At 30.2% G+C, this 144,179-nt stretch overlaps 13 protein-coding genes and 1 long non-coding RNA gene across 31 annotated transcripts in view; 5 read left to right on the forward strand and 9 right to left on the reverse strand.

Annotated features, from left to right (window-relative positions):
* The window catches only part of LOC137808042 (protein YABBY 4-like), a 2,966-nt gene extending 1,019 nt beyond the window's left edge, over window positions 1-1,947 (forward strand). For both annotated transcript variants that reach the window (XM_068608937.1, XM_068608938.1), the window contains exons 4-7: window positions 808-856; window positions 1,014-1,089; window positions 1,449-1,523; window positions 1,629-1,947. In XM_068608937.1, the coding sequence (XP_068465038.1) occupies window positions 808-856; window positions 1,014-1,089; window positions 1,449-1,523; window positions 1,629-1,697 (269 nt within the window). In that variant the 3' untranslated portion in view covers window positions 1,698-1,947. The remainder of the gene's footprint in view (window positions 1-807; window positions 857-1,013; window positions 1,090-1,448; window positions 1,524-1,628) is intronic.
* A 12,925-nt stretch (window positions 1,948-14,872) lies between these two features.
* LOC137808043 (monocopper oxidase-like protein SKU5) lies at window positions 14,873-19,522 on the reverse strand. The gene is made up of 9 exons (XM_068608939.1): window positions 18,811-19,522; window positions 18,457-18,566; window positions 18,098-18,368; window positions 17,839-17,977; window positions 16,871-17,237; window positions 16,179-16,544; window positions 16,021-16,099; window positions 15,356-15,555; window positions 14,873-15,252 (listed from the first exon to the last, which is right to left on the reverse strand). Exons 1-9 carry the CDS (start codon window positions 18,949-18,951, stop codon window positions 15,150-15,152), a joined length of 1,776 nt encoding a protein of 591 aa, XP_068465040.1. The 5' UTR covers window positions 18,952-19,522; the 3' UTR covers window positions 14,873-15,149.
* Window positions 19,523-26,159: 6,637 nt separating this feature from the next.
* LOC137808044 (acid beta-fructofuranosidase) lies at window positions 26,160-59,976 on the reverse strand. Of its 3 annotated transcripts, none has more exons than XM_068608942.1 (7): window positions 59,884-59,976; window positions 29,608-30,232; window positions 27,614-28,476; window positions 27,256-27,417; window positions 26,916-27,151; window positions 26,715-26,802; window positions 26,160-26,606 (listed from the first exon to the last, which is right to left on the reverse strand). In XM_068608942.1, exons 2-7 carry the CDS (start codon window positions 29,993-29,995, stop codon window positions 26,397-26,399), a joined length of 1,947 nt encoding a protein of 648 aa, XP_068465043.1. In that variant the 5' UTR covers window positions 29,996-30,232; window positions 59,884-59,976; the 3' UTR covers window positions 26,160-26,396. The 3 variants fall into 3 exon arrangements, with proteins under 3 accessions (XP_068465043.1, XP_068465042.1, XP_068465041.1); XM_068608941.1 differs by having other exon boundaries at window positions 29,608-30,239; XM_068608940.1 differs by lacking the exon at window positions 59,884-59,976 and adding an exon at window positions 28,995-29,003 and having other exon boundaries at window positions 29,608-30,321.
* LOC137805662 (uncharacterized) lies at window positions 42,200-43,144 on the forward strand. The gene is made up of 2 exons (XM_068605602.1): window positions 42,200-42,239; window positions 42,774-43,144. Exons 1-2 carry the CDS (start codon window positions 42,200-42,202, stop codon window positions 43,142-43,144), a joined length of 411 nt encoding a protein of 136 aa, XP_068461703.1.
* On the reverse strand, window positions 49,262-53,677 carry LOC137808045 (uncharacterized). The gene is made up of 12 exons (XM_068608943.1): window positions 53,355-53,677; window positions 53,172-53,250; window positions 53,004-53,079; window positions 52,824-52,907; window positions 52,611-52,715; window positions 52,078-52,158; window positions 51,918-51,982; window positions 51,044-51,113; window positions 50,869-50,946; window positions 50,460-50,557; window positions 50,220-50,355; window positions 49,262-49,685 (listed from the first exon to the last, which is right to left on the reverse strand). The coding sequence occupies exons 1-12, from the start codon at window positions 53,536-53,538 to the stop codon at window positions 49,539-49,541; spliced, it is 1,203 nt and encodes a 400-aa protein (XP_068465044.1). The 5' UTR covers window positions 53,539-53,677; the 3' UTR covers window positions 49,262-49,538.
* On the reverse strand, window positions 59,013-59,699 carry LOC137805663 (multiple organellar RNA editing factor 8, chloroplastic/mitochondrial-like). Its single transcript, XM_068605603.1, has 3 exons — window positions 59,649-59,699; window positions 59,427-59,548; window positions 59,013-59,214 (listed from the first exon to the last, which is right to left on the reverse strand). Exons 1-3 carry the CDS (start codon window positions 59,697-59,699, stop codon window positions 59,013-59,015), a joined length of 375 nt encoding a protein of 124 aa, XP_068461704.1.
* Window positions 59,097-60,527, reverse strand: LOC137808046 (multiple organellar RNA editing factor 8, chloroplastic/mitochondrial-like). Its single transcript, XM_068608944.1, has 5 exons — window positions 60,079-60,527; window positions 59,900-59,946; window positions 59,615-59,730; window positions 59,461-59,526; window positions 59,097-59,233 (listed from the first exon to the last, which is right to left on the reverse strand). Exons 1-2 carry the CDS (start codon window positions 60,459-60,461, stop codon window positions 59,931-59,933), a joined length of 399 nt encoding a protein of 132 aa, XP_068465045.1. The 5' UTR covers window positions 60,462-60,527; the 3' UTR covers window positions 59,097-59,233; window positions 59,461-59,526; window positions 59,615-59,730; window positions 59,900-59,930.
* A 225-nt stretch (window positions 60,528-60,752) lies between these two features.
* Window positions 60,753-62,048, reverse strand: LOC137805948 (protein DJ-1 homolog B-like). The gene is given in 5 exon segments (XM_068605823.1): window positions 60,753-61,001; window positions 61,361-61,388; window positions 61,390-61,499; window positions 61,579-61,731; window positions 61,917-62,048. Coding segments are annotated over 5 exon segments (576 nt in total). The 5' UTR covers window positions 61,995-62,048; the 3' UTR covers window positions 60,753-60,794.
* Window positions 62,049-78,244: 16,196 nt separating this feature from the next.
* Window positions 78,245-80,315, reverse strand: LOC137808047 (uncharacterized). Of its 4 annotated transcripts, none has more exons than XM_068608946.1 (4): window positions 79,940-80,315; window positions 79,238-79,624; window positions 79,084-79,149; window positions 78,245-78,570 (listed from the first exon to the last, which is right to left on the reverse strand). In XM_068608946.1, exons 1-2 carry the CDS (start codon window positions 80,155-80,157, stop codon window positions 79,240-79,242), a joined length of 603 nt encoding a protein of 200 aa, XP_068465047.1. In that variant the 5' UTR covers window positions 80,158-80,315; the 3' UTR covers window positions 78,245-78,570; window positions 79,084-79,149; window positions 79,238-79,239. The 4 variants fall into 4 exon arrangements, with proteins under 4 accessions (XP_068465047.1, XP_068465049.1, XP_068465046.1 ...); XM_068608948.1 differs by having other exon boundaries at window positions 79,238-79,609; window positions 79,940-80,289; XM_068608945.1 differs by lacking the exon at window positions 78,245-78,570 and adding an exon at window positions 78,632-78,861.
* Window positions 80,316-80,740: 425 nt separating this feature from the next.
* Window positions 80,741-87,698, reverse strand: LOC137808048 (probable trehalose-phosphate phosphatase F). Of its 3 annotated transcripts, XM_068608950.1 has the most exons (16): window positions 87,625-87,698; window positions 87,470-87,522; window positions 86,333-86,402; window positions 85,886-85,969; window positions 83,528-83,609; window positions 83,092-83,396; window positions 82,660-82,800; window positions 82,467-82,538; window positions 82,235-82,360; window positions 82,067-82,123; window positions 81,878-81,979; window positions 81,701-81,778; window positions 81,388-81,457; window positions 81,232-81,302; window positions 81,043-81,135; window positions 80,741-80,942 (listed from the first exon to the last, which is right to left on the reverse strand). In XM_068608950.1, the coding sequence occupies exons 5-16, from the start codon at window positions 83,592-83,594 to the stop codon at window positions 80,892-80,894; spliced, it is 1,233 nt and encodes a 410-aa protein (XP_068465051.1). In that variant the 5' UTR covers window positions 83,595-83,609; window positions 85,886-85,969; window positions 86,333-86,402; window positions 87,470-87,522; window positions 87,625-87,698; the 3' UTR covers window positions 80,741-80,891. The 3 variants fall into 3 exon arrangements, 2 of the variants coding, with proteins under 2 accessions (XP_068465051.1, XP_068465050.1); XM_068608949.1 differs by having other exon boundaries at window positions 83,092-83,609; XR_011080643.1 differs by lacking the exon at window positions 80,741-80,942 and having other exon boundaries at window positions 81,067-81,135; window positions 81,388-81,450; window positions 83,092-83,609.
* An 11,991-nt stretch (window positions 87,699-99,689) lies between these two features.
* On the forward strand, window positions 99,690-105,792 carry LOC137808049 (probable lipid phosphate phosphatase beta). 3 transcript variants are annotated; one of them, XR_011080644.1, is made up of 3 exons: window positions 99,727-100,503; window positions 104,225-104,996; window positions 105,110-105,792. XR_011080644.1 is itself a non-coding variant. In XM_068608951.1 (2 exons), exon 1 carries the CDS (start codon window positions 99,831-99,833, stop codon window positions 100,500-100,502), a length of 672 nt encoding a protein of 223 aa, XP_068465052.1. In that variant the 5' UTR covers window positions 99,690-99,830; the 3' UTR covers window position 100,503; window positions 104,225-105,004. The 3 variants fall into 3 exon arrangements, 2 of the variants coding, with proteins under 2 accessions (XP_068465052.1, XP_068465053.1); XM_068608951.1 differs by lacking the exon at window positions 105,110-105,792 and having other exon boundaries at window positions 99,690-100,503; window positions 104,225-105,004; XM_068608952.1 differs by lacking the exons at window positions 104,225-104,996; window positions 105,110-105,792 and adding an exon at window positions 100,662-100,837 and having other exon boundaries at window positions 99,726-100,503.
* A 21,778-nt stretch (window positions 105,793-127,570) lies between these two features.
* Window positions 127,571-137,629, forward strand: LOC137808050 (oxysterol-binding protein-related protein 2A). 8 transcript variants are annotated; one of them, XR_011080646.1, is made up of 11 exons: window positions 127,571-128,568; window positions 130,387-130,746; window positions 132,038-132,134; window positions 133,032-133,474; window positions 134,140-134,295; window positions 134,800-134,967; window positions 135,106-135,246; window positions 135,485-135,712; window positions 135,790-135,940; window positions 136,680-136,869; window positions 137,025-137,629. XR_011080646.1 is itself a non-coding variant. In XM_068608955.1 (11 exons), the coding sequence occupies exons 1-10, from the start codon at window positions 128,158-128,160 to the stop codon at window positions 136,845-136,847; spliced, it is 2,286 nt and encodes a 761-aa protein (XP_068465056.1). In that variant the 5' UTR covers window positions 127,574-128,157; the 3' UTR covers window positions 136,848-136,869; window positions 137,025-137,629. The 8 variants fall into 8 exon arrangements, 6 of the variants coding, with proteins under 6 accessions (XP_068465056.1, XP_068465054.1, XP_068465055.1 ...); XM_068608955.1 differs by having other exon boundaries at window positions 127,574-128,568; window positions 135,827-135,940; XR_011080645.1 differs by having other exon boundaries at window positions 127,589-128,568; window positions 130,384-130,746.
* A 48-nt stretch (window positions 137,630-137,677) lies between these two features.
* Window positions 137,678-142,160, forward strand: LOC137808052 (uncharacterized). The gene is made up of 3 exons (XR_011080647.1): window positions 137,678-137,804; window positions 141,483-141,596; window positions 142,021-142,160. It is a non-coding gene; the product is annotated as an uncharacterized lncRNA (long non-coding RNA).
* A 411-nt stretch (window positions 142,161-142,571) lies between these two features.
* LOC137808051 (protein NRT1/ PTR FAMILY 6.3-like) overlaps window positions 142,572-144,179 on the reverse strand; it is a 4,818-nt gene continuing 3,210 nt past the window's right edge. The window contains exon 5 of the mRNA XM_068608959.1: window positions 142,572-143,564. Within this exon, the coding sequence (XP_068465060.1) occupies window positions 142,688-143,564 (877 nt within the window). The 3' untranslated portion in view covers window positions 142,572-142,687. The remainder of the gene's footprint in view (window positions 143,565-144,179) is intronic.

The following is a 144,179-nucleotide window of genomic DNA, read 5'->3' on the forward strand; positions in this document are numbered from 1 at the left end:
AGATTTCTCTCCTTCAAAATTAAGGTTCCCTTTTATGTTCATCCATGATCTTGTATTCACCTCAATAATGAAGCCATCTTTTAGATGAAAGCCACATTCGCGTAGTAAAATACACTGTTGTTTTTCAAAGGAAAATAAATCATGTCGCTGCTTTTATGGTCAATATTGACAGTACCAGTTCCTTTGGTAGAAGAAAAAGGGTCTTTTAAGAGTTCATCGCGACAGTACCTAAACCCTTCCTTGTTTCCAACAGCACATTCCCTAAAAGAAATTATCAATAATCCTAGTAACTAAGTATTGACAAGGTCTATATAGACATCATCACCCTAATCACCCTAATTAAGCCTAGAAAAGATTTTCAATATCTGGGAAAGACTAATAATGTAAAAGAACAACAAGTATTACCTACTAGTATTTCTGACTCTAGGGCACAGTCTGTGAGGCGGTGTTCCACTTTCACTTTTATCAATAATATTTTAGTTTTACTTTGATTAATTTTTTGTACAAGCACCGACAGAGATGAAGGAAAACATAGGTTAGTTTGGCGTTCATAAGTGGCATGAAGGAAAATAGTTGGTAGAAAGAGAAAGACATGTAGGGCAGTTTCTTCTCCCCCGGAATTATAGTTGCTTAAAACCTTTAACACTGAGTATCATCAGAATCCGAAGCATAGATGTGTATACAGACAGAGGCAGTAATGCCCCTTGCCACGGAAAATAGGGAATTTAAATAGCTAGATAAAAAAAATATTTCATCTGCCAAGTCAAAGGAAATGATTTTGATATATGACTGGGTGCCATTCTCCAGCTCCTGAGAAGAGACAGAGAGTCCCCTCAGCGTACAACCGCTTTATCAAGTAAGTATTCATTTCAAAGCATTCCTTATTATTATTATTAAAATTTTGAACAACTTCATATATATATATATATATATATATATTAAATTTGTACTTTGTTGTTATGAAAGACTTTAAAGTTGAAGGAAATTTGAATGGTCCATGTATATTTCTGCAGGGACGAGATCCAACGCATCAAGTCTGTCAATCCCGATATAACTCACAGGGAAGCCTTCAGTGCAGCTGCCAAGAATGTATCATCCTTTTTCCTCCTGTTGAATAAATAAATATAACAATGGGGTTCTTACGTACTAGGGTTTCAATAAATTGAACAGATCTCATATTTTTTCTCTCCAAATGTTGCATGCAAAGTTTTATTTATTTTCTCATAAGCAAAGATAACAATAGAAAGGAGTACATTATTCACAAATTTGTTGACATTTTTCACAATAAAAGAATGCATTTCTTTATACCAGAACAAATGTTTTTAAATAATTTTTTAAACTACTTGCTAGTATTTCCTCCCCCTGTTTCTACAATGAAATAAATTAATGAAAAGGTTTTCTGGTTCACTTTGAACTTCTTCTGATGTATGACGTGCTTTGTGTGTCAGTGGGCCCACTTCCCACACATCCACTTTGGTCTCATGCCTGATCAGACTGTGAAGAAGACAAATGTGTGCCAGCAGGTAAATTATCATGCACCCTCTTCTTGCAAAATGTTGCAGACAAAATAATGCATAACCCTGACTTTGATTTCTATATGTGTGGGTGTTTTTTTCTCTTTTGTCCAGGAAGGAGAAGAGGTTCTCATGAAAGATGGGTTTTATGCTTCAGCTAATGTTGGTGTCTCACCCTACTAATTTAGCAGTCTGTTTTCTCTTCAAGAAATGCAAGAACAAAGGCTTTCCAAGTTCACCAACCTTTCAAGCTCAGGAACTCTGATTCCTTAACTTAAATATGCATCTATTTGTGGCTCAAGAGTGATTATGTTGATATAACTAAGAACTACTACTACACTGTGACTAGCTCTTGGGATTATGCATGCATGTAGTTCTCTAATGACTAGACCTTAATTATTAACGTTCATGCTCTTCAATTTCCCCACTACTACTTCAGCTCATTGTTTATCTCCTTTGTTCATTTTCACACGCGCATACGTCAACAAGTTGATTGATAAATTCTAAAGTCGCTCAAAAAATGAGGTTTAAGAAGAAAAAAAAAACATAAAGACAGATATAAAGAAAGATTGAAATTGGCAAATATGATGAACGATTGTGATTATAAATAGATAAACAGAGAGAGAGAAAGAGAGTTACTTGAGTGTTTGTGTGTAAGTGTGTTTTAGATTTAGTTAAAACATTTCGGATAAAGTGTGTCACTTGCAAAGTTGATTATTACAAAAGCAAGAAGTGGAAAAAAGTTAATTGAAGACAGAAGTTGCACGAGTGAGACGTACATTTGGGTTATGTTTTTGTTGTCATTGTATGTTTCCCCCTCCAAAATTCTTTATATCCAAATAGTCATCGTCTCAGCATTTTAAAGACCAAAAGGTCTATGACACAACCTGTTTTGGGGTATTTCCTGTAATATTTATGCCAAAAGACCAATGCTTTGCTATTACTGAGATTAGGAGAATAATTGAGCATCATTTAAAAAATTATTTCTAACGTTTGCTTCAAGATTATCCCGCACCAACATTGTATCATGCTTAATAAAATAAACAAAAATTAGTCTTCTAAAATTTGAGAGTAGGAAATGGTGTGTTCGTAATATTGAAAAATTCAGTCATTTAAGACAAACAACATGTGTGAAAAAGTAGTGAAGAACAGTAGTTGATTCTTGTCTACGGGTTCCCTAAAGTGTTTTTCTTAATTTTATTTTATTTTTTGACAAAAAAAAAATAATGAAAACAATTTTTGTAATATCGTGGGAGTACGAGAAGTACTGAAAAGATATGTCAAGAGTAGATAGTGCATTATGTTTACAAAAAAGACTATCCCTTGGAACACTAGTTCTGGTACTAATGAAATTTCATACCATTTATTAGAAAAATAATATTATTTAAATAATTCCAGTATTGCACATCTACCAAGTAAGGTAATTTTTTTTTTTACACATTCATAGATAGAGAATTAAAATTGTTTGATGTTGATTGATGAGAGCATATTTTGTTCCAATCAGCTCATAATTTGTTCCTGCAAGTCACTGGCCAATTAGCCTTATGCCCAGCTGGCCAAGGTTCCATTCAGAATGATATTTAAATATAATTTCTAAAATTGTAACTGGTTTTTTAAAATGACTTTTAATTTAATATATTTTTTACATTTTAAAAATATTTTAACTTTTAGTTTCAAAATTTATTATTAGTTTACAAAATTCTTCTTATATTAAAATCATTTTAAAGATAGTAAAGTGATAATAATAATAAAATAAAAATAAGTTTAGACACTAACAATATTAATTAGAATGATAGTTGTAAAGGTGTTGACAAGTACTAAAATAAGAAAAATCATTAAAAAAAGTTATAAATGTCTATTTTTTTAAAAATTAAAAATTAAATTTATTTATTATTTTTAAATTCTTATAAAATATTTTAGAATTAACTAAAATTTATTTATGTTAATTTTTTTCTAGGTACATTTAAAAGAAACTAAAATCTTTTCATCCACCTAGCTAGAGTTTAAAATGTGGTAGTTTGAAATTGATGATGAGAACATAGGATTTCTTTTTTTCATTGTAGATTTTTTTTTACATAAATAGTAATTTCTTTTCAATATTCATCTAAATAGCATTGTTTCAAAATTCAATTCCTTATAAGTCGATCTTTGTTTTAGTCCTCTTTCACATAATAATGTTAGAATTCCGTTATTCAACAATCGTATTTTAACCTAGATTTTCAATTTATTTTAATAAAGTTAAAATTGGGAAAATTTTAAAAATTTAAAATATAATAATTAAAATAGATATAATTTTTTTTATAATTAAATAAAATGTTAGATACAATTAATGCTGAAATTTTTCTAAAATTATCAAGATAATAAAATTAGAAATTTAAATATTAACTTAAATTAATGATTTTAGTACATTTATAAATAATTTTATTTAGTATCTTAATTATATAAAATATATATATATATATATATATATTTAAGAAATAGAATTTATTGTAATATCTTGTTTGAATAAATAATTGACGTAAGATTTTTTTTTGTTATGTGTAAAAATTATTTTAAAATGGTATGAATAGATTTAATTTTGGTCTAATAACATTTGTAACATTTATTTCATCGAAGTAAAATAATAAAGGAGTATTAAAAAATAAAGAAAAGGAACAAAATGTAACATACAAAATATTTAAGACTAGATTCTATAGTGAATAAGAAATGAAGTTTATAAATAGAAGTTAAATGTTCATTTCTTATTTCATTTTAAAAACATTTTTCTTCTATACTTTAAGAAAATGTGAGTTTCTCAGTATTCAATCAATCTTTATCGGATTAATTAAGATTGTTAGGAGCTAGTGAAGAAGAGATTGATTTGGATTAATTGAATTTTAGTCTTGGTAAACAAAATCAATCTTATCTAAGTTTTTATTTATTTTTTCTTCTAATCTTCTTGAGTGAATATTCAAGAGAGGAGATGTTGTCAATGTAGAACTGAGTTTCTTGATGTTGTCATTAATAGTCATATTTTAAAAGGTGTTTTTTTATTAGTAGTCATATTTTAAAATATTTTTTATTACAAATATTTAAAACAATTTATATTTATACTTTTCTTAAAAATTATTTATTTAAAAAGTTTTCCAGAAAAGTCTAGAAGGCTTTATTGTTATATTATAGGGTAGTATGTATATGTTTAGTGATGCAGTGACACCGATCACTTTTCTCTGTTCCTCAGAATTGGTTTTTGAAGTTGAAAACATCAATGTCAGTCTACAGATAACAATCAAATCAACAAAGTGACCTACACAAATGTCTGTAAAGACAGAAACATATAAAAATATTCATTCTTCACGTACACAGACAAATGAAAAAACCACATAAATGATATTAAATCTACACATTCAAATAGTATCTTTTTTTCACCACATCACCCCATCTTTCATACAATCAAACACAAATTAACATTCTAATTTGATAATATTTTTAGTTACAAATTATGAAGTGACGTTAATTGATATAAAATAATTAAGCTTAGGTTTATTAATAGTTATTTTTTTTAATGAAAATGGTGTAATTTATTAAAATGGATAATTTTTTTAAAATTTATCCGTCATGTCACTATCACAAGATTTTATTGTGAGAAAATATGTAAAAATGACAACTTTAGATTTATCAAAATGAAGTCGTGTAATATGACAAAACTTTAATGTAAGAAAAGAAGTTATGGTTTGATCCACACGATTTTGATTAATTTAAATTCAAGTTTTTATTTAAAATAAAGACGTGTCATTCTTACACAACTTTAGGATAATATGATTTGAACTGAAGTCTTGCATAGGTGGTAGACCCGTACATTTTGCCTTGCTCCATATTTGACCTACAAAAAATGTGTCATGATGGACTTACTCGCATAAGAATTGTGGGTTAGTTTTATTGACTCATCTGCCTAATGATTGACCCATGAACATGCATACTAGTTCATATCATCAAAATCTTAAAAAAAAATATGTAAATTATATTATTAGTAAGTTTTTTCTCCCATAAAATCTCATGTTTTTCTCTTTTATCATGTAATTTACATGTAGAGAGGGTTTTGTGTATGTATTTGATATCTAAGGTAAATAGATTAATTTCTTCCATAAATCTTTTAAAAGAGCACACAAATTGAGTGAGTTAGATTGTTATTTAAATACGATCTTTTTAATCTTACAAGTTGTTGAGATCTTGATTTTTGAGAAATTGTGAGTTTCATCTCAAAGACTAAATCAATTTTGGAAATTTCACTAAATTAAGTACTTTAAGTAATTTTGAACACTTCAAAAAATTTATTTGTATTTGTTACGAACTACAAAAAGTAAAAATATGAAATTTGGATTGGATTAAATTGAATGCAAATGATTAGTTTATGTGTAGATGTTTGAATTTTGTCACGTATTTGAAAATTGATATTTGATAGTTGTTTTGAATGTTGAATTGATATTAGTGTGTTGTTTTATTAAACTTTGAAATACGAATTGTGATGAATTATTTACACAATTCACTCATTATATCTCAAAACCGATCAAGAAATTTGAGAGATTTTTAACAATATATTTTATTCAAGGATTTTGCTCAGCAAAATCACTCTAATGCCAATTAAAAAATATTTATGAAAAATAACTTAAGGATTACATTTTACTTAGTGGATTGAGTCTATAAATATTTGATGTTTATTGGCTAAATTTTGCTCAACAAATTACTAAAAAGAAAAAAATTAACCTTTCATTAGTTCATGTTGTATAAAGGACTTTAATATTTATAGTTCTAATTTTATTAAATACATATTTAATATTTTGAATGTTTTCTTTAATGTTTGTAATTGAATATCTAATTAGAATGAATGTTTTAAAATAAAAAGTGTTGGATTAATGTGAGGAATAATTACGTAGATGGTAATTGGTATTGTTGGAGTTTAATATGTATTGAGTATTGGAGTCATGAATGAAAGAAAATATAAAGTTTCACTAAGTTCCAAATCACTTATATGAGAATTTTATTTTTGAAAAAGTGACAGAGTTCTGCATGGATATTTGTTGAGTACATACATGAACTATATTGATTACTTGTGAAATATTATGTGAATGGATAGATTCAAATTTAGTTAAGTATTAGTCTCTTTTATGAGTATTTTGAATGTGTCTTCAAAAAGTTGAAGTTGTGAAGTCCTGAATCAAATTAAAATTCTTTAAATTTTCAAAAGCATTGAAAATATTTATATACTCATTAATGATTGTGTGTATATGATTTTGTAATGTCATGTGATAACAATGTTGATACAAAATTTATAACTATTTTAATTTATATTCTTATATTTACTTTAAACAATATTATTTTATTCTTATAGAACATGTATTATGATTGTTGTGAACATGTATAAAGGCAAAGAGGTTACATCTACTTTTTTTAAGTTGTTTATCTTTAATCAAACGTCACAATTTTAATTATTATTTGAACTTCCCTTACTCTAATCATAATCTAAAAAGGATACCTGTTAAAAAGAAAAAGTGAGTTTTAAGTTTAACTCAACCTCATAAAACCAACTCATAAGATAAGATTTTGCACCCACTTATATACAATGAAATGTCATAATCTCTAGTCGATGTGAGATCTTCAACATCACTTAAAATAATTACTTTTTATTAATTTCTGACATTTCATCTACCCAAAAAGGTGAATTTGCATATCATAGATTTCAACATTAGATTTGGATCTCATTTTCACATAAGAGTTGCATTCCTCTGCTCTCAAATTAACACAGGGGGCATAGTAATCCACCTAAATTAAGCTACATTTTAGTGCACTTACGAATGAATCAAATACATCTGTGGAAAGATTGGAACAAGCAGACTTATTATGTGAGAGAGAAGAGATTAAAAGTTCATTAATCTCTCTCGACACCCAAAACCTGAATCTTAACTTAAGTTGAAGGGATTCAGATATTTTTTGCGAATCATGGGGAAATTTGTTGACATAATTTAGAAAAAAAAGAGTATGGGAGTGTAAATTATTAGTGAAAGAAGAAAGAAAGAAAATGGGATTTATAATGAATCCAAATGGGTCTGGCAACTGAAGACTGTGGTTGTACATGAAGAGTTGTTTCTGTTATTTGTTTCTTACAAAAACCTCCAAAAGTTCGTACAGACGAATCTGTTTGCACGAGCTTGATAGCATGTCGGTACACAATTTTGAAGTGCCGGTTCTATAGCTACCAGTTAAAACAATGATCCAAAGCAAAGAAAGTGAAAGAATTGATAAAGAACAGAATAGGAACTATATAAAGTCCATAGTTGAAATTTGAGTCATATTACGTAAAAAAAAAAAAAAAATCTTTTTAGAATTTTGATCTGTAGGAATATTTTTGTAGCAGTATAATTGATCTTAGTGGGGCATGTGGGCATTGGAAGAGAAGTGAAAGAGTTGGGGTATGCATTGGATTCTACGTAGCATAAGCAAAAGAGTAGTGAATGTTGATCCCCAGTTACATAGCAAGAGAATAAACAGTTGCAATTGTAATGAAGAAAATGCACATGCATAGCCCCACACTCCACGAATGAGTAATAATAGTAATTGGTGCTCTGTTCTTCACTTTTTCTCACCCATTCATCACCCCAAAAGGGTGGGATATTTTGTTAGCAAAGCAAAATTTCACACTTTAGCTCCAACATCTTAACACGCCCAACTCTCAACTCTTTGCGCATGCATCTCAACCTTTTTTTCACCCTAAAGCAAAGCATGCAAGTGCTATATAAATATATCAAAAGAAGTAAACGCAAATTACCTCTTATTTTCTACCACATTTCCAACATATTCAACTATCTATGCAACCCATCACCACCCACAACCATTACATTCTCAGACTCTCTTTTGCCCATTCAACCATTACATTACTAATTTTACTTCCTATGCTAATCCAGAAACGATACTATATTATTTATTTTAAGAAATATCTTGCTTCTTATTTAATATGTTTTACATTTATATGCTCAAGTGAAATAAAAAATTTCAAGTAGCTTTTAGGATACAACGTGTGTACAAGGATGTTTGGTTCTTTTCCCATCCCAAATTGCATTTCTTTCCCAATTCTCTCAACTAGGTTTCCAATTATTCCGACTTGGGCTCGATAGGATTAAATATAAGTTTTACATGAGTTGTTAGTGAGAATACACAAATAATATTGGGAAGAAGTTTGATAAGAAGATATGTGTATCCAAAACCTTTCAAAATACACATAATTTATGTCTAACATCAATTTTCACTAAATTACAACTGCATTTAATGTTACATAGTTAGAATTAGCTTAATTTCTTCTTTAGAAAATCTTTCTCTCAAATATCCTTAATATTATCAATATAAATTGCACTTCTTGCAATTCTCAGAATTAAGGTATAAGTAATTCAAGAAGTTATTATAATGTTGAATCTTTATTAAGGAGAAAAAAGAAGGATCATCTTGTTATGGAGTATCCCTTCCATCAATGAACTTCAATTTATTTTTTTATAATGATGCATGTTTAACTCTACTCCATTAATGCTAATTTTCTTTTTTTCAATTGTGACATAAGAAAAACTATTTTTGAATTTTCTCCTAAACGAAGATAATAAGGATTAGAATGATTTTTTTGTAGTTAATCCATATCTTAGTAACAATGTATATTATAAAATAAAAAGGAATCAAGAACCTACATTATAAAAACAACAAGGAAACGTAAAAAAAATGTCTAGAAAAAAAAATTTCATAGAAAAAGAAAGACAAGATTAAGAAAAGGTCATAACGGAAGTAAGACGAAACTAACTCAATATGATACATATTGCAATCTAACACTAAAAGAGGACAAATAATATAGTGGGGTGACAATGTAGGATAAGTTGTGCGGACTTAGGCACAACCTAGTAAGAAAAATATGGGGTGAACTTACTATTTTGGTCCGCTAACCTTCTTAGACTCGTTTCCACACAACCCCCAAATCGTGCGAGCTAGGTATGGGACGGACCCGCCTAATAGCACACATAACAATAAAAGGGTGTTTCTTCTTGCACCCCCATCAAATCCATAAATCAAATTTCATAAGTCAAAATAGTTGTTTTAGATTACAGAAGGTAAAATAGTTGTTTTGGAAAGGTTATTCTAGAATTTTTTTTTATGTTACATAAATTAAATTTTGAAATTGATGAGGTGCAGGAAGAAACACCCTAATAAAAAATACACAATTTCCTCCTCTGAATTTTGGTTCTCATCAATGTCATGTCCCCAAACACCCCATGTGCTCTCCTCACTCCTACCATTTTTGTCATCCCAAACACGTTATTAGTTCAGAGTGTGGTAGAAATATTAGGGAAATTTAAGTCATTGGAGAAAGTATTAAAATGAAAACAAATTAAAAGAGGTAAAAAGTGGTTCGTAGTCATGCAAATTGCATATTGTCACACCAATACTACCACCATACAATTTACAGACAAGATAACAAGTGTTATATATATATATATATATATATATATATATATATATATATCACTACAAAAAAAAATCATGAAATAGAAATTAATTTTAGAAAAAAAAATAATTAGTTGCTATAGTGACTAAATTAGAGACCATTTTAGAAACTAAAATAAAATTGGTTTCTAAATTAGTTTTTATTATTGTTAAATAGTTTCTAAATTGGTATCTAATTAGCTACCAAAGTTTTAACTACAAATTATTTAGATTCTAAATTTGGTAGCAAAAAAATTTGGTTGCTAATTAGATACTAATATAGAAACCATTTAACAATAATAGAAACTAATTTAGAAACCAATTTTTTTTAGTCTCTAAAATGGTCTCTAATTTAGCCACTATAGCAACTAATTATTTTTTGTTTCTAAAATTGGTTTCTATTTCATGATTTTCTTGTAATGTATAGTACAAGTATATTAATATTTTTTATTTTAATAAAATTTTAATTTTCTTATATATGTTTGGTCCGTATACCTAGATATGTATGCAAGGTAGACCAATAAAATCAAGTCACATTACTTAAGTGAAGTGTGAAGTGGACCACCGTATTGTCACTCCTATAATCTATAAGAATAGAAATCAAAACAAAGAGAAAGAATAAAAAATTATTATTTGTGTAACAATAATTACATGTATTAAACTAATACAACAAACTAGGATAAAAAAAATAGAAAAACTAATATTTTCATTATTTTCCAATGATTTTACAAGAAAACAAGTAATTGAAATTTTTAGTTATTTTTTCATCCGTAAATAGAAGATATTGATAAATGAGGTATAAGGGTACTAATTCATTTACAAGTCAGTTGTAGTTATAAAATTATGATACAATGCACAAAATTAAAAGACCAAATGAAAGAGAAAGAAAATTTCTTCACATTTGTACACAATTTCTTTACCTAAAAATGATAAAATCAACGACTAAAAAATTAAAAGTATTTTTTCTTTAGAAACAACATTATTAAAAAAATATAAATTACATAACAATGTTTCTTTCTATAAAATAATATTTAATTTGATCAATAGTAAATAATTATTTTTTAATTCTAAAATTAATTATAATAATATTTTTTAATAAATAAAATCATATTTAATTTAGTCAATAATAATTAATTATTTTATGTATAAAATTATTTTTATTTAATACTTTTGTTTAGTAATATTTATAAATTTCACTTCTTACTTAAATTTGTCAAGGTTTTGGAACATATTAATATATAAATACTACAAATATAGTAAAACAGATAATGCAAAATATTCACCCATATGACATAAAAATAAACAATAGGTTGTTTATGTGAGTGTGTTATATAACTCTTTTAAAACAGTTAGTAGTTAGTTTTGGTTCTGTTTTCTGTTTACAAAACAGAATAACTGTATTGTAATTGAAGGTGAGTTTATAAACTCTTCAAGGATTTTGAAAAAATTATAACAGTTTTACTTCTATTCTACCAACGTTTTGTGTGTTCTTGAACACCAAAGTGAGAAGTTTTACTTCTATTCTACCAAAGTTTTGTGTGTTCTTGAACACCAAAGTGAGAACAATGTGAGTTGGAGTGATTCAAAGGAAAAAAAAAGAAGAAGATTAGTACTCAAAGCAATCTTAACAGAGTTTAAAATCACTTTTTTAAATTAAAAAAAAATCTTTTAAATAATATATATATATATATATTTATTGAAGTATTTAATCTTAATTAATCAAAATTTAAAGATATATATTCTAAATAATATCATTTAAAAATATATTTGTGAGGTTATAGGGGAACCCCATCTTTTCTTAGATTTGTTTTCATTCTTACTTACCTTTTCTTCTTTGAGGAGTATGATCATTCTTCTTCACCCTTAAATCACATGTCCTTCACAGTAGACTCACATAGCAGATATTGTCTTCAATTGTCAGACTGTTCTCTGCATTTTTTTGCTCAGAAGACTGTTTGGAACAATGAAACGTAGTAAACTTGATAATTATGCAAGGTTGACCCAACGTTTCAATTATTTGTTTTCACAGTTTTTCCTCTTTTATCAAAGAACCGCAATATCAGTTTGCATGTCTACACCATACTGTACAGAAAATATGTTTTTATTCTATTTTATTGATTTAAAATCTTAATATTTTTCAAATAAATATCACAAGAAGACGGAACAGACAAGAATTATAGTTTCTTATTTTTTGACACCCTCTTTAAAAAAACTAATCACTTTACAGCTCTCTTTATTGATATATTGACAATAAAACTTTTAAATTTATATTTATTTTATATTAGTAAAAAAAAGTTGTTAAATAGTTGTTATTTTAAAATGTAGATGTTAATCTATCATCATTCTTTCTTGAATAAAAAAATCTGCCTCATGTATATGTGTATTACTTTTCTAAAGCAAAAAAATTGAAAATAATGAACAATTGTACTAATAAACAATTAATCTCATATATATATATATATATATATATATAATATAAAGAGTACTTGAGTATTTTTTTACAAAGTACATCATAAGCAGGTCAATAACAAATTTAAGTATTCAAATTGATTATAAATTAAAAAAAAATCTTAAAGACTTCTCTTCTAACAAAAATATATATGAAATTGTTTATTTGAGAATAATGTTTAAGACAATGACAGTAGATGCATGAGGTATGGTTTTGACGTTTTGTTTGTTTGATGAGTTGGAAAAGTAGTTTAAAATGTTGGGATCAAAGGATGTAATATGTGTATTAGTTGGAGCAGTATTTGAACGTAACATTCACAGGATCCATCCATAGGATATGGGACGCTTTCTCCAAATCTTCGCATGTGATTCATGAAAGAGATGCTTATTCTCTTATTAAACTATTTTTTAATAAAAGAGTGAATGTTTTTTTTTTAAATGATAAGATATAAATAATTATTACTCAATCTATAACAATATACAGAGGGATTCACTTGTTTGGTGTATACACTGTTTTTAAAATTTATTCTTTATAATATTAAAATATAATAGTTTGAATTTTAAAAAATTTAGAAAAAATTGAATTTGAAAACAAAACCCAATTTCTTACCATTTCACCCTTTAAATAACTACCTTTTTTAATTTAAATAATTATTCCCAATAAAAAACCCCTAGAAAATAAAAAAAATATTTAATTTTATAATTATTTTTAATAAAAATATTTTTATAGTTTAATATTTTTTTTTTTATTTCAATAGCACAAGTTCCCTGCCTGATCTTTTTGAATTTTCTCTCTCGGTTTTTCTGTTTAATGGACAAATTTATACCCTTTCCTTTTGATGACTAAACTTGTAAGTCACTTACAATCTAAATATATTTGAGTATTTACAAGTAATAATCTAAAAAACATGGTATTTACAACACATTTAAACTTCTAATTGAAGAAGTCCAAGGGAAAAATAAGTACTCCCCCAATGATAATAAAATATTAAGCATTATATTACTGACGTGATTGAATTTAAATAATACATTTCAATGAAATGAACAAATAATTTATTATAATAATTAAAACGGTTTAGTACACCAGCATCTATTTGAATTTTTAAAAATATTATCTGATTCCTAAACTAAAAATTGTAATCCAGTCCTTACTATTATGAAATTTTTATTTCTTGGAATTAGTTTATTGTAACTTGAATTAAATAAAAATTGTGACAATTTTACTTATTCTTGAAATGCAATAATAAAAAAGTGGTGGTTCCCTGTGAACTCTTTTAGTTTAGGATTTTGATTAAATTTTGTAAAATAATTTTAGGACTTGTTGATATATTAAACATGCTTATACTTTATAAATTAATCATGCTATATATTATTGAGAACGACATTAGCAAAATAGTATTGACCGTTCTTACTACATTAAAAAAAGTAATCGATATATGATATGATTTATACAAAATATAGTAAGGTAATAAATTATCATAAATTAAGTAATTGTTTCGTTCTATATGATTTTTAACTATAACTTTATTCAAAAAAAATATATTTTGCAATATTATTCTTAACAACAAAGGTCTACAACAATCAAGTAAATAATAAATGATAAACTATATCAAGTTATCAACAAATGTTTTTTTAACAATTTTAAAATTCTAAACAAAAATATTTACTTACATAAGTGTATTTTTCCAAATCTAAAAAGCTATTATATACGATTTATTAATGATACATACAAAACTCATAATTTTTATACAACTAGTTACAACTCCTAATACTATTATTTTTATATTTTTTATTATATATCTTTATTCTATATATATTTATTTCTAAACTCATTATATTAAAAATTATAAAAGTCGTCAAACTATCTTTTTTTCAACCAATGTTAGATCCGCAACTTACAAGATCCGCAAATGTCGTTCATATTGTTTTGGTCAATTTTTACATGCATGTTAAACAAGGCCTTTTTCTTTCATTTTTTTTTCTTGGGTTACAAGCTGAATTAAACTTTATCTGTGGGAGGGAGACGAATCTGTGGTTGAAAATTTATGGACTGTCACTTTCGATCTTGGGGCAACAAAACAAGCTGTAACGGCCCCTCTAGGACAAAAATTAGTCATAACAAAAATGAAGAATATGGAGAAGAGTGCAGGAACATCTCAAAGCTACCAAGCTCAGTAAGGCAAATCCAGCTAAATGTCCATGCAAACGTACAAGAGAAAAATGCTCGGTTTTGTCGTGTCATTATGTCAATTTGTTGTTACCCTTTTTGCTTTTGTTTTTTAAAGATTTGCTAGCTAGATCATATCTGTAAGACAGCTAGAGAAGCATCTTCAGTTGGGTCCATGCTTCTTTGACCTTGCATGGCTACAAATTCCACAAATATAAAGATGAAAGGAGGAAAGTGACCATGATGAATCTCGTCGGCAGGTAAAGTTACATGTATGGAGAGAGAGTGATTAATTGTCATTACTACATCAACTATAGGCATTAAAAGAATGACAAGTCCCAATAAATTAAACTCGGAACCACAAGCATTAAGCTAATAGGAAGAAGAATACAAGTCAAAACCACTGCAAGATCAATAATATAAACAAGACTTACAAAACTAAAAACTCAACCACAAACCTCACCAACAAGCCAAAAAGTCCACCGGCAAGCAACTAAGAGAGGAGAGGATGACCCGGAATGTGCTTTTTACTGGAATATGTGGATCCAGGCGCATACAATCAGCCAGGTGAAAAGCAGCTCAAGTGTATTCTCATTGATTGATGATGCCGCAGAAGCAATAACTTGAGGCCTGAAAGAAAACAAACAAAAACAAAACAGTTGGCCTCAAAATTTAGAACCATTCATAATCTAAGTTAATGGTGGTAGTTGGAGAAGAAGGATTTGTAACATACTTCTGCAATTTACTGAGGGCACCACAGAAGAGGGCATTGTCTGGAATGGGCAGCTCAGTTTTGTTAGTAACCTCTGGGTTGACAACCCTGACATATGTTTCTTGACCAAGGTACCATGAATCAAGGTTTTCTGTTCTGAGATTCCATACTCCTACGTTGTCAAGGGAAACCAATATCGCCGTCCATGCTCCAGGGTAAACCTGAATGAGAGACATTGGAAACAAACAGATGTGAGATTAAAACTTTTACGAATCATGATACTGAATGATTAGCACTAGTTAAGTTTAAGGAACTAGTATGTGAAAAACAAACTTCGAAAATGGAACTGATTGTTGAAGCAATGATGGAGTCATCAGTTCTGTAATTTTAACGGTAAAGAACAAAGATTACCAATGGCACAACTCAATTCTACATCTCATCCTAGGTTATTAGTTCTGTGACCAAACTAGTATGTCAGTCAGCAACATGATAAACAAGAGTGATTAAGTTCCAACAAAGACTTCCCCAGGAGCATGAGGGAGAATGTGAAACTACTAACTATGAACTTGTGATAAGAACAGCACAGAAGTTCCAGTGAAGCATTTGACAGCTTTGGGAAACATGAAAGTTTCAATGATTTTAGTGTTCAAGAGGAGTCAGAGACACAATCTAAGATAAAACTATACCTGAGCTGTAGTGCGAGCTATTCCATCCCACTTGTTATATGTGCCCCTGCTATTCTCTGACCAATCACCATAATCCATCCTGCAGCAAACAAATAGAGTTGTGTTATTGGTTCTTGAAACATGGAATGGCACTTAGAAGAGAGGGAATTAGTCTGTACCCGACTACAAAAAATGCATATCCACTCATGTGATAGGTATGCATCTTGGTATCATTGTTCTGCAATATAACTTCCATAAATCCTCTATAGGTTCCATTAATGATTGATGTTTCTGCACGAGATGGTCCAGTAATAGGCTTGGAGGGGAAATCAAGCTTGTAAACTCCCTTCAATTTGTACTGGTCAGCAAGCCTGATTGGAGTGGAAGGATTGACAAAAGAGATTCCACTGACTGTTGCTCGCCTCTTCCCGTTAATTTTCTCTGGTAGCTTATTTTTTAATACATAAATCTCAGTCACATTGATGGAACCATATCTGAAAGACCCTTGTGGGTTAGGACGAGCACCACTTGCTGATACATTCCATCTGCACAGTTAACAAAAGAAATACAAGAGTGAGTGATGATAATTTTTAATTCTCAAATTTCAGAATCTAATCTACATATGTTCTAGTGGAATTAACATTCAATAATAAAAATAATATATTAAAGTTTTATATTTGCATTTACCACACATTTAATATATCATGCACTTGAGGCTCAACACGTCTGAAAATTTCTAACTACTTAAACTTCCAAAAACAATATACAGAAAAACTCAGTACCAAGAATAACTGTTCTTCAATTTGACATTATTCCTAAAGATTGAAGTTTGAAACACGAACAAATGAGTATATAAAATTGCAGCACAGACCTGATGGATCTTGCTTGGTTCATTGAGTAAGTTTTGTCAAATTGGTCATCAGGAGCCGGTGGGAGAGGACCATGCGCCTTCCCCTTGGAATTTGTATAGCGCAAGATAGCGACTCCAGTAACTCTTTGCCACCGTGATTCATTAACAAACCTGGCACTTGCTACAATGTAGTAATCTGAACTTGCATTTTGGTCCATGGTTACCAGAAAAGAATAAGATTGTCCAACATGAATATCTAAGCTAGTGTAGTTCTGTTGCACTGTGTAAGAACCCTCTGTTTCTGCTAGAAGTAAGTTATGACTCTGGATCCTGAAATTCAGACTTGTTGATACTCCAACGTTATGTACACGAAGTCGGTAAGTTTTTCCTGTTGTACATCATGTGATGACCATTAAAATCATTATAACAAATGTCATAACACCAGACTCAAAGTCATCCAAGGAAACAAATTATAATGGCTACAGCTGTGAGAACCACAATAACCTTTTCCTTCCAATAGCATTAACATCTACACTACAGATATAATCAACGTACCAAGCTGTGTTGGATAAACTTCCTCCTATGTACTTGTTAGGAAAAAGAAAAAGTAAGTAAAATAAATTGTTTCTCTTACAAACTAAAATTAACTTGTACATTTCATCTTTTGGAAAGTTAGTGGAAAAAGTGTCTAGAAAAGTTGAGTGTATGAGTTTATCGTAGCTTATGAGAAAAGCTCCATTTATTTTACATTTTTCATTTATTGTAGAAAAATTTATCCAAACAAAAGTCATGCACACCACTATAATAAGAAAGACTTCGCTTGCTTTTGCCTAACTTTCTGTCCATTGTTTTTCTCACAATTCAGACATGCGTGTTAGTAAAGAATTCCATGTTTATATCCCTAAAGAAGCATAACGTTAGAGAAACTACAAAACAAATTGAAGTTTCCCACTTTGTCCCACATGAGTTAAATTTTACTAAGAACCTACCAGGATGGACTTCAATTGTTTCATAATCTATGCCATCAGGAACAAGTGTATCGTTATATCGGTATGGGCCTTTCCCATTGATGAGAACACCATCCGGCATGCCAAGTTCTTTTCCATCATCTAGGGCCTTCCTCATATCCTACATTCCAAAGCAAAACCAGTAACAAACAGTTTAACCCATGTTATTATTTACTTGACCAGTATGAATTGAATTATAGCAGAAAATAGGAGTTTCCAAAAATTCAACTATCACACTAACCGTATGGTTGCGGGTGTACCAATCCCCAATAAAAACGACAATATCCCCATATGGGGTATCAAAAGGAATAGGAATGATGGGTCGGTTGTTCACAATGAAACCCCCAAATCCACCAGCAGCTCTCTGAAGATGAAGGGAAGGGAAGTAGAAAAAGCTTCCAATTTGATCCTTGACCTGAAACTGGTAAGTCCAGTTCCACTTAGAAGGAATAGGACAATTGGTGCCAAGAACACCATCTTGCCACGAACTCCTCCTCTGCTGAATTCCAGACCTGTCTCGTGAAAGTTCCGTAAGTTGAGCTCAGTAAACAAATCTAAGCTCCATAGGAAGTTTTGAAACTGAACCAGCAAGCAACATACCAATGAATGAGGAGGCTCTCATCCAATTTGTTCCGAACATTGACGGCAACATTGTTGTTTGTTGTGACATTGATAGTAGGACCAGGGAATTTGTTGTTGACAGCAATGACCTGCAAAAACAATGCAGACAAGACATGAGAGGCAGCAGCAAAACCCCGTAGCTCTTTCTTCCCACCCACCTACCAAACTTTCACTGCGTCAACAAACAAACACCTCGTAACGGCATTCACTTAACAACCCTTCAAAAGTCCAATTGTTAACGTATGACATTAGTATCTAGCAGGGTCCCTTAATGCAGATCTGCAAGTAAAGCTCGATATTTTAAACGAAAGCAAGAGAGAGAGAAGAGAGAACCTGCTGAGGAACTCCAAGAGGAGAGGCAGTGATGTAAGAGACCTCAAAATCGTAGGAAACAAATGGATCCGCAGCGGAAGAGAGGGTGAGAAGTAAGGAGACGTTGACGAGAAAGAAGAAGAGAGTTGTAGAAGAAGACATTGTGTGGAACTTTGTGGGTTTTTTTTTTTCTTTCAAAAAGGATCTAGAGGGAAGTTAGTTGCGTAGCTTTTTCCTTTGCTGTGATTTTACATTATCAAAGGAAATTAGAAAGCAAGAAGAGTTAGAGAGTGATAGAGATGAAGAAATAAGAGAGAGGAAGGAGGAGCAGCAGCAGTTTGAAGTGTGGTGTGAAAAAGGGTAAGTACTTAGCAGACACACACCGCATGAACCTCAACCAAAGATGACAGCCAGTAGCCAGTTCACACCTTCTCATTTCTTTCTTAACAATACTACTTCATACCTGCACATGCTAACACTCAACCCCAACCAAAACTTTATTTTCTAATTTCAAATTTAACTTCATTTTCATTTTCATCATCTACTTCTTATTTAATATATAACATCTTTTTTAAATATCACAATTTTAATAATACTCTCATTATTTAACATAAACATGCAAAAGGCATATTATGCATATAGCCGTTGTTGGGACCGTAGCTTTCTCTGTTATGTGTTGTTTCTCTGTAGAAAATGAAAGGGACACAGTGTATTTGCATTGCCAATTTGTTTTATTCAATTATGAATTAGTAAGAATTAATTAATTTTGGTGTTGGATGGAGGGGTCACTTTCCGTTTTGGTTTGATAGTGGCAACTCCGTAAATTGCGTTGCAACGGTCGGATCTCTGCAAAACCCAGTCCGGAACCATTCTTCTAGTGGACCCACTGCTCGAGGCCGTGTGGGGCCAACACTCTGCTCCGCGTAATTACCGTTTGATACTCACTTTTTTGTTTTGACTTACCTCAACGGTCCCTGATCATCATGATGCATACCACGTGAGTCCAGCCATGTAAAGTGTTAAATCACGCCTCAATCCCTCTCAAACATTTTCTTTTCTTTTTTTAATACAAATTTTTATTTTCACACCTCTTCCTTCTGTGTGTCAGTTAATTAGTTAAAACTGAAAACGGTTTTGCATCAAAGTATCCCATAACAGAAGCAATAATACCTTTTCTGTCTTTAACTGGTGCCAGAATTATTAGCTTCAAATTCTCCTCAAAACCACTATTTTACAGTTTAAGTTCTTCACTCAATTTTAACAAACATTATAAATTCACTTTATTACAACAAAGGGAACTCGTCATCACAGCTTTTGAATGCGAAGTAGTCAAATTGGTGAGCATTGAGATTAGGAAAACGTGTCATGATTCAAGAGTTATACAGAATGAAATAAATACCTGTGAACCAAAATGGAAAAAAAAATATGAACTCCGTGAATCAGTTCCCGTAAAATTGTTTTAATTAATAAATGTTTTAAAAGAATACTTCTACAATGCAAATAAAATTATTTTCATACCTTTGTAGAAAGAAACTCTCATACAACTAACATGATGATTATCCTGACCTGGCCCTATCTTTTTATTCTAGAAACATCTCACAAAGTTAAACATTATTGATACACACAAGAGTGTAAGTGTAAAATCTGTAAAAATATTAATAATCCTGTATCAAATTATAATTAGAAAAACAATATTTTTTTAAAATAAAATAATTTTATAATTAGATTAAGTCATATAAAATTATAGACTAGTACGTGTATATAGTGTAATTGTTAAAAAAATATTTTCCGTTTGAAAATTTCGACTTACTTGTCCAAAACACAAACAAACTTATAAGTGAATAAGTAACCCACCATGAGTCATATGATTCAATTTAATTTTAGTGATAAAGGTGACATTTCAACCTACACTACTTGTCTACCCTAATCAGGAACAATTAGCAAAACACAATTTGAGAAGAAGAAATCTGACAGAGTCAATAATTCAGGAAAATTAGCCTGAATATGGTGCACCAACCAATAATAAAAATAAATAAACTTTGTATTGCAAGACTGAAAAAAATATTTTGTGTTTGTCTTTTAATTAAAACCAGTTGGATGCTTGACAATGTAACATAGATGCACACGCAGTTGAAAGATCAAAACATAAATTATAAACAAAACCCCTTTATTCTATTTTTTTTCATCAATAAATTTCATAATTATTTTTTTATTAAAACTTTTATGTTAGACAAAATTTTGTAATTATTATAAATAATATTTTCTATCTTGTTCTATTTTAGACCAAGTATTTAAATCTTTGTTGTTTAATCAAACCATAGAAGATTATTTAAAATGTTTAGGAACTAAAATGAATTAAGCATGCGAAAAAAGTAAAAGAAAGGAATTATTATTTGAAGAATAAAATAAAATGAGTAACTTGTTTTGGAGTTTACTTTTGCGTTGCCATGAGTAAAATAAATAAATGAAATGAAATTGCGTACAAGTTTTGAGACACCAGCATGGCAATTGAAGGGTCATGTGATTGAAATGGTATTAAAAGCACATTGAGATGGGACAACAGACTGTAAAGTTGGTTGTTGGGAATTATAATGCTATTCTAGTCATCATTCAAGGGCACTCACCCAATCCTCAAGCACTCTTCATCAAATCAACCTTAAACATGTATAATTTAATCACCAATGTCTCACCAATTTTTAGTTTAATTCCTAAGTAAAAAAACTTATTAATTTGTTTTCACATAAATAAATTCTATTTATTTCATTTTATGTTTTTTTTCATAATCTTTTATTTTTCTTCTTTTATATATAGTGTATTATTAATTAAGTTCATATTTAAGAGTGTGTTGCACTTTTATATATATATATATATATATATATATATATACGAAGCAAATTAATAAATTTCAAATACTAAGTTAAAAATTTGCATCATGTATAAGGATAAAATTGTACCTTTAATAATCTCAGTTATATTCGTGCATTATTTAGCTTAAAGATTTTTTTCTTCATGTATATTTTTAAAGGATGATATGGTAATGACAAAATTAATCCATCAAATAATATCTAATAAGGAAATAATAAAGTCAACCAAATAAAAAAGCTAAAGACAAGTACTTCAAGATATTAGTCAAAGGTTTTTGGTAGAAATTTATGATTCTTTTCCTTATCAATTAAAGATATCCATCTAAAGTTTTAAAATTTAATTAGATATTAATTAAGTGAATGATGAATCTTGTAAACTAAAAACTTATAACACAAAATACTTGTTTTAGAAAATTTGAATAATGGGGTTTGAGTTCAAGAATGGAGAGGCCTTCTAACATGCTTATACTTGAGTTTACAATGCAATTATCATATTCCTAATTAATAATATACTTTGAATTTTAAAAATTAATATTTTAATTATTAAAAATGCATGCTATTAGTCTAAGCGAAATAAAATAAAGATAAGTTGTTATAAACTTTCGATTTTTTAACTTCAAATAACCTATATCAGGTGTTAATAAATTTGAAATTAAATGTGATACTGTTAATAAAGTTGACATTTGTTGGGATGTAAATTCTTGAGTTATTCTCATTCATGTTGTTTTATTAAGGTTTTTCTATCTTTCAATTTAGTCTTTTTAAAATAATTTTAAGTAAATAATTTTTTTTCATTTAAAATTTAATATAAAAATTAAATATTACCTTTAATTTTAATTATTCATGTAATTTTGTAAATTTTTAGATTTTTAAATATTTCTTAATTCTCTTACGATATTCTACAATCTCATAATCATTATCAAAATACACATGCTAGATGATCATTCAAAATATAAAAGGATATATAAAAAGTTTCTAACCAACACATGTTTTTTTTTAAGTCACACGTGCTCAAATTCATGCTATTTTTTTGTTGTTCTTCCAATAAATTTGAGTTCTCCAACACATTTTGAGTTTATCAAGATGATTAAAACCTTCTTAATTTACATCAAAACTAGTGTGAAGTTAGTATATGTTGTAGGTTTTTATAAGAACACAAATGTTAGACTATAAAGCACTCCATTATATCATAACCCTCCTACATTAATTATTTTGTTAATATTCATAACACTTTAGATTATTGAAATAATTTCTACAATTTCTACTCTTTATAATTGATTAAGTTTAAGACAATTACAAAATTATACTAATATTAAAAATAACAACACATATGACAATAATTTTTAGTATAACTTTTAGAAGAATTTTAAATGTTTGACTATAAATTATTAAAATTGTGTATTTATTTGTAGATATATGGAAGAAAAGAAATATTTATTAGAAATTTGTATAATTTATGAGAAAGTAATAATGTTTCTTAATTTTTTAACATTCAATCTTCTTCTATTTAAACAATTCATACAAAACACATAAACCTTTCTCCATAATTATATGTTGCATAAATTGTAGAAATTTTTTCATTTCTTTGTTATAATCATTGTTATTTGAATTAAATTAAACAAACTTTAATCCGTACCTACATTTGTAAGCACTTGAAAACATGTAAAATTCACATTTTCAATCAAATGTAATTTAATCTCATTTAGAAATATTTCCTTTATACACTTAATTAATACATGAATTTTAATCAATATTTTTTTTTATATTTCACAAAATTTCAACAATATTTAATTTTCAAGTGATATTAAATAAAAATTACAATATCATATTAACTAGAATCAAGTATGCACTCGAAATCAACATAGAACATAATTAACCTAAATTTCATAATTTTATTATTATATATATATATATCAAATGTGTATTAAAATTTATATAATAAAGAACTATCAAAATTTATTAATTTTTCTAAACTATCCAACCAAATAATTTAATATTCAATATAATGACCATTAACTCCTTCTTCTTGCTTTTATAAACAAAAGAAACATAGAGTAATTGAAATTGAATGCTAAACCAAACAATTTAATATTCAATATAATATATATTGGTACTCCATCTTACTTTTGTAAAAACAGTGTATAATTAATTAAAATTGAACGTATTACTTATTTATTATATTAAAATTGTTTGGATTAAGAAATAGACTTGAAAAGAAAGTGCAAGAAAATCAAGTTGTTTAGATCAAGGTAAATAAAATAGTAATTAAAGATAAATTTTGTGAAAATTCGTGATTGATTTGATAGATATAATAAATTTAATTTTTTATAAAATAATGTATATAATAATTAACTTTTTATGTCATTATAAACTAATTTTTAACTAAATAAAAGATAATAATTTTAATTTTATTATTATTAATATTTTTTATCATTATTATTTATAATTATTTTTTATTAATAATATTTTTTTATCATTATTATTTATAATTATTTTATTATAATTATTATTTCATAAATTTATTATTAATTTTTTTATTTTAATTATCATTTTTTATATTTATTAATATTTATTTATTGTTTTAGTAATTATTATTATATAATTAATTTTATTTATTTATTATAAATATAAATATAAATAATCTAATAACATAAAATTATAATATATATTTAATATACTAATTATAAAATATATATTTGATATAATATATATTTAATATATATTTTTAACAATAATCTCTTCACAAATCTTTGTATAGTAACGAAAAAGAAGACTAAAGATTTTTCTTTTCTCATTTTCTAATTTTTATTAGTTTTTTATTCCTTAATTCTCATTCTTTTGCGTCTTTCTTTTGCTTGAAAAATACATCCTAAAATCAAACTGAACCCTAAATGAAATATATTATATTTTTCAAACATATTCCAGTATAATACTTGAAATATCAATTTTCCAAAATTTAAATAATATAGTTTTTTAAGTATAAATCTTTTCAGACCTAATATAAATTCGTTCAATATAGAAAATATTAGAAATAATATCAATTTAAATAATAATAAAAATAATTATAAATATGAAATTTCACATTATGAAATTTATAAAGATACATTATAAACTAAAAGATTACCAATGAATGCCTCTTTCACACTCGCTTACCAAACATTTTCTTTACTTCTCTTCTTGTAGGTTAATGACTAATTATTTTTTTATCTTTAAATTAATTAATATTTAATTATTTTGTTATAGTATTTATTATATTTATTATTTCTTAAATACTTTACAAAAATAAAATTAAGACTAAAATAAGTCACTCCAATGTAACTATTTTAAATATATTTTAAAAATAATTTTATTTGCCTCTAACTTATTGCTACATATCATGGGGACAAATAAAAACGTATCACAAAAATAAACGTGAAGATCAAAAGTATTTTAGGAAGGATAAGTATAAAAAAATTAAAATTAACATATAAAATATATAAAAAAAATACTAAATTACACTTTACGTTTATAGTTCATTTAGCTTTTTATCTTGTAAAAGAATTCAATTTTTTGTTCTTTTAAATTAGTTCAATGTAGTTCTTCACTCATTTTAGAATTAGTATTAATTTTAATATAATAAATTAATAAATTACTACAAAATAATACTTACAAATTTAAAATATATTTTAAACCCTAAATCCTAATCAATTACGTGACGACTTTTAGCCACTACAACATTCAAAACTAAAAATTTAAAAACTCCTTTATGAACTTGACAATTTTTGTATTGGATTTCTATTGTACAGTTTTATGGATATCATAAATTTTACAAGTAAATGGTTAGATAAAACAAAATGAGTCTGTCATATTAAACATGATCTATAAAAATGGATTTCTCTAACCCAAAAACTAAATCTGTTTTGTTCTCTTTTGTTCTTGGTTGGAATGAAACAATTTTTTAACATATTGCTTTCGTGGGAGTAATGATTTGAATTCCTCAATAAATCATAGCAAACATGAACTCAGAAGTTATATTAAAATAATCTGAATTTCATAAAATTGACTACATGTAAATATTCAATTTTCATTTTTTACTAAATATTTGACTTTTTACTATATTCATCACAACATATTGGGTAATAAAAAAACCCTCAATCAATTATAGGGTTTATAGAATTGTATGGATCAAATCAAACATAAAAGTCTTCCTTTTTTTCTAAAAGGCTTTTTTATTTTAAATATTATTTTGACAGCTCAAAACTATTACTTCGTTAATTACTGCTGCTCACTCATGTCTAGATCATTGTTATCTTTTTGGACTGTGATTGTATTAAAGTTATTAACTACGTTAACTTTAAACCAAAAAAGACTAATAAAATCAAATTTACGAGATAAAAATTAAGAAATAAAAAATAAATAAAATAGAATAAGATGAATAACCACAAGTGTAATTTTTCCTTTAAAAAATACAATGAATATTTTTTAATTAATGTTGGTTTCAAAACACACAAAAAATAAGGTGAAAGATTTTTACAGAGAATTGGAGAACATTAACATTATATTTCTTTGAGGAACACATTCTGATGTAAGCAACATTACACATGATAAGATCAAATAACTCTACACATCTGATCAACGTAATTGTGAAAAAATGAAGGAATGGGCGTTGAACAAGAACTCATTACAGTTGATAAGAGCACATATTGCCAACCCAAGATGCTTTCCAATCCTGTGACTATAAGTCTTTCATCTTCAATTTGAATTTTAATTCTTCTGATCTGGGTTGAATGGGAATGGGCGTATAAATGCAGAATTCATTTGCCAAATTTTGAGTGAGGCTGTCACAGTGGCCTCAGTAGCATTGTTGAACAAGAACAATCTAGCAGCTCCATAGATTGCCTTTGTTGGATAAACCCGAGATGTAACACACGTTCTTCCACCTTGAGCAAAGCTTTCAACAATAGAATGGTCCACCTATATTATAATATCATGAAGATTCATTAGTTAATCTGGTTAATATGCATAAGAAATGTGTTTTTAAGCAAGAAAACATTAGAAAACTTAAAGGAACAACTCAATTACCAGCATCCGTAAGGAAAACTTTTCGCCTTCAAGTACTGGAACAATGTTCCCAAAGATTTGCTTGCGAACATCATTTGCCTGAGAAGACCTATAAAAACAATGTAACAAATTCAATATTGAATTTCTAAGTATTGTCTCTGATTTAGTTACTCAGTATGGATAACTTTCAAAGTTCAGAATTAACAGATTTTAGTCCAATACCTTGATTGATCGGAGCAAAAGGAAGTCTTAAGATTTCCATTTCTTCCTTTAATGACATAGAAATACACAGGAGTATACTCAGAAAGCCCCTCATCTGCCAAAACCAGAAGACCAAAAGGTCCCAAGGCTCCACGTTGTGCAGCTCCACCACTGGTGCTGCACGTGAACTCCTCGTTGGATTGAGCTGTTTTCTGTAGGGATTCCGCGTCTATCACAAACTCCGCAACAACATCCAACTGTTGCATTGGTAAACACAATGTCACTTAATTCAGATTCACATTTATTCCATATAGCTAAAATTCGACATCTTTAGAAACTTGATTATATCATGAACACAAACCTGTGTGGCTGTTTCAATATCTAGTGACACCACTGACCCTGGTTTAGCCTTCAAACTTTTGAATTCATCACTTCTCAATCTCAAACTCTCCACCTCAGCAACAGGCCACTGAAGTAAGTTGCTGCCAGTCTTTTTATCAAGCCTCACAGTTCTTGGAATACTCTGTACAAAAAAAAAAAACATATACACATTGAAATAAAATAATAAAATAGCTTTTTAAACGTGTAAAGGGATTTTTGTACATTGTTTCGGTAACAAATTATCACATATGATAAGTTAACTATTATCTTGATCAAGAATCTGAAATTCTTAGGTGTATTGTATAAAAACTAAACTTTTATATTGTATATAAATATACCTGAACTGAAGCCCAACCTTTGGTCACATCTGCATATTCACTGTCAGACTCTCCAATCCAACCCCACAGAATTCTCCTATCCATATTTTGATCATAAAATGTCTTGGATGCATAGAATATTCCATAGTCATACCTTAAACCAACACCAACATCATTCTTAACATCGTCTGGTGTGAACAAAACTTTGTTCTCATCATAAGTCCCTATGGTGTAGTAATCATGTCTATCATCATCCAGGCTCACCTTCATGACATATTTCACCTCAGCCCCATTAATAGATAGAGAGGTATCCAATCCATTTTCATTTTTCTTGGACACAGGGAAGAAGTCCACGCACTCCCACATGCCAGTGCCAGGGACAGCTCGAAGGTGCCCGTTCTTAAGCTCATAGGTCTTGAAGTCATCAGTGTCATAAACCAAAGCAATACCAGTTTTATTGAGCTTGGACCCTATGGTGATGCGCCACTTTCCTTCAGAGGTGAGCCATGCAGTTGTTGGGTCACGAAAGTCCTTAGCACCAATGCCTGGTGGTGGGACCAAAACTGGGTTTCCGGGGTGTTTGATCCAATCCACAAGGAGAGGGTCAGAGGGGTCAGCAGGGTATGCAAGGTTTTGAACTTGCACTGACTCATTGGTGGAACCTGTGTATAACATGATGATTTCACCATTGGGTAAGATGGTGGCCGAGCCTGTCCACACACCTTGTTTGTCATACCATTGATCAGCCACCATTGCCAATGGAAGGTGAAGCCAATGGATCATGTCCCTTGACACCGCGTGTCCCCAAACTATGTCACCCCAAACTGCACCGTTCGGATTGTATTGGTAGAAAAAGTGATACCATCCTTTGTAGTACATAGGACCTGAAATGCATATAAAAGGTTCTCACTAATTGTTGATGGGAGGAATAAAACGAAGTGAAAATTAGATTTTTGTCTTTGTTTAAATTATTTAAAATCAAAATGAATGGAATTAAATCTAATAGAAAGAAAATAAAAACAGATAAAATGAAGTGATTAAAAATTAAGAGAAAGGAATCTATTTCATTCTTTTAAATATACTTTTACTTCTCCTAAAATAATATTTTAACAATAAACTAATGATTTAATTTTATTTCCATTATTTTATAAAATTCAAGTGTATTTTACGTGATCTTGTTTCATTTTATGACTCGTTGTCAAATATTCAATCTTATGTGGGTCCACTTTTAACCTCTGGTGCAATTTCCAACGTGGTGCTGTGGGAAAAGTTCATTGCTTCTGGACTAGTAGTAATAGATAATTTAGAGGAGACAATTCAACGCAAAATATTAAAATTAGAAGAAAATTAGCGAGGAATTAAATCGAATTACGCAAACTTTGCAAGGTAGAAGAGTTCTTACCATTAGGATCTGAAGCAGAGCAAATCAGGTTCCCCCATCAGTCCAAGCCACAGACATCCAACAATAAAAAATAATAGGGATGATAGTTAGCTTGAGATAAAGTACAAATACAAATGGTATAAACATACACTATTCACAATTTTTTTATATTCAAAGAAAACATTCCGACAAAACATGATTTTACCCCTTCAAAAACTTCTTTTGAAAAAATAATGTTTTTTTATTGGCTAAACCTTGATTAATTATTGTCCTTATCACTTTTCGTAGGACCATTTTTGGAAGTAGAAAGACCCACGAAATCCCAATCCAAAATCCCTTTTTGCTTCAATACAAATAACATCTCTAAAAAGTGAATAACGTCAAACAAAATACAGGTCTCAATCGTGTTAATAATTTGAACCGTGGAGACAAATTTTAGGCAATGCGAGATAACTATTCAGGCTAATCTAATATCAGGCATAATCAAAACGTTCCATCTATGAAAAAATAATAAAATCCAATAAAGTGTCACTTGAGTATTGGTTAGGTAGAAGTTGAAGAAAACAAAAACGTGTTGATTTTCAGATCACAGAATTAGTTGGGTTAGAGGTGAATAATAAAAAAAAAAAGTTACCATTCATCCAGTTTTTCTCTGGCTGGAAATGAAAGGAAGTTCTCTGCCAAGACAACATGCTATTGTCCCAAGGAAATGCTTCTGAAGCTCCTCCTTCACCGGAGAATAACATGCTGGATGACTTCTCCGACACCCCGGAAGAAACGCCTCTTGAAACAGCGTGCCATTTGGAAGAAGGCAGCGATGTGGGACTTTGGTGTTCTTGTTGATGGTTGGATGCAGAAGATGAGACGTGATCATGAGGGACGTTGGAGGCCCTGTTCCGCCCAAAGGCGACAAGGGAAGAGAGGAAGAGCAAGGCGCAGAGGAGGAGGAGAAGGTCCTTGCGAGTGCGTGGGTTTGGAGCGGCGTGAGAGGAAGTAGGTAACAAGGGTTTATGATGTTCCATGGTGAGAAAGAAAAGATGAGGGGCCGAGGAAGTGGTTGTGAATGAATGAAAGAAAGAGAGAATGAGTAATTTGGTGTGTTATGTTATGTTATGAGTTGCTGGCAGAGACAACATGCATGTGAGTGGGGATTGAATTGGATTGGGTTGGGTTGGAAATGTGCAGAAGTTGTGAAGTGAATGAGATGAGAGAGGGTTTTCCTCACATTGGCACATTTTATAGGACTCGGATCCTAGAGTCTGGAGACTGATAGGGATGTCAAAACCATTCAAGACAGATTTGAAGACTCAAAAATACTTTCCAGTTATTTAATAATACATTTTTTATCAGAAAAAAAAGGAAACTTGTATATTTTGCTAATATTGAGTGGCTTATTATTATTTGGAAAACTATTTTCACAGAATGTCTGTGACATGAAACATGAAGTGTGAGGAGTGGATGAAGTGGATGGGATGGGACCAGGAATGGAGGTTCCAACTCAGGCATCTATGTCGGGGACATCACATGCATAATTGGGGTTCAAGGCCCTACAATTTTCTGATGCAATCATTCTTCTTCTCTTTTGTTTTGTCCTTAGTTCAATCTAAAGGGTCTGTGATTAAGGATGGTAATAAAGGGTTTTATTTGGTATCTGTGTTTTAAGAACTTTCTGTATTTGAATTCATATTTAGGAGGTAATAATTTAATTAGAGTAACCTTGTTTGTTAAGAGTTTAAGTATTTGCACTTAAGTCTTACATTTTTATTAACTTTTAATTCCCAAATCCAAATTGGTATTTTAGTGTTAATTAATCAGAAAAGGACACTAAAAAAGATAAAAACATAAAAGGACTTTTTATATGTATACAATATTTGAATTTAAGAGCTATTTTTTATGATTTTACGTTACTTTATTTTTCATAACATTTAATATTTACAGATTTGTAAAGGTTACATTATTAATATTTCTGAGATGTTTAGATACAATACTAAAATTGCCAAAAAAATATATTTTTTTTTACCATAATTTAAAATGTATGATTAAAATAGTCTTAACAATAAATCTTTGTTCCCATAAAGAGGAAGAGAGTATAAAATAAAAGAAAGAGACATAAAATTATTTGAATTAGATGTAAAATATTTAAATTATTTGATTTTTTTATTAATTTTTTATTTTAAAATTATTTGGTTATTACTATTATTAAAAAACAGATTTGTAATCTATTATATATATATATATATATATATATATTTCTAAATTGATATTTAATTAACTACAAAAGTTTTTATTATCAAATTTAGAATTAAATAATTGGTAATTAAAACTTTTTGTAGCTAATTTAATAATAATTTAAAAATTATTTATCAATAATAGAAATTAATAATTTTTTTTCTCTAAAATATCTTTAATTTAGTTAGTATAATAATTAATTACTTTTATTTTTAAAATTAATTTTTATTTAATATTTTTTTTATGTTAAATATATAAGCTAAATAAATATGATAATGGACCAGAAATTAAAACTAGAGAAATGGGCAAAACCTCTTCAAATGGTAGTCCATCCTCTCATCCAATCAAGATTGACACTATCTTACTGCCAGTTCAACACCAAAAGTGACTAAAAAAAAGTGAGGAATTGTACTATTACTTTTTTTTACATGTTCAACTTGCGTGAGAGTTATCTACAAATAATTTTAGTTGATAACAAATATTATTAAAATTGTTTATACAAGTCTTCTATAAATAAAAATAATAATGTGTTGTTTTTATTAAGATATTTAATTTTCCATAGCTTATAATTTATCAAAAATATAATTTTTTTATTACAACTCAAAAACATACCAATATTCTTTTGGAAAACTTAATTAAATGCTATTTTTAGTGCAAATGTCAATTTCTAAAAAAAACCAAGATAAACATGTTTTTTCCTTCTGAATTTTGATTATCTGAAAAAAAAAACTAAAATATTTTCTTCCATAAAATGTCCTTAAATAAAAAAACAACAAGTTCAATTAAATTTAAAAAATAATATTAATTATATTAATAAAAGAATTGTATATAGAGGGATAAATTAAGAAAAGTAAACTAATGAAATAATGAATTGAAGGGAAAACATTAAGTTGATTTGAAATGTTTTTAGTGTTTTGTTAGAAAATAGGTGAAATCAGACAAGGTGGAAGGATAAATTTAAATAGATAGAATTTATTTTTATTTTTATATTAATTAATATATTTTCTTGTGTAGTTTTACTCTAAATTTTTCTATTGAATTAAAAGTTAAAATCTATGATAAATATATAAATCTAAATTTTTAAAATACTAAGAAATAGGAATTTTTATTTTTTTTATTGTTAATTTTTATAATATTTAATAGGAATACTGTATATGATGTAGGATTGTAATTGATTGATTGGATAAAATAAAAATCCAATTTTATATAAAATTATTAATAATGTAAGAGTAAACATAACTCATACTAGTATTAGTTTTCTTTAATAATCTCATACTTGTATAAGTAGATCCCTTCTTCACAAGGATAACTATAGCTTATCTACATTCACAATAATAATAAAAGTGAATTTTTCATATTATATTATTTTTAGAACAATCTAAATCTTACATATTAGCTTCCTGTTCAGTAAACAGAATTTAATTCAGTTCTACTTTGTGCTTTCTGAAAGAATTAAAGAAAACAAATTATTTAATTTTATTAAAATTTCATTTAATTTCTCTCTCTCCTATCCAATTTCAATAAATTGAAACTCATCAAATTTAATATAAATATTCATATTTTAAATTTAATAATTCCAACGTCTATTGTAATCTCACCAGATTACGTATTCAAATTTTGTACATGTAAGATAAGGTGGTTTAGACAGTTAAGGAAAAGGAAATAGACCCAGTCCTCAAAAGTACTAATAAATAATAGCCCCTTTAAGTTGGGACCCACACAACTTTTCTGAGTATAAATCCATTATAGGAATCTAACCAAAATATTGAACAAGGATTAATCTATTTATAATATTCAAATTTTGGTTTTGTGAAAAAAACCTAGTATGTGTCTGTTTGTAAGGATTAATTAAGAATAGGCTGATATAACAACATATATAGATATTAAGTGATCTTTTTTTTTCATAGCTAATAAATGTACAAATGTTTTAGTCTGTACAAATTTTAGAGGATAGTTACCCACTTTATACCAATAAATTGAATATATCCAATATCTAGATCATATAAGAGCTAATATATATAAACATTATTTTAATTTTTATTAATAAAAAATAAAAAATAAATATGAGATATTTCAAGGATATTTAACACTACAAAGAAAATCATTAAATAAAAACTAATTTTAAAAATAAAAAATAATTAATTATTATAGTAACCAAATTAGAGACAATTTTGAATACTAAAAACAAATTGGTTTCTATTATTATTAAATGAAAATTATTTATAAACCAATTTAACAACAATAATCCTTTAACAATAATATAAACTAATTTAGAAATCAATTTTTTTTAGTTTTTAAAATAGTCTCTAATTTGGTCACTATAACAACTAATTATTTTTTTGTCTCTAAAATTAGTTTCTAATTAATGATTTTCTTGTAGTGTAAAATGTAACATCCCTATTTTTTCCCCATATATGTTGATATATTATGCATGCAATATCTAATTAACATGTAAACATATATTAGGTTATCATATTTGTATCTCAAAAAGATATCCCTCTTCATAATATACATCAAAAGTAAAAAAAAAACACAAAAGAAACAAAGCATTCAAAGGTAAATCTATCTAATACTCTAGTTGCTCACTAAGGATCTCTATTACCTATAATCTCATTTGCTCCCGTGTAAAACACGATCATCACAAATAAAGAAACAAACACAAACAAATAACAGGGTAAGTTAGCTATATAAAAATTTCTATATAATTTCATGTCAAATTAATCAACATAAATCATCAAGTCTCATACAATTTCTCAAATCATCAAGTGTCTATTAAATTTCATAATTCATCTTTTCACATGTCAGACTTCTACTGACTCATAACACATAGACACTTGACTCTACTTCCGGAAGACTCGTGCGTTGACTTAGACTCAGAGATTTGCACCTGTCATACTACATCACTGTGAAATCCACACAGCTATGCGCATAATTAATCTCAATATCATCTCTCTCCTAGTATGACTGGTTAATTCATATAACAGGTTAAGTTAATTATCTTTCAAACAACTTATCCATTCATATGAACCTCCTTCGACTCTCACCACCTGAATAACTTCATCTATATGATTCCATTATCTCAGGAGAGTCAGGATATCTCCTTCTAGACGAATCCCTAGTCAATGCACATCCTAAACAATCTTAACACGGTATTTTCTTTCCTAAAAATACTATGTCTCGATTAGAATTCATATTTTGAACCTCGTAATATCCACCATCAAACAATCAAATCATACCAATGTTTAGAATTTCCAAAATACACAACAATTCATTGACTAATCATATAAATGTCTAATTAAAGAGATTTTCAATTAACTATACATGAAATATAAGTTTACATACTTTATAAGAAAAACTATATAGAAATAAATAAATCAATCTTTTAAAAGCAAATAAAAATTAGTTTAATATTTTTATTTTATTTATTTTACTTTAGCTTGAGCTAGAATTCGCTAGCTTGAGCTAAAATCCACTAGAGAGCACCCAGAATTTTAGCTTGAGCTAAAATTCGCTAGCTTGAGCTAAAATCCTCAAGAGAACCCAAAATTTTAGCTTGAACTAAATTTCGCTAGCTTGAGCTAAAATCCTCTAGAGAGCACCCAGAATTTTAGCTTGAGCTAAAATCCTCCAAAGAGCACCCAAATTTTTTAACTTAAGCTAGCACTTGCTAGCTTGAGCGAAATATGCAGAAAAATTCTGCATAACTTAATATACCTATTAGATTATAAATCAATATCTCATTCAATTCATAAATTATAAATTACACATTACATTGACAGTTCTTGTTCAACGTGATAAAATTCGCTAGCTTGAGCTAAAATCCTCTAAAGAGCACCCAAATTTTTTAACTTGAGCTAGCACTTGCTAGCTTGAGCGAAATATGCAGAAAAATTCTGCATAACTTAATATACCTATTAGATTATAAATCAATATCTCATTCAATTCATAAATTATAAATTACACATTACATTGACAGTTCTTGTTCAGCGTGATACAATCACTCTCTGAATCATTGAGTTATTATGTCCATTTATACATATATATGATTTCTAATTCCAAAACCATTTAAATCAAACAACCAATTCTCAATCACAACACTTTCAATTTCAATCAAACTACAATCTACTCAGAACAAGAAATCTTGCAACAAAATCTGGAATTGGTGACCCCGTCACACTCACATTCAAATCTTCTAACCTAGGGTTCTATTGAAGATTTTAAACTAGCTTCCCTTACCTTTACTTGAGTATATGCTCACGAAGAGCTCCAAACCTACCAAAATCTTCAAAATTAGCTTAACCTGCACCACAGATTCCTGATAAAAAATCTAACTATATCTCTAAGACTCTGATCTACTAAAGACTAATCCTAAAACTAAAAGAGACACATGCATACACTTAGATTGAGATAGACCTACAAGTTAAAAATTGACTCAGAGAAGGGTAAAAATTGAACTTACTCTATCAGAGATTCTGATCGGGCAATCTTACCAAACTGATAAGCAAGGAGATCAGAGTCTTAGAGAGAAGGGAGAGAAAAGAAAAAAGAGGAACAAAACTGAACTTTACTCTATAAGAGATTCTGATAGTGCAGTTTTGTAGTCTTCGCTGCCAGGAGTCCAATGGCAGACTCCGATCGCCAAACTGATAAGCGAGCAAATCAGAATCTTAGAGAAAAGGGAGAGAAAGGAAAAGGGAAACCTTTAGAGAGATGGTGATTCTTTTAAAATGAAACTCGAATAACTGAATTTTCTATTTATATGTCATTTTCATTTTAATAATAAAATATTCAGGTATCATTTAAAATATACCACTTCTACTCTAAGGTTATTTTCTAGACCCTTACATAAAACCTTTTTACAAAAAATACATTATATGTATAACCAAAAAACATCTTTATCTATATAAGATTAAGGGTCTCTTTGTTTCTAGAGATTTACTATGCATGAGCACGAAATAAATTGTATATCATTTAGATTCAGGAATTTGCACAAAAGGGAAGGGAGTGATATACTCGTGAATAGTAAATATTATCTCTCCCTGAACTAAAGAAAAGATTAGGGAAAGTCAACCACCACTGTGATTTTTCCAATTTTATCTTTTCTACATATATTAATTATTACATAAATTTAACTAACAAAAATATTTTAATAAAATGAAATAATAATAATTAATAAAATAAAATTTTGATACAAAAATATTTAGTTATTTATAATAAACAAATTATACAATAATAATTTTTTATTTAATATAATTTTTTTTTTCTAATTATAAATTATAAATTTATGAATATTTAATTTCTTAAATAACTTGTATTTTTTAAATTAATTATTCAATAATGTCATAAATAACTTACATAATTTTAATTCACTCAAATTTACACAAAAATACATAATATTTTATTATTCTATTTTTTCAAGACAAGCATAAATTTGTAATCTTATATTTTACATTTTTAAAAAAAATTCAAAATACCCTCAACCACCACATCACTCACAAACTTCAATAAACTTTCTTCACAAATTCACTTTAACATACCCCAATTCAAACACACTCACTTTCTTCATGATTTCCTTTCACATTTTCACACATCCACTCTTCCAAATCCTAACATTTCTCCTCCTCAATCCAAATACAACCTAAAAAATGTAGTTGAGTGTTTAAAAAATATCACAATATCATATTCTCTGGTATAAAAAAAGATTTAAATCTAATATACTTCAATATTCAATTGGTATAGTATATTTTTTTCTATGAAATTTAGTATAAGGATGTAATTGAAATAACCATTCAACAAAAAACATATAGGTTTGTATTTTTTTTTTTTTACTTTAAATAACAATTTAAAAGTTTCAAAATGAATTAAAAAAGTAAATCAAATATTTTATTAAATTTACTAAAACATATTAAAAACTGAAAGTATCAATAAAGTAATTCAATTATGATAATATTGTATTATATTTTTTTTTAAAATATAAATACTAGATTTGTGCGTATGTAAAACTTAAAACTTGAAAGTGAAAATTGACATAAAAGAGAAAATCATACAATAATTGATGAAGTAAAGAAAAACTATTTGACAAAATTTTTGTTTGATAAATTTGTTGTGTTCTTATAGGAAGTGTAGCCAATCGAAGTATGAGTAGAAAATATTCAAGTATTGTTTCTCTAATAAATTTGCACTTATTTAGACTATATTGATTTTCCCTAATTAGTACTGACAACTAATTAAAAATATTAATTAATCAAAGTTGAGGTTGAAATCTAATTATAATATCAAATTAAAAAGATAAATAAATTTTAATAATTTTTATTTGACAATATAAAATTATCTTGGATTTCATAGTTTCATCGTAACATACTTTCTCAAACCAATATTTTCCTTACACCAACCTTCACACTATAAGTTTATTACAACTCTAATTTCTTTTAGGTAAAGTTCTAAACCTTAAATGTGAAAATACCAATTTTTTTAACTTTTTTTTACATAAGGTTTGCAAGTGTTATAAAAAATGACAAATTGGTAACAATATTATTTCTAATATGAAGCTCTTAAGTTGTTCAATATTAAGATCAAAGTTTTTAAATTATTTTTCAATATTAAAAATCAATAAAAATACATATGGTTAAGTCATGCAACATAACCATCAATTGAGCAGAAAATTCATAAAAAAATTATAAATTGAAATGGATAAACTATGTATAGAAAATAATTATTACATTAATCTCAATGAAATGAATGTAGTCTAAGGTTCTTGGAGAACAAAACGAATATTAAGAAAACCATAAGCAAGAATATGGAAACTCTCTGGAACCCTTGATGTCCAAGGTATGCTTTTCAATGTTTCTTTCTATCACCCATCAGTAAATGTCCACCATAATCATATTTGTCTTTTTGTTAGTTCATAGATTGAACTTTTGCTCAATAATAGAATGTCTCACTAAGAAAAATAACATGGCATTTAATGTTGATTGTGAGACATCAAGTTCAAACACATGTTGGTTGAATCTTATTTATTTTTGTACCTTGTTCAGTGAATCTTCTTACTCAAAGTTTTTAACTTTCTAAGAAAATAAGAAAAGATTAGTGGTATCTCTTTTGGTTGTATCCCTTTTTATAATAAATCTAATTCAACTTCTTAAATTGTTTTCCTATATTTTAAAATTGAGAAAATTTTAATATATATATATATATATATATAAATAAGGAGGAAAATATTATGATAAGAACTAATAATTATCCTAATTATGAGTACCTACACTATTTTTTTTAATTCACTCATTATGTGTGAAGACACCTTTATCTAGGAAATATTTTAATGTTTAACAAATACCATGTTACTTTAATATTTATATTTATATATTTTTATACTAAAATATAGTAATTGATATTTTTTTTTTCTTAGGTTTCAAACACTAAATTCTTAAGTTATCCAACATCTATTGTTATTAGTAAGTGACATGCCACTACATTAAGACATATACAAACTTTATACCTAAATCTACAACAAACATATACTAAATATCATAAACTGATTTGTTTTAAAAATTATTGATTAATTTTACAGTTTTGAAATATAAAAGATTTCAACAAATTTTAGTTCAAAAAAATTCTTAAATATTCATATATATATATATATATATAAATTAATTTTAAATTATTTTAAATTTAAATTCAATTTCTAAATCGATATTAAACTAATTTGTAAACATTCAAAACTATTTTTAAAAAAAATATGAAATTATCTTAAAAAACAAATCTAAATATTTAAATTTGGATTACAAATTTTCTTTTAAAATATATATTTAATTTTTTCAATCCAATTATTTAGATTTATATTAAATTTGATTTAGATTTTTAAAGAAGCAATCCATTTTTATCTCTAATATTCTCAAGTTTTATCACCATACTAAATGAGAAGTATTTTTTTTTTCATAATTATATAAATGAAATTATGTAATATTTATTAATTTGTGAAAAATAATATTTATTAAATAATTGATTATTTTCAGTAAGAATTGTTTTGTATTGAAATTTATATAGTAATGTGAATAAATAAATATAATAAAATGATGAGTTTATATTGTACCAGAACCGTATCTTTCAATATTTTGTTATTTAATACTTTTGTAATCAACAATGAAACATTAACAAATTTAATGACATTATTAGAATTTAGTAGGGGAGGTGCCAGAGTGAGGTGAGGTGAGGTTTTTCCTGTCCCAATAATTTGCATCACTAAACTATATATTCTTTTATAATATGATTTTGAGAGCTGTAGTTTTCTACAGTGATTTTGTGAATAGAAAAAGATGAATGAGAGGTGTGTGAGTCATTGCTGAGTCAGATGGTCCACCATGTTGGCACCTGTACCATTTCACTGCATTCAATAATGCAACTGTCAACACACACTGCCTTTGTGGCTTTTCTAAATACCAAACATTTTGGTGACTGTTTTTAAGCCACATGTGAAAGTGAACTATCATCATATTACATCCTTATTAATCCACACACAACATCCTTCAAATCTTTCTATCATCTTCTCTTTCTTGTATTTTCTGCTTGTGGCTGGCATTGTTTTCCTCCCACCTATCTCCTCAAATAATGTTTCTCATGGTCAACAATAATGTTTCATTATTGAGGAAGCCACCAAAGAAATTAAACAGACAAAACAACCAAAACCAGATCTTAAGACTGGGCTCTTCTTGCATTACATTTAATGATGTGATTTATATGCCCTACCAACTTAGTTTAACTCTGACCTAAATTTGTTGCATGTTTTCACAATCCACGTGGAGCAAATGGGTGGTGTTGCAGGTTCCACATGGCCGTCAGGAAAATTATATTCGATATGATTACATTCATCCAATAATGTTTGATATAACCAATGAGTGAATGACTAATTAATATTGATCATATGAACCTGTCCTAGGGCAAGCTAATTAGGACAATTATGATCATACTGTATATAGAGACACTGTTCACTAAGGGACACTGCTGTCAATTAACAATGCATGGTCACCACTAGGAACCAATGTCAACTGTCATGATTCACGGGTTGCTAGTGCCAACTAATTAATATTAATAGGAGTTGTATTTTATTTCTAATTAAAATTTACATAACAAAGTAACATGATGACTGATATACACGATCACAGTTTTTTGGCATATAACTTGCTCAAAAAACTAGTTGTTGATAAATGAAACAAATGGGTGAAAGCTATTGAAAATTCAAGATTTAAAAGAGCTGAATTAAAAATGGAAGCTTGACAGATCATCTTATTAGGAGTGTTTTTAACATAAAAGAGTATTTATGCGTGTAATTATTAAAGATTCAAAATCTTGAAAAAATAAAATAAATTTTGAAAGAAGAAAGACAAGTATGATATTTTAATGTAATATCTATTGGGAAATAAAAATAAATAATATTGGATGTCAAATTTTATAAATTAGCATAATCACAATATTAAAAAAATGAATTTGTTTAACTAATCCGCTAATATTTGTCATCTTATTAGGAAACTTTTGAGCATTAATGAGACTATGTTGGAATATGAAGGCTATATTTATGTTATGTAATATTTCCTTCAACAGTTTTAGTTTAGAATTACTATCTAACTTCTTTTGTATCTGGTTATAATTTCAGTGTCTTGCATTGTGATTGAGTTATGTGTATAGGTCTTTTTCTGTTGGGTAGTGTTTTTTGTGATGTATTTAGGGGTACAGTGGTGATGTATTTAGGAATGTACTTTTTTTGAAAGGTGCTGTTGCCACTATATACAGTAAAAATAAAATATATACCTAATATACTAATAAATTAATATTTTAATAATATTTATTTTATTTTTAATTTAAAATATTATTATATTATTATAAAGAGGTGTGAAGTGTGTGTTGTTCACTATTCACAGTGTAAGAAAAGTTTTCCTTTTTTTTGAATGTTGGTTAAGGGAAGTAATATTTACTCTATTTTTTTTTTCACCAATTGGTGGTAGGGTGATAGGCACCCTCTTGGTAAGATTTCTTGAAAGTTATACAGTTTGATAAGTGTTAGATGTAATAGAGTTGGAGCTTTCTTAAATTGTTATTTATTTATTTTATTTTTTATTTTTTATTTTACTAATTAAAAAAGTTATCCTTCATGGTTTTTTTTATGATTTGCAGCATCTTTTAGTGAGTTGTCTAGACAAATGAATATTGGGTATAATATGCAGCAAGTGGAATTTTTAAATATATCTAGAGTTTTATTTAAATGGGTACATAATAAAATATTCATAAATAAATAAAATGTAATATATTATTATTAAAAATTATATCTCTCTAAAATCTCTAATTTTTAAATTTTCTTTAAGTTTATAAAATAATTAAATTATCATTGTGATTTCATATTACATTTTGAGGAGGTACTACAATGATGGATAAAATAGTTAATTAGGTTTTTCATCTAAGTAAGTAGACCACTCTCTAATGATTTTACTCATTTCTTTTCATTTATTATTGCTCGAGCAACAATATGGACACTTAAGTGATATGATATATATCTCAAACAAGAGCTAGTAGCTTGAGCGAGAAAGAGATCGAGGTTGAGGCAATTCTTTCTCCTTTAAAATAAATGACGCTCAATTAACAACTTGGTCACTTAAGTGATAACTTAGTCATTCAAGCGATGAGTTGTGATCTCATGTGTTCCTAAAACATGTGAGACCATGTAACTATGTTTTAATGCTTAAGAGATAGTAAAGTGGTGTACCTTATGAAACTTGATGTACCCAATGAAACAAGTGTATCAATCTAACATTACAAGAACAATCAAACAATTAATGCTTAAGCCTAGAAAGAGAATTTGAGCGAGGGAGAAGCTTAATTCTACTATTTGGAGTTGTCACTCTTAAGTAATGTGAGTAATGTGAGACCATTCAAGGAAGAGAGTCTTCTTCGGTTGTAGGAAGCGAGATTTCAACGGAAAGAGCTCTCTCAAACAACACTTAATTGTAATAATGGTGATGGTGATATTTAATATGATCATTGGTGTGATATGTATGTGTACCAGAAATGGTATTATGACTCCAAGGTTATCATATTAAACACATAATAGGAAATGAAATATTATATATTTAAATTACGATATTAAGTAATGAGAAGTTAAAGGAATTTGTGCATCAGTTGTTACAAATTAGTTAGATGAACTACCTTGACATCCAAAAATGATTATAAATTTTCAATACACTTCTTCTAATAGGTTTGATATTAACTTCTAATGAGATATGTTTAGGGTTCATGGTTTAGACTTATTGTAGCTGAAGGTTTAGCCGGTGTTTCAAGGAAAACAACGAAGAAAAGTTTGATAAAGGAGCTCAAGGTCGGGTATAATATTAAACACATAATCCATTAAGGAAATGAAATATTATATATTTAAATTACGATATTAAGTAATGAGAAGTTAAAGGAAATTTGTGCATCAGTTGTTACAAATTCGGTAGATGAACTACCTTGACATCCAAAAATGATTATAAATTTTTAATACACTTCTTCTAATAGGTTTGATATTAACTTCAAATGAGATATGTTTAGGGTTTAGACTTACTGCAGCAGCTGAAGGTCTAGTCGGTGTTTCAAGGAAAGCAACGAAGAAAAGTTTGATAAAGGAGCTCGAGGTCGGGTATAAAAAGGTTAAGGTTAATATGCTTCAATTCGCAGATAACACCTTGTTTTTCTGCGATGCTAGCATTAAGAGTATGTACAACCTCAAGGTTTTGTTGAACTATTTTGAGATTGCTTTTGGGTTGAAGGTGAATTTCTCGAAGAGTAGAATTGGAGGGGTGGGGATTGATCAAAATGTCATTCTTCGCTTTGCGTCTATTCTTAATTGTGAGATGACGAAGACCCCTTTCAAGTACATGGGGATGCCAAAAGAGAAACGTGTTTTAGGACGGTGTAGTTGACAGAATCAAGTCTAGATTGAGCACCTGGAAAGGGACTTTTATTTCGATGGCTGGGAGGATTTTCTTTGTCAAGTCATTTATTTCGTCTGTTCCGCTATTCTTTTTATCCTTGTTCAAGATGCCTTCCACGGTTGTGAAGAAGATTGTGACCCTACAAAGGAACTTTTTGTGGAGTTGTTGGGAGTTTGAGGAGAGGAAAATTGCATGGGTTGCTTGGGATAAGGTGCGCGAACCACTAGATGTTGGTGGCCTTGGCATTCTCAATATCAGGTTGTTTAACCTGGCTTTGCTGGGAAAATGGATTTGACATTTGTGTCAGACTAAGGGAGGACTCTGGAAGGATATTATAGAGTCTAAATATGGTGGGTGGAGAAGCCTTAGAGAGCAACGACTACTCTCAACTCAGATTCACTGTGGCGGAGAGATTTGAAGGAGGTCTGGAAACATGAAGTCTGATGTTCTTCCTTTGAAGATCCTTTCAGGTGGGAGCTTGGTAATGGAAATGAGTTTTTTTTTCTGGGAAGATAATTGGTTGGGTTCTGGTAGTTTGAAATACATGTTTCCAAGGTTGTTTTCATTGTTAGTATCGAAAGATGCTAAATCTCTTTGTGTGAGGATTGAGTTAATAATGTTTGGGTGTGGGATCTGTCTTGAAGAAGGAGCCTTTTTTCTTGGGAATCGGAATTGGTTTCTCAACTTCTTGGGGTTGTTCACCTTTCAAGCCCCTATTTGGATTTCGAAGATAAATGGGTCTGTAAGGATGGTGATTGCGCTGAATATTCTGTTAACTCAACTTATGGTTTTTTAAAGGGCGTGTTAGAAGAGGAGTCTTTGAGTTTGTATAACTTTTTTTGGAAAATTAAGGCTTTGCCTTCAACTCACATTACTGCTTGGAAGGTCCTGGTGAACAAGATTGCTACCAAGGTCAATCTGGTGGCAAGACGTGGGATTATGGTGGATATCATGGTTTGTTGCTTTTGTAGGGAGAAAGAGGAAACTACAAGTCATTTGTCATTTGAATGTAGAGTTGTTTGGCTAGTATGGAACTTGTGTTATGATTGAGTAAGGGTGAAGTCGGTTGATCTTCTTGAACTTGCTTCACATTTTTTGCATTATAACTTCATTGACGTTCCTGCTTCTGTCAACTTAGCTTTTGGGTATACTTGAATTGCTTTGGTTAGTGAAATTTGGCGTCATAGGAATAAACATATTTTCAAGGGAGGAGTGATTGATCATTCTGAAATCTTCTCATTGGCTCAACTGAAAGTATGGTCTTGGGTTACTTCCAAAATTCCTTCTGCTTGTTTTTTCTTTTCTGATTGGTGTCTTGATCCTCTAGTTTGTATGTTTTTTATTAAAAACAAGTGACTATTGGTTGGTTGGGTTGATGTTTCTTTTACGGTTTGTGAAGAGTTGTTGTTGTTATTTTGACTGTTGTGGACTATTCCTGAAGTAGTTCACATTTATTTTTGTCTAGTTGATAAAAAAAATATTTAATACAATTTTTCTAAAAGACTAACTTGAAAGATAACAAGATACGCGGTTTCATTACAATGTGATTGATTGTATATAATATTGCAGGTGATAATAATCAAGGTAATAATTTTATATAAATCTCATATATATATATAACGTAAAAAGATCAAATATAATCAATTAGACCATTTAAAAAGAATTTGATAAAATACATTTTTAATCTTCACATTTTGATTTTAATCACAATAATAATTAATATTTTTTAGTCTTAAAAGTTTATCACAAATGTATATTTTTAGTTCTAATTTAAACCTAAAATTGCATCATTTTATAGATATAAAACTAAAAAAGTTATGATTTTGTGTAGATCCTAAAATCAAGTTTTCTAAGAATCTACATTTATATTAAAAAAAAAAATACGTAGGTCACAAATACAACACTAGTCTTATATCTTTTAAAAAAGAAAGTCATATTCTATATGCATAACTTAGAGTTTATAAAAAGAGACAAATTTGTACTTCGTATTCTATGGTTTGTGTGTTTAAAAAATCGAAATTATACTTTTATATTATAATTTTTTATTTATCATTTAAAAATAAATAAATAATCATTGTAATACCACAAATATTAAGGTATTTCATTTTTAGTATAATAAAAAAATACAGTTTTAGTACAACAACTTTTGATTTAAATTATTAATTTTATTTGAACTCTCTCAACAGTTGAAGTGATTAAAGATACCATCCTTATTAATTATGACATATATTTATTGAAGAGAAAATTAACATTAATATTAATAATTATCTCAATTTTATTCACATATATTTTAAATTCTCATAGTTTTGATTGAATATTAACAAAAAAGTTAATTATATATTAATATTAATTATTTTTTAATAAACATGTATTCAATTACTTCAATCATTAAAATTAACTAAATTATTTTTTTTATTAAAAATAATTTTTTATTGTATTATTCTAAATATAAAATATGTCCTATTTATTCTGAATCTAACTATTTAGTTTTTTAAAAAATAAAATCATTTTACAGATATGAAATTTCAATTTTGTTTGAAAGTAATAATACTAAAGAGAGTAAAAAAGGGTCAACTATAGTGGGACCCTACAACTGGAGATAGATTGATTCATAATTTGGAAGCTAAACCCTTCCACCATGGTTTCACGCACTACTCCACACTGATTAAAGTTGTTTATTTATTCTCTGTTTTCTACTTGCTGCTGCACCTTTCTAGTCTAAACTATAAGCAAGCTTTAAGTTATGTTTTAAGTGCATCCTTAGACATTTGGAATTTATTAAAAAAGAATATCAATTTTTAGTTGAATTAAAAACTTTATTTAGAGCATGTTTGAGAGTAAAATTGTCAGATTTTTTTTTTCAAACTCGCTTACAAAACTGACAAAACTAAGTTAAACATGTATATTCTCATTTGCCATTCGCAACTGGTTGTTATTTTTGTATTACATTTCATTATTTTACAGTACATACTGGGTTTATTTATTGTATGCATTGTATAATCCATTTCCTTTAATTTTTACTAGATTTATGTTTATTTTCTTATAATTATGTTCAAGGAAAATTAAACTAATTCTCCTTTGCACAGCACCTCCTTTTTTTTATTTTTTACCTTTTAATGTTTATCGAAACTCCTTTATTGGATTAGTTACTGAATTATTTTTAAAATAATTAGGACAAGCGATTAGGGTTTTTTTTCACCAAAATGTTACAATTTAACTTTGTACTAATGAAAATGGGAAAAAAATATTGAGAGATTGAATGAGTCGTGTATTAAATGAAAACAAGTCGAGGTAAGAGTTATATCTATCTTTTTTTTTTCTTATGTCTAAATTCAAGGTCAAAGTAGTTTTCTATGATATGTCATTTGAGAATTTTTAATGATAGTTTGTTTTCTGTTTTTATTTTATCATTATCTTTCTTTAATACTTGTTGAGGTTAGATTTATTTTCGCATATTTTTATTGTATTTTTATTCGAAATATTTATTAAGACTTAATCACCTAAATGAAAAAAGAAAATATACATTTATTAAGCAGATTTTTGTATTAAATATTACCATAAACAAGCAATTAAATAAGTTTTTTAATTCGGGTTAAACCTTTAAAAAGAATCAACTGAAGCCTAAGAACAAAACTAAAACATAAACAAACCAAGTTTAGATAAAAAGGTATCCGAACTTAGTCCATATCCACCCATACCGATGTTTAATGAACTCACTCAGTAGGGTTTAACCTCTAAATCATATAATAAAATCTAAATATAGATTATGATTACTAATGAAATCATTTAATGTTGTAACAAAAAAAAAATTATATGATTCAACAAAGCCAGCTTAAATGTGGCCCATTGCCATTGCTCAAGCCGGATTACAAAGCATAACACTCATTCACTTAAAAGTAAAGTAAATTTTTCAGAATGTATTAAAATTTTGAAAAACTCATTACTAACTCCCTGTTTGCTTCCATGGATGTACTTTTCAAGAGGAAAGATGTGAGTGGATATCCATGGTTTGGATCAAGGAATGTGCAGGAGACTGAAGGAGAAGATATACCTGTGAACATTAAATATTATTAAGAAGTGGACTTTAAGCCTAACTCAACCCCATAAAACCGGCTCATAGGGTTGAGGTTTGCACCCACTTATATACAAATGAAAGGCTCTAATCTCTAGTCGATGTGGGATCTCCAACACACCCCTCACGCCGAGAGTGATAGATAGAAGCTCGTGCGTGGGACTATATATTATGGGTGGTCCGATAGCGGCCCGATAGCGGGTGACACGATAGGCCCAACAAATACTCGCTAGGATAGGCTCGAAATGGCTCTGATACCATATTAAGAAGTGGACTTTAAGCCTAACTCAACCCCATAAAACCGGCTCATAGGGTTGAGGTTTGCACCCACACTTATATACAATGAAAGGCTCTAATCTCTAGTCGATGTGGGAGGATCTCCAACAAATATCTTCTCCCCTCAAAATGAAGAGATGTAGAGGGAAAGCCATGTCAGCATCCCTTATTTCCAATTTTACTCTCATTTGAATGTATCACAATGCTTCATTTGAATGTATTAGTATTTAAAAAAAATTATTTTACGATGTTTAAAATATATATATATATATATAATATTTAAAATGAAGAAACAAATCATAATAAATTTTAAATAAGTTTTAAGTTTGTTTATTATTTTATAAAAGATTATAAATCAGTGTAAAAAAAATATAGTTAAATAAAATCTTCCATTTATATATTAGTTATTAGAGTAGATAAGGTGATACCTATTTTTCAAGTTCTAATCAGATATTTTATTAAATGTGGTTGGATTTAGTTTTTTTTTAAAGAAAAGAATATACTATATCTAATTAAAATTGAAAATATTACCTTGGATCATGGTCATCACCAAAAGATTATACTAAACATTTTTCATTTTATTTTATACTAAATATTTAATTTATTTAATTAAAAAAATCCCTAAAAACAATCCATCACTTAAAATAATTTTATTCTAACTTAAATTATTCATTAGAAACTGAAAATATAATTAATATATTTTCACGTATTTTTACATAATTTATTAATAAAAACTACACTTTATTATAAATATTAGTTATTAAATAAATTTAACTAACACAAATATTTAATAAAATAAAATAATAATAATTAATTATTGAACTATATCGGATTATACTACTAATACGTTTTTATCCTTATTTTTTATGGAATCCTTTTCTATGGTTAATTAAGTTATATTTTTGTTACTGTTGTATTTTTTAGATTGCTTTATTGTGAGGTTTTTTAATATTAAAAAATAGTAAATTTTTTATTTATATAAGATGTGATTTATTTTTAATTTTATAGTATATGTTTAATATTTAAAGAAATTATTTGAAATTCTGTTTTTTTTTTGTTATGTTTATATTAATATATTTCTATATATAGTTATTATGTTTATGAGTTATAATTTATTTTAATAATTTTTTATGAAATTTTTTTTTATTGTTAATTACGTTATATTTTTGTTGTTGTGGTATTTTTTATTTTTCATTTCTAGAGGGTTTTTAATATTGAAAAATAATATCTTTTTATTTATATAAGATTTGATTTATTTTTCAATTTTATTACTTGAAGATCTGTTTTTATTTAATTTGTTGAATACATTTTTTTTTTTCTAATTATAGTTTTTATATTATACATATTTACATTTAACATATATATTTTTTTAATTATAATTTTTAAATCTACGAAATGTATGAAAATTTTTCATTTTAAAACAAAAACAACTCATTTTATTATTAATTTTTTTAATAGGCAAGAGTTAATCTCTAAAGTAACATTTCACACTTTTTAAAAAAATTAAAATTTCCTCATAACCATCACATCACTCACAAATTCCCAAAAACTTTCCTCACACATCCACCCTAACATACCCCAATCCAAACCCTTTCACTTTCTTCACACTTTCCTCACATATCCACTCCCTCAAATCCTCACACATTCCCTCCCTAATCCAATCAGAGCCTACATGAATAAAAAGAAGTGTAAGAAATTTTCGATGTGCAAAATGTCAGATCTTGGGCACACTTAGAGGGACGTTTCTTGCGCCTTACTTTGTAGGAGTATCCGGTTTTATTTACTATTAAAACGGAATAAAAGTTCCGGAAATTTAAGTGTACACCAAAGATACACACAGTATAATAATATCTCTCTAAAAATCATACTATGAAATGCAACTGCAAAACTGAAAAAAAAAGTGCATTTAGGAACCGCGTGTTCAAGACTTCAAAGGTCAGAGGGAAAGAAAAACAACGGAATATTCCCTTCATCTGTTCGCTTCACGATTATTCCTTCAGGCAAAATACTGTCGTGCGACATAAAAAAGTGAAATCATACATTTGGTGGTGGCCAAATTTTCCCAAATAAATCTTCAACCCGCTTTGCTTGATCAGCATTACCATCCAGTCCAGCAGCCAAAAGCTGCACAGCTGCAGGCCCCATGGCATTTGCCAAGCTATGTTGGTCCCATTTAACAAGCTGAATATAAAGCATGCAAACTTATTAGTATAGCAATCAGATTAATTAGCAAATACAACAAACTTCAGTACAAAAACGCGATTTTATTAAAATATCCGGCTGATGATTGAGGTGAGAAAGGACACTGGAATGGGCGTTATTTTAGCATTAACCCAGTCACCATAGATGGCAGTCAACGTTCACATTTCCTATTACATTGTCAATGGCACTGATAGAAATCAAACTTTCACAGCAATAAACTGACAAAAGTTAGGGTCGGCTGATTCCGATTTTCCTGAGCCTCTTGAAGGGAGAATTAACACCTGGTTGAAATAACATTAGAGAACAAACAACATGCAGTTTGATGTTGCCCTTCATCTAATTGGTTTTTTATTTTCCATTTGATTGAAAAACAAGCAATGGGCATGCCATCATGTTTTTGCAATTATAAGGTGGGCGGACATACATTGCTACCAACTTAATTCTGCAGTTTCAACTAAGAATTGCTACTTTGTAAAGGTGAAAAGCAAATGACATTAGAAGCTGAAACCATACCTCTTCATCACTAAATTTGTACTGTGCAGCAGACTGAGGGGATAACCTCCTAACAAAAGAGTACTTCTCATCAGGAGAAGCAACAGATTCTTTGAGAGTCTGCAATATCTTTAAAGGAGCGATGATATAGTCAACCCTAGACAAGGAGGAAAAAGCAAATAAATTGATAGTATATCATACAAATAAAAAACTCCAATCAGGTATTAAATTGGATCTGACTTAAAGGAAGTCTTTGAATACCCCAGAAGACTAAATAGATCCTGCTTGTTGCGAACTGCTGCTGCCATCAACTTTGACTTATGCCCATATTTGTGAATATAATTGTAAGCTTTCGTCACCTGAAATAATAATAATGATTTCAAGCATAGGCTTTGTTGGTGATCATCATAACTACTTTTAGCAAAAATCTGATTCTTGCAGCAAGAGCCAAGCTATTTTCCACAAGTCATACCTACCAAATTACTGACTTCAACTGTGAAAAAAGAAATTACCTCTATTTCTACATTTTCACCATGAGCTTTATAAGTTAATTTTGATTTGACAAAAAGCTCTATAAGTTAGTATTCACAACACAAAAACAAACATAAATTTAATTCTAAGAATAGAGCAATAGGCAACGAACAAAAGAGTAAAATATTGAAGAACATACCAATGCCAACCCTGGATCCTCTCCTCTTAGCAGGGCAGATTCTATTTCTTTGTCACCAGAATGATTACGTGCCCAATCCTGAAAAATTACGAAGTTTAAATAGGATACCCTAAAACCTTAACCTGTTGTTAAACACTCTTATGAAGTTATGACACAAATAAAAGATAGAAATTACCCTTGTACGACCAACAAAAATTTGAATAACAGACGCACCAGCTTGAGCTGCAGCAGCGGCTTGAGCAAAACTGAAGAAATAGAACCAATCCATCAAAGGATTAAAAATAAATTAAATAAAAATAACTCAATTCAAACGGAATAACACAGCCACTAGATCAAAGGTTACAAACTTAGATCTTTGAATTTTCATTAGGGAAAAAATTTCACATAAGTTCCATACATGTAATTTTCATAAAAGCAAATAATTCCTTTTTCTTTTGATGTAACAAAACGCAGAACATTTCACAAAAATTCTAATAAGAGAGCATGATGCCATGCTTCATAGCATTAGCTATCTGATATTCAAATTGGCGGTCCAGAGTAAAAAAAGAGCAACGTTTGTACTTCCGACAAACAATGAGTTAAATTGAGCATGTTGTTTAGGATAGTTTTCCCCCACCCACATAAAATATTAAAAGATAATGGTCAAGAAAAAAACCATAAACAGACTTGCTAATATTTTAAGCAATTCAAAATTGACATCAAGAAATTGTAGTAATGAAGCTTCAGTATTTTTTTTCCAACACATAAAATATCTGTTTTCATGGAAAGATGGCTTTTATTTTTCAGTTGAATAAAATTCTTTATGGATATAGCTACCAAAAGGTAATGTGTGCTAAATATTTTTTTCTTATAATGGAACAAAACAAAATATACCATTGTAAGATTCCTGAGGTTTAGACATAACATTGCAATGTATTAAGAGAATTCAAAACAGAAAAACTGGTGTACTGCACATAATTAAAGATCCAAGCCTTTTAAGCAATATACTAATATGGCATCGTTTTTGTATTAACCTCGAGAGTTTTTTGCAAAATATTCAACTAAACTACCTGTAGACAAAGGTCAAATGTGTTTGTATGCCTTCAGATTCCAGCAACCTTGCAGCTTCTATTCCCTAAATAAAAAGTAACCAAGCCACCAGTACATGAATAAAGCATCAGTATATCTGGATTCAGCTGGCACTGCAATTCTATTTTTCAGATTACTCACTTGCCAAGTTGAAGGAATTTTAAACAACAGACGTTGCGGAGGTACATTGCTAATATTGTACAACTTTAACAAGTCATGCACCTGTAAAATTTGATAACAGTAGCATTAGATTTCACCAACTCACAAAATATGTGTATTTTGTCATTGTAACTGTACAGAGCGACAAGGACTCACAAAACGTGAACCTTGTTTTTAAACAGCCTAGCAGCCACTCTCAGCTTAGAATTTATAGAGAGAAAAGGAAAAGAGAGTCAGAGAGAAACACCTATCTCCTTAGATTGGTCATTGCATATATCAGAATGATGTGGCAATCAACTAAAACAATTGTTTTCCTACATCTGGAGCCAACATCGAAACTGTTTATAGCTCTTACTCATGACTAGTATAGACAACTTAATAAGAACTATGTAATCCTGAGAAATTACAAGACCTATGATTGGTACCTGAGAAAGAAGCACTGAAACTACAAGTGTATTATTCAACAAAGTAATAAAATTTTAACATAATAAGTAGTTATGAAACATGTAAAATACCTTCCTGATAATGGCGTGTGTATCATAAGCAAGCCGCGCATCCACTTCTGTTGAAACACGGCCAGGGACAAGCTTTGCCAAGTCGCTACCCACATTCGCAAAAGCCTACAGTTTCAGGATAAAATCCGCAAAACAACCACAGATAGATTAGACTCAAATGAGCATCACCAGTTATCATTAAATCAAATTAAAATGAAAAACAGAAACAAATACCTTGCTGACAAAACAAGACAATCGCGCATTAGGATTTTGAATTCCATAACACTCAGAATCAGCCAAAGCCATCTCCACAGCATTCTATAATAATAATAATAAAAATGCGTAACTCGTTAAGTCAGACTCAGATCAAAGTGCACTGGTTAGGATTTCCTAAGATTGAAATGCACGTGTTACCCTAAAAATGGTGTCTGGAAGGCCACATATCCCCAAGAGAAGTGATGAACTGACAGTAGCAGCAGTTGGAGGAAATCTGCAGCAGCGTATACGCTCATTAATTAACCATCACATCAAAACTCATTGAAATTCCATAGGAAAAAAGCAGAGAGAATAAATCGACGTTACTTTTCGAAATCATCGAAAACGACGGTGTCGGGGACGATCTCGCTGAAGGCGGACACAGCATCGAGTTCAGTGGTGGAAGCTGCAACATAAATTGCGACATTGGAGAGAAAAGGAAAGCGCGAAATGAAGGAATGAAGATAGCATAACTACTAATGTATATAATATGGTGAAATTATGAATTACCGATATTGATAGAGGAAGCAGAAGCGCGAGTTCGAGGGAGGGACCTGTGGTAATTGAAATGGAGGGTTTTTGGGGAAAGCGTGGAACGAGGCGAGAAGGAGAAAGTGGATCTTGTTGTTGTTGAGTGAATGGATGTTGCAGGAGAGAGCGTTGTAGAGGACGGAGTTTGCAAAGTGAGTGACATTTTGAGATTAGAGGTTAAGACTCTAAGCTCCGTTACCACTTCTGAATTAATAACTCACAGTAATAGACCAGATCCAAATCCAAAACCACATTCACCTCTCTAATTTTGGACACAGTGATGTCAGATTTCTATTTTTTCTCTCTCTGTTACATAACTTTCTAACAGTTTTTAAGCAACTCCCCATTTGCATTATTCATTTCTATTTAGTTTAATTTGTAGTAATGAAATTGTAAGTTGACTTTAATTAAACTTATGTTTTAATCTTGTTTTGTATTATATTATTTTTCTCTTTCTTTCTTAATTGCAAAATATAATTGCTCAGATAAATTATCCCGCACAATTTTCCTTTGTTTTTCAAACAGTCACGTTATCAAATGTTTAACAGAATAAGACAGTGCAACGTAATTATTGTTATATTCCTCATATTATTTTTTTTCATTTGTTATTTATGTTCGTATTTCGTCATGTATACCAAATAGATATCGATAATTTTAACTATATTTTTTTTCTTAGTTTTTATATTCAAATCTGATATAGTATACATATTATATGTCAAGTCCAGACATTCAAATAATTTCACCTTTAATTACTAATGAGCCACTTTAACTTTAAAGACAGTCTTCTAAATTAGTTATTTGTAAGCAGGTTACTTCTAGATATAGATGAGTGTCAAATGTTCATACTTCTAGATATAGAGAAACTATGTATAGAAAACATTTATTACATTTAATCTCAATGAAATGAATGATTAACTAGTATAGGGTCTTTGGTGAAAAGAACAAATATTAAAAAAACTATAAGCAAGAAGATGGAAACTCTCTTGAATCCTTGACGTCCAAGATATGCTTTTCAATGTTTCTTTCTATCACCCATCAGTAAATGTACAGCATAATCATAAATTTGTCTTTTTGTTAGTTCATAAATTGAACTTTTGCTCAATAATAAAATGTCTCACTAAGAAAAATAACATGGCATTTAATATTATTGTGAAACCTCAAGTTCAAGCACATATTGGCTGAATCTTATTTATTCTTGTACCTTGTTGAGTGAATCTTCTTAGGAAGAAAATATTATGATAAGAAATAATTATTCTAATTATGATTACCCACACTTTTTTTAAAAAATTCACTCATTATCCGAGAAGACACCTTCGTCCAGAAAATATTTTAATGTTTAACATTTACATGTTACTTTAATATTTATATTAATATATTTTTATACTAAAATATATTAATTGATATTTGTTTATTCTTAGGTTTCAAACACTAAATAAATTCTTAAGTTATCCAACTTCTATTGTTATTAGTAAGAGACATGATCCTACATTAAGACATATACAAACTTTATACCTAAATCTACAACAAACATATACTAAAATATCATAAACTAGTTTGTTTTAAAAAATATTAATTAATTGTACAATTTTGAAATATAAGGTTTTGTTTGCTTTCATGAATGTACGGTTTGTAAGGAAAGAAGTGTGAGGATATCAATGGTTTGGATACAGGGTTTTGCACGGAAGAGGAGGAAAGAATATATCTGTGAACAGTAAATATCATCTCCTCTCAAGATGAAAAGATGTAGAGGGAAAGTCACATCAGCATGTGTTATTTCCGATTTTATCCTCATTAATATTAAAAAACAGAATTTTTTATTTATATAAGATGTGATTTTTTTTTCTAATTTTATAGTATATATTTAATATTTTAAAAAATTATTTGAAGTTATCTTTTTATTTAATTTTTTGCTGTGTTTATAATATTTTTTTTATAATTATTATGTTTATGAGTTTGTGATTTATTTGATGATAGTTTTTTATGAAATTATTTTCTATTGTTAATTACCTTATATTTTTTTATTTTTTATTACTATATGGTTTTTAATAATAAAAAATATTATCTTTTATTTATATAAGATCTAATTTATTTTCTAATTTTATAATGCATGTTTAATATTTTAAGAAATTATTTTAAGTTTTATTTTTATTTAATTTGTTGAATACATTTTTTTTCTAATTATAATTTTTAAATTATATCTATTTATATTTAATATATATTTATTTTTAAATTTTAATTTTTAAATTTACAAAATATTGAAAGTTGTTTATTTTTAAACAAAAATAACTCATTTCATTATTAAAAAAATTTAATAGGCAAGGATAAAGTTGTTTCTTCTCACATCCTCACACATTCACTCCCTCAAATCCTCACACATCCATTCCCCAATCCAAACACACATTAAGGCCATGTTTGGTTCTGGGGGTGGCACTGTTGTCGACGAAAAAAGTCTCAGTACCACCCCGTTTGCTTCCAGCGTTCAATGCGGGTGAGGGAGGAACTGCGGAGAAAGTGGAGTGGGTTTAGGCTCTTCTCCAAGATGAAGAGAAAGTAGGGATCATTAGAGCGAGTGCCACATCACAGCTAGGAAGTTACCCTTGTGCCCTTGCTTTTCTCCTCTCCATTCCAGGACAAACCATTGCCCCCTGCATGCATGCCACATCAAAGCGTGAGATTCCTGACTTGGCTCAGGAATCGTTTGACCATTGAAGGCTCTGAAAGCTATGAATGCAATGGGTGAGGAGTAGGTGTGCATTAAGTTGGTTGTTCAGTATATAAAACCATGCATGGTTGTTTCACTGGTCAAAGAAACCGAAGCTTGTCCTCATATGTATTGAGTTCTACTAGGGTTGGAGAGATTAGTAAGGCATCAGAGTGTGTGGTAGGGGTTCACTAACGTTGTGCTTGGTTCATCTTAGGTGAGCATATGCCTTTGCTTCAATGGTGCTAAATCGATTATGGCTGAAAAAGCACTAGCCACATAGTTGATTATGGAGTTGATAATCGATTATGCAAAGCCAAAATAATCGATTATGTGTTAAAAATTCAAGACATGATCGATTATCTTAAGCGTTCATAAATGGTGATAATCGATTATGGCTTTTGATAATCGAATAAGCCTGTTTTTTGCCTTGTTCAATAATCGGTTATGTTTGATTTTTTTGGATAATCGATTATCCTTTGTTTGTAACTGATGGGATAATCGATTATGTTCTAATTTTTTGTGAGTTTTGTGAAATTTTTTGGGTTGCTTAATTTTCAGGCACTCTCCTGGTGTGTTCTTCGTCCCTATTGTTCTGTTCTTCAGGTTTTTAAATTTTTTATGTTAACTTTTTTGTTTTTAATTTTTGCTTTATATTTTTTTTTGGATGATTATTGTTTTGTAATATAATTTGTTTAGGGTTTAGTTTAGTTAATTATGTTAATGAGTTAGAAAATTAATGTTGTTTCTAATTCCTTTATTTGATTTATTTTTTAATTTTTGTATATAGTTATTTATTTTTTAACATTTAAGAAAAATATTTATTTGTATAAAATTAATGATTTACATAATAGAAATAGAAATTTGTAAAGTTTAGGTTTTTTTTTTATATTTAACATAAATTAATGTTATAATTAAAACAATTAAAAAAATGTTGTAGTAATTAAAGAAAACTGAAAAAGTTTAGATAAATATTGTTTATATTTTTAATAATAAATGTACATAGTTATTTAAAAAAAAATTAATTGTTTATAAGAGAATAAATTTATTTATTTAAAATAAATATTTGTATTATGTAGGGTTATTTTTTATTTTACATAAATTATTGATGTTAGAATTAAATGTTATAAAAAATGTTATAGTAATTTAAAGAGGCAGAAAAAGTTTAGAGAAGAAACTTGAATTTGTAATAATAAATGTAGATAGTTATTAATTTTTAAAAATTAAATTGTTTATAAGAAATAGTTTTTTATTTGTAAATAATATTTTTACAGAATGGAAACAAAATTTGATAATGTTTAGTTAATATTTTTTTAGATTTCACATAAATTATTAATGTTATCATGAAAAACATTAAAAAGGAATGTTTTAGTAATTTTTGTTATAAGGTTTAATTGTTTATAAGAAAAAAATTTATTTATTTAAAATGAATATTTTTACAAGTGGAAATAGAAATTTGTAATTTGTAGGGTTTTTTTTTATCTTACATAAATTGTTAATGTTATAATTAAAAACTTTATAAAAAATATTTTATTAATTAAAAAAACCAGTAAAACTTTTGAGAAGAAATATGATATTTTAATAATAAATGTAGAAAGTAATTATTTATTTAAAATTGAATTGTTTATAAAAAATATTTAAAAAAAAATATTTTTGAGAGAATGGAATTCAAAATTTATAATATTTAGGGTTTTCATTTTTGTAGATTTAACATAATTTATTAATGTTATAATTAAAAATATTATAAAAATGTTGTAGTAATTAAGAAAAGCAGTAAAAGTTTAGAGTAGAAATATGATTTTGACTTTTATTTTTTTAAATTTGAATTTTTTTTAAAAAAATGAATTTTTTATTTATAAATAAAATTTTGACAGAATGAAAAATAATAATTTCTAATGTTTAGGGTTTTTTAATTTTATTTGACATAAATTGTTAATGTTATAATTAAAAACATTATACAAAATGATATAGTAATTAAAATAAATAGTAAAAATTTAGACATAAATGAAATAAAATTTTTAAATTTTTAGGTTTTTTTTTTATACATTTGACATAAATATATGAAATTTGAATATTTGTATAGTTATATTTGTTATGATAGTTTATTAATTTTACGTTATTGTTTATTTTGTTTGTTTATATTTACATGTTGTTTGATTTATATAATTTTTTTTATATTACAGAAATTAAATGATATAGTAATTTATAATAAATTTTTCATTAAAATTAATTAAAAATACGGTTTAGGATCACTGTATTGATGTACTTTTACACTGAAAAAGTAACCGTGTTCGGTATAAATTCGAAAAGATATTATGATGAGAGTACACTTTGAGGAAACAGTTGCAATTTATGACGATCTTGTTGCATATACATATACATATCACACCAATGATCATATTAAATATGACCATCACCATTATTACAACTAAGTGTTGTTTGAGAGAGTTCTTCTCACTTGAATTTTTGTTTCCTATAAACTAAAAAAGAACTCTCTTCCTTTAATGGTCTCACATTACTTGAGTGTGACATCCAAATAGTAGAATTAAACCTCTTCCTCGCTCAAATATCTTTTCTACACTTAAGCACTAATTGCTTGAGTGTCCTTACAATGCTTGATTGATACACTTGTTTCATTAGTACATCAAGTTTCATGAGCATAAGGTACACAACTTTACTATCTCTTAAGCATTAAAAAATAGTTGCATGGTCTCACATGTTTTAGGAACCTATGAGGTCACAACTCACTTGAATGACTAAGTTATCACTTAAGTAACCAAGTTGTTATTTAGAGGAGAAGGAGTTGTTCAACCTCAATTTCTTTGTCCTTCAAACTACTAGCTCTTGTTTAAAATATATATCATATCACTTGAGTGTACATCTTGTAGCTCAATATCTAAAAACTTATCTTCTACTATTTCACCCCAAACCATTATTTAACCACCCATGTTAGGAGGAAGAGGGTAACCACGTTCAGCATTGGAAGGAGCATATCCACCTGCATTTGGTGGGGCGCATCCACCTTGGTTGCCGGGAGGGACATATCCACCTGCATTGCTTGGCGGAGCATCACTGGAAACAGGACCAGGATTTGGAATAGGAGGCCTACCCTGCATGTCTCTGTTCACAACATTCTTCCTTCACTCAAAGGGCTCACCTGATCGGGAAAAGAAAAAAGTTCACAGAGTGCATGGTTATGGCATTTGTGGCTCCGAGGCAGGAATTTAAATCATAAACCACTATGAAACATCCTAACAGTCATAACATGCCACGCTACGCTTATGTTATAAAAAAACGTTCATGGAACTAAAGGCACAACAACCATAATTCAAACATCAAATCAAATGCACACAAAGAGGCAGACAACAGAACAACAGAGTTTACCTCCATAATCCTTTTCCTTAACCTTCAAATACGAATCAGGAAGCACGTACCGAACTCCAGGCAATTCTGCAATACCAAATACAGAACCCTGTATAAGAAATCCCCACCAGCATAAAATACAAACAAAACCCTGAAGGTTCAAAACCACATATACCTTCAATCTTGAAAGGAAAATATTTTGTTATTACAAGCGGCCCAAACGCAAAATAATCACTGGTGGAAACCGAATATATCTTCATCCTAGCTTCCTCTTCACTATAAAAATCAAAACTAAACACTCGAAATAGTCAGCCCAAAAACAAGAAACCACGTACGAAATGCATATCTTCAACCTCATCACCTTATTAATATTAAGAAAATATTCATATTATCATAAAAATACTCATTCTGTTAATTATAAAAAAATAAAAACTTAAATCAAGCTATTTATCATACTCACCAAGCAAAGAGGTACCTTTTTTTTCTTCATATTATATTAGGACAATCCTGCCGATCAAAAAAAAAAAAAAAAAAAGACAATCCAATGTAATAAAAATTTGCACCGAGTAGTAAAACACATAAAATACAGATAAAACAGAAATAAGGAACAAGAGGGATTATTGGTGCTGTTGTTGTTACCTTCCGAGAACCTTGGACAAGGTTTTGATGTAAAAATTGATGATTTCGTCGCGAGTTGAGTAATCTTCAGGCTTCTTGATGACGACGAGCCAGTGTTTGAATTCGAATACATCGAACTCCATGGTTTCTTTGGGGGGACGGTTGGACAAGTTAGGGTTGGGGTCGTTGAGGGAAGAGGTGGTGGCGCGTGTGCATAGGGCGCGGAGGGAGGGGGTGGTGGGAAGGAGGAGGCGGCAGAGAGAGGGATTGGCGGCGACGGAGATGCGGCGGAGGAAGGAGAGGGCGGAGAGAGAGGAGGGAGGAGGGGAGGTGAGGGAGCGGGAGTGGAAGGGCACTAGGGTTAGGGTTTTGGGGAAGACTCGATAGATGATCTGAGTGGCCATGGTTGGAAAGATTGGTAGGTTTAGGGTTTGAGAAGAAGAGAAGAGAAATGAAAAGGGTTTAGGGTTTCTGTGTTTATCTCGGCCCGTGAGACACTCGGCTCCCCATAATTCGTAATTGGCGCGGGTTAAGTGTGGAGTGAGAGGGTTGATCTAAGGGTTGTCAAAATATATTTTTTCTTTTAAGTAATTTAGATTCCACAACATATGAAAAGCAACTATCAAAGAGTAATCAAAGTTACCAACAACCACTTATCTTGCGTACAAGCCAACGACAAATAATCAACACAAATATATAATAATGCATCGGTACAAAAAACTTGGCATTCAAAAATCCTACGGGCGCCCGAACACTACTGCCTTTGCAAGTTCTAGGGCTAACTTGCGTCCTAACAGCTTCTCCACAATAGCTAATGCAAACTCAATGGAGGTTCCTGGGCCTCTACTGGTAATGAGATTCCCATCAACTACCACCCTATTTTCTACTTCACTCTGATCAGATAACTTGTTGCACATTGCAGGAAAGGCAGTGGCCTTTTTACCCTGTATTGAAGAAAATAAAGAACCATGTCTCAAATTAACACCATGGTGCAATCGGAAAAGCATAGATTGGAAATAAAGTTTAAAGAAATATTTAGGCCAAGCAAGCATTTTATAACACCACAAAATAATTAGAATGAAGACTCCGTAGGGGAATTAGCAACACAGAGTGTCTCAATGCACTTGAACATTATGTGCAGCTTGTCATGCATGCCTTTCTAAACCTTGCTGATTGTTGCAGGCCAAGTGGCCAAGTTAATTACGGAAAACCAAACCAAATGCAACTAAGAGAATTGCACGTATATTATTGTCATTTTACTGAATCATGCTTATGATCACAGACTGACCCAGAAAACAAATACCTTAAGCAAACCATGGGGCTCCAAGACAGGCCGGGGATGCACAAATTGCTCCATAATATTTGTTTGATTCTCTTTGTTTTTTCAGCAAATTCACCAAGGTTTCTGAGTTGGGAAATGTTTGTGCACCACCAAGTCCACCCTGTAGAAAATTGAATATATCGCAAACTAAATGTTATGTACTAATTCAATACTTCGACAAAAATAAGAAGCCACCTTACAGGTAACACAATAAGGTCATATGAAAGTTTGGCTGCTTCGTCAAGTTTATCCTCAACAGAAGCAACCACAACATTTGCCTTTGCTCTTCGCAGCATATCAATGATGATCACAGCTTCCATTTCCTCTGAACCATTAGCAATTGGTACAAGAATCTGAAAAGAAGACAAAGTGCAAATAACAATGCATGTAAAAGTTACAAATCCAATGACAAAATTTATCTTTGAACAGTGATATACACTCCTTCCAAAGAAATTCTAAATAATGATAGTCCAGCTTCCTTTCAGAGATACTCTTTTTAATGCACAGAAATTCTGCAGCAAAAATGTCAAAACCTCACCCGGGGTGGATTGTCAAATGTCCACTGCACTGGGTTAAACTCCTTGAAAGTATGTTCATCATCATGATTGGAACGCATGACCTGAACGTTCAATTACACACAAACCTGATGAGAGAAAGGAAAATAATTTACTTCATATATAGCAAGGATCTGATATAACAAAGCATTAAAAAATAGCACTTTTATTGTAAAAAATTCAGCAGTAGAAGGCTCAATGCACCCATGTGCAACACTAGACTCATACATTACCAATAAACTTATCTTACATGTGATAAAATTTGTTTTTTCTTTATTTGGTTCCACCCCAGGAAGGAAGAGGGCCCAGAGGGTGAGCTCTCTTACGAAGTCTTTACTGTTAGAGTTCAACAATGTAGCACAAACATCATATGTTGTTTCTCAATATTTAGTTCAATAATAAGAGGTTGAAGGAAGAGTAATGTCTGACCATAAAGTTTACTCTATATCATTTGATATTTTTTTTATTAGAAGTCAATTTGGTGTTTAGAAGAATTTTATTGAGTTTAAGTGAGATTTAATTTGTTTCAGGTTAAAAATAAACATGTTACCACATATGAAAAATATTCACTTTTGGTTTTTCAGTGACAAAGTAATTAACATTTTTTAATAAAAAAAGGGTAGTCTCCATTGATAATTTTTAAAAGTTTTTAAGCCCTTGGAACTTTAACACGTTGCTGTAATAGTTACCTTTTAAAAAATAATATGTAAAATAATTAAGTATAGTGATTGACATTAAGTCTAATTAATGAACTTTTTTATAAATAAAATGGAATTATTCCTAACTTAATAACTTAATACACTACACAACTTTAATTTTTTACTAAGCATAAATGAAAAATTATAATTAAAATAAGTACTGAGATATCAATAGAAGTAGAAGATTAAAATTTTGTAATAGAAAGAGCTAATAGATAATTTAATGAATCATGCATGTATGTTGAGATACCAATCAAATCTAATTAATCACCAATTAAAAAAATACATTTCAATCATACCTTAAGTCATTTAAAAAAAATAACTTTTCACTTTATTTATTTTAATTCAAATAATCTTATTTTTCTTACACTTTTTTTTAAATTAATAATTTTCTACAACTCTTTAGTCCAAACAAATCATTAATCTAAAAATCTTACTTTCACCTTAAATTCACTCCCTCAAACCCATCTTCAAATCTAAATAAAGCCTAAAATTAAATTATTCATAAGTTAATTTATAAAATTTTCTTTATAATTTTTCTAAATTCTGCTTTTTAACTTGTATATAAATTAAACTTAGTTTATGAAATACTTAATTTATTTTTCTTACATTTTCTTCCTCCATGAAAAAAATGTGCCTGGACATGCCGCAAATGTACCTAGAATACGATGTTTTAGAGGCATGGTCCTTATTGTAAAATGAATGTACTTCTTTTCCCCAATCAATTGTTTCTCTAAATGCAATAAATAGATAGTCAATTCCCTAACTGCTTCCGTCGTGTCTTGTTCTCTGTTAATCATCCTACATTTAATTTCCATCACAATTATAAAGCTGATGCAAACAAGTACGGTTAAATATTATATATTTTCAGAATCGAAAAAACATCATATATTTGTAAAATAGTTTCATCATTGATTCTGCAATGCACATTATGTAGAAAAAATATAATAAAAAAGAGTGAAATACGTGACAAATGGAGTGATGAGTGATAAAAATGAAAATAAAAATTGCATAAATTATAATTAAAATTTAATGTATAAATAGTATTACTGTTTTTCATATCATTTTGCTTGCTAAGAAGCAGTTCATCATAATACACGAACGACTACGTACCAATCCAGCTTTAGCAAAATGCTAAATAATCAACCTATAATACAAATCAACCTATAATCAACTTATAATACAAATGAAAGGCACTCCCAAGATAAGTTATAAAAAAAAAAATTCAAATTTTAACTCAAAATAGTAATCTAAAACTCATTTTGGAAGTGCTGAATAGCATGCTGTAGAGCTTACACGTGTGCAAAACACAATTTCTTTAAATACACCGTTCTTTAAATACTTTCATTCATCGTTTTTCTTTCTTTAATTTCTCGACCTCGCGTTTTCTCTTTCTTTTATTTCGTTGTCTTTTGGTTTCTCTCATTCATTTCTTGGATTTCTTCTTCTTTGAATTTGCTTTATACTCTTTCATTTGATTTGGGCTTTCTTTAGTTTGTGCAACAACCGGTAGTGGAATCCATCGTATATTTTTTTTGCCGTGTATGTTTTTTTTTTATTAGCAAAAAGGATTGAATAACCGGAACCACTTAAGGAGTGGTTCAACCCTTATACATACCTAAAAAATGAGACAATTTCTCTGATCTCCCAAACCAACAAATAGAGAGAGACAAACAAATCTACCACTAAAAACCCGTACAGCCCGTTCACTTTCAAGACTAACCCGTACCAATTCAAAACTAACTCGTACAAATTCAAATCTAACCCGTACAAACTCAAAACCAAACCCAATCCAATCTTTTTGCAACCACAACAAAAGGCAAAAAGAACAACAGAAACTTAGAACAACAAACAACCCAAACGAAGGGGTAACTCTTATAAAAGCTCACTTTATTGAAAACATACAAGCCTTAGGATCAATGCACCACTCAGAGTAAGTAAAACTAACAGAAACAGTTTTAGAAGTTACCCAAGACCAAGTCTTTAATTGTGCCAAAGTGAACACTTTCGAAGGATCGATCACCCCTCCTTGGAAAATATGTTTATTCCTGTGCTTCCATAATTCACTAACTATAGCTATCCAAACACAATTCCAAACTACATTAACCTGGACAGGAGCATTTAGCAAAATAAAATGCAAGAAGTGAGTTGTTGGGACAACATCGTCAACCAACGCAATCCCTAACCATGTATAGCACTGATTCCAGACTAACCAAACAATCCTGCAATAAAAAAACATGTGTTTTGTCGACTCCACAGCCATCCTGCAAAAACTACGTAGATTGGTATCCACCAAAATCCCACGCCTCTCCAAGTTAGCTTTTGTGGCAATCGACTTAATCAACACCTCCAAGCGATAATCTGTGCTGAGGGCAAAGCAGTAGTTTTCCAGAGGAAGACAAACACACTTTTTTCCTCAACAGGGCCTCTTAAAAGATCATAGGCAGATTTTACCGAGAAACCACTATCCTTACCAGCCTTCCAAACTCGACTATTTGCAGAATTCAAGATATGGGTCTTTCCATGCACTTCTTGTAACAACTGGACTTCCTGGCATATTTTCCGATCAAACAGACCTCCCCTCCAAATTAACTTCCACTCCCATCTATCATTAACCCACTCCCCACAAGACTGTAAACTACCTTCTTTATTACCACACAAAGAGAACAATCTTGGGAATTTACTTTTCAAATCTTCGTTGCCCACCCAAACATCTTTCCAAAACAAAATATCCTTCCCGTCTCCCACTCTCCACTCGCAACAATTCTCAAAGGATTTACCCCAATCCTCCATCCCCCAAACCCCCTTCAAGTCTCTCCACCAGTTGGAATCCTTATCATTACTCCTTTGTTCTTGCAAATTTCTCCAGCCTTCGTATTTAGATTCAAGAATTTCTTTCCACAGACCATCCTTCTCAGTCTCCAGACGCCAAATCCACTTTCCCAGCAGTGCTGCATTGAAAAACCTTAAATTCAAAATTCCAAGACCACCAGCTTCTCTAGGCTCGCACACCTTTCTCCACGAGACCCACACTACTTTCCTTCCTTCATATCCCCATCCCCACAAAAACCTTCTTTGTACCTTTTCAAACTCCTTTAACACAGCAACAGGCAGTTTGTACATGGATAAATAAAACAACGGAATGGCAGAAAGCACCAACTTAATAAGACACACTCTCCCTGCCAACGAGAGAAATCTGCCTTTCCATCTACCCAACCTGCTTTTAACTCTTTCTAATACACCATCCCAAAACGAGACTCGCTTGTGACTCCCCCAACGAGCAACCCCAAATATTTGAAGGGAGTTTTCATCATTCACAATTAAGGATTGCAGCATACTGCTGAATCACAGTATGATCAACCCCCACCCCTCCAATTCTACTTTTTGAGAAATTAACCTTCAAACCAGAGGCTAATTCAAAACAGTGCAGAATAACCTTCAGATTGCAGACCGATTTAAAATTCGCTTCACATAAAAACAAAGTATCATCCGCTTATTGAAGCATATTCACCTTAACCTTTTGTGCCCCAACCTCCAGACTTTCCACCAAATTCTTCTCTACAGCTATCCTTACAACACCTGCCAATCCTTCTGTCACAATGAGAAACAAGAAAGGCGCAAGAGGGTCACCTTGACGAAGACCCCTCTTTGGACAGAATTCTGAGGTAGGACTCTCATTTACAAGCACCGACACAGAGGAAGAAACCAAACAAGATTTAATCCATCTGATCCATTTTTCGCAGAAGCCTAGCCTTCCAAGCATGTAGAATAAGAACTCCCAGCTTACAGAGTCATAGGCCTTCTCGTAATTAACTTTAAAATAAACACAACTCTTCTTCCTTCGCTTCACCTCCTCTAAAACCTCATTTGCCACGAGCACACTATCCAATATGTCCCTTCCTTCCAAGAAAGCTGATTGCTTGGGATCAATCAACTTACTCATCACCTTCTTCAACCGGAGAGACAAAACCTTCGAGACAATTTTGTATAAACAACCTACCAAAGAAATAGGTCTGAAGTCGCTTAGCTGCTGCGGGTTGTCCATCTTGGGAACCAAACAGATGAAAGACGCGTTTGACCCCCTGGGCCAACTTCCTCTATCTGCAAACTCATTCACTGCCTTCAGAATATCCTCTCTAAAGATCTCCCAACAAAACTTTAAAAAACCAAAGTTAAACCCGTCAGGACCGGGACTCTTCGAGCTTTCACAACTCCATATTGCAAATTTAACTTCTTCTTCAGAAATATCTTCTACCAGCATTCTATTTTCCTCCCCAGAAACTGAACTGAAAGCAACATTATCCAACCTTATAGGAACCCCCTCAACTTCATCAAACCGAGATTTTAAAAAAATTCCTAACCTTATCCTTTACCACCTCTGTATTATCACACCACAGGCCATCAAACCTTATCCTTTTTGTAGTGTATGTGTTAGTGTTTTCTTATCAAAGTTGTTTGCTTTTAGTGTTTCTGTCATTCTCGTCATCTCTTTTACGGTTTATTTACTCCACTAATCTTGATATTGTTGCTTATCTGTTTGTTATGTTTTTTCGCAACATGAAAATGATGTTTCTTTTGGGTTTCTTTATCAAAGTTTCTTGCTTTTCATGTTTCTATTGATTCTTTTTTTCTCTTTTATGATTTCTTTGCTCCATTGTTCTTGATATTATTGTTTATGTGTTTGTTACGTTGTTTCACATCATAGAAATGATTTTTTTTTTGTTTCTTATCAAAGTTGTTTGCTTTTAATGTTTTTGCCAATCTTTTCATCTCTTTTACGTTTCTTTGCTCCACTAATCTTGATATTGTTGCTTCTCTTTTTGTTATGTTTTTTTCGCAACATAAAAATGATAATTTTTTTTGGGTTTTCTTATCAAAGTTTTTTGCTTGTAATGTTTCTCCTGATTCTTTTCCTCTCTTTTACGGTTTCTTTGCTCCATTGTTCTTAATATTGTTGCTTCTGTGTCTTGTGTCTGTTACATTGTTTCAGAGAATAAAATGATTTTTTTTGTTTCTTATCAAAGTTTCTTGCTTTTAATCTGTCTATCATTCTCTTCATCTCTTTTACTTTTTCTTTGCTCCACTTATCAAAGCTTCTTGTGTTTTCATGTTTCTGTTGGTTCTTTTCCTCTCTTTTACAGTTTCTTTGCTCCATTGTTCTTGATATTATTGCTTCTTGTGTTTGTTACGTTGTTTCACATCATAGAAATGATATTTTTTTGGGTTTCTTATCGAAGTTGCTTGCTTTTAATGTTTCTTTCATTCTCTTAATCTCTTTTATGTTTTCTTTGCTCCACTAATATTGATATTATTGCTTCTCTGTTTGTTATCTTTTTTCGCAACATAAAAATGATATTTTGTTTTTGAGTTTTCTTATCAAAGTTTCTTGTTTTTCATGTTTCTGCTGATTCTTTTCATCTCTTTTACGGTTTATTTACTCCATTGTTCTTGATATTGTTGCTTTCTTTAGTCTGTGCAACAACCGGTAGTGAAATCCATCGTATGTTCAAGCACCTAGGTGATATGTTTTTTTTACAATGGATATGTTAATGTTTGTTACTTTTTCGCAACATAAACATGAATTTTTTGGGGGTTTTCTTATCAAAGTTGTTTGCTTTTGATATTTCTGTCATTCTCTTCATCTCTTTTACGGTTTCTTTGTTCCACTAATCTTGATATTGTTGCTTCTCTATTGTTTATGTCTTTTCGCAACATAAAAATGATTTTTTTTTTGTTTTCTTATCAAAGTTTTTACTTTTAATGTTTATGCTGATTTTTTTCATCTTTTTTACAGTTTCTTTGCTCCATTGTTCTTGATATTGTTGATTTCTTTAGCCTGTGCCACAACCGGTAGTGGAATCCATCGCTGTTCTTAGGGTTTCTAATCAAAGTTGCGAACTTTTATCTTTTTCAAAGAAAAGGTGATTCTTTTGTCATTTGTTTTCATTTTTTGGTGCATTCATAACATACTGTTCAGATTGTTTGCAAAATGTTTTTTGGTTCGTTTTCTCTAGTTCTTTTTTATGTTCTTGGTTATTTATTTCTTATTTTTTCTGCAGTTTTATTTTTGTTTCTTACTTTTTTGGTTGTTCATAGGGTTTATGATCAAAGTTACAAACTTTTATCTTTTCTGAAGAAAAGGTTATTCTTTTATCATTTCTTTTCATTTTTTGGTGCATCCATAACATACATATTCAAATTGTTTGCCAAAATATTTTTTGGTTCATTTTCTCCAGATCTTTTTTATGTTCTTGGTTCTCTAATATCAGGTCTTCTTCAAACCATGTCAGATTCATATTGGGATGAAATACTAAAGTTTCAAAACATTAATAAATAATAATTCTAAATTATTTAATGCCTGCTTAAATGAAAATTTTAAATAAATAAAATTTCTAAAATATCCAAAATCCCAAATAAATATAAATCACATGTTATTTTATGTCATAAATAAATAAAATTTCAAAAAGTTTTTAAAAATCCTAAATAAATACAAAATCATAAATTATTTTATTTCTTAAATAAAAATATAAAATAAATGATATTTTACAGTTTTCAAAATTCAACATAAATAAAAATTATAAAATATAAAATAAACAAAATTTTTAAGTTTTCAAAATCCTAAATAAATAAAAATAAAAAAATTTGTAATGTCATGCTTAGATAAAAATTGAAAATGAATAAAATTTCTAAATTAATCCAAATTCTAATAAATCCATATCCTACATTATTTAATGTCATTCTTAGATAAAAATCTAAAATTAATAATTTTTTAGGTTTTCTAAAATCCTAAATAAATACAAATTCTAAATTATTTTATTCCCTACTTAAATAATAATCTCAAATAAATAAAATTTCTAAAATTACTTATTCAATATGCTCATGTTTATTTCTTATATATTAATATTAATATTAATATTTACATTGTAATTTTATTTTTATTTTCTTATTATATATATATAATTATATAAATTATATTTTTATACAGAAAAGTGAAAGAAAATGCACCAAATAAATCAACAAAATTTGGAGCGGGATGAAATAATTTTATGTTGAATGACTTCGAAGAAGACAATAATATTGTTTTTGAAGCAGATTTTAACATACTAAATAATGAAATTTTGGTTATTCGACTTTTAGGATGAGTCATTTTTGACATAACTCTTTATTGTTACTTACTTTCCTCAAATTTTTTGTCATTTTGTTATACTTAAATTATTTATTTATGTGTATTATTTATTTTCATGGATTTTTTATATTAATTTTGTAAGGATCTAGAAAATAAGCTTAGAGTAGAAGTGATATATTTTAAATGATACCTGAATATTTTATTATTAAAATGAAAATGACATATAAATAGAAAATTCAGTTATCCAGGTTTCATTTTAAAATAACCACCATCTCTCTAAGAGTTTCCTTTTTCCTTTCTCTTCCTTCTCTTTAAGATTCTGACCTCCTCGTTCATCTGTTTGACGAGTACGTCATTAGACTCCTGGCAGCAAAGACTACAAGACTGCCCGATCAAAATCTCTGATAGAGTAAGATCACCAATTCTAATTGTTTTTGCTTGCAGGATTGTCTCTTAAAGAGTAAAGTAATATATTGACTGGAATGGTTGTGATTGAGAATTGAAAGTGTTTGAATGAGTTGAACTATTCTTTTTGAATATTTTGGTTGAATTACTTAAGTGAGATGTTTGATGAGAAGTGGTTGTGTGATTTCAGATGATGATTGATTTAAAGAGCATATATTTGGAATTAATTATGTGTTTTAAGTAAAGTTTGAGATATATTTGGATTGTTTAGAAAGTATATATATATATATATATATATATATATATATATATGAAGTGATTGAGTGGTGCATTGATATGTTAAATGATGTATTTAATGAGGTTAAAGTGTGATCAAGACGTAGTATTTTATAATTTGTTATTAGGGTGTATTGATTTGTGAGTGTCCTGTGAATGAGACGATCCTGACTATACTGATATAATGGAATCAAATACATGAAGTTATTGAGGTCCATTTGGCTGATTCTGAGGTTTGAAAGAACTGATCAGAGCATGTCAAATGGATTTACCCTGTCATATGAAGATGATGAGATGATGAGATATTGAGATAATTATGTGCATGGCTGTGGGGTTTCACAGCAGTAGTATGACAGGTGCAGGTCTCTGGATGCTAATTTCAATACACGAGTCTTCCGGGAGTAAAGTGTCTATGTGTTGTGTGTTGTGAGTCAGTAAAAGTCTGACATATGAAAGATAATTTTATGAATGTAATAGACATCTGATGGTTTGAGAAATCATATGAGAATTGATGAATTATGCTTATTAATTTGAAATTTAAATTATATCAAAACTTTTTATATAGATAGCTTACCTGTTATTTGTTTGTGTTTGTTTCTTTATCTGTGATGATCGTGTTTTACATGGGAGCAGATGAGATGATCGTGTTTTATGATCGTGTTTTATTTGAATGTTTTGTTGTGTTGTTAAAACTTTAGATGTATATATATGTTTTGAGATACACATATGAGAAAGTAGTATATGTTATTTGTAATTAGATATTGCTTGTTTTACTTTTATTATATTATATATGGGAAAAATTAAGGATGTTACAAATTTTAGTATGTTTAGTTTTTTTATTTATTTATTCGCATATGCTAATGATTATTTCTCATATATTTGTAATTTTTTTTTCATTTACAATTACACATATGTATATAATATTTATAATATATATAAATTATATTTTTATATATAATAGTAAAGGAAAACGTGTCTATTAAATCAACAAAATTTGGAGCGGGATGGAAGAATTTTTTAAGGTTACATGATTTTAAAGAAAACGATAAGATTGTTTTTGAAGTAGAGGTTAATATACCAAATAATTAAATTCAAGTTATTCACCTTTTAGGATGACTGTTTATTGTTACTTTCTCAAAATTTGTATCAGTTTGTTGATACCTGAACAATTTATTTGTTTACATGTATTATTTATCTTTATGCATTGTTTATATTAATTTTAGTATGTTTAGTTTTTTATTTATTCATACATGCTAATGTTTATTTCTTATATATTAATATTTTTTTATTTTTTTATTCACATTTACATTTACATAATTATATAATTATATTTTTATACAAAATAGTAAAGAAATCGCGGCAAATAAGTCAACAAAATTTAGAGTGAGGTGAAAGAATTTATATATGTTAAATGACTTCAAAGAAGGTGATAAAATTATTTTTAAAGTAGGTGTTAACATACCAAATTATTAAATTCGAGCTATACACCTTTTATGATGATTTTTTTTTTTACATAAGTATTTATTGTTACTTACCAAATTTTATAATATTTTTATTAAAATTATTTTATGATTATTATTATTATTATTATTTAAATATGATACAAAAAATTAGTTTATTTTATAATAAAATTTATTTTTATTAATAAATATTAAATTTGTTATCAGAAGACACGATTGTCGCATGGATTCAAACGATTTGTCATGTCATTGATTTATGTTCTTAAATGTGTTTTTTTTGTGTGTTTTCTTTTATAATTTTATTTAATGTAATTTAATGTTATTCCCTTATTTTATATTATTTTCTTATTTAATGTGATTCTCTTTTCTCAAGTCCATTAAGAGAAACAACTTAAAAATATAACAAAGAATAATGGTATAAAAATAGAGAAGAAGCTCAATAGACAATCATTATTAGAGTAAAATGGGGAAGAATTCCAAACATTGTGTAATTCAACAAATCCAAACAAATATGCATATAACCATAAATATTTTTCTGGTTTTTTTTAAAAAAAGTTAATTAGTAATAAAAGATGAAAACAATTAAATGTGGTTTATGGAATATTTTATTTGGCATTGCTTCCTGTTTATCATTTAAATCCATTTTTTAAAACAAATTTCTTCAAATAAATATTGCAAATATTTTTCTCTATCTATTGCAAATATTTATCGATCTTCTTTAACTGGAATCAATATCAATAAATTGAAAATATCAGGTACTTATTTTTAATATCTCACGTTATTTGGAATAAAATGACTTTTCCATTATCTTTTTATTTATTTAAATAATCAAGCTCACATTAACATAAAATATTACAATTAGTGTTAATTTAACAAAGTATTTCTTAAAATATGTTAACAAATGTTCAAATAAAGTCACAAATTAAAATAATACTACTTCTACAAAATCTACATAAAAAAAACATAAAAACTAATTACTATGAAAATAAAAATGGTTGCAACAGTAAATATTGTTAATAATGACTTCCACTTATTACTTTAAGAATTTATTTATTTGAAAATTACAATTAGTGTTAATTTAACAAAGTATTTCTTAAAATATGTTAACAAATGTTCAAATAAAGTCACAAATTAAAATAATACTACTTCTACAAAATCTACATAAAAAAAACATAAAAACTAATTACTATGAAAATAAAAATGGTTGCAACAGTAAATATTGTTAATAATGACTTCCACTTATTACTTTAAGAATTTATTTATTTGAAAATTTGAAGTATTTATATTTGAAAATTATTGAATTATTTATTATAATATGTAATGATTTGTTTACACGAGAAATTTATTTAGTATGTTCCAAAATCTACACATTACATTATATCAAATCATTCTAAAAATGATAATTAAAATTAATATATACAATTTTATAGTATTTTTATTATAATTATTTTATGATATTATTATTATGAAGGTTGTAGATGAAGAGAACAGTAACCAACCTTTTGATGGTAAAGTTGTTGTATTAGGAGGTGATTTTAGGCAAAGTCTGCTTGTTGTTGACACGAAGGGATCAAGATACTTCCTATTTTTTTCTATGACTTAACTGTACAAGTATGACACGTACACAATTAGTTTCTTATCTTTTATATATTTCCTTCCACCAGTTCTACATTTAAGTTATCTGCAACGTTGATTGAAATGTGTTGATATTATAACTCAATATTGCTCAACACTCAATTTATGTCAACTAAAGTAAGAAAATTATCTTATTTAATTCCCATTGTTTGATGCTTGACATGCTTTGTAAATTAGATTGTCAACTAGATGGCCTCCAGTTCAAAGGTTGACTTTTCATCTATTATACGAGGAACCCATTCTATTTAAAGACAATGAAGAAATTGATGAAATATTGAACACAAATGAACATAAACGAACAATGTTTTTAGCTTGGTTTGAGGCTAATAAAATTTATCTAGCATTTGACCTATTCTGAATATCCTAGCCTATTTGTTTGGATGGCAGAATGAAGAGAATGGAAGCCAAGGAAGATGGGTGTTAGTATTGAAAGGCTTACATATATTTCTCTTGGGTCAGGAGAATTATATTATCTTAGGATATTGTTGAATTATAAAAAGGATGTTGTAATTATGATAACATCAAGACGGTTAATGGGGTAATTTACAAAACATATAAAGAGGCTTGCTATGCAATGGGGCTATTGGCAGATGATAAAGAATTTATTGATGCCACTACAAAGGCCAATAACCTTGCTTCAAGAATTGATACAACCCAAGTAGCTACGAAGATGACCAAGGAAGCAAAAGACAAAGCACAAGACGAACAATCATCTCAGCAAACAATTTCAGACCCCACCAAGGATCACGTGGACCTCACAATAGGAGTTGGGCATAAACCAACACACCAACTATTCTACCTTTGGATCTTCTGATAAGATACAAATATGTTTTAAATAATTGGGCTCACTTTGGGGGTACAAACGAAAAATATAGACTAAAATAAGGCGCCTTTAGCATAATAGGGTTGTAGTTATCATTTTAGCTTGTTCCTAGCCCTTTTGGAAGACATTTTGACCTAGTTTCTAGAAGGACAAGCCTAGGATGCGGGTTTGACTTAGTCAAACCCTAAGGCTGCCAATTTTTTCCCTTTTCCCATCCTACCCCTTTAGCTTGTTCTCCAAGGCTCCTTCACCTATAAATAGGAGACCTACCTAGTGTTGTATTTTACATGTTGAATTTGAATAGAAAAGTTACTCTGCACAATTTGTGTAAGGTGTGTGAGGCTTGAGTCTTCTAACATTTAGGTCTTATCTTGAGTGAGTTGAGAACTCTCAAGTGGCGGTCTTCTACACTTATTTTGGAGAATCTACCATCCAAGTGGCGTGTTCATCCTTTCATTCCATCATCCATAAGCTTCCTTTTCCTTCATCTTTGTTTTTCATCTTCCATTCCATCAATTCTCTTTGTTATATGTTCTTGTTTAATTCCGTCTCTTCCATTCGGTCAAATCATTTTGTTGTTTCCTTTATGTTCTTTAATTTCCGCCTTTGCATCATTGTCACCCTTATTCTTGTTTTTCTCTTTGTCCTTGTGAAGTGAACCTTCACACTTACTTAACCACTTGGTTTCGTGTTCAGAGGAAATCTTCTTATGGTTCTCACCATAATTGTGCTAAAATCTCAATCTTAAGTAAAGTGTCACCTTAAAAGAAAACATCTAAAATCAACTCACATCAGGAATTCGGTTCAAAAGATTGTTTGTTACATTGTTACTCATGAATACTATGTCTAGACCTGATGAAGTGTGGAATAAAACTTGGAAGTTACTATCAGATGACATTATATACCAAAAAAGAAAAAAGTTTAACCTACCAGGTATAAATTTATGTTTTCCTCAAATTTTATAAATACCTTCTATGACATATTAATTTTTTGGTAGGCCTTACCATTGAAGATACTCAAATACAAAACTTTTGTCTTCTACAAGTAAAAGACTTATTAATTTCAAATGGTAAGTCTTTAAAGGACTTTAGTAGTCTACCACAACCTATTCATTCAGATTCTTTTATTTATGAGAATGGATTCATTATTGATGAATTAAATTATGACAAAATAAAAATGTCTTAAATGTATTCTTTTCTTTTTCAATCTCTAACTACTGAGCAAGTGGATGTCTATGAGAATATAATGACAACAATACTATGAGAAGTTGGCGATTTTTTTCTTATTCGATTATGGTGGCACAAGAAAAAAATTTATGTGGATAAATTTTTCTACTGCCATTAGATCAAAATGGTTGATTGTATTGAATGTAGCTTCTAGCGGTATGGCTTCTTTATCACTTTCGGGAGGGAAAACAACTCATTCTACCTTTTGCATTCCTTTGTTAATAAATGAACAATCAACCTGCAACATACCTCAAGGAAGTCTTCGTACCATATTGTTGATTTAAACTAAATTAATTATATGGGATGAAGTTCCAATGATCAATAAATTCTGTTTTGAAGCTCTGGATAGAACTCTAAGGGATGTCATGAGGGTTGAAAGTCAAGATAGCGCTCATAAACCTTTTGGTGGTAAAATCATTGTATTGGGAGGAGATTTTAGACAGATATTGCATGTTGTAAAAAATGGATCAAGATATGGCATTGTGAAGGCAACAATAAACTACGCGGAATTATGAAAACATTGCAAAGTCTTGAAACTTACAGAGAATATGAGATTAAATAGTGAGAAATCAATGCAAATTGCAACAAAAATAAAAGAGTTTGCTAATTGGATACTTCATATTGGAGATGGAGATATGGACTTAAATGAGTTGGGACAAGCAACTATTGAAATACCAGAAGACATTTTAATTCTACATGTTCAACAACCTTTATTGCAATTGGTTGAATTTGTTTATCCAGGCTACATGCAAAATCTTACCTCTAATGGATTTTTTGACGATGGGGAAATACTCTGTCCTACTACAGAATGTGTAGACTAAGTGAATGAGTTCATCTTATCCTTAATCCCCAAATAAGAAGTTAGTTATTTAAGTTCAAACACCCCTTGCCAATCTGATGAACAAGAAAATGCTCAAGCTGAATGGTTTACAACAGAATTTTTAAATGATATCAAATGTTCGGGAATTCCTAATCATTGTGTTAAATTAAAAGTTGGAGTTTCAATAATGCTTCTAAGGAATATTCATTAAGCCAATGGACTTTGAAATGGAACAAGATTACAAGTAATTCACTTGAGGAAGAATATTATTGGTGCCAAAGTTATTACATGACAAAATATTGGTGATAAAATATTTATTCCTAGAATGAACTTGACTCCTTTTGAATCAAGCCTGCCTTTTAAGTTTCAAATAATACAATTCCCAATATCTTTGTGCTTTGTTATGATAATAAATAAAAGTTAAGGTCAAATGCTTAATAAAGTTGGTCTATATCTACCACGTCCAGTGTTTACACATGGACAACTATATGTTGTTGTTTCTAGATTGAAATCCAAGAAAGGGTTGAAAATATTGATTTTGGATGATAATGGAAATACCAATAATTCAACTACCAATGTGGTTTACATAGAAATATTTGAAAATGTTTGAAACATATTGTGACAGCCATACATATCTGGTATGTAAATTCTTTAATCCAAAACTATTCTTATTTTTCATATCTTTGTTCTAATATATGAAGATGAATTTAACAATTTCTATACATTATTTTTTTGTAATAACAAGTTTCTTCTAATTTCTGATAGTAAATATTTCAACACGACTATAATGGATAACCAAGAAAGGTATAAATTTATAACTTTTTAATAAAATTAATAATTTTAATTGTCTACAATTTTATTTTGATAAATTTGTTTCTTCTAAATGGTTTTAATACAAGAATTTCATTGTATTTAGTAACACAGAAGTTTATATTCACTACAAAAAGTAATAAAGTTATTATACTTTACACAAGTGTTTTTTTAATAAAAGCTCTCATGTTAGACATCATTATACAACTTGACATCTCAGCTAGGTTGACACTTCAAATAAGAACAATCATTTGTCATCATCACATGACAAAAGTATTATTAAAAGAAGAAAAAATAAAGAAAATACAAAAATATGAAAAACATATTATTAATAATATTAATAATATTATTAATAATATTAATAATATTATTAATAATATTAATAATATTATTAATAATATTAATAATATTATTAATATAATTATTCAGATAAATTATCCCGCACAATTTTCCTTTGTTTTTCAAACACTAACGTTATCAAATGTTTAACAGAATAAGAGAGTGCAACGTAATTATTGTTATATTCCTCATTATTTTTTTCATTTGTTATTTATGTTCCTATTTCATCATGTATATCAAATAGATATCGATAATTTTAACTATATCTTTTTCTTAGTTTTTATTTAAATTCAAATTTGATTTTATATATATATATATATATATATATATATATTGTATACATATTATATGTCAAGTCAAGGCATTCAAATAATTTCACCTTTAATTACTAATAAGCCACTTTAACTTAAAGATAGTCTTCTAAATTAGTTATTTGTAAGCAAGTTATTTCTAGATATAGATAATTTATTTGTAATTAGTTATTTATAAGCAGATTACTTCTAGATATAGATGAGTGTCAAATGTTCATACGAAAAAGGTACATTAAGTTACCCTTGGAGTGACCTCATGATAGTCATTTATTTATGACTCATAACCACTTAGCAATAAAAACTTATTGAGTTATTGTTCTACTCATATCATTGATGGTAATTAGAGTTCGTCCCGAATTTATGACGGCTACTTACACAATTCGAGTTGTAAACATTCTCCACTTTATGACCGTTCAGTACAATTCCAAACTTTATTTTCCAGATTTCACATTCTTAACCAAAATACATGTCAGTTCCATATTGCAATCTTCAGACTTCTTAATAATTATAATAAAAATCTATAGGATATCTGGATCCAAAATTCCTTTATGAACCTCAATATCTAAAAACTTATCTTCTACTATTCACCCCAAACCCTTATTTAACCACCCCTTCTTATCGGAAACACCACACGACCTCCACCGCACCTCGTTGCAGCTAAATGTTACCTCCAACATCACTCCAAACCACCAATGCAGAACACCTCACTCTTAGAGTTTCGTCATCCCAAATAAAACGTAGCCATCAAAAAATAAAATTAGAGTGTAGCATTAGGAGGAGCCAATAGATCGAATTTAGCCATAAAAAAATTGTGAACTTCAGATACACAACATGCAGGTTCATTAGGAAATAGGACTAACTAGTAAGAAAATAAGATTTAATTTGTTGAGAAACGTGGCTTAAACTCCATGTTGTCTTGGCACATTCTTCATTATCTAGATAGGCTAGAAAAATAAGCAGTCTCTGTTCACAACATTCTCCCTTCACTCAAAGGGCTCACCTGATCGGGAAAAGGAAAAAGTTCACAGAGTGCATGGTTATGGCATTTGTGGCTCTGAGGCAGGAATTTAAATCATAAACCACTATGAAACATCCTAACAGTCATAACATGCCACGCTACGCTTATGTTATAAAAAAACGTTCATGGAACTAAAGGCACAACAACCATAATTCAAACATCAAATGCACACAAAGAGGCAGACAACAGAACAACAGAGTTTACCTCCATAATCCTTTTCCTTAACCTTCAAATACGAATCAGGAAGCACGTACCGAACTCCAGGCAATTCTGCAATACCAAATACAGAACCCTGTATAAGAAATCCCCACCAGCATAAAATACAAACAAAACCCTGAAGGTTCAAAACCACATATACCTTTAATCTTGTACAAGCGGCTCTCCTGGTACAAGCGGCTCTTCTGGTACAGGCGGCTCTTCTGGTGCAAACGGTTCTCCTGGTACAAGCGGCTCTTCTGGTACAGGTGGCTCTTCTGGTACAAACGGCTCTCCTGGTACAAGCGGCTCTTCTGGTACAGGCGGCTCTTCTGGTACAAACGGTTCTCCTGGTACAAGGGGCTCTTCTGGTACAGGCGGCTCTTCTGGTACAAACGGCTCTCCTGGTACAAGCGGCTCTTCTGGTACAGGTGGCTCTCCTGGTACAAACGGCTCTCCTGGTACAAGCGGCTCTTCTGGTACAGGCGGCTGTTCTGGTACAACCGAAGATATCTTCATCCTAGCTTCCTCTTCACTATAAAAATCAAAACTAAACACTCGAAATAGTCAGCCCAAAAACAAGAAACCACGTACGAAAGGCATATCTTCAACCTCAACACCTTATTAATATTAAGAAAATATTCATATTATCATAAAAAATACTCATTCTGTTAATTATAAAAAAATAAAAACTTAAACCAAGCTATTTATCATACCACCAAACAAAGAGGTACCTTTTTTTCTTCCTGTTATATTAGGACAATCCAATCTAATAAAAATTTGCACCGAGTAATAAAACACATAAAATACAGATAAAACAGGAATAAGGAACAAGAGCGATTACTGGTGCTGTTGTCGTTGTTACCTTCCGACAACCTTGGACAAGGTTTTGCTGTAACTACAGATGATTTCGTCGCGTGTGCATAGGGCGCGGAGGGAGGGGATGGTGGGAAGGAGGAGGCAGCAGAGAGAGGGATTGGCGGCGACGGAGATGCGGCGGAGGAAGGAGAGGGCAGAGAGAGAGGAGGGAGGAGGGGAGGTGAGGGAGCGGGAGTGGAAGGGCGCTAGGATCTGAGCGGCCATGGTTGGAAAGATTGGTGGGTTTGAGAAGAAGATAAGAGAAATGCAGTAAATAGATAGATAGTCAATTCCCTAACTGCTTCCGTCGTGTCTTGTTCTCTGTTTCTTTCTTTTCTTTCTAACGTCCTAATCATCCTACAGTTACTTTCCATCACAATTATAAAGCTGATGCAAACGGTTAAATATTATATATTTTCAGGATCGAAAAAACATCATATATTTATAAATAGTTTCATCATTGATTCTACCATGCACATAGAATAAATGATATATTTATGTAGAAAAAATATAATAAAAAAGAGTGAGATTCGTGACAAAAGGAGTGATGGGTGATAAAATGAAAATAAAAATTGCATAAATTATTATTAAAATTTAATGTATAAATAATATTACTGTTTTTTATATCATTTTGCTTGCTAAGAAGCAGTTCATCATAATACATTCGTACTAATCCAGCTTTAACAAAATGCTAAATAATTGGAAACATTTGGAAGCTGCTGCAAAAAATCTTTCACTCAACCACTACAAGTTGAAAAGATTAAAAAAGCGATATTAAGATGGTATATATAGGAATAATAACCACAAATCCGCAGAATTCAGTAGATTTTATTCGTAATAACTTAATAGAAATGAAAGTGGAGGAAGAAATAATCAATTCTAGAAAATCTATGTAATTGGTGTTGTATAAAATAAAATGCTATCCATATTATAGTCTTTGGCCTTTACTTCTTCCCATGCTATCTTTCTTGTCTCTTCCAGTTCACCAAGAGTTGGAGAAATTTCATGACCTGCACGTATTATAGTAGTAATCTTAGTTCTGACAAAAAGAAGAATCAGACAAAATAATTGCTCAGCCAAGATGCATATCAACTATGCAGGGATTTGTACCTCACTGGGGTCTCGGAGAGAGTAGAAGGCATTGCTTTCTTTCCTCACCGACGAAACCAAAATCCCATAACCTCTACTGCTCTCTCGCAGCACCTATATATTTAGCACATGCACCTTGCAATCATTAAAATTCCTAGCATAATAATCTGTCTTATCAAAGAAAGCACCGAAAATGCTTAAATTCAATACCTTGAATGCATCTTCATCAGTTTTATCATCTCCAATGTAGATGGGAAGCACATCATCACTATCATTTAATCCTGCAAAACAACATTTTGCGCTTTTAATAATATCATAAGCTTGGTTTGTATTCTAAATAATCAGAGGCAGAAGAGAGGTTCTTACCTAGAGATTCAAGTAAAAACTCAACAGCTTTTCCTTTATTCCAATCAACCACAGGACGGACTTCTAAAACCTACCACAACAAAGGAGGTTTATATTGGTTTTTTTTACTTACAAAAAATAAAATAAATAAATCGGAGTACTTTGGGATACTCTATACCTTCGGAAGTTTATATGGTAGCGAATTGAACGTGAACAAACATAAATAGCTAGTTACTAAAATTTTAAATCACTAGTTAAATGATAAAATGTTTAAAAATTGTGCAAAAGAACAAAGTGTCCATTTTCCAATTAAGAACGGCTAATATTACAATACCTTCCGTCCATGAGTTGAACGTAAACGAGGGTAATTTTGCAAGACATCATGGACAAGTTGTCCAATTGTTGTCCAATTCTGCGGTCCATTTAAAATGTAAAAAAAGAATTAGATTATGAAATTATCAGGATTAGAAAAAGGTATCAACTCCTCATGGTTGGTGCAACCAAAGCTTACATTCTCCTCTACATTACGGTAATGTACAGAAACGCAAAATTTGTGGTTTTCAACTTTTGCGCCTTCTATATCTTTAGTAATCTCGACGAGGGTTCTAAAAACCTGTATGAAATCATCTCTTCATTAGTTTCTTTCCAATTCATGAAAAAACTCATGGTTCTCGCTTAATATTCGAAAGAGAACTCGCACCTCATCAACCATAGGCAGGAATTCTCTCGCAGGTTGAAAGAGAGTTATTTCCTTTCCCTAGACACATTCAAATACAGAGACATAGTGAACTTCGGAATCCTTTGACATATATTCAATGCGTACAAAACGGTGGCAACAATCCATGATTGATTCACTACTGTTACACACCTCATGGTCTGTAGACTTTACACAATTTGGGTGATTTTTGGACAAAGTCTCACTAACAGGGCCAATAATGTCCATCCCATGACTACCAGCGTAGTAGAGCTCTGTTAGTTTAACAAGATCAAAAACCTGAAAATTAAAGTAACACGCTTTTATGACTTAGTAAATCTGATAAAGAAAAGTATGAATACTTCTTAACTGAACAAATAATAAAACCAATAATCACCCTGGATACCTTGTCACGGCTTCTTCCACTGATGATTGCTGTGGGGAAATACGTTGCCACACTTCTCACAGTTGTACGCATCTAAGCATAATTTTAAGAAGAAAGAGAGAGAACTTACATTAATTAAGAACTACCGAAGAATTGACTTAATTGTACCTAATATATATATATATATAATGACAATCCAGTATGTACTACTTACAGATTCGGACATAAAGGCACAATCCGGATCATCTACTATCGGTGAAAGTGTGCCGTCATAATCTAGAAACATGGCAATCTTCTTATTCTGAGCAAGGTCAACGATGTTCTCAAAAGAGTCTAGTGCTGAAGGATATTCAAGCTGGTAAAAGGAAACAAATCAAAGACAAACTAGAAAGGAAAAAAAGAAACTTTAAGCGAGATGGATCAAAGATAGTGTTAGAATACGGTCTACGACTGTGATGTTGGTAGCAACATCAAGGTTTTTTTTGGTGTCGGCAATCATAATGCAATCGCAATTGAGACTATATCAACTGTATTTGTGTACAATTTTTCATAATATCAAGGAACATGACGAAACCACGATTGTGATCCCGAATAAACCAACCAAAGAACTAAATGACGAAATCATGAGACTATGTAGCAAATTTACCATCCATGTACAATAGTCTTCAATCTCAAAGTCAATTGAAGCAACCTGAACACTGGACCCTTTAAGTAGCTTCTTCCTTGGAGGGGAAGAAGCCTTCATGGCATCCAACCAACCATTGGACCTCACATCATCGACACTCCCCGTACTTTTCCTTGAATTGCTTCTTGAGCACTTCCCTGGAGAGACAGGTGAATCTTGCTGGGAATAAGCTAGCAGACTAGAATGCATTCGAAGCCTTGACTTGTTGACGGGAACAGGGTCAGTGAGAACAGGAGAAACATGAGAGGACTTCAAATCCATTGAACCAAGCTAAAGCTAAACTATTTGAGGGGCACGAACGTATATTAAAGAGAGCAAGAAATGATTATGAGCGTGTGACTTTGTCACAAACAGGGTTGATTTTATGTGCTGCCTATTCGACTTTTTATCTTCGCTCAACCAACCCTTTTGTCTATGAAAAACCACCGCTTTAATGTTCTCTTGTCACTGTGTGAGCAGTCCATCAAGCACGGATTTCCCTGAAAGTTTAATTAACCGGGAGAATCATAAGCATAGTTACAGAGCAACCAAACGGGGTTTTGTCATGAAATACAGCGGAAAATAATCATGTTAGGAAGATCAAACAAAAGAGTAGAGATATTTTAGTAAGTTTCATATTTGATTCTTATTGTTTTTTAATTCGGTATATATATATATATATATTAGTTTATTCTTATTTTTATTACTAGGATAAAAGAAATTATTTTCTTCTAAACTTGAGATGGTATTAGAGTTCCTAAATCTTGGGAGGTCGTGTGATTTAATTACAACCTCCATTACTGTATTATAATCTTTATTGTTGTACGATTCATTTTTTGTCCAGATTCATCATAGTATTTGTTGTGTGTTTTTTTTGTCTAGATACATTCTTTCTCTTTGTCTCTTAATTGCACATATTTATAATGGTTGAAATGGAAAATGGAGACAAGCCCGGCAGGATAATTACAAAATGTTCATTCCTCTATTGGTTGAATGGAAAAAATTATCTCAAATGGTCACACTTCATTAAGACCATTTTGAAAGGGAAAGGAAATGTTAGCCATTTAACCTTGCAAAAGATTATCCTACATCAAGTCATAGGATGAAGAAGATTCCATGATCATGGTATGGTATGTAATTCAATGGTTCCAAAAATCAATGATACATGTATGATCCTCAATTTAGCAAAAGCAATATGGATCGCAATAGAGGAAACCTATTCCAAGGCAAAGGATGTTGCACAAATTTATTATGTGAAGGTCAAAACCATAGTAGCCGAATAGTACACCGAAATTGTTATTGAGTGTGATAATCAACTTAGAGCTTTGTGGATGGAATTTGATCACTACAAGGTCAATAAGGCCAAGTGTTATGAGGATTCAGCCAACCTAAGACACTTACATTGAACATGATGGAGTGTATGATTTTTTGGTAGGTCTAAACCAAGAATATGCTCAAGTCGAAATTCAAATATTGGGAAATAGAAAGTTTCAAGACTCAATAAAGTCACGGCAATTATTTAGAGCGAAGAAAGTAGGAGTCTAATGCTATAGACTCCTATTGCAGAAAGTTCGGCAATGGTTGTTGTAAAGGAACAACAACCGTGGTTACAAATCAAACAAAAGGAGGCTCACTTACAAAGATGGAGAAGAAAAATGGAGTATGATATACTTATTGAAACAAGTCACGAACTAGGGAAAAATGTTGGAAGTTGCATGGAAAACCCTAAAACAAATATTGTGGATACAAAAGAAGTCCTCCAAAGAAAGGAGGTTAAGCAAATCATGTTGTTGTTCCTGAAAATTGAGGACATATTCAATTCTACACTCATGCTATCCACACATCACTCGTACACTTAAGCTTCCACCGGAAATATTTCGGTGTATTATTTATGCATGTTCACAGGCAACAAAGGAAAAAACTTGGCCTAATGACTATTAAATGTGTTTTCTTAAAGTATATTCTGTCACACAAAAAAGTAATAAATATTTTCATCTTTTTTTCCAAAAAATTGTTTGTGTAAAATGTGTCAAGGGATGTCACGTTCAATGAGCAAGTTAGCTATTTTAACCATCCTCATCTTTAAGAGAAGAAAGTTTAAGGGAGAAATCTCACATCTGTTTTTTGATCATAAAATAAGGTTCAAAAGAGTAATTCCATTCAAAACTGAAGCAGAGAGGGAGAGAATAGATCTAGTGCAGGCAATGGCTCAAGGAATATATGAATTGTTATGACTGAAAATTATATTTGAGAGCTTTAAAATAAAGTTAGTTGAACCTATGAAATTATATTGTGACAATAAATCTACAATCAGCATAACTCACAACTTAGCGTGACATTATAGAACTAAACATATTAAAATGAACAAACATTTCATCAAGAAAAACATGACAATGACATGATTTGCACTCAAGAATAACTTGCACACGTACTTACCAAAGGACCGGCCGGACAAAGTAACTTTAAAAGAATTATATCTGAGCTGGGAAATGGATAACACTTATTCATAAACTTGAAAAAAAAATGTATATTGATTTTTATTATTTTTTAATTTTGTATATTGATTGTATCTTGTTTTTATTATTACCATATCAATTCTACGGTCTCAGGGATATTGTTTTCTAAGATTTTGTTTCCTAGAATAGGCCGTGCTTGTTTTCAAAGTTATTCAATTAATATATATATATATATATATAATGTAAATAATGAGACTGAATAAGAGAGAAACTACTTTCTTCTAAACTTACAGAAAAAAAAAACAATATTAACGAAATACCTTTTCATATATCGCATTGCATTTGTAACGGGATGATGATATTGATATGTGGGTCTTCTGAATAAAGAGTGATTGTTATAAAATCTGCAACCGAGGAAAGCATAAACTATATATTGTCTAATAAATTAATACAGAAATTTACACCGTATGTGGACGACTGATAAAATTGTACATCTAATATTACAAGATAGGAGTCACTAAACAAGTTAAGAAGCATACCTTTAGGTAGACCATTGGAAGTGCTCTAATGGAGTAATAATTATTGTTTTAATTGTTTATAGCAACATTTGGGAGAAATGGCATAAAATATTAACACTTATTTTTGCTGATTAAAAAAATCAACACTTGATAAAGATGTGTGTAGGTAGTGCACTGTATGAGTCATGTATACGTGCAGTTATATCTGTGATATGCAATTGAAACTTGAAAGTTCGGTGATGGACCTACCCGAGCTAAAATTGGAGAAAAAAAAGTAGCTGTCAGCCTGTCACTTGTAGCTGTAGATCCAATGCACGACCTTCACATTTCAATATATATATAAATTATAAAAATTAGTATTCATATGATCATAAAAAAAATTTCTTCATTGACTAGACACTTCAACGGCCAACGTGAACAAAAGTTAAGGACATAACCATACTCCAATAACTCTCCCACCAAAAAAATACAATAAAAGGATAGTAAAATAAATAAGAGAGAGGGAGAGAGAAATTGTAGAAAATCGATTAAGCCTCCGCCAAAATTGCCTGTTTTATAGGGTGCATATCAAATTTGCTTTTTAGAATATGCAGTTGTTACTTATAGTTGGCAGCCATTTGGCCTAGGTTAAGGTCAATGTTGAAAAAGTTCTGTGGATGACAAAAAGCATTAACCCGTGAAAAACTTTAACCCTAAATCTGGCATATGCACTAACAAAATTATTCTAGTGCTTTTATTTTAGTAAACCAAATGCATGTTTCCGAAAATTTAACATCTTCTATAACCATAAAAAAAAGATTAGAAACTCAACTACATCATATTATTTTCTACTTTTCTTAATTGAGAGGCAAATGGTAGATGAGAAACACTCCGGTCTTGACACATGGGTTGTCAAATCATTTCATTGGTCAATTACCATGCACTATGCTGGTGTATTAATATGGTTTAATTTAAACATTTTCAATCAAATATAAAATTTAAGTCCGTATGTATGTGTGAAAATGTCATAAATGACCGAGATATTAAAAAAATGAAAAACCAATTAAAGGCCTACAGTAGCAGGAGAAAACAAATCGAAACAATGCAAAAACGAGGACGTTTTCGGCTGAATTTTTTCATGTCCCTTTGGCCCAAAAAGCACCACCTTTTGATTACACCCCTGGCATTTTGCACATATCAGGCAAATGCAAAACAAAAACAGTTTCAGAAGGAAATAGAAAAAACAGAGACGACTCTTTGATCAATGATTAATTGCTACAAGGCCATTATCGGAACACATGAGGTGCAATTGGTTTCGTTCTTGATTTTGGAACACGTATCACACAATGACATAAAAAATTCGGATCGTTTCACGATAGGCGGAGAGAGAGGGGATCGAGAAGGTACCTGATTTATCAGTTACTGCTCTTTTCAGCGGCGCAGAAATCGCGTTAACGGGCCTGAAACAAATCCAAACCAATCGAACAAAATAACAAGAAGGTGAAGAAGGGGCAGAAATTTGAGATATCGAGGAGGGTAGAAAATAGGGAAAGGAAAATCACCTTGAATGAAACTAGAAAACAAAGAAAAGGAGAAATGAGAGAGATAGAGATAGAGAGAGAGAGGGCGAAGGAGAAGAAAGAAGGGGGTGGCTTTAGCTATTTATATGTTTGAGGCAACAATGAGACTTGCCTATCAAGTTATTTCTTTCACGTTATGATGTTGCCATTATTCTCGGCTTGTATATTTAATTCCCGATTTACTTCCCATCACGCCTATTTTAAAGTCATTTTGTTTTCTATTACAATTTTTAATTTAATTTAATTTAATTTAATCTATTATTTTACTCTGCTCCTTCTATTGTAAAAATACATTTTTATCAAATATATTGTCAAAATATAAATGCGTTTACTTAATATAAACTTTTTATAAGTTATTTTTAACTCATTTAAAGTGTAATCTCACCTTTATTGAGAAAGATCTCTTGTACTAGTCATATTTGATAAGTTTCTCTTACTTTAATTATTGTCAAACATATTTATAAATTTTAAACTCAAATTAATTAAAGTCAAAAACTAATATATAGAGATTTAGATAGAAAATTAATTTTTCAAAATGTATAATTTTATAACCATATAAGTTATTCATCATTACCTTATAAGCTACTTAATATGAATCTTTCCTTAAATAATTAATTCCTATTTCAAAATGATATTCAAAATGGAAGGGAGGATGCAGCTATGTGAAGTAATTAATTGGTTATTCCAAAATACATATTCTATTTGTATTTTATAATCTATGGCAATGTATATAAAAAAAATTAGCGTACATATTTTATATTAATATTTTACTCTTAATTATATTTTTAAATTAATAAAAATAAAACTATATAAATACTAAAAGTAATTATAGGGTAATTATCCATTTTTTATGTAACCACTATTATCTATAATAATATATTTTTATTTTACTTTTAATTATATTTTAAAATTAATATATAATAATAATAATATATAAAAAAAATTATACATTTAATATTCCTATTTTATTCTTAATTATATTTTAAAATTAAAAAATTAAAAAACTATCAAAATGGGTAATCTTCCATTATTTTATTTTATTTACATAACCACCATTATTAATATTAGTTTTTTAAAATATATAGAGGCATAAAGTCCCTCCTTTCCTAAAAATAATAAATCACATATGCTTAAAAATCTATAATCTATAATTGTTATAATATGAATATTATGTATACTTTTTATTAAATATTTTTTATCTTTAATATTTATATTCTGATCTACACAAGTTAATAGACTATTTTGATATTTTGTTTAAGGTAATCTCATAAAGTCCCCAAGAGAAACCGTTTTTAACATGTTAGATTTAAAATTTTCATATTTAACAATTGTTTTTTAATTTTATATTTTTATTTATGCTCTTCTGTTCTTCTTTTTTACATACGTATTCCTCTTACTTTTTATCCTTCATTTTTCATTTGCCTTTGTTTAGTATATCTTTCTTTTTTATATATATTTTTATCTTCATGTTATTTTATTAAATTGTGTGATCATATTTGTAGATGAGTTAGACATAAACCATTATTTAACATATTTGCTTTATTTTTTTTAGGGTTTTTTACAAGTTAATCATAATATAGTAATAGATATTTCACTAGTTGTCCATAATTGTTTTCTAAGCATGCAACACAATCTCAACATATAACAATTATAATAATAAGATAAAATCAAAGAACAAATAACAATTTATCATGCATTAAGATCAATATACACTGATATACAAATTAATCATAAGTCATAGTAGTACTGATGGAAAAAACACACGCAGAAACAACACACATAATCACGAATCAATTGCAAAAAATAAATAACACAAGATTTAACGTGGTTTGGTCGCCAACTGCAACCTACATCCACACAGACAACTAGTAGGTTTTCATTTTATCGTGTTGCACACTAATTACAAGTACAGTGATATCTTTAAATAAAGATTATAAAAGAGATACAATGATTAAGCTCGCCCACTAAACATGGTGTCTAGTCAGCCCAACCCAATTGGTCATGGCTTCATACTCAACAAATACATCACAAATTCAAAGAAACTATATAGTATATTTCAAAACATTTTAAATTAACGCATATACATTAACTCAAAATTGGTATAAGATAAAAAATAATAAATAAACATTTTTAAAAATATATATATTAAGCCTGATGCATCCGATATTAACATTTAATATATTTTAAACACTTTTGATCTACACATGGATCTCAACTCTATACGTCAAGATAAATTCAATTCAAAAATAATTGTACACTTAAACTGTAATGCAAGAAATTTTCCTTAATCTCATACCACATAATGTCTTAATCTACTTTATTTAAAACATCACTTAAGCAATGATGTCTTCTTTTTATTTGTAGGTTCATATGTTTAATACTAAAATCCACAAAATTGGATCAGCATATCATCATGTTAGTTAACTAATTCAACTCTAACATATCATTAATCAATTTAATAATATTATAAAGTTATATCTCAATAATCATATACAATACATATAAATAAAAATTTATAATAAATTTAATTCACACAACTCATTCAAATATATTATTTTGAATCAAAGCAAATTCAGTAAGCAAGATTCAAGCTGTTGAGCGAATTTAAATACAAAATTATCTCATTGTTATCACATTGATATTTTATAGGAAAACCTATCAAATCCATCGAAACAAAACTCATTGGATGAATCAAGTTTGAAATTAATCCTCATTCTTTAAATAAAAGTTACTCAATAGAATCCCATCTGCTAAACGAATTATGCAATACTTATTATAATTTTGTATAAGTTTTTGAAAATCAATCTCGATCTTGAAACCAACTATTTCAACAAGTTTAAAATGCTTTGCACGTTGTAACTAGTACTACTTAATTTGAAGATATCAATATGTGCAAAACCAATAAAACATAATAATGCACTATATCAATCCAAATATATTCAACTTACTTGCAATCATTCTCACAATAATTAAAACTTTAAAAATATAATTAATTTCACTTATAATTTAAAATATTTTTCTTACTTGAAAATTGCTTTCACTACAAGCAATAATAAAAGGAAATGATAAACACATCAAGACTTCTAGGAATTAGGGTGTCAAAGTGAGTCAACCCAATTTAAATGGGTTGACTTATCACATGTTGAGCTAAAATGAGTGAGTTCAACCTGACTCACTTTTTAGTAAGTCAAAAATTTTGTACCTTGACTCAATTCTCTACGATTTAGCATAGTTAAACATGTTTTACTTTCTCATTTAACATATCGATTGCAGTACAATCAAAGTGAATTGACACAACTCAACTTATTTATAAATAGTATAATTAGGGTGCTCACCTATCTAGCTAAATATTAACTATAATTAAGAAGTAATATTATAAAGATACTAAGTAAAAATCAAAGTATTAACTTATATAATTAGGCAAACAAATAAATTAAACATCAAAATCATCCAAATATTATCAAACAACCTTCTAGTCTTAAAAAAAACTAAAGTATCAACCTACATAATTAAAAGTAGTAAATAATTATAATGAAAAAATTATAAGACAAGTTAACCCACCTCCAATCAAACTTGAATCTGTTTAACTTGCGAATAAGTGAATGGGATCTAATTTGACCCATATTTAAAAAATATTTTTTCTAAGTCAACCCGAGTGAACTCAATGTGAGTCAGGTTGAGTGACGAATTTCAATCTATTTTAACACCCTTCCTAAAAATATAGTAAAAATCAGCAAAATAAAAAAAAATACAAATGAAAAGTTGAACTATAATTAAAAAAATATTATTTCACAGCTAAAAAAATCATTAAAATCTAAAAAAAAGCATGTTAATAAAGTTAAAAAAAGAAATAGTAATAAAGAGAATTTAAAGTAAAAATAAAATTCTTATAGATAAAATTTTAATAGAACAAGATTACTTACATCCAACTAGTATGATTTTGCTTTTGAAAAAAAAAAACAGGATGAGAATTATAATAAAAATGAGGACAAAAGTGTTGGAGATCCCACATCAACTAGATATTAGAGTCTTTCATTGTATATAAGTGGGTGCAAACCTCAATCCCATTGAGCCGGTTTTATGGTGTTGAGTTAGGCTTAAAGTTCACTTCGTAATATGGTATCAGAGCCATTTCGAGTCTATCCTAGCGAGTATTTGTTGGGCCTATCGTGCCACCCGCTATCGGGCCACTATCGGACCACCCATAATATATAGTCTCACGCACGAGTTGGCAGTCTTGGCGTGAGGGGGGTGTGTTGGAGATCCCACATCGACTAGAGATTAGAGCCTTTCATTGTATATAAGTGGGTGTTGAGCCGGTTTTATGGGGTTGAGTTAGGCTTAAATAAAATTTAATTTTAAAAATAAAAAATAATTAATTACTACGTTGGCATGTAGCTTGAAGAAGGAGACTTTTTGAATGGGAAAAGTCGTTAGAGTGTGGGTTTTACAGGAATTTTAAGCATTGAGGCCTGACATGAGATTTGAGGATAGCTGAGTGTGGAAGTATGGGGATCCTTAAGGTACTTGGTTAAATCTGCCTATGTCGTTTTAAGGAAGGATGTAGAGGGAGAAAATAAGAATTTGTTTGACAAGTTTTGGATGTGTAAAGCTTTTCCCTAAGCTCAAGTCACTGCTTGGAGAGTGTTGTCAAATAAGATTGCTACTAAGACCAATTTGGAAAGGCATGGGGTTGTGGTCGATAGTCTATTGTGTAGTTTGTGTGGGCGGAAAAGGAGACGTGTCGTCACTTGTTCTTTGAGTGAAAAATAGTTTGGCTCGCCTGAAGTCAGTGTTATGTTTGGTTAGGAGTGACGTCTGTGGATTACAATGACTCTTGTTATCATTTTTTAGGGTTTAGGGTACTCTTGTTATCATTTTTTACAGTTTAAGTTAGGTAAAACATATGAATTTGTTAATGATGTTTGGGGAGCGATATGAATTGTTGTGGTAAGTGAGATTTAGAAACACATGAATAAAGTCATCTTTAAAGGAGGTGTGATTGATATTGCTCTTGTTTAGTTGAAGATCTGGTCGTGGGTCACCTCCAAGGCATCCTCATCTTTTTTTCTCTTATTATAAATGGTGTATTAATCTTTTGGTTTGTATGAGGCTAGTTAATTTATGTTCTTCTACAATGTTGGTTTGTACTTTTGTTGTTATTTTGGATATTTACAGAAATTTTGTTATTTTTTTGGTAAGAGACTCTTGTTTGGTCTGTTATAGGAACTAAGAGTTTCTTTTTAGATTTGTATAAAAGTTGGGACACTCTGAAGTGACTCACATTAATTTATTTTTTCTTGTTGATAAAAAAAACTATGTTGACTAAATTAAATATTATTTTATAAATTAAAAAATATTAGTTTATTTTTTTTAAGCTTTCATGTTAGGCATTTTTTTTTTTGCAAAAAAAATAGTTCATTTAAAATAAAGTTTTTTTATTAAATAAAAATAACATTATATAAAAGTGTTTTTAAACATACATTTTTGTTTTATTAATTTTTCATATACTTTTTTTATAAAACCTTATTGTATAATTTAGAATTTATAAATTTTTTTAGTTATTTGTAATATATATATATACGAAGTTATTTTTTGAGTTTTGCTTTATTAATTTTTATATACAATTTTAATATATATTTTGTACATTGTTGAAGAGTAAATGAAGGGAAGATTGAATTATATATTAAAACTTTTTTTGCATGTTTAATAAAGTTGTGTGTAACACAATTTTTTTACTAGATAAACAATATGTCAAAAAAATTCAAAAACTTAATTTTTAAAAGTTCTCTTTCTTTTGTTAGTTTAAATTTAAAAACATACAATATAACTAAGTTAAGGAAAAGAAAAATTACTTTGTATTATGTCCATTCTTGATCAGGTTAGAACGAGTGATTTGGATAAAAATAGTTACATGACAAAACACAATAATAGGAGATCAATTCTATTATAAAATTATTTTACACTATCCTAAATTACATTTGATAAATAACTAACGTAAAATAATTTTTTTTAATTAATGTTAAAATGTGTACAATACAGTAGTACGTACATACACTTTTTATTATTATAGCAGTAGTTTTGAATTTTTTTATTTATAAATTCACTTTTTTTTTTTAGAAATGATAAATATTGAACCAATATCATTCTTTCACACATACTTTATTTATTGATTAATGATACCGTAGTAGCTTAATAAGAATGTGGTTATATTTTTAGATGGTTTATTATAACATCAACACGAATATCTCTAAAACATACTTTAATTAACGTAATTTTGCGGAATATAATAATAGATAGATATATTTCATAGTAAAAATATAAAATACTTATACTTATTTTGTAAAATGCATGATTCATTTAAATATTACAATTTAATATTTTATAAATTCTTTAAAATTCAAATTATAAAATCTTAAATATAATGTTTTTTAAAAAAATCATCACATTCTTATAAATTCGTTTAAAATTTATTGAATTTTTTAATGTAAAAAAAGTGTTGTGAAATCTTAATTAACACATCCTCAATTTCTCCTCTCAATATATATTACAAAAAATACTTTAATTTCAAATATTTATGTAGGATAACATTGCTAACTTAGGAACCTACTGTAAGGATAAATTTTTTCTATAATCATCATTATAGAAGTAAACAAATAATTAAATGAGAACAATTTTATTCATTCAAAAGAAGTAAAGAAATGAATAAAAGGAACAAAATTGAAGAATAAATTTAACAGAGAAACTTACATCTTAGAATTGAAAGAGTTAAAGAAGGACCATATTCTCTTCGAAATCCACAGGGAACAAGTTTTACAAATTAAAAAGGCAAGATTTGACGCCAAAATCACCATGCAGCAAATAATTCAAACCCTGTAAATAGTTTGACTAAGGATGGTCATATTGTGAAAACGACTTAATCATTATGACTTGTCGGTGTAAATTACATACATAAGGAAAGTTCAAGAATGAACACATAAAGAAAAAAAAAACAATTAGGGACTATAAAAAAATCATATGAAGAGAAATTGTGACTTTGAGTGCAAAAGGACCCTTTGTGCAAAAGTGAAAACGAATGTGACAGTGATTTAAGTTTTTTAAGTGTTATCATCAATTATAAAATAACCATTTAGCTATATCTAACCATTTTAAAAATATCCAACCAAACTGTAGTTAATCAATAAAATAGTAAAAATTTATAATTATTTTCAATTAGCCTTTTGTTATGAAACTAATTATACTCAATTATAGTTAAATTTTGTACAACAATTTAATTGAACACCTCTACTATTGGACAACCTTTCCCAACACGTGAGAATCTTTGGGGGCATTCTCTTTCAGTAGTAAAACATCAACCAAATCCTATAATAAAGTTGTCTCAACTGATGATCGACCTTTAAGGGGGAACCAACTAAAAGTTTCCCTCCTCAAATTAAATATCTGCATATTATAACATTTGAAGCTCCAATATTATAAATAATATCTTACATTTTTTTATGTTTGTTTATCAAAAGCAGTATGCATAGATTAAAATTGTTGAAAAGTAGGGAAGGAGTGATATAAACATACACCTTGAACATGGTAATGATATGCAAAGCTTTAGACATATATCAACATTGTATTGAGATTCTTGTAATGTGGTTGATTTTGATGAAGAAATATCCAATTTACTGATCTTAGTATCCTGTGGTTGGAAGGTGACACTTAAAAAAAAATCAATTGTAATTAATTTTAAACACTAAAATAAGTAGTTATTATTAACTAAATTGAAAATCATTTTAAAAACTAAAAATATTATTGGTAGCTAAATAGTTTCTATAATTAATAAAAATTTATAAAATAATTTTTAAATTGGTATCTAACTATTAGTTACTAATGTTTTAACTACTAATATTTTAGATTATAAATTAATTTTTAAAAAACTAATTGAGAGACAATTCTAAAATATTAGTAACTAAAAACATTAATAACTAATTTAGATACAAATTTAAAAATTATTTATAAATTTTTATTAATAATAGAAATCACTTTTAAATAAATTTTTTTAGTCTATAAAATAGTATTTAATTTAATTAATATAGTGATTAATTATTTTTTATTTTTAATTTTGACGGTTATTTAATAAATTTGTTGTAGTGTGACTTTAACTTGAAAATGAATTGATTTGATTTTTTTTCTTAAAAAATGAGGTGTCTTATAAGGTTTTAGGAGCAATAATTAAGGACCAAACAAGAGGGTAAGTAAATATATAATACTGAATTCCACAGTACAAAACTATTGATAGGACATCTAACCTTGTTGTGCATAAGATGTTCTGAGTTTTGTTGTCTGCATTTGATGTTATTGCTTTACATAAACTGGTTTATGTAGGTTCCCTCCTCGTATAATATTTGTGAGGAATATGTAATATGTGCAAGTGCATCTCTACCTTTGTTGTAAGAATATTTTTGAGAGCCTGGTTCCAATGAATTCATCCTTCATTTAAGTTGCACAAACATAGACACAGAAGCTTATTGTCTTTTATACACACTACAGACAAATGCAATCAATTATCTGAATATGATTGTTTCATTAGCCAACCACTTTCTCCTTTGTCTTTGTTCCCCATATTTTAAAGAGACATTATACCAAAAAACCAATCCTTAGTGTACCAGAGGCTTTTTACCTATGAAAACGTGTTCTTGCTTTTCAATTGGGAACTTTAAGAATTATGTTTCGGAAAGGGAGAACGAATTGTTTACCTCAAGATATTTGCATTAACATACGTAAGATTATAATTCGATTCAAAATATAATTAAAAAAATATAAGTATAAAATGTGTATATAAAATTGGAAAACTATTTTGTATATTATTATAATTATAAGTTTAAACATAAATTAAAAATGTGTACCGATTGCAATATTTTATGAACTATTGCCGTTGGATTTAATTGAATGTCGTGCAGTTAAACCTACTTATTCTGTTATTTCTTATAATATAATTTAAATATAATTTTCTTTTTATATTTACAAATTGTATATTTTAAGTTGTATAAATGTTATTTTAATTTCTTTTTTTTCTTATAAATATTATTTTTAATCTCTTTTAGTTTTTACTGTTTAAGTTACACAAAGCAAAAAATTAAATGTAATATATAAAAACTGAAAATAAAATAAAAAATGTTTAAATACAGGGAATAATTAAAAAAAAAACTGAAAACAATCGTTGTCCATATATGTATATATTGCATATAGTAGACGACAGTAATTAATTAGGAGGTCGATGAAGCTGAGGATAAAATGTCCTTCAAGAGGGCATTACGTATTTGGAAAAGATAGTGATGCCAATTATTGATTATTGGTTGATGCAGGAAACTGGTTTGTTACTAATTATATGCTCTCATCAAAATTCATGTTTTTTGTTGCATTAGAAGTAGATCTACTTTTTTCTCTTCAATCTTTCTTTCTTTATTTTGACCATTCTATTTTCCTATATTCTATAAAGGGACAGAAAGGAATGGGTCTTCAGATCCTTGGACTTTGTGTCCTTTGAAATCTTGTTCTTAAGGTTTTGGTTTTGGTTTTGGTTTGATGGAACTTACAAATATAGTATAACTGAATCTCAGCACGAATAGTGGTGTGTGCTGGGAGCAATACATTGCTAATCATTCTGCATGTGCAATATGATGCTCCATGTGTTTGAAATAACTCGTTTTCCCATTTACATTTTTTAATCAAATCTATCTGGTTTAAGGGAGAATGCTCTCTATAAGTGTGTGGACTCCATTATTTTTATCATACAAAATATATGAAAATATATCATGTACAATTTAAAATTAAAAAAAAAAACTTTTATGGAGACAAATTCTCTATCAGCATCCAGGCCTTTTTCCTAAGTCTTTATGTTTTTTTTTTAAATTTCAACAATACTCTTTTGAGTAAATGGAGAATGTAATGTATTTTTTCTTCATTTTTAAGTGATGATGCTTGTTTACAGTGATTGAGATAAATTTTATGATGTTTTTATTATTGGTTGTGTTTTCATTTGCTTATTTTTTATGTTTTTTTAAGTGACAACAAAATTAAGAAAGAAATCAATGAAGTACAAAAATGGAGTACAAAACTCAATAATTTTATCTTTACACAGAAGAACGTCAAATACAACGAATCTTCTCGAACTTTCTCACAAATTCAACTTGTGGAAAGATTCTCTCTAATAATGTGGTTGGATGGAAGTGTTGTCTCTAGAAGAAAGATTCTTAAAAAGGAGATACTACGAAAGTGCGGGGTTCAAGTAAAGTTATTTAAAAAGTAAGATTATATTTCATTTAACTTTATTTATTTTAAAAAAAATATTAAACCTGAACAGAGACATAGAGAGGAAGGAAAAATGTAAAAATGTATGGAGGTAAAGAAATAATTTGCCCTTATGCAGAATGCAATGAACTAATTTGTTATATCAAGATCCGTAAGCAGCCCAATCAGTGGGCTTAAGCTTGCCACCAAACAAGCCCACTTGTTATTCTTTAGCATTTAAAGGGACTATACTCAGTAAATCCCCAACTTTTCGCTAGCTCACGGAACAAATTTCCATGTTTTAATTTTCATTCAACAAAATTTTGTTTCCGTTGTATTTGAGAGATAGTATGAATAAAAAAATACACATCAGAAATAAAAGTTTTTGTTGCGTTCTTTATTTTTTTAAAATACAATGAAATGAATTTTCGTTGCGTTAAATACAAAAAAATACAGTGTTTAGAGAAATAACGCATTTCCATTGCCTTATTTTTATAACCAATATAAATATATTTATATCCGTGTTATTTTAAAAATAAAAACAAAATCCGTTGTTTATAACCTGCATATGAATCGATTTCCTCCTTCTTCAAATAACAATGTTGAATTGATTCTTGCAACTATAGAAGGTGGATGAGAATCCATTTTAAAGCTTTAAAAAATACCTTAATCAATTATGCCTAATTATGCCTTCGAGAGAACTTCTATGGGAATCGATTTTCAACTCAATGGGAACAAAAAAAATGGTTAACTTCATCAATGGGCGTAAGAAAAATCTCAAAGAACAAAGCTCAGTGGCAAGCTCTGGAATGCTTTCAAATGGCACAATGGTTCTCTCAATGCTTTGAAATGGTCTTTCATGCGTTCAAGTTATTCAATTATTTATTTTATTAAATAAATAATAACATTTTTTATCTGATATGTGTATAAAGTATTTTAAAAAATATTAAAAATAAAAAAGGAAATATACCAGCATGTAATAACTTGTATTGACTTAAATATTTACATTTTATTTATTAAAAGATAAATTATATATATATATATATATTAAAAGGAAAATTATATATATATATATTATATATATTATATATAGTTATTATTCCTAAAAAGAAAAGTTATTTAAATATTTAAAATAATGAGAAGTTATTCAATTATTTACTTTATTAAATAAATAAATTATTTTTTATTTATTAAATAATTTTTATTTATTTATTAAAAGATAAATAATCTAAATACTATACATTTTTTTATTTTGACAAATTATTATTATTATTATAATTAATATTTAAATAAAAATATATTATAAAACATTTTGGTTAAAATAATTGTAAAAATAAATAAATCTTTTAATTTTATTGTAGTAATTTTTTAACGTTAGTTATTTGAATTAAAAAAAGTAATTATTTAAAGAATAGAATTGTAAGAAATTATGTACATAAAGATATGTATTGCTATAGATATTTATGTAATGGATATTAGTGTATATAAGTATTTATTTGTATCTTTTATTATATTTTTAAATTTGAAGTTAATTTAATTCGATTTATAAATAATATATTCTTAAAATAATATTTGTACTTAATTTTATTATTAAATTATTATAAAAATGTTATTTATAATCTTATTTATTTTTGCTTTTTTCCATAAATCTAAATAACCTCTTTTTCATTCATCCAGTTTTTTATTTCTATTGCTTTCTATTCTATTTATTTATTGCAGTCATCATTCAATCAAAACATCAAGAGTAATTAAACTCAAAGGGTAATTAAATTGAGATTAGAAAATAAGGAGACTAAAATACTCAGGGAAAACGCAGAAATCCAAAACGAACGCTTGATATCCTAACTAACCGTTTTCGATCGTTTGAATTTCCGTGAGTCCCAACGTTTTCGATAACGCCCTCAGTAACTCCGATGGGCCAAGGCCATGGACCCCCAAAATCCCCACCGGCCGCGCCACCGTTATTCCGTCGCATCCACGACCTGGACAACGCCGTCTCCTTCTTCATCCACACTCTCACACGCCCCATCGCCCCAAAACCCCTCCTCCGTTTCCTAGAGCTTTTGGCGGACTTCAGATTCTTCTTCCCAGTATCCCTCGCCCTCTTCCTTGCCGTCCCCTCCTCCCCTCTCCGCTCCCACCTCCTCCTTCCGCTGCTCCTCTGCTCCCTTCTCGACCTCCTCTTCATCGCCCTCATCAAATTACTCGTCCGCCGATCCCGCCCCTCCTACGCCAACCACTCCCAGTACAACGCCGTCGTCCCCGTCGACAACTTCTCCTTCCCCAGCGGACACTCTTCCAGGGTCTGCTTCGTCGCTTCAATCTTCTCCCTCTCCCGCCCCTCGCTCCTCGCCGATCTCCACCATCCGCGTGTCGCCTTCCTCGTGCATCGCTGGTTCAGCGGAGACCAGGCCCTCGCCGTTGATATTCTCATCGCTGCCGTTTGGGCTTGGGCCGTGACCACTGTAATTTCTCGCGTCGCTCTCGGGAGGCACTACGTTATCGATGTCTTCTTTGGCGCGTGCTTCGGAGTCCTCGAAGCGCTCTTCAGCTTCCGCCTTCTCGAATTCCGAGGGTTGCTTTGAGGTAAGAATAAGAACCGGGAACTTGGATTTTCGGAAGTGATAACCTAACCCCCTGGTGAATGTGTAGTTTTGTAATGCAGCAGTTTTTTTCATATCACTATTCACTGGTGAAATGTACTTGGTGATTATTTTCATTATTTATGATATTCTATTATATAGTGCTTAATTTCAGTGATTATGATCGATGACTGTAATCGAATCATGGAGAAAAGTTTGGTACGTGGCTTCTCCAGAAGATACAAAATTCTTAGTATGAGAATGATTGAAGGACACACTATATATGCTATGTTTGGTTTCCCGTTCAGCTGCTTTGAATGGAAGTTTTTCTTGCTAAACTTAGTTTGGTAATATGTTTGATTTCTCCTCCAATGCACACCTATGTTTGACTTCATATGAACTTAACATTATGGGTTGCTTTTAAAACTAAGTTTGCAAAATGAAATTCATTCAAATTTATGTTTGAAAACTGGACATGTATATAGATAGACCAAATGAGTCGGATGCAGGGTACGCACGCAATGAGTAGGAGATGTTGAAACGATTGAATCGTGTTTATTTATTGAAAGGAAGTTAAACATTAGGTACTTAGGTTGAGTATACCGTATGCTTAGACTTTAGGGTGATTGATATTAATTTGGTCTAAAGCTGTTTTCGTTTGAACCTAAAGCTTGTTCCCGGGAGAATGTGAGAACCACTGGTTAATGATTTGAAGATATTTTAAAGGATTTTCATATTACTTAACATAATCTTTATGTAGTCACGTTCCTCAACATTAAATTCATCAAGATTGGCCGAGAATGTTCATTATTTTTTAATATTTATTTGAGAATTTAGCTCAAGTGCCACCATTGACCTCTGCCAATGTGAATTAAATTGCTATGTTCCCCTCCCCCTTTCAAATGACCAACTCGATAACAAAATAACTGTTTTGGCTAAAGAGGTTCTCCAACAAGCCACATTTAGTGTGTTTAATTTAGGGTCATGACCTTCTCAATCCGGATCAACCTAAAGAAACTCAGTCTTGTTGCTTTTTGTTGTGAATTTGCAGGCAACTGTGCATCTTAGATTCTGATTCAAATATGAATTAAGTATGGTTGGAGTCAAGAAATTCTCTCGTCTAATTTAATTACTGAAATAATGTTTGTGGTGTTAAAAATATAGAAAAAGAAACTACCAGTGTTTATATACAGGTTTTTATAACCTCTCAATATGTAATAGACAAATAATTATTTGAAAGAATATATATTTAATTTATTTATATGTATATAGTTTGCTATGGACTTCATTACTCATTAACCCTTTCAGAAACTTTTGTTTCCTTTTTTAACTAAAAAACATTCGTTTTTCCTTGCTATATATTGATTCAATTTCCCATGTCATTTGTTATCATTAAATTTTCTCCATTTATAATCTTGAGAGTTTCCATTGCTATTCTTTATAGAGTTGAGTTTCCACCTCATTAGGCTCTTACAAATGTCTCTTGGCTCATGTGGTAAATAATTTGTTTAAGTTAAGCAAGAACTTGGATTAAAGTCTTTATAATGAAAATAATTTTTGAGAGTGAATTGTCTCCTTAAGTTGAAAGGGTCTACTTGAATTGACTCTATGAATCAAGTGTGAGTTTCACATGTCTTGGGTCTAGGACCTTTCTCATGCCGAGAATTAGACGTGTGAATTAGATATTTGTGGGTGGTTCGAATACCGTCCGATAGTGGATCACATGATAGATCCAACAAACACTAACTAGGATATTAGGAAATGGATGACATGATAGGCATATTAGGAAGTCAATTTTAAGTCTAACTTAACCTTACTAAACGGTCTTGTGAGATAAGGTTTGTTCCCATTTATATACTAATTTAATCTTATTTTTAGTCAATGTGGATTCTTTAACATAAATTTCTCATTAATGGGAATGACTTAGCCAAATAAACAAACAACGAGAACAAGCATGGGGAAAAGGAACTACATTATTATTATTGCCTCTCTTTATAGTGAGTTCCTTGCTCTGATTTTGAGGCTGTGAAGTTGAGAGTAAACTTAGTATCTTAGGATGGATTAAAGAGTGGAAAATGTTAGCCGGGAGCAAAAATTAAGTCTAACTTAACCTTACTAAACTGTCTTGTGAGATAAGGTTTGGTCTTCCCACTTATATACTATTTTAGTCTTATTTCTAGTCGATGTGGAATCTCTAACATAAATTTCTCATTAATGGGAATGACTTAGCCAAATAAACAAACAACGAGAACAAGCATGGGGAAAAGGAACTACATTATTATTATTGCCTCTGTTTATAGTGAGTTCCCTGCTCTGATTTCAAGGCTGTGAAGTTGAGAGTAAACTTAGTATCTTAGGATGGATTAAAGAGTGGAAAATGTTAGCCGAGAGCAAAAATTAAGTCTAACTTAACCTTACTAAACTGTCTTGTGAGATAAGGTTTGTTGTTCCCACTTATATACTATTTTAGTCTTATTTCTAGTTGATGTGGAATCTCTAACATAAATTTCTCATTAATGGGAATGACTTAGTCAAATAAACAAACAACGAGAACAAGCATGGGGAAAAGGAACTACATTATTATTATTGCCTCTGTTTATAGTGAGTTCCTTGCTCTGATTTCGAGGCTGTGAAGTTGATAGTAAACTTAGTATCTTAGGATGGATTAAAGAGTGGAAAATGTTAGCTGGAGCAAAAATTTGAGTAAAACATTATAATGCATGTTAATGGTATGAAATAAAGAAGCATACGTCTTCCTCAAAACAGTGAAAGTTAAATGACAATTTTTTTTTATCACATTTATAGTTTAATTTGAGGATGGTACTCATCACAATAACAGCCTTTTAGTCTAGCAAATATGATTCCGGGTAGATTTTAATGGTCGGAAGTTTTTTTTTAACTGAAGCATCAGTTTCTTAGAGAAGCTCATTGACTAATTTATCCAAATGCCCCTTTTACTTTAGGATCTATTTGGTAGGAAGGAAAGAAATGGGTGAAAAATACGGTAGATAGAAATAGTGAAGGTGCATGGAAATAAGTGAGAAATAGAGTACAAATGAAAAGGTTTGATTTAAAGGAAATATAAAAGCAGTGGGAAGAAATAAATATGTGAATGAAAACAGTTATAGAGTGGAAATACCTAGTAGGTCTTATATCTTACTGTTTTTCTTCTACCAAGCTCATTTTTCATATTTGTTGTTTCTCTCGTTTCTTTCTTCCCCACCGAAGAAAGGGTTAGTTTTATTTTTTTGTATTAGCTTGTTTGAATAGTTGCCTCTGAAATACGGTTAACATTGACAAAGATGAAGGTTGCCTCTTCATCCTTCTCCTTTTCACGGTCAGAGGTTGTCAGTACGTGCAACCATTTGTGCTCTATCTCTTCTCTCTCTATCTCTCTCATGTTGGTTTTAAAATGTAAACACCTAAAATGACGACGATTAATTCTAACTTCCACGTGGAAGGTTTGACTCAATTTACCTTGAGTATCCACTAAATGGATCATTTTTTAATCAGCAAAAATAATGAATAAATTGGAAATAGACGTATTCCAACTCATAGATAAAAGGATCCATGATGTAATTTTATGTAAGCTAGCTGGCCATTATCGTTCCTGATGATAGAAATATGGCCCCTACTCAAACTTCATCGCCAAAAATCCAGCCTATATCTACTAAATGAATAATGATGCAGAATCTAATGGCTGTCTGCTTTTTCCTTCATCTTAGGTTCTGGTGGTGCAATTCGAACTTATGCTACTTGAGGATAAGCGTTCTTAATTGGTTTCTAACAGAGACTGAAGTGGTGAATGTTTTAAGTACATTGGCATCTTGGTCCTCACCAGATAATTTTCGAGACCTTTATGACTACCATCTTGCAGATTTTATTTGAATTTGGCTCAACTCTAATTCAAATTTGTTAAAGTTGCCTGGGAGTTGCATTACTGTCCGTAATTTATTCCTTGACATTTAACTATCGGTCTCTCCACAGGCGTATAAACAATAAATATAGACATGTGATGATACATGGTACAGCAGATCTGTACATTATTTATTTGCAGCTTTTTGTCTTATGTTCTATTCAGAACTGTATCATACGTCGAATTTGTTACTGCTGTCAGATGTTTCTAATTTTTGCAGAGGTACTGGTGCAAAGACAGATTGTTCTGTATCGTTTGAAGACTTGAAATGAGTTATCTTTTCTGACAATTGCTGCCAGAATATGAAGTTGGCTGGCTTATGTCTAGTCTATCTATGATTCCCACTTTGCCCGTTCAGGTGGATTGAGCATTAGTGTTTGAAATCTGGATGGAGTAGTAATTATCAAGAAACATTATATTATGATAATTATATGCAAGTGTAGGCTCAATGGAATCCTCTGATCTATTAAAAGTTTGGGAAAAGAAGGAGGGTCTTTTAGGATTTGGTTTGAGGGACCGTGTTCTTGTCTGATGTGTATGGAATTTTGACGATTATGAATTGAAGGATAAAAAGTTGTTAGGTCAGTTACTTCTTTTGCATGTGCCTTCTTACCGCGTGCGATGCTTTATCTGATAAGATGTTTTTGATTTGACTGATTGATTGGTCTTTGCTTTTCTTTCAATTTTGGAAAAGTTCGTAAGCTTACCAAATTAGCGCAGACGGTGGTTGTTATGTTGTGCTGGCAGCGTCTATTACCGTAGTTAGGATATGGTTACGTGGAACACACCAAAAGACGAGTGAATCAAGTCGTTTTTGGTTTTATTGACTGACATGTGGGTCTGGTTGCTATTAACACCAAGAGAATTAGCTCATGAATTTGATGGAAGCTTTTTCATCCTCTTTCATATTAGTCCGCTGAAAATTGACAATTTCTCTCCTCGTGCCTTTTCTTCGTGCATTTTGCTGACGAATAGTTTCATTGACAATGAATGTTCTGGATTTATTACCATGGATTAAGAAAATTCGGTATCTTGGATACTGCTGAAATAGTTCATTGGTGGAATCCACCACAGCTTGAGGGACCTACGACGTACGTACTTAAAGCACTGCGCGTCTGGTATTTTGCCAAGTGAATACTTACTGCTCAAGATTTGGAGGGACTGGAACTTTGTATTTTGTGGGGGCACCTGCTTTGATATACCCCTTGCATGATTGATTTCTTAGTAATGAGAGATGGCCCTCTGCAGAACTTCAACATTTTTAACGTTTTCATGCATGACCACCGCGATTGGAATGTTATTAATGCTATATTGCAGTAAATATATCAACAAATACAGTAATTTATTTGAGTCCATTATCTTCTTTCTTTGTGGGTATTTTTTGGAGAATGATATCTTTGATTTAGATAAATATTTAACTGAGTTGCACATATTCCCGAAGCTCAAAATTGATATGGGTATAATCAACACATCGGGTTTATTTGGAAATTCGTTTGCAGTGATACTAGCAGGTTTGCAATTCAGAACATGAAATTATGAAGCAAGATTTTACGTCTTTTATGTTAAACGCCCGTGTACGTTCTGTAACATTATCAGGTAATCAAATACACACTTGTAACTTAACTATATATGAGTTCGTGCACTTTCATGTGTCTTGGTAGAATAATGTAGAATAGGAAAATATGAATTGAATAGGTTGAAGAATTTAGATTTACTGATCTACCACCCATTTTATAGCTACACATCTACTTTGAATTTCTGACAGTACCTGATTTTCTTCATTTACTTATATTCATTGTTGTTCGCTTTTATTGTGTTTTTGAAGTCATGAGTGATCCCTGCTGGTCAAACATTGTGAATTGATTTTTATGATTTAGCAGAGGGCAATGCCGGTGAGTACATTTGTCAGTGCCGATGTCATACAGAATTGATATTGCATGAAAGAAGCAAATCTGAAGCCCCAGTTCTTAGAAAACGGATAATGTTGAACAGGGTGAAGCCCCCTTATATGACCAAATATGAGGGTGGCACGGCCTTAGGTTTGGTCATCAATGGTCATAGTATGGTGGAAGTCATATTCATTCATCGTACAACACCAGTTTGTGTCTATGTTTCTTACCACGCACGATTAAGCTTTTCAATTGTTGTGTTGGACCAGCCACATATGATATGTAACCGCGTTCAAACTCGTTGCAAGGTGTGAAACCTGCAACATGCCTGGGTGCATGCTTTGATGATGGAAGATGGACAATGATGAACAAGGCTTATGGCCAGTCTAATAAGCCATCTTGTGAATTGGTTGTCGGGAGTCCAAGAAAGTCATGTGAGGCTTTTTACCAGTGCCGTACGATTTTATTTTGGGAGGTTGTGGAAAAATTTAAACGATTTTTGGACTCATTTTCATGACCTTGCTTCAAAAATCAGATGAGAGGACCACTCATCCAAATTGGATATTGGATGCAGAGACTGCTGAGCTTTACATGTCTTTCTATATTTGCCATGTATCCAATTTTATCTCACAGCTACAAACTAAAGAACTGAACAAATATTCAGGGGAGAAAGGTTGCTGACCACCATGTGGAAATCAAAAAACGGTGGAAGAGTTTCAAGAGGTGAAGACAGCAGGCATTATTTGAAACCTGTCTCCCCTTACCGCATTGGCTATCATATCTGATCTTCAGCCATGAGGTTTCTTTTTACTTTTACCTTTTGCTTTTAGTGATCTGTTAGCAATCTCATCCAGCTTCGTAATTTGTGGTTCCCTAAAGTTACTCCAAATTATTCTGACAGAATCTCTTTCATCTGCAATAATGTGCCAAGCGGAATAGTGAGCAAGTTTAGAAGAGATCATTGACTTTATTTATTTCATCACAAATGAATCATTTATCATAGATTATGGTAATGAGCAAAATAGTAGCCGACGTCGAGAGGAACAGAAGTTGTGCCTAACTTCTTGTCTCAGTCTATACTATCAATTCAAGGACAAATTATTACATGGTCTTGAACTAACGTAGTTTTGGTAAAATTTTATAACATTGTCGAGTTTTTCAGCCTTTGAAGAGTCGATTGTGGATTATGCCTTCGAGATTGTTCAAGAACATTATTGAGTAATAATGTTCTTTCTTACTCAAGATATTTGTTTGGTTTCTTTGAAGGCAATGGAAATAAATGTCATGTAGTAAAGTAAACAAAACAAAGGGAGAGAAGGAGTGGAGAATTATTCCTCATCTTGTTTGATATCCGAAAAGAAAGACTTTTTCTTATTTTGTTTGGGTTCATATAAAAAAAGAAGAATGAAATTGCATATATAACTGAAAGAAAAAAAGTCATATAAACTATTCCCAAAATTAATTATGTTTTCTTCAAAAGGGAGGAGGATAAGAAAGTGTAATCACGTTAAATACTTTATTTTCCTTTTATACTGATTTGCTGCCAAACAGGGAATAATTTTCTTCCTCCCATATTTTAGCTTTTGTTTGTATCTTAAAAATGCATACCCAAGAAAGCATGAAAGGAGGAAGAGATAGGCAGAGAGAGGTAATGCAAAGCTCCTCTTAATAGCTGGGAAGGTACAAATTTACTACATGAGATTGATACCACACTTAAATTCGAAGATGATCAGTGTAATTGGGGTTCATATATTATTCCTTTTTTAGTGTTCTGTGGACGATTGTACAATGTATATTACTATTTATCGTTCAGCATTACTATTTAGTGTTTGGCAGTTTGCATGGTGGGAAAGTTATTAAATTAATCAAGTTTTGAAAAGGGAAAAAGGATGGCCCCAACGACCCCTGCACAAATTTGTCCCTAGGTAGCTAGCTAGCTACAATGTGGGCAAGGCTATATGTCTCTGCACAGAACGGCCATCATAAAAGGCCACATGCAAAAATGTACCACCGACCCCTCCTTCTATCATACAACTTGCCAAATACACGGACAGAATTTCAATCATAAATTTCCCCATGCACTCATGCAATGCAACCATTTCAGTGTGCTTGCTTTTGCATGCACCCCACTTCAATTATGTTTCTGTTGCAATATTGGTCAACGTAATCACCATATCACACCTTAATTTCTTTTATTCACACAGCAATTCAAATAAGTTCACCAACAAAGTTGTTGTGATTTTGACAGGGATGGACCCATAATATATAATCAACCAAGGAATTTTTTTTTATGACCAATTAAATACTGGATTCGGTGATAGTGCATATGGTATAATACATATCTATAAATCTAGATTCAAATAGAGAGAGGTAGCGAGTGGTGTAGATCCATTTGGATGAAAAAGAATATCTCTTTCCTTCCAAGGATTATTGGCAGTATGGGCTGGAACATGTCCTGCAGGCAAAATTGAAGTTAGAATGAAACCATATACAAATTTAGAGAAGACAATGATACATGAACATTCATTATTTTTAAACACCTCATTCACATTTATCATTTCTTTCTATATCTCATCCTATCACATTATAACACTTTTAAAGAATTATATATTCTCTCTCTCTCTCTCTCTCTGTCATTTAGTATTTTGGTTTCTATGTAATTTTTCATTTTGAAATGATAGTAGGGAAGCAAAGAAATGTTGCTCCATCCTCAGAAGACATGAGGAGCTGTGTGAGGGACCAACTGGTTGTTACTACTTGTTTACTGCTTCAATGAGTTGTTTCCCAACTGCAAGAGTTTTTTGGTCACTGATATATCTGAACCATGGACGGCAAGTTTTTCTTTTTATTGTGCTATAGTTTTATAGTATGTACTTTTACAAACATGGATTTGATGTTTGTTTGTTGTTTTCTTTGGTAAGCCCTGCCTTCTCTGTCTTATTATAATTCATTAAAATGAGGTGTGTGTGTTACATGCACAAAGCTAAAAACAATCTTTGAACATAGACAACAAGTTAAGGGAACCCTTGACAGCTGAGAGAAAAATAAAAAGTAGAATGAAAGGGGGGAATTAAATCTCTGTGAACACTGCAATTGACTATTCTTAACATTATTACTACACGTATATATCACTATAGGGTGCTGACACAAAATAAAATAAAAAACTATTCTATAGGGTACTGATGGGTTTGGGGGCCACACTGCACGTACTGAACTTGAACATGCCCCACCTCACTCTTTAAAAATCTTTCCAAACGGGTATCAAATCTTTGAAATTCTCCATCAGTTAAATTGGAAACACCGTTGCACTACTTCATATACACAAAAGAGGACCTTTATTGACTTATTAACATTTGCTTGTAATTAGCCAAAATTTGAGGCTAATTCACCTTAGTTGGGTCATTATCAGCATTAGGTGCTAGCTAGTATAAGGTAGATAGAGAAAAGTGAAAAGGACATACGTTGAAATCACAAGCAACAATAATACTATTAACGTTTCAGTGTTCCAGAGGGGCACAAGGAATAATAAGCAGAGTGGATCAGTGGATCACGGCGATCACGTTAGCTAGTTGTCATCACCACAACCAATGTTGGTTTATGGTGTACTTTTATGTGTGTGTGGCACATAAAGTGAGAGAATTACTTTTGCATAGAGAGGAAATCAAGTTAAAGATTATTCAAAGTTGCATAATTACTTCAAAAGAAGGAAGGAATGTATCTTTTTTCAAAATGTACACAACTTTTGTATTTTAAAGAATCTGCAGAATCAGCAGTCACTTGTACCTATGTGAAATTGTGAATTGAAGTGAGAATTGAAGAAGAAATTAGAACTCATGTGGGTGCAGTACGTTTGAGGTCAATGGAAGTGTGTGCGTGGCCCTTGTGTGTTTCTTTCTTTTCTATTTGTTTTGTTTGGATCAATGCAGCACAGAGAAGCATAAAGGTATGAGAGATTATGTAGAAAATAATAATAAAATGTGAGGATTACACCATCCCATATAACTTGGAAATGATGCTCCCACACACTGCTGCTTCCTAATACACATACAAAAGCTTATTCGAATATTCATCTGGATTTCGCAACACACCAAACAAATAACACACTTTTCCCTAAACTGCGTAAATATAAGGACTTCATATGCAATCCCATTCAATACATAAACCATCTTAGATTCTCTTCTGTTTAGTACTTTAACATATCAATGGAAATTAACTATGTTTGCACATCAGTTTCGCACAGTTGTCTCCACAAATTAACGACAGATAAAAAGATAAGAGAGAAAAGTGTGGGATAAGATAAGAGACATGATTCAGAGAAATAAAGAAAAAAAAATGACTTTGTTGGCTTTTATATAATTTATCCTTTATAATTTGAAATTCAGATTGGAAAAAAATTAATTTAACGTGGTTTGATACCTTAAGTCCTACATCCACAAATACTCAACAAAATATTTTATTACTCAACATGCACTTATCGCCTAAACTCTCGTACAACTTTTATAAAGATAAAATTGCAAACTTTCTTATGATACATTATGTCTCATATACACATACGAGATTTATTGAGTTGAGGTGACAACACTCAAATTAACTCTTCATTCTTATATTAGTTCTGTACTTTTTTCTTCTTCATATGAGAAACTTATGCGAATATCCACTTGAGAAAAAAAATTGAGTTATTGTAAGAATACTCAAGTTAACTCGTCATTTTTATAATAGTTTTATGTATTTTCCTTCTTCATATCACTAACCTCTCTCCATAAACTTTTTTGAACATTATCTCTTTCTTCTTAATAGATTTTAAACATTTTAGTAACATGAATTGATTGATCTAGACATAATCAACTTGTTATTGATAGAGTTGTTTAGTTCAAATTATTCAAAAATATATGAAAATAATTAATTCAAAAGTGTATTTTGCTTTCCATCTCATTTAAATCAATTTGTGAGTACTCGTCCATTGGTGTTTTATATACATTCATTTAAATCAATTTGTGAGTACTCGTCCATTGGTGTTTTATATACATTGATTTGATGTGTTTTTTTTTTCACATGTTGTCCGAAAATGGTCTAGGTTTAAGTGTGGTATGAAGTTCGGATACTCCTCTTGAATGGCGTGTCGTATCGGACACCGACACTCGTATGACACCTATAGGACACGTATCCGTGAAGTGTCCAATTCAAAAAGTATTTGTTAGATTTCTAACAATTCTAGTACGGTTCTAACACAATTTAAAAAAAAATACATTAATTTTCTAAAAATTCAAACTTTATTGTATAAATTGTTATCATGATTATAAAAGTAAGAAACAAATCTTTGTGAACTAGTCATAAAAAACATCTTTATGCTCGAACAAATAATCTGAAATATACTTGTGCACATAAATCTTTATTGTCAATTTATATAATTCATAATATATATATATATATATATATATATATATATATTTGTGTCCCCGTATCCTACATTTTAGAGATTTTACGTATCTCCGTGTCCGTGTTCGTGTCGTATCAATGTCCGTGTCAGTGTCTGTGCTACATAGATATGATCATAACCACTTATGGGTTGAGGTTCCAAATATTAGTGCAACTCTTCCAAACTGCTCCATAAATGCTCAAAGGGATTTAATATTTTCTTGTCTGAGGTTGATAAAGGCTATTGAGGTAAGCTCTTAAGGTCGACTAGACGAACTGTGTTCCAAACTTCGTCACCAAGGTATCAAAACAATTGATTAAATTTGGGGAAAGGTGAGTGAACGAGCTTAATGCAACTCATTTTAAGGAAGTTAAGAATACTCTACAGAGGATGGTGTCGTTTAAGGTATACATACTAATCTTCATGACATACACGTCGATGTGTTCGTCAAGGCTCGTGGTACCATGGTACCTATCTAGGGTTGGGCTCTTCCAATTTGGTGGGAGTGCAATTTCCATGATACCTTCTGTGAAGGAGTGTTAGCAAGTAGAGGCACTGAAAATGTACACAAAGACCCATGGTCAGGATTGAGTATTCAAGAAACTGCACGCCTCTTGAGCTTTTGGAATGGTTGGTACATTGGACTCAATTGGATCTTTGTGTTTAGTGTTGACCTACAGAGGTATAGTCCCGCTCTCTTCCAACTTCTACCTCATTCTTGCATTTTCAAATCGAATGGCATCAATTTCTTCCTCACTTTTTCTCTTGAGTGTTTTTATTTCTCCTCGCAACTTCATCATCATTTCCATATGGTCAATATGATTATCATGGGATTCCTTGTGTTGATGTCTATCGTTTGTCATGTTTCACGTGGTCACCATGTAGTTTGTCAAGGGGTTTTTTCCTGACCCCACGACAAACACCAAATATTCTTACAAGGCTTAAATGACCCTATAAGACCCCCAACTTCAACTCCTAATGCTTGGTCGATCATGATCTCCATGATGCTTTACGTCTCAGTTTTAGTTTATATCTTGATCTCGATCTAGTTTGCTCTTCGTTGTAAGTCTTGGTCTTGGTGTAGGGTACTTGCAACCACTTTATGCTTAAGTGAGTGTAATCTTGATGTTCAAAAGTAGGCAATTATAAGAAATCCAAAAGTGTTTTTAATTTAGGGTGCCTTTTTATTTACACTAGTTTTTATGGGGTCATACCTATATGAAACTTTGGGGAATACCCTATAATTATAATTTTAGAATGTGTTTAGACATAATACATTCTTTTAATCATACTTAATTATTTAGGAGGACTAAGTTAAGTGTGTCAAAATTTCAAGACACATCCACCTCGCTTAAGTATAATTTATATTAGAAATGACTTCAACTATTATTGATTATATATTCTTAACCTTTTTTTAATCAACAATAAAAAATTCATATAAATAGGAGCACTAGAGTTACTCCAACCTATGTAAAAAAGAACCTCCAATCAAGAAAGATGAGGTTGTAAGAAAAATACATTAGTCAAAATATAGTCATATTATGCATCAATATAGAGCTAAGAGGCATAATCCTCAAAAAAAAAATCTACACTTATACAGCACGGCAGCACCAAGAAAAATATGTTGTTTCTTTGCTACCTATAATAGCTTCCATATAGCAACAGTGACTATAGATATACCCAACAAATTGTCCTATCATCCAAACCAGAAATGAATAGGAGAAAGTAAAGAGAAAGCACATTAATCATCAATGTAAAGATTTCAAGCATGCATATACATTAATACACCAATCAGAATAGGAGGAATTTGACTTTAGAAATTTATAAGATACTCATGCCCATGCCTTTACTTGGGCAACAACAAAAATTTTAGGAAGATCCACCATTGCATTTTTTAAAATTATCCTAGTTCTATGATTCAAAATTCCCCAAATGATGGTTATCTACATACATCTCTAGACACTATTACCCAATCAGTTTAGGTCCATAAAGCCTATTTATTTCAAATGTTTTGTAGCATTATCAGTGTACAAAGACTCTATCAGCCTAAACATCAGACAAATACCACATTTTAGAAGCCACTTTACAAGTAAAAAAAGATGATTTACAGTTTCTAACTCAGTCTCACACATGACACATATCCCCTTCAAACTTGAATTCCTCTATGTATTAAGTTGTCATAGATTGCAATTTCCCAGTTAGAACACGCTAGGTAAAATAATGTGCTGATGGGAGAGCTTTTAAATTCTAAAAATAATCAAAACTAAAGTCAAAGAAAAGATGTGACTGCAACATATTTTGGAACAATAAAATTTTACAGACAGATTTAATAGTAAAAGAATTTGAGATATTACCTAGCCACATCCACTCATAATTTCTTCAAAACCTCTCAATTCATCCATAAAAACATTTATAATTTCATGTTCACTCTCTTCTCCATTCTCAATCTTAAATAATACATGTATATTACCTTCTATTAACACTCATTCTTTTTGTTTAGTATATAATAATTTTAGAGAATAGATAAGATATGTACCTTTCTCTTTAATGTCATTTTAGCTATATATGATATGTAACTTAATCTCAATTCAATAATTAAAGTAAAAAGGTTAATGAACTTATGGAGTCAACTTTTACTCTCTTTTTTTGTTAGAAAAGTTATTCTCTAATAGTTAATAAACAGTGATGTGATATTTTTTTTTTTGTCACATCACATCAGTTAACTAATCCTTATGTCAAGGCGTTCTCTACTCTTTAGACACATGAACATGTGGGATCTGCAATCCCAATCCTCTAAAAAACACTTTTTCAAACTTGATAACAAAAATAAATAAAGAAAAAAAAAACTAAAAAGCAAGAAGTGTGTATAAAACAAAGCAACAAAAACTGTTTCCATATCAATCAGTGCAGCGTTTCATAAAAGAAAGAAGAAAAAGACTAATTTATAAAGTTTATGTACACACGCATACGGAAAAAATGGGAATATTTAATAATTATATAGTCACAAAGCAAGATTAAAGTGTTTCTTACGTGACACTTGCAGCTAACTGGATCTGCCTTTTTCATTTTATAGAGCAACCTTGTGTGGTATAGAGTGCAAAAACTAGACTTGTGATTGGGACTAACTATCTTACTTGCTTTTGGTTGAAAGTGGGACCAAACACATGCAATGGCATGGGCCATTAAGATACCCCTTAATACAGACACCTGGCTTATAGATAATAAGATAATTTTGGTCTCACAAAGATATGGCACTATGATTCTCGGGCAAGTGTTCTTGATTTGATTTGTTCTCTCCTAAATTGACATTTGAAATTCAATTCAGAACTGGCTTTGGTTTTGTTTTTGTCCCTCTATAATCCTAACCTTATAGTTTTAATTATAAAATATATGTAACATAAATGAATGCATCTAGAAGAGAAACAATTATTTTTAAAAAATGTTTTTGTTCCCTTCAAAATCTATTCAATTATTATCTTGTTCTACCAATTTGGCAATTTTATTTCTTTATTGACTAATATACTTAAAAAAACACTTATAATTAAGTTTCAAAAACATATGTATCTTTCTCCCATATGCCACCATGCACATGTGCAAGATATTCATTTTTTGTCACTGAATAAAATTTGGGACAATCTTGGAAAAACATTCGACCTACCAGAAGAATTTTTTATCACTCTAATGTGAAAGCTACTTAGGGTTGTATAGATGAAATCCTGCTAGGAATGATTAACATGAAGTAATAATTAAAAATGTAATGATAGTAGGGTAGGGGAACTTCTTTAACAGCAGTTTGTTTGAATAGGTGAATTGAGTTTATTAATTATAATTATCATTAATCCAAACTAATCCCAATAAATAACAAGAGAAGTTATGAAAGTAAGTGTGCATTATAAATATTTGTACCTTTTACAATTCTAATGTAGTTAGGCTTAGCATGATAGAGACATAGGAACTGGTGATAGTAATGTATAGTTCACAATTTAAACTATAAAATATTCTTAAAAGTAAATAAAACTTTGTCACTTAAAGTAATCTTATAATTTCCTTTGTATTTGTAAGATGTATTGTACATTTAAACAAATTTACAATAATGATGTAAATACATTTAATTTTGTAATTTCTAGTATTTTAAATACACACGCAGAGTTCTATGACTGTACAGTCTATTTGAATACTAGGTACCGTCATTTTTATTTTATATTATGTACTAAATAGTGCAATAAAAAAAATGTAATTATTAAATTAAAGTGTTATTAAATTTATATAAAAATTATTGTTATATTTTATTAACTTTTATAGTATTACAATTAGACAATAAGTGTGGTTGAAGTTATTATAACAACAATTTTTTATATAATAAGTATTGTTTTATAAACTCGTTATATTTATAGAATTAAAAATTGAAAAACAAAATATTAAAAGAATATCATACAGTTATATATTATAATCACTAGTTTTGGAGATTTAGTAAATAATTTGGTGTTAGAAGCTCTGATTTGAACATTTGGAAAAGCACTCCATTCAAATGATGATAAATTATGAGAAGATTTTGTATATTAGAGAGTAATGAATATCAAATAAGTTAGTTCTCTTTTGTAATCGGGTGTTTATTACTTTTATTCATAACCACAAACAAATTGTATTGTAGTTTTCTAAGAATAAAAATTCAAGAAGATGTAATATATACTATTACATAATTAATTACTAAGTAGAAACTATTTATATTTTAATTTCCACACCGAACAAGTCAAAATTTCAATGCTATTCTATCATTTAAAATAGTCATTTTTACACTTGATTTGTAAGATACTCAAAGGGATCAAACTAAAGATACAATTAACTTTCATAATAAACTATTGACTGTGTTTTTTCTCTCAAATCAGATACGCATAAAATCTATCACATTTCCCTTCTTCTTATATTTGTAATATCACTCTATTCTTTTCTTTATAGAAGAATAGGAGGAACAAGAAGTTAGAAAGAATTGCAGGAAAAGAAATGAAATTGGTCCCATGTGCTTAAGTTTACATGGCTAAGCGTAGATTTTGTGTGTATGCTTTTTACAATGAAAAATGTGAAGGACACCTCGAAAAATGAAAGAGGGAAGTGGAAGAAGAAGGAGTCACATGTGAAAGTGGGCATAAGATAAAAGAATCCCATGACAGACAAAGATTAAAGATGGAGTGTGTGTGAAGTAGATAAATGTTAATTGTTTACGTCACTCCCATTTATCCATGTATGATGGTATAATATAGTAACTTTGTGTTCTTATCAGTATTGGTTAATTCTATGAGAGGTTATGTCAAGAATGCAGTCATTGTCAGAGGCACCTCACAGGTATTAGCAGGCACCAACTACACCCAATACAATTTATACACCATTCTTTCCCTCTTCCTTTTCTTTTTCACCTCTTGCAACTTGTGTTCTGTGAGATACCATGTGCTCAATTCTTCTTCAATAATATTTTTTTTCTTTTTACCACTTCTTTCAACTGTTTGCTTTATAAAAAAAAAAGTTATTTTTTTATTGATTTTTCATGAAGTAGAAGTTTTTTTTAGAGTAATTGATGGGGATTAAGTTAATATTAGGAGAATAGGTTTTGATTATGTTCCATTTATGTTTAGATTTAAATTTGTACAAGAGGTTTTGGGTTCAATTTAAATCTTTATTTTGGACTCATAAAATAATTAGATCAAATTTATTATAAATTTAGGTTTATAAATTAGTTTGAATTTAGTTTTAGGTTTTAATTTCTATCTTATTTAGATTAGAAAAAATGAACTAAGTAATATCATTATCATTTTAAATTAAACAATGAGTCATAACATTATCAATATATTATTCTCATTAACACACCTAAATACATTACTCGACTATTGATCCAACACCTACCTCCCGTCAACATATCAAGTTGAGAAGAGACTCTTTTTTTATAAATGCATACATGCATTCTTTACTCTAAACCCTAAACCCCTAAACCTCTAAACCGACTTGTAAAACTTTCATTATTTCTATAACATAAATATTTAAAAATATCAATTTATGTTTACTTTAATGCTCCTCATAGACATATATGTTATTAATATTTATAATTTTTAATATACATGTCATAATATATATATATATATAAATGTTCTTGCCGGTTGACCTAGCGCAAGAGCGTTGCCTCGTCACGATCTTCCTCACCAGCTTCACGCCACGTGCCCTTCAAGTCCACACCACAAATAGCCTCTCTAGGAACCTGAAAAACACACGGTGGCGCCTCTGCGGCCGGTGGCGCCTCTGCGGCCGGTGGCGCTCCGACACTCAAGTCAGTGACACGAACACCCAAAACTCAGAGAAAAATATACTCTGTAGAACCGTACTAAAGTGCACACAACCCTAGCAATGAGCCATAATGAAAAACGTACCTCTGCAAATTCTGTTAAGTTTACCTTTATAGCTAGGTTTTTTTTCTCTCCAGACCGTTATGCTTTGGACGCGTGGCTCGCATCCAACCCTGCACGTGTCATCATCTGGGCTGGGGTAGCAGGTAGTACCCAACCCTACACGTGTCATCATCTGAGCTAGGATAACTTGAGCATCATTTCTATGTAGCATCCAACCCTACATGTGTCATCATCTGGGTTGGGGTAACAGGTAGCATCCAACCCTACACGTGTCGTCATCTGGGTTGGGGTAACTTGAGGACCATTTCTATGTAGCATGCAGTTACGTGACCAAGTCCCCTATTCAAGGTGCAACCTAACACGTAACACGCTCTGGAACGCCACCTGAAAAGGCGAGTATCGGATGCAACAAGGTACACCATCTCTGTGATATCGCTTATCGCAGGTGCCACCTTCCTCATTGCCACGCCATGCATGTTCTAACTAAAAGGAACTCGCCATCGACAAATGTCCACTCTGGGAATCCCGTCGTCGAGGAGCAAGCTGTTTACTCCAACTCATTTAACCTTCACGCCTCATGCTGGCGTAACAATCATCTTGACTAAACTTACACACTTGAACTTCCTCGCCTGAACCCCCAACAGCTTCAACTGAGTTTACTGGGAAATCTGGCGATGTGCTTCTGGCGACGATGTCAGACCACCTGATCTTCCGTTATCTAACACGGCGATGACACCAACCTGGCGACAACTGGCGATGTGCTTCTTGCGGCGACAATCGATCATGTGCACCGCAGAACGCCACTTCTCCAAACGGCGACCATGTACACTTCTGAACCATCCCTCTTTCTCTTGTCCACGTGTCCTGCTGAGCACGTCATCACACCCGGTGACTTGGTCGGTACAATAAATAATCCAAATATAATACAATTTCATATGCCTTTTACTATGTTTTAATTACTAAAATAGACCAATGTATTTTATTTAGAGAAATTTTGTCATCTTGAAAAGATTAAAACAAATATACCGTTTAGTTTATAATATGTTAACTTTGTACTCCTTTAAAAAACAACCAAGTAACTTAAACTATTAGATAGACAAAAAAAAAATACATATTTATTTTCACTCTACAAAACTTATATTATTTATCAAGATAAAAAGTGGAGATTGTTAAGATATAAACTAAAATTCACATAAGTGAAAAAAAGTATAACTCTAAGTGTCTAACACATAATTTTAATTATAATAAGTAATATCATGTTTTGGTTGTTTAAAAAAACTACTTAGGCTTTGTTTGGATTAGGGAGTGAATATGAGGGAGTGAATTTGAGATGATTTGAAGAGAAAGTGTGAAGAAAGTGAGGTTGTTTGGATTAAGGTAAATAGAGTAGAAAGTGTAAAAAAGTTTATGAAAGTTTGTCAATGATGGGGTAGATGTGATTGAAATTATATTTTTTTTAATTGATAAAAATATAAAACTTAAAAATTTATTTTTAAATTTAAAAAATTATTTTTAAATTTAAAAATTAATTGGATTGATTTATTTATAAATTAAATAACATTATTATTTTTATCTTTATTTTTTATAATTATTATATAAATTTATTTTTTATTATTAAAAAAATATTTATTGTTATTTATATTTATAATTTACTATAGATAATATGATTAATTATATTATTTTATAAAAATATTTTTTTATAATTTTAATTATACTTTATATGTTTGAATTGTAATCCTATAATAAAGAGAAATCTAAATAATTATATATATATATATGTATATATATACTACTTTCTTCACCATTCTCGTCTAATCGTCTAATTTGCGAAGAAAGTTTTTAATCAACAAACATTCTCCTTTTTTTGTGATTTTTTGGAATTTCCTTTGACACAGCAAACATGTTCCTTTGCTTGCCCAAAAGCAAACAAGGTCTTAGTGTATAGAAGTTGACCAAGTTTGTAAGACTAAACGATACTCATTTTAGTGTTATCAGAAGCGTAAAAGGAGTTTAAGAGAAAAAAATGTTCTCAAACATGCATGTTAAGTATAATAATGAAACATGTCAAGTTAAAGTCAAACCTCTTCTAACAAAGCACCAACATAAAAGATAAAAGAACAAACAAGTCATAACAATAAGTTTTGAGACAACTATATATAAAAGGAAAGACACGCAAGACGATTAATGAATCACAATTTACATAAGATAGGCATGTAATAGTTTATTGAGCTTTTTAAGCACTTTTGTAAAAGATTGTCTACAATAAGACTTTAGAGTGTTAACTTTATTTGTAAATTTTTTTACTTTTATGAAGTTAGACTTTATAATAAGGAATGTTTAAATTCATAGATTTTCTTAGTGAGAGCTTCCCTTGTAATCACCAAACAAATGTTGTTGAATACTAGAAGTAACTTTGTGTACTCAGGATTTATCTTAAGATATAAATGGATAGCTAGCAATGGGACCTCTACACTTGTTAAATGAAAACTTGATGTAGCCTAAGTTGAAAGGTGAAGTAGGATAAACTAATATTCATTGTTATCTTCTATTACTTTTATATAAATTCTTGTTGGGTTTAGCAAATGTTTGTAAAAATATTTGTGAATATATCTTAAAACCATTAAAGGACCCCTATATTTTCAACATATTTTGAACAGAGTTATCTAAAGAATTTTAGAACTTTATTCAAACTCCTCTTTATAGAACTAATAATTTATTTCAAAAGAATAATTTTGTCAAATTCAATTTCAACTTAAGTTTCCACAAAGGCTTGAAGTTAGATATCAACTTAAGTTTAAGTATAACTTGAACTTAACCTTCTAGTGAAACTTAATGACTTGGACTCTACCTATAAGAATAATTTCGTAACACTCACACTTAAACATAATCTCCATATATATATATATATATATATATATATAAAAGATATAATGTACTAGTACCCAACATATAGTTTACAAACCTAAAATGTATTGTAGAATGTTATATATACTTTCATCCTAAAAAATAATAAAATAAATTATTATCTTACTCTCTTCCATATTCAACTCTTGGACCAACAGAAATATCTACTCATGTACTAAATACAATAGTAGGTTCCACATGAATCACAAATAAAGGGTAAATTATCATAATTAAAAGTAATAATATGTACACTTTAGCACATAACCCAAATTATAAACATATAATAGTTTTAAGCAATTCCATCTCTAAATCATGCATCCACATAGATTAAAACATGAATCTACATACACAAAAGAATTTTACAAAATAAATAGGTATTTTACAAAATATATTTATTGATGCTTTCCAAAAAAATATTAATTAAAGTACATCATATCATAGGTATTTTACAAAATATATTTATTGATGCGTTCCAAAAAAATATTAATTAAAGTACATTGTATCATAGGCTAACATTTAATCTATTATAAACTCCACACATTTGCATCAGGGACTTTATAGGTAAGGATAAGTTTAAGGCATTCACTATCTAAACACACATCCTAGGTTTTCAACTGATTTTATATAATATATTCACCATTAATAATAATTCTATATAAATCAATATAGCATCATTCAATTTCATAACATCTCATCATACATCATTCAAAGTATAATTATTATAGACTTTTTCATATTCATTTATCATGCATATTTACAAATATTTCTTAATATTTTCAATTAAATATAATGTTATGAGACATGACAAATGAAGTTATATTTAAGTTGAAGGAGGTTCATGGTTAAGTTGTTTGAAAAATAACTAACTTGACATGTTATATAAGTTAACCATGTCATACTAGGAGAGATGATATTGAAATTATTTATGCACATAGCTGTGTGGAATTCATAGTGAGATAATATGACAAGTGCATATCTTTAAGTCTAAGTCAATGCACGGGTTTTTTGGAAGTAGAGTCAAGTGTCTGAATATGTTGGTCAATAGAAATCTGACGTGAGAAATGTGAGTGATGATTTATGATAGACAATTGATGGATTTTGAGAAAATGTATGAGAGTTGTTGACTTTATGTTTCTTAATTGAAATTATATAGTGTTCTCGCCGAGATGAGGTCGGTCGGATTCCAGGTGAGCTTCGAGTAGTCTTCCTTCAAGCTCTAGTGTTTCAGCCTCTAGGAAACGAGTGGGGCTCCACCTGCAAAAAATACTGCAACACTCAAGTCAATAAGAGCATCAAATTCTGTGTATATGGAGAATTTAGTGCTAAAATTCGAGTTGATATTACTCCCTGTGAGTGGTCATCTATTTATAAGTCTTCATGGGCTTGAATTTTTTACACCAGTTTCTCTAGGTTTTAGAGTGACATATTATAGTATCTTTTCATACAATTTGAATATCATGTTTATAAGTCAGAGTATTATGTAGTATAATCAAAGTATTTATGTAATACAATAAGAGATATTGTGTAAGTAGATCAGAGCACTTATATATAATATAATCAGGGATATTGCGTAAGTAAATCAGAGTATTCAAATAGATCAAGATATCGTGCATTGCAACCACATTAATTGTGTTATAACAAGATTATTTATTCCTGATATTGTTTTAAAAGAAATTCTAGGTGACCTTTACAAAAGATGCCATACAAAGGATTTAAAGACTTATTCTTTCCTATCCCTTCCCCAATTCAACAAATTGGGTTTAGGCCCATCTTACCTCGTGTTGGGTTTGTTTGCATAACTTTCAGTCTGAGTCTTAAAGTCATACGCTACCAGCATTATTGGACTACCTAACGGGCTAGCCTGCTCGACCCATGTCCGAGCAGGCATGGGACGGTACATATAGCAAAAATTTTATAGCTAGCTTACCCTGTTGTTTGTTTGTTGTGTTTTGTTTTCTTTATATGTAATGATAATTTAGTTTATACATAAACAGATGAGGTTGCAAGTGAGATAACTCCCTAGTGAGCAGATGATATATATATATATATATATTGTTTTTGTTACTTTGTTGATGTTTGTAAATATTATTTTCTCTATGAAAAGAGATGTATTTTCAACCACTATACGGATGATCTACGCATATATGTAAATATTTATGTTGAAAATTCACGTATATTATAATATGAGATGTGAAAAAAATAAAAGGATGTTACACTCGTCAACCCAAATAAAAATTATGACATGTATATCTTAATTATCTTAAGAAAAGTTGTTGTAAAAATAATATGTTAGAAATTATAAGAGAGAGAAAGAGTGGAGAATATGGTGAATCCATCCTTAGTAAGTATTTTTTAGGAAACAATGCATTAGACCAAAAACATGTATACGTGATTCTATGTTAAGATGTCTTTTGAAAATTATAGAAGTTTGTTTTACTAAAATAAAGATGTTTGGTAAAATTACTTGTTTCACTAACTTGTGTTGTCTTTTTTGAAATGCTACTTCACATAGTGTTTGAGGTTATAAACTCTTATACAATGTTTGGTTCTGGGGTGACACTGTAACGAAGACGGATGAGAGGGTATCACTCCTGTTTGTTTCGGTGGACAGTTGAGGGTGAGGGTGTGGGGTAGAGAAAGGGGAGGGTTTAGTTGGCCTTCTCAACAATGAAGAGAAAAGAGAGTATGCTAAGCAGAAATCCACGCCAGACACAATAAAATATCATGCTACCCTTGCTTCACTTTTTTGAAACTGAATTTATCTTACATCAACAACAATTCCACTACCATGCCATGCACAAGACAAGAGAACTAAGAACACCACTGTATACACATGTCATGTACAACAACACAGTATTCCATTGCAAGATTTTTCACAATGGTGATTATGCATGAAAAAACACATAGGACTTAATCGATTATATCCTAAAAAATAGTTGATAATTGATTAAGCATACAACATAATCGATTAGCCTCTATTTTTAGGAGGATAATCGATTATGTGGTGTGTGTTAAGATAGACATAATCAATTATGCTATTCAGATATTCAACATAATCGATTAAATTATTTTTTTAAGTAAAGACATAGTCAATTAGACTCTTAAAACTAGTGAGTAATTGATTATGTTGTTTTTTAAGGCAAAGTATAATTGGTTATCTTCATTTTTTTGTCCAGATTTTCCTATTTTTGTTTTTTTTATGATTTTTCCTTTGATTTTTATGTGTTTTTGTTTTGTTTTTGTGCTACTTTAATTATTTTTAGAAATATTAAAAAAAAAATCTTATTAATCAGAATTAATAAAATATATTATTTAAAATTATAGATTATTATTTTAGTAATTTTATTTATATTATATTATTCAGAAATCAATTATATATTATAGTAATTTAGATTTTGATTTATTAATAAGAATAGAAAATCCATTTAAATATTTAAATTCTAAAAATATATAATAGAATTTAATCATATATTATAATAATCTAGATTTTGATTTATTAATGAGAATATAAAATCCATTTAAAAATTTAAATTCTTAAAAAATAAATAATAGAATTCAATGATATATTATAGCAATTCCTATTTGATTTTGTTAATGAGAATTTGAATATTTAAATTCTATAAATTTTATATTATGGAATTAATATACTGATTTAAATTAAAAATATTTATGTAATTGTTTTTTGTGAATATTTTATTATTGAGAATCCTTTTTAATGATTTAAGTTTAAAAATTATAAATATTTGTTGTGACATTTTTTTATATTACATCATTTTTCATGATTAACGTTGTTAAAATTGCTATTTAATATTTAAGTTTTTATGTTATTGATTATTATTTAATATTCCTTTCATATATCATAATATTGTTAAATTTTAAACCTACACAACTTTTCTCTTACCCAACTTTTAAATACTCAATTATTTTTTAAAATATATTAACTTTTTCATAATAATAATAGTCACGAAAGTCATATTATTGAATAAAATTATATACTTGATATATATATATATATATATATATAATAATATAATACAAATTAAATAATATAATATAAATTATTTCAATGCTTTAAATTAATTAATATTTATTTTTTATTTTGTTTTATGTAAAAAATAAATTTGTAATCTTACAATTTATATCATTAAAAGTTAAAAATAATTTAAAATTTCTTACAACACACCACTCACACGTATTTTAATAAACTTTTCACATTAAACATATTCTAATTTAAATACACTCACATTTCCTCTCACTTTTTTCTCAAATCCTTAGACTTCCACTTTCCACACCCTCAATTTTCCACTTTCCAATCTAAACAAAATATTTTTTTTTATTATTATATTAAAAATTATTCTTTGTCTATCTTACATAGAAAAATCCTCAATACTCTCGTAATTATTATTATATTTTCTTTACAATATAACATCAGCAAAATATAATTACTAAATTTCCCGTAATGCAAGTTTGTGAAAAAACAAAACATATGTTCTTAAAATTCACATGCTGAAAATGCTAGCTCGCCAATAAATAAAACGAAGGCAAGGTCAACATCAGAACCCATATACCTAAAGGACCATACAAAAATTTGTCGCAAAAAAATACAACAAATTTTAAAAATATGGTGATTCTATCGTCAATAAGTTATTTTGCAAATATTATTCCTTTTTTACGACATAATGCTTTAGATTAAAAACAGGAATACCATAATTGTATGTTCATAAGTTATTTGTAATTTTCTTTTGGTCACTAAGTCATTTGTAATATTGCTGAATTGTTGGATAACATTTCAAGAAATTTCTATTTTGTTTGATTAATTTAAACAAGCCTCTTTTACTAAAATAAGAATGTTTGACAAATGTACTTAATGTCATTTGAAAATATTACTTTAAGTAGTGCTTGAGGTTATAAACTCTTAACCTTTTATTTTCATCGCTTTTATTCTTATTATTTTGTTAAAATTTATCATTTATCTTCTACATGTTTAAAAACCCGTAATACTCTCTTTTAGTATTCTTACTCTAAACAAATACAATTTATTTATAACATCATCAAAATTATATTATAAATTTATTTAAATTAATATATTGTAAATTTGAATAAGTTTATGTAAATTAACTCATTCCGCTAAATACTTTTAAATTAGAAATAATAAATCAAAATATTAGTAACCTCTTTTTAGATATGGTAAATATCAAAACAAACTAAATTTAAAATGATTTGAAAATAAATATATAATATAATTACTAAATTTTGAATCATAGCTAAATGATTAAATGTATTCCAATTTTTAGCAGCTTACGAACTAGTTTAATTGCTGGTTCCAATAAATACTTTGATTTAATTAACTGATTTATTTTTTAACTAGCTTATTTACTAGTTTTAAACAACTCCTTGGGATTTTTTTGTTTCCTTAATCTCTTCAAAATTAAAATGAATGGAATACAGGAACAGTGTGTTCAAGTTTAAAATATGTGTTTTTGAAATAACTAATATTAAAATATAGTTTTTAAAAAATAGATAAAGTTTTCTTATTAAAATAAATTGAAAGATACTTCTTTTTAAAAAATAAAGTAGCAAATAAATAAAAATATTAGTTTATTTATTTCATTAAAAATACATTTTTTAGAAAATAAACACAAATAAACCAGCCAGAACAAAAAATAATAATAACTACTTTATATGTTTTTATGTGATCCGAATTAAAATTTGAGTTCAGGAGCTAATGTGACGGTAATGCTTTTTATATTAACTTAGGATAGCATGAAGATCATGGACTCTGTAAAATATTAAATGACTAATTATTGATAAACCCTTTTTAATTAGCTTTGTCTGAAATAAAGAGGGAGAGAAGAAAAGAAACGAAGAGAGAGAAAAAGAGAGTATAAAATAAAAAGTGAAAAGTAAAAAATAAAGTTATTTGATTGAGGGAAAAATAATAAAAAGTAAGTTAAAATTTTGTAGTAGATGTAATTGATATAATATATATTTTTTTATATATTTAGAACAAAATCTTTCTCTATGCAATTATTTGGTAATCAATATCCTTCACAGATTTGTTGAGTGAACCTTAGAAAATTTAGAGCAGGGATGAAAATTAAGTATTAAGATTAGTTTAGTTGTGTCTTTCTGCTTCCAATTGTTGTAAAAAGGTTTGCAAAACAATTAGCAGTAAGAAAGCTAAATTTAATTATTAATTCTTAATGAGAAGTCCTTTATAAGATTAGAAGCACAGCATATTATGTGTTTTAAGATTTTGAAAGGAAAAACGAAAAACACATTCAGAAAAGAGAAAGGAAAAGTTTGAAAGATGAAAGCTTCATGATTACGTAGTAAATAGCATTTATAACGCGCCCCAGTTTTCACTCATCGTCGTCAACTGCCACCCTGTCTCCCTTCTCTTCCCTTCCTTAAAACGCTTTTCATTCACGCTTCACACTCCCCGCGATATTTTACCGATATTTTGACGCCCGAATCCACTCGCGAAAACTCCCCCTCCCTCAGTATCTCGCCATAACGAATAACAATAAAGAAAAGAACAATGGAGTGAGGATGAAGAAGCAGACTCAAACTGCAACCTGCTTCTTCCTTCACTGGTCTTTCACTCGTCTCATGCTGCAACCAGTTTGTGTAAAAAAAAAACCTCTTAATTTTGTTTTATTACCGTTCTACCCACCCTTTATTGCATTGCCTTGTCTCTCTATCTCTATATCTTTCTCATTCTCCTCCAACAAATTTTTATTCATTCACTTCCAATTGCAACAACCCAAACCTCACACTCACTCACCTTTTCTTTCTCTGAAACAAACCCCTTTTATTTATTATTATTATTATTTATTAGTATTAAATTAAATAAACATTATCTTCATTTTGTATATTTAATGAATGCATCTTTTCTCATTCCACACCTCTAGCTATTAATTAATCCTCCTTCATCGATCTGCTTCTTTCTCAGTTTCAGAGCTCTTCATTACTCCAAGCCTCACCTTAGCTTTCTCTCTTTCATTTTTTTAAGAACCCTAAATTATTATTCAGCTCGCGTAGTTTTCAAATGCACTTTCTGTTCCAATGAACAAGTGAAATAAGAAATCAAGAGAGAGAGAGAGTGAGAGGGAGTGAGAGGGAGAGAAAAGGTTTGAAAATGCGTGTGAAGGAAATGCACCCCTTGTGCTGCATCTCACTGGAAAGTCCGGGGATCGGGAGCGACTCTCCGGAGCCCGAGGCTGCTGCGTTGTCCAGGACGAGGAGTCTCCCGGCCGGTGGATCTGACGGCATTGCACGGCGGGGATCCGAGGCCACGGTGGCCGGAGTTCTCTACAAGTGGACCAATTACGGCAAGGGATGGAGATCCCGCTGGTTCCTCCTCCGCAATGGCGTACTCTCCTATGCCAAGATCTGCTGGCCGGAAAACCTCAACCTCCTCTCTCCGGTTGACGATGTGCGCCTCATCGGAGAAGTCACCGCCAACCGCCTTGCCAGAGATGCTGCTACCGTGCGCCGGAAGAGTCACAAACCTCCTTCCTCCTCTTCCTCTGCCGTCGTGCATCTCAAGGTATATGATTGTTCAATTTTCATTATTAATTTTTTTAATTATTTGTTTCCGTTATGATTATGGAAATTTACTTAGGTTTATCTTTGGTGCTGATCTGAATCACTCTATATAGTGTGGGTCAGGTCTTGGTCTCGCTTTGGCAGTGTCGTGTTCACTGTTTTTGGCGCTACCTCACTGCAACTTTCCTGTAGAGGCAACGTTCTTTCTTTTTATTTAAAAAATAAAATAATTTTTCTATATGTACTTATAATAAACTTATTTTTTATTTTATTTCGATGCGATGATTTCACCTCATTGATTTCCGACCATGAAACTTATCAAAGCCGCATCAGATTTAGATTGTTCTTGTGGCAGTGTAAAAAGGTGGAAGAAAACCTGAAAGAGGCTTTGATGCCCGAGCAATAACATGGAAACCCGCTGGATTCTACCAGGCTTTGTTTTTTTTTTTCAATTGTGTTTCTTTCTCTCTCATCTGGTCTCCTTTCCAAATTCAAAGTTGCAATGCAATGCAACTTTTTAATTCCTGTTTTACAGTTTTAACTGGTTGTTAATGTGTAGTGGGTCACATCAACAGGTGGCCGAGGAGGTAGGGATAGTCTACTATTAGCCCTATGGCATTAACTTGTGGTCACGTCATGCATCTCTCTGCCTTCCCTTCATTCACATTGGCTGGAATCAATCTGCTTCTGCACCTGTGTTAAGATTTCACTGCTTCTTCCTCCCTTGCACTATTCTATCATCACTTCCTCCACTTCCCACTTTTTCATTGCGATGCCATTTTTCTGCAAACTCCAACCTTTTTTTTATCTCTTCCCATTTTAGCCCACCAAAGTGAAAAGTCTAAAGAAAATAACACCAATCTGGAAACTGGAATCTAGCGGCAACTTGCATTGGTTTTGCCCTTCAAAGGTTTAATGACAAAGATGGTAGTTTTTTTTGTTTTCTCTTCTAATATAAGGGATTTAAGTTGAAGGCTCTACTACTAGAGGAGAAAAAAAAACATTGGGGTGATCTAATGAGAGGTGTAATTAGGGATCTCGTACTCTGTGTTTCCCAGGTGCGAGCTTCCTTTTAAATTGTAAAGCTTCGACCTTGCTTTAAGAGGGAGAAAAACCGAAAAAGCATTTTCAGTTATTAGTTTTTTTCTCTTTTATATATAGTTAGAAAATAAAAAAAGTGAAAACATATGGAAAGGTTCCTCTTTTCTCTTTGTCAACAGAAATATGTTTACGTGGGACTTGCCACCATGGTGGTGGGGTATCATCCAGTTCAATATACAATGTTTCTTTTTTTTTTAATCTTTTAAAATGGGTGCTGCTACTGTTTAAGGTCACCATTCAAGAGCCACTCTTGTTCTCCCCGGATAAAAGAGAAAAACAAAAGGAAGTTGGAGACAGTAAGTTTTGTTTTTTTACATCATTACCTTCTATCTCAAATCATTCTAGTCTAGTAATAGTAGCATCATGCCGTGATGCCCCAGTGAGGTAATTTCGTTTTCAAGCTTTCTGTATAAACTTAATTTGTCTTCTCAAGGTGGGCTCTCTTCCCCACTTGTGTTTCTCATGGGGACATGTTTAATAATAATCAATCTTCCTCGCTCTTCTGGTAGTTGATAGTTGCTGTTGCTGCAATGTTTGGTTGTACTCCAAACATTGTATATGAATTTAGAAAAATTTAAAACCTCAATCTGTTATACGTCAATAGATTTTACTGTAAGTGTTATATTTTTCTGTCTATTATTTAAAATAGAAAAAAAGGTAAATAATGGTGCTTCTTCGGTGATTTTGAAATTTAAGTTATCCTGTGAATTTTAAGCAGATCTCGTCATTCAGAGAGAGCAAGTCTGACGATAGACGGTTCTATATATTCACAGCCACAAAGACTCTCCATCTGAGAACTGATTCAAGAAAGGACCGCGTGGCGTGGATTCAAGCTTTGGTTTCAACCCGAGAATTATATCCTCTTCGAGCGCTCAGCGACCATCTCTCCCTCGCACCGAATCATATATCTGTATCAACCGAGAGGCTTAGGAAACGCTTAGTTGAAGAGGGTAACAGTGAGAGCCTTGTCAAGGAGTGCGAGCAAATCATGTTTGCCGAGTTCTCTGAATTACAAGAGCAACTTCAGATCCTATGTCAAGAACGAAGGAATTTGCTTGATACAATAAGGCAGCTGGAGGTAATTCCATTACTCATCTGTGTGCTTTACCTTTGGAATTCTCCTGACACTTTATTTGAAAGCTTGCGCCACTGTTTCGTATTAGTTTGCTCCTCACAGATAAACTCCATCTCAAATTTGGTGGAATAGCCGATGCTAATCCTCTAAATTATGAATTATATTACAATAAAATGGGTCATTATGATTTGTTTCCTGAAATACACACACACATATTTTGTATATTAAAGTTCTGTGGTGGGTGAGGTCCTGGGTTGGGTGGGTCAATACTGTATTACTGAGCCATATTGACAAAAACATTGACCGAAATTACTTCCACAGTAAAAGTTTACTTGTGATAGCCATTCCAAAGTGCTTTTTCTTTAATGAAATGAGACATTTGTTTCTTTTACTCGTGCTTTCACTGTTTTAAACTTTGTTATTTCAGCTTTCGTTATTAGCTCCCCAAATTTATACTAATTTGACTAATACTGCAATTAAATTTGGTAGTTTTTTATTTATTTCTTGCCATGGTTCCATCAAATGGTAAAAGTTGTACAAAACTCTTCTCCTTATTTTTGTTCTTGCCCAATACACATAAACCTTGCACTAATTTTCATTAGATTTATTCTCTCTATAATTATTGGTGTATTTTTTTTTCCGGGACCGCTGGTTATTGAATTGACTGTAATAGTGCATTGTTACATTACATTATTGTTGTACTTATTCTGAGTTTGTACTAAACAATGAAAATCTGGGAGTGTAGGGTTTATTTTCTGTCTCATTTTTTTGTATTAACTCGGACTTCGATCTCTTTTGTATGACCCTTTATGCTTTATATTTATTTCATTCTTTCACAGATAAAAAAAAAGTGGGCATATACTTGAGTTATGTATAGTTCTAGCTTCTTATGATAGGATAAGCTTAATGTGTGTGTATATATAACACAAATCAAAATTGAAAATTAAAATTTATATATTTACCTTGTAAAGACTTACAATTTACAATTGAAAATTAATATTTGGTCATGCTTTTTGGCTGATTTATTGGTTTTCCTATACTCTTGTCACCAGTAACCTTCTTTGATGGCATTGTTTACTGATCCTCTCCTACACCCAAACTTATATATGCATGACTCTCATAATTGATTGTGATTTGCATCCCCCCTTGTGGTTTTCTTCTTCCTAGCTTCATATTTGAAGTCTACTTATTATCTTTTCTCTATTTCAGCACGTGTTTAGTTTCAATGTGTGCAATGTTTTGTTCCTCTGCACATGACTTACTGAACTAATCTTTTGTTATTGATCATGGACAGGCTGCTAATATTGAACCTGAGGCCTCTGCCTTGCATGACAGTGAATACCAATTAACGAAGAATGGCTTTTCAAATTTAGGACATGGAAAATATAGCGGTATTACGTTATGTTTATACTTCTAATTATAATCTATACATATGCTTGCGATCTTTCTTTTTCAAATTTCATGTAGTTAGCATGTGCTAGTATTCATATTTTAGAATCTTCGTTTTCTCGATAGTAGTGATCGTAGCCTCCTAGGGACCTACAACTTTGTGCTATGAACATGAAGAATATTGCTTACGAGCTAATTTTTGAATTATGGAAAGTATTTTGTTATATGTCATTAAAACGTGAATCTATATTTTCTATTTTTCTAATTTGAAATTTTCTTAAGTGAATAATCTACTACTAGCCTCTTCATGCTGTTTGCCTTTTGAACTCGACAACATTGATTCTTTAATATTTTAACTATCTTTTAGATTCAAATTGGCGTGAAGTTATTATTCAAAAGTTCAATTGATTGACTATGATTTCTTGTGTATTTTATGTTTAGATAATTATTTTTGGGGGTATGAAGTGTTTTGGTTAAATTAATATATCTTTTTTTTTAAATTAATGTCAAGAAAATAGTTATGAATCAAGCCATTTATTGTTTTCTTTTGTAAGTATTTGAAAGCATTTAAGAGGGTGTATTTAATACCTTTACCCATGCACCTGGTGTACATGAGGGAAAATATGATTAGTTTTATGGTAGATCGCGGTTCACCTCTCAATACTTGCTTTATCTTGTTATATTGTATTTATTTGTAATGAACTTGATGGACATTTATTTCAAATTTTTGCATTAAAGCAGAAAAAAAGACAACTCATATTATTGTTTATTGTTGTCACTACTGATCATATGAAAGGCCTTCTGATAATAACAGAAGTATATGTTTCGATAAATATTATTGCAATGATCTTGTCTTCAACCTTTGATATATATTTTTCACATATACTTTTGATTTTCAGAATGCAGTACTACTGAATCATCGGATGATATTGAGAAACAGGAGATGGAGGAAGTGTCAGATGAAGATGAAATCTCATACTATGACACTAAAGAGTATTTTACAGAACTTGGTTTTAGGTGTGGGTCCACAGGAGATTTGGATCCAACGAACATGTCTGGGGAAGCTAACACACAATGCATTGATTTGGAGAACAGTCTTTTTGCGAAGACGGTCAATGATTTTGGGTACCCTCAGATAGCAAGGCGAAAGAAGCTTCCAGATCCTGTTGAGAAGGAAAAGGGCGTTAGTCTTTGGTCAATTATCAAAGACAACGTGGGCAAAGATCTCACACGAGTGTGTCTTCCTGTATACTTTAATGAGCCAATTTCATCTCTTCAGAAATGTTTTGAAGACTTGGAGTACTCTTTTCTTCTTGATAGAGCTTATGAGTACGGAAAAGCGGTAAGATATACATCTTGCTATTGAATGTGCTATTAAAATCTTGCAGTGTAAACATGACAAATTTTAAACCAGTTTTGGTATATGACCTTTTATTGTTTTATTGGTCTATTTGATAGATGAATTTCCCCTAGGATATTTGTTGTCTCGATATTAGTACTGAATGGAATGTATGTACTATGTAGTGTCCTTCAACGTTTGGATGGTAATATTGATAGTTTTATGTCTAATTTTCTTGAAAGGTTTGCTTCATGCTGTTAAATTAGTGAGTTTCCAATGAAAAGTGCAACTATATGTAAAAATTATCGTTTCAATGGGAAAATAATGGTCAAACTTGTCTTACTTGTTTTCTGTTTGAATTGGCTACAGGAGTTGTACTATTTATATGACTCAAATTAAATTCCTCAGTACTCTGAAATAAAACTACCTCAATAATTTCATACGAATTTGTTGTCTTGAAATAAATAGTTCATATCAATTGCCTCATTGGCAACTGATGCATTTGCTTTATATGTACTGCTCTCTTCTCAGATGAATCCAAGTAATTTTTGAGCGGGAGACTTGTATTAATAATTTTTTATTTAGCTTTCCTTTTTGTTCATTTGGAAGATGACATTATTTAATGCTTATTGAATGTAGCAGTTCAACCATTAGACTTCTATTTTCAGGGAAACGGTCTCCTTCGGGCTCTGAATGTTGCTGCCTTTGCTGTTTCTGGATATGCATCATCCGAAGGTCGTCATTGTAAACCCTTTAATCCATTGTTAGGGGAAACTTATGAAGCGGATTATCCTGACAAAGGAGTTCGTTTCTTTTCCGAGAAGGTTAGTTACTTTATGATTTAATGATGCCGAGAATTGGCCGAGATGTAGGCTGCTATGTTGCTGTGCATTTAACTTGGGCTAAAAATGTGATACAACCATAAATGGCATACAGTCTAGTTTTGGTTTCAATCTCTATGACTCAACTTTTACCTTAGAAAGGTGAAAATTCCAACAGATGTACTTACTTCCATGTCGTGTAAGACATTTTTCATTTACTAAATTTGAAAATAACAGAATATAAAGTGATTTGGAAACTGATATTAAGAAATGGGACGAAACTGAATAGGATGTTTTAACTGGTGGCATGCAACTTGCTAACTGAACAATGGTTTTGTCATGTTAATGTTATTTCCTTCTTTTGGTGGGGTGAAATTGCTTAAGTTATTATTGCCTTAAAGATAGTGGTCCCATCATACGCTCAACACCCCATACAATGTGCAGGTAAGTCGAATTTACCTGCCAGTATTTACTGTTTTCTCAAACAACTGATTACGTGTGAAACAGGTGAGTCACCATCCAACTGTCGTTGCCTGCCACTGTCAAGGTAGAGGATGGAAGTTTTGGGCTGACAGTAACATTCGGTCAAAGTTTTGGGGAAGGTCAATTCAGCTTGACCCAGTGGGTGTTCTGACCCTGGAGTTTGATGACGGTGAAATATTTCAGTGGAGCAAGGTGTAAATCGTGAAATGACTCTGTTTACGTTGATTATTTGTACTGGCTAGTGCTAGTGACTTGGCTTTCTAATCTTAACATTATAGTATATTTAGATTAAATTATAAATAGTTGTTACAACGTTTTTGTTTCACCTAGGTCACGACAACAATTTATAATCTTATCCTTGGGAAAATATATTGCGATCATCATGGAAACATGGACATCCGTGGTAATCGCCAATATTCGTGCAGACTCAAGTTTAAAGAACAGGCGATTCTTGATCGAAATCCTCACCAGGTATGAGTGTTCTAATTATATTTAGTGGCAGTTGCTTTGTCTTTTGAAGCCTGATATATTGTTTCTAGTTTTCTTACTAACCCAGCCTGTTCATAGGTTTAGTTTGATTCGTCTGTATTTTTATTTTTCTGTCTTCGCCCCGCCCGTGGCCCCACCGAAAATATCAGATGGAATCTTATCTTGTGTGTGCTTTTTGCCTAACAAATTGTTCATTATAATGTGCTGTATGTCTAATTAGGTGCATGGCTTTGTTGAAGATGTAACGGGAAAAAAGGTTGCCACATTATTTGGCAAGTGGGATGACAGCATGTATTATGTTAATGGTGAAGCGAATGTGAAGCCAAAAGATTGCACTTTGCCTGGCACAAACTTCTTGTGGAAAAGGACTAAGCCACCTTCTAATCTCACCCGGTACAATTTGACATCGTTTGCAATCACACTGAATGAGCTTACTCCAGGGCTAAAGGTATAATGATGTATTTAATCATTATTGGATGCACGTTTTCCTTTTTCTTCTTATGTATCTCTAATGGTTTGTTATAGCCTTTTCTGATCCCGGGTATTTGATCACGGATTAAAGGAGAAGCTTCCACCCACGGATTCCAGGCTGAGACCAGATCAGCGGCATCTAGAGGATGGGGAATACGAGAAGGCTAATATTGAAAAACAAAGGTTGGAAAAGAGGCAGAGAATGGTATGTGAACTCTTTCACGCTTTGTTCGAGAAACGTGCATTCTACTTTTCTTTTTCCTCACCTTGTATTTAGGTCCTTGTTTGACCAGGTGTTTGTGAATTTCTGAACTGTATAAGCTAATCATAGTAATTACTTGGGTAAAATGTTGATTTTTTCTTCCTGTACATATAACCAATTTTGGTTTTAATCTTTCAATTTTTATTATTACTTTTTAATATTATAAATTTATTTTTTTAAAATTATTTCAGAATAGTAATTGAAATGATATGGCTAAATGCACTTCGTGATACTTATCATTTTAAAAAATAATTATAGTAGTAATGTCAATAATTTTTTTAATAAATAAAAACTAAATTGGATTGTCTTTACAAAAGATTAAAAATATGTTTATGTAATCTTCATATTTGGAGGATTGTTTGGTAATTAGGTTGTGGATTTTTTTGTGAAATTTGTTAAGATGCATTATTTATTTTTAGAAGTATGTTAACTAGTTCTTTGTTTTACATTTTTTAAAATGTAAAGTAAATCACAAGTGTAATTTGTTAATGTACTCTTAAAAAGGTAAATATGGATAAATCTATAATTATTAACTTACACCAAATTTGTTTAGTAATAACTTTAGAAATTATAACTTTAACTTCATTGAAGCATTAATTGTAACTTCAAATATAAGTAAGCGTACAACTCTGCTTTTATTTCGTAGACCTATATTTTGATCATCATCACGCTTTTCATACAGTCAAGGAAACTGCAAGAAAATGGATGGCAGCCTAGGTGGTTCCACAAAGAAGGTGAAAACGGGACGTTTCGATATATTGGCGGGTATTGGGAAGCGAGAGCTCTAGGAAAATGGAATGGGTGCCCAAATATCTTCGGTGAAGTTTATGATGGAAATTTGATCCTATAGGTGCATCTTGATTTTAGTTCAGGTAATATTTATCTGTTCCAAAGCATGTTGATATTATTATCCAAACACCTTTATACCTTTGATCCATGAGAGGGACATATCATAGGTCTTAAAGCGCCAGTTCAGCAAATAACATTCCTTTTAAGATGACATGCTAATACGGTTGCTGTGTTGCAGATAACGATAATGAATGCAAAATAGTGTGTGGAGGGTTTCTCTTGAACCTTCTTGCATGGCAGCAACTTATTTTACTGAATCGAAAGGGAGGGTAGCCTTTGGGAACCTACGGAAACAAGGCTCTTTGCAGTTCTGGTAGGAGGACAGGTTTGTGGATTGCCCTTGTGTTGACTTAAACAACAAAAACAAGGAAAGGGATAAGATATATTATAACATCAAGCAATTCCATCTTAAAGTTACTTTCTGAACTTAAATGATTTTAATCGCCTGCGGCTGGTGAAATTTGTAATTAGTCTAAATGGACCTAGCATTACACGTACACAGCTTTTCAGCAGAAAGCACTCTATTGAGAATATCAAACTGCGGCTGTTACTTCAACTAGATGAGAAAATATTTGAGCAAAGTTTTCAGCTTAGCAACACTTGTTAGATTAGTTTGTTTAGATTGTCAGTTTTTTTTTTTCTTAAACTTTTGGTAGTATGTAATTATCTGGGGTGTTAGCTTATGTAAGATTCTCTCTCTTGATCCTCATATAGCCACTGACTTAGCCGAAAGGCAATCAATTTATTTTGATTTTCTAATTAATAAATGGACGATTTGTGTTATCTCCCTTGAACTGTACCACTGCTACTTTGTTTCACGTAAAAATGTTTACATGTCATAAGTGCATGCGAATGAAAAGGGGGCCTGGCAGAGGGCAAGGCTAATGGACCAAAAAAGAGAGACAAGTCAAACAACCATTTTTGTACACATGATCGAAGCATCTAGAAAATAAATCAGGTTCGTAAACACATCAGTTGGTTGAATAGATGCCATAATTCTTCTATTTATTGGTCATTCAATTGTGAAATATTTATTTATATATTTGTAATGTCTTAATAAAAAAATTGACATGTTAAAGTATAATATTTTATTTTAATAAAATTCATTCAAATGAATTAATTATTTTATCTTTAAATGTTTTTTTATCAGCTAAAAAAATAAGAAAAATATGTACATAAATGGAGTACTCGGAGTCTTGAAATCCTTATACAAAGTAATTAAAATATTTATAAAGAATACCTACTTGTAGGTACCATTTAAATTCTACTACCCTAACCACATCAAAAGCTTACTGTTATACATGTAGCCACAATTTAAAATCCTACTCTCCTAACCACAAATAAAAAGTTCAATACTATCCACCCTGATTTTGGTCACAAAGCAAAACAAATATTCTCCTTAAGATTACAATGCTTCCTTGTTGAAACATTTACTATCTAGGTAATAAAAATTACACTTGGTTCTACTACACGGATATAACCCAGTTTCAATGTGTTACATCGTTCCATAATCTCCCCAAATTGTTGATCCTCCAAATAATATGATAATGAGAGATTACTTAGATTTGTGCTGTTTCAAATAACGTGATATCATGTTAGTTTATACCTATCAATGGCCCACTTCATATACATCTATTTTATCATCCTAACCAAAATTTGATTTAACATTTAGGTAGTTTGCCATTGTTATATTTTAAACCATATAGGTGTATTTTGCTTGTCGTCTGCACCATAATGGTCAAATTGTAATCTATGTCTTTTCCAAACTGTTATGTATATTCATGATTAAACATATTTTATCTCTCTGTTTAAAATTTGATTGATGATACTTAAAAATCAAATGTATGTCTTATATACCAATTAGAGTATGAGAATTTTGTTTTAAATATTTTATTTTTAATTTATGTCCGACATTTCAGTTGTACATTCCTAAATATTTTCTCCCCATTTGCTTTATCATTGCTAAACTATATAGAGTTTCTCTATTCCCACATGCTTCTCATTATAGCCTCCCACATAAGCTTCCATATCATGTTGCCTTTATTATTTAAACCAGCCATACACAATATTGCATATATGAAGTAATCTAGAGTATATGAATCATATCATACTAAAAAAGACTCTCACCATTCATTCTCAATTAGAATGAAATTTACTAGAAATGAATTGGGATAACATAACTAATCATGGTTGTAGAAATTATAACTTTGTTAATTAAAAAAAATCATAACTTTAGTTATAGAAATCATTTTTAGTAAACTAGCATCTAGCACTACAACTTCCATAAGACTATTTTTCCTAATTCATTACAAAATGTTCTTGAACATGGTTGTAATATGTAATAGTGAAATATGCTTTTCACCTAGTCTCTCACACATATGTGGACTAATCTCTCATACAGTTTCTATACTAGTGTACTTCTCACATCTCTGCAAGTGTAAGTGCACTTTTGTGTCGTGTGCTAAAATTCTAATCACAAATTTTTAACTTTAACTTTAATTATAATCTAATCTAATTTGTTGATATATCTTGCTAAGAAATTCAAATCCCAATACCGTAAACATAATAATTTTTCTTCAATTTAAATAATAATTGATGGAGTCTATTCTCCTCTAAGCAGCAACAAACCTTTTGGAGATTGAAATTTTTTTAACTATCAAGTCTCTAAAAATTTCAAATTTGTTTCTCTATGAAGAAAGATTTTTTAGGAAAAGATTACTCACATGTGTGACCTCAAGAATAAGAAGAATAAGAAGATAAGAAATTAAGCAAATTAATTCTCATTCATCAAAAGATGAATTGTACATGGATCAAGGATTTTATGGATCAAGGATTTTATTTATAGATCTCTAGCCAACATGATGCAAAAGATTTGGGACTAAGAGAAAATTTCGGGAGTCCAAGCCAAGGGAAATAGTTTCCCCAAATTGCACTAAAAATAACATCTCCTAAATGACGTAGGATTTTCATGCTTCAAGCTTCTTCTTCCTAGTTTCTCCTTTCCTTGGCCAAATTCTATAAGGTTCTTTGGCTGAATTTTCAAGGCCTAATTGAGGCCCAGTGGAAGCCCCTCATGTTTCTACAAAATCCCGCAATACAAAGAAGAATGTACACCTATACTATTTATACATATAAGACTAAAAAGAAAAAAGAGAATTCTAGTAGTCCATGCTTCAAATTAGGAAAGTCTTCTTCCTAGAGGTATTTTTTTTCTTCTTTGAAGTTTCTAGTGATGAACCTTGTCAAGGGAAAATAGGTTGTGCCACATATGTGTTCTCCATCAAACTCTCCATCCTCATAATTAGCAACCCCTTCAAAAGGAGATAAATCACAAATATTAAAAGTAGGGTTGACTCCATACTAAGGTGGAAAATATAATCTATATGCATTTTCATTAATTTTTTGGAGGACTTGGAATGGACCATCTCCTCTTAGACTAAGTTTTGATTGTCTTTGAGAGGGAAACCTTTCATTTCTCAGATGTAGCCAAACCTAGTGTCATTCCTAAAAATAATTTTCTTTCTCCCTTTGTTGTTGTATCAAACATATTTTGTAGTATGTTTTTCAATATGGTCTTTCACCTTCTCATGATACTTCTTGATAAACTCAAATCTAGACACTCCTTCCTTATGAAATAAACAAGTTGTATCTCAATGTGGAAGCAAATCAAAAGGAGTGATAGGGTTAAAACCATAAAAAAAACCTCAAAAGGAGAAAAATTACTAGTCTTGTAAACTACTCAATTATAAGCAAACTCTATCTGAGCAAAATATTCATCTCAAGACTTATTGTTGCCTTTTAAGATTACTTTTAGAAAAGTGGATAGAGATTTATTCACTACCTCAGTTTGCCCATCAGTTTGAGAGTGTCATGTAGTAGAGAACAAAAATTTATAATTTCAAGTCTTTTCCAAAAAGTTTTCTAAAAATGACTTATGAACTTAACATCCCTATTAGACTCTACAATTTTAGGTTGACCATATAATTTGACAACCTTTTAGCATGGTATGAAATGAACAATTTTAATGAAATGGTTCACTACCACAAAGATAGAATCAAAGTCCATATGGATTCTTGGGAGACAAAGCACAAAGTCCATATTAATATCATGTGTAAAGTCCATGGGAAATTACTTTATCTTAGCTTGTCGACAAGTTATGCATTTAGAGCAAAACCTTTAAACATTTACTCTCACGTGTACCCAATCAAATTTGTGTTTCAAGAGTTTTATTAACTCCAAAATTACCTGACACCTCCCCCGTAACTTTCGTTTACAATAAGTTCCTTGGGATATACACAGTTCTTCCATTTTATAAAGATATCATTAAGAAATGTAGAACTCATTAAAAGGCTTCTGAGGCAACATGCATAAGTGGATTGAAAGTCCATGTCATGCTAATACAATTCCTTTATGTTATGTTATCCTAGAATTTGAGATCCAAAGAGATGAGTGATAACTCAATTTTTTAGTATTTTTCTAGACTAATTTCATTTCTTTTAAGTTTCTTTTGTTCTTATTTTCTGTTTTTAGATTATATTTGTATTTTTTTAAATAGAATTTTTACAAAAACGTCTTAACAATGACTTCTTATAACTTATATTTTTCCTGATTCACGTAATGTTTTGACTTTTTGAAGAGCTTATTTGGAGTTGAAATTGACCTAAGAATCATGGAAGAAGCTGCTGAAGAAGGGAGACTTAGAAACTAGAAGATAGAAAGAGGAAAAACTACTAAAAAAGGGTTCCAAAAGGTTTATAAAGTACTTTAAAATTTTTTATTAATAATAGAAACTATTTATAATTTTTATTAATAATAGAAACTATTTTAGATACCAATAATTTTTTTTGTTTATAAAATGATCTATAATTTAATCAAATAGTAATTAATTATTTGGTCACTAAAATTGATTTCTATTTAGTGATTTTCTTGTAGTGGTAGAACACTATGATTTTATTCTTCTTCTCAATATTATACAAATTGTATATAAAAAAAAATGATAGTTTGTATTTTTGAACACTTTTGTACATGAGTTGAACTACTACAAGTACTTAAATTATATGTATTTTTTTTTTGTTGATAAAAAATTATAGTTTACATAATGCTGATATGTTAAACACAAGGTATACAAAGTCTTGTAAGAGATAACATTGAGTTGAGATTGAGTGTGCTTGTAGGAATGCAATTACTTGGCAAGTAAAAATAGTTGAGCATGCAAGTTGTAGTTGTTATGACATAACCAAGAACTCCAGCCAACCCAAGAAACAAAATGTACATGGTCAAGCTTAAAGGTGAGTAGATATAAAACCAACACTGCAAAGATTGAGGTATAATGACTGACAAATTATCTATGGAGAACAAGTGATCGATAAACCTACTGCTTCTTGTGGTAGAACAAACCTGAGTGCTAGAAAATGGATGGTTTATGCACGGAAGTTTTTAATTTGGACATCTTATAATTGATTATTAATTACATGAGACAAGTTATTTTCCATGTGTGGTAGGGTTGTATTGTAACATGAATAGAAGAGAGTCAGAAATCTTAGTCAATAACCGTTTGATACTCTTGAGAAAAAATGTGATATTTTATAATAAAATGTATGATTTCTTCTTTCTACATAAGTGTCATTTTATATAATTTTATATATAGGTTAAAACATATGTTCCATTTATATTCTTTCTTATTAATAATTTCAATCATTGTATATTAATTTTAGTCGAATTCAAAAAATTAAAATTATATATATTAAACACCTCTTTTTTAGCACTTGATTTCAAACTTTTGCTTAATATATGGTATAGCAGGCCTATTAAAAAGTAGAGTAGTTAAACTTAGACTTAAAGCTAAGCATGGGAAAGAGTCTCTGTTTCCTCCAACTCTATGCCTGCCTCAGCGAGTCTCTTGTCCTTGTACACATACCCCTTTGCACAAAACAAGTATACCACCAAATTCACACCACTCAACACAGCCAGTAACCAGTAGAAGTGGTGCAGTTTCCCTTCGTTGAGGTTGTCCGCAAGCCATGGTTCGCTGTGACGTGTCGCCTTGTGCACCAAAGTCACCAACATGGAACTAAGAAAAAACCCTAAAGACAACGTGCTCAAAAACAAACCCGTACTCATTGTCTTCATCCCCTTTGGACACTCCCTCAGGAAAAAATCTAGCTGCCCAATGTACGTAAATGCCTCTCCCGACCCCACAAAGAAGAACTGTGGGACCAGCCAGAACACACTGATGGGAACCACAGCATTGTGTTTGTGTGTCAAACCGTGGGCACGTGCCACTCTCAGGCGCTTTATTTCCGTGAGTGCGGCAGCCACCATGGCAAAGATTGAGAGCACCAACCCTACGCCAATGCGTTGCAATGGGGTTAACCCTTGTGGGTTTTTTGTTACTTTTTTGGCTATGGGAGCAATGACGCGGTCGTAGATGGGGACTGTAAGGAGAATGCTTGCCACGAAAAAGACTGTAAGTGATGCTGCTGGAATTTGGAAAGAGTTTCCGATGTGACGGTCCATGGTGGTGGCCTGTGATACCGAAAATGTGGTCATTTGTGCGTAGATAGTCCAAAACATGATGGTGGTGGCCCAGACGGGTAGCATTCTCTGCACCATTTTAACTTCTTCCACGTCTGTTAGGGTTGAGAGATACCACTTCCTCTCCATAGTGATTTCTTGGCTGTCTGTTTTTGGATCTTTGATTGCTGCCTTGTCCAAGAACCTACTCTCACATCATTCAAATATGAAATTAATTTTATGAAGAAATCATCACTCAATAATGGTAATAATTGTAGTAGAAGCATATGAAATATAAACCATTGATAGCAGCTTGTCAAAAGGACATTAATTATGGAGAGTGCAAGTACTAGTTAAAACCTTAGTATTGGGGTGAGTGAATAATTAAGGTTAGGTAGCTAGCCAAAAGGTTATACCATATTTTGTTTTTCAGAGAGATTAAGAAACTTGTCTTATATTAAGATGGAGTTTGAATTCTATTAGTAGTTATTATATGCAAAGTAATGCAGTAGAATAGAATTACAAGTAGCAATAATATATATAGTGTGTTCGCACACAGCAATGTCTGAGAGAGATAGAAGAGACAAAGAAGACTGGGCATAGGGAGATAATAAAGAGATAGTGATCTGAAGCAGGACAAATAGTAGAAAGCTAAGGTACATGCACTATGAAAAACGACCTTGCATATGCATTGGCACTAGTAGCTGGCTAACAGTGGCCTTCACAAACACGTGATACCTATCTTCCCATTCCCATTTAGATATTAGAGTAAAACAAAAGCTAGACCTCTCATCCATGTAAATGTTTTACTTTTATTCAC

Source organism: Phaseolus vulgaris, chromosome 3, assembly GCF_000499845.2.
Source record: "Phaseolus vulgaris cultivar G19833 chromosome 3, P. vulgaris v2.0, whole genome shotgun sequence".
Lineage (NCBI taxonomy): Eukaryota > Viridiplantae > Streptophyta > Magnoliopsida > Fabales > Fabaceae > Phaseolus > Phaseolus vulgaris.

Coding starts and splice junctions, on each gene's coding strand:
- LOC137805663 (XM_068605603.1), bottom strand. CDS start 59,699: ATGAAGATATATTCGGTTTCCACCAGTGATTATTTTGCGTTTGGGCCG. Junction 59,549..59,648: donor ATTTTGCGTTTGGGCCGCTT/GTAATAACAAAA, acceptor TTTCTTATACAG/GGTTCTGTATTTGGTATTGC. Junction 59,215..59,426: donor TCTGTTGTCTGCCTCTTTGT/GTGCATTTGATT, acceptor CTTTGAGTGAAG/GAAGAATGTTGTGAACAGAG.
- LOC137808045 (XM_068608943.1), bottom strand. CDS start 53,538: ATGTCACTCACTTTGCAAACTCCGTCCTCTACAACGCTCTCTCCTGCA. Junction 51,983..52,077: donor AAATTCCTTCAACTTGGCAA/GTGAGTAATCTG, acceptor CTTTTTATTTAG/GGAATAGAAGCTGCAAGGTT. Junction 49,686..50,219: donor ACAAATTTAGTGATGAAGAG/GTATGGTTTCAG, acceptor CTTTATATTCAG/CTTGTTAAATGGGACCAACA.
- LOC137808050 (XM_068608953.1), top strand. CDS start 128,158: ATGCGTGTGAAGGAAATGCACCCCTTGTGCTGCATCTCACTGGAAAGT. Junction 130,747..132,037: donor ATACAATAAGGCAGCTGGAG/GTAATTCCATTA, acceptor GATCATGGACAG/GCTGCTAATATTGAACCTGA. Junction 135,941..136,679: donor TGGAAAAGAGGCAGAGAATG/GTATGTGAACTC, acceptor CTTTTCATACAG/TCAAGGAAACTGCAAGAAAA.
- LOC137808044 (XM_068608940.1), bottom strand. CDS start 29,995: ATGGAACATCATAAACCCTTGTTACCTACTTCCTCTCACGCCGCTCCA. Junction 26,803..26,915: donor TTTTGCTCCGATCAATCAAG/GTATTGGACTAA, acceptor TTGTTTTTATAG/GTCTTCTCAGGCAAATGATG. Junction 26,607..26,714: donor AGTTTTCCTTACGGATGCTG/GTAATTGAGTTG, acceptor ATTATAATATAG/GTGGACCATTCTATTGTTGA.
- LOC137808048 (XM_068608950.1), bottom strand. CDS start 83,594: ATGGACTGCTCACACAGTGACAAGAGAACATTAAAGCGGTGGTTTTTC. Junction 82,361..82,466: donor GTGGAAGAAGCCGTGACAAG/GTATCCAGGGTG, acceptor TTTAATTTTCAG/GTTTTTGATCTTGTTAAACT. Junction 81,779..81,877: donor ACCGTAATGTAGAGGAGAAT/GTAAGCTTTGGT, acceptor AATGGACCGCAG/AATTGGACAACAATTGGACA.
- LOC137808047 (XM_068608946.1), bottom strand. CDS start 80,157: ATGGCCGCTCAGATCCTAGCGCCCTTCCACTCCCGCTCCCTCACCTCC. Junction 79,625..79,939: donor TTGTCCAAGGTTGTCGGAAG/GTAACAACGACA, acceptor TCGAGTGTTTAG/TTTTGATTTTTATAGTGAAG.
- LOC137808049 (XM_068608951.1), top strand. CDS start 99,831: ATGGGCCAAGGCCATGGACCCCCAAAATCCCCACCGGCCGCGCCACCG.
- LOC137805662 (XM_068605602.1), top strand. CDS start 42,200: ATGGTGATGGTGATATTTAATATGATCATTGGTGTGATAT. Junction 42,240..42,773: donor TATGATCATTGGTGTGATAT/GTATGTGTACCA, acceptor AGATATGTTTAG/GGTTTAGACTTACTGCAGCA.
- LOC137808043 (XM_068608939.1), bottom strand. CDS start 18,951: ATGTCTTCTTCTACAACTCTCTTCTTCTTTCTCGTCAACGTCTCCTTA. Junction 16,545..16,870: donor AACCAAGCAAGATCCATCAG/GTCTGTGCTGCA, acceptor TTAACTGTGCAG/ATGGAATGTATCAGCAAGTG. Junction 16,100..16,178: donor TATGCATTTTTTGTAGTCGG/GTACAGACTAAT, acceptor TGTTTGCTGCAG/GATGGATTATGGTGATTGGT.
- LOC137808046 (XM_068608944.1), bottom strand. CDS start 60,461: ATGGCCACTCAGATCATCTATCGAGTCTTCCCCAAAACCCTAACCCTA.